The 144,179-nt window shown below is 44.9% G+C and overlaps 1 protein-coding gene and 2 long non-coding RNA genes across 3 annotated transcripts; 1 reads left to right on the forward strand and 2 right to left on the reverse strand.

The window, feature by feature from the left end:
• The first annotated feature begins 56,843 nt into the window (after positions 1 to 56,843).
• Positions 56,844 to 91,713, forward strand: utp6 (UTP6 small subunit processome component). The gene is made up of 19 exons (XM_072242469.1): positions 56,844 to 56,978; positions 62,820 to 62,904; positions 63,268 to 63,309; positions 63,412 to 63,504; positions 63,590 to 63,637; positions 64,075 to 64,138; positions 64,245 to 64,363; positions 65,426 to 65,503; positions 65,742 to 65,823; positions 67,668 to 67,752; positions 68,924 to 69,117; positions 72,040 to 72,119; positions 72,386 to 72,463; positions 84,893 to 85,072; positions 86,403 to 86,483; positions 86,582 to 86,691; positions 88,061 to 88,127; positions 88,525 to 88,597; positions 91,321 to 91,713. The coding sequence occupies exons 1-19, from the start codon at positions 56,887 to 56,889 to the stop codon at positions 91,476 to 91,478; spliced, it is 1,809 nt and encodes a 602-aa protein (XP_072098570.1). The 5' UTR covers positions 56,844 to 56,886; the 3' UTR covers positions 91,479 to 91,713.
• On the reverse strand, positions 78,013 to 97,468 carry LOC140187304 (uncharacterized). Its single transcript, XR_011883057.1, has 4 exons — positions 96,680 to 97,468; positions 94,265 to 94,546; positions 87,247 to 87,511; positions 78,013 to 79,224 (listed from the first exon to the last, which is right to left on the reverse strand). It is a non-coding gene; the product is annotated as an uncharacterized lncRNA (long non-coding RNA).
• A 99-nt stretch (positions 97,469 to 97,567) lies between these two features.
• Positions 97,568 to 116,783, reverse strand: LOC140187303 (uncharacterized). The gene is made up of 2 exons (XR_011883056.1): positions 116,661 to 116,783; positions 97,568 to 100,602 (listed from the first exon to the last, which is right to left on the reverse strand). It is a non-coding gene; the product is annotated as an uncharacterized lncRNA (long non-coding RNA).
• Between the last annotated feature and the right edge of the window lie 27,396 nt (positions 116,784 to 144,179).

A 144,179-nucleotide genomic window follows, 5' to 3' on the forward strand; every position in this document is an offset into this window, starting at 1 on the left:
CAAATGTAAAAAGTTCCTATCCACATACCTGTCCTAATGTAAACCATTCCTATCCACACACCTGTCCAAATGTAAACGTTTCCTATCCACACACCTGTCCAAATGTAAAGAATTCCTATGCACACACCTGTCCAAATTTAAACCGTTCCTATCCACACACCTGTCCTAATGTAATCCTTTCCTATCCATACACCAGTCCAAATGCAAAACTTTCCTATCCACACACCTGTCCTAATGTAAACCTTTCCTATCCACACACCTCTCCAAATGTAAACCGTTCCTATCCACATACCTGTCCAAATGTAACAATTCCTATCCACACACATGTCCAAATGTGAATCCTTCCTTTCCACACACCTGTCCAAATGTAAACAATTGCTATCCACACTACTGTCTAAATGAAAATCTTTCCTATACACACCTGTCCGAATGTAAACGATTCCTATGCACACACCTGTCCAAATTTAAACCGTTCCTATCCACACACCTGTCCTAATGTAATGCTTTCCTATCCACACACCTGTCCAAATGCAATACTTTCCTGTCCACACACCTATCCTAATGTAAATCTTTCCTATCGACACACCTGTCCAAATGTAACCCTTACCTATCCACACACCTGTCCAAATGTAATCCTTTCCTATCCAAACACCTGTCCAAATGTAAACAATTCCCATCCACACACCTGTCGAAATCTGAACCTTTCCTTTCCACACACCTGTCCAAATGTAAACCTTTCTTATCCACACACCAGTCCAGATGTAAACAATTCCTATCCACACACCTGTCCAAATGTAAACCGTTCCTATCCACATACCTGTCCAAATGTAAACAATTCCTATCCATACACCTGTCCAAATGTAAACAATTCCTATCCACACACCGGTCCAAATGTAAACCTTCCCTATCCACACACCTGTCCTAATGTAAAGCTTTCCTATCCACATACCTGTGCAAATGTAAAAAATTCCTAAACACACACCTGTCCAAACGTGAACCTTTCCTTTCCACACACCTGTCCAAATGTAAACCTTTCCTATCCACACCCCTGTCCAAATATAAACCTTTCCTATCCACACACCTGTCCAAATGTAAACAATTCCTATCCACATACCTGTCTTAATGTAAACCATTCCTATCCACACACCTGTCCAAATGTAAACCTTTCCAATCCACACACCTGTCCAACTGTAAACAATTCTTATCCACACACTGTTCCTAATGTAAACAATTCCTATCCACACACGTGTCCAAATGTAAACCGTTCCTATCCACACACCTGTCGAAATGTGAACCTTTCCTTTCCACACACCTGTTCAAATGTAAACCTTTCCCATCCACACACCTGTTCTAATGCAAGCCTTTCCTATCCACACACCTGTCCAAATGTAAACAATTCCTACCCACACACTTGTCCAAATGTAAACCTTTCCTATCCGCACACCTGTCCAAATGTGAACGTTTCCAATCCACACACCTGTCCAAATGTAAACAATTCTTATGCACACACTCTTCCTATTGAAAACAATTCCTATCCACACACCTGTCCAAATGTAAAGCGTTCCTATCCACACACCTGTCCAAATGTGAACCTGTCCTTTCCACACACCTGTCGAAATGTAAACCTTTCCCATCCACACACCTGTCCTAATGTAAACCTTGAATATCCACACACCTGTCCAAATGTAAAAAGTTCCTATCCACATACCTGTCCTAATGTAAACCATTCCTATCCACACACCTGTCCAAATGTAAACGTTTCCTATCCACACACCTGTCCAAATGTAAACAATTTCTATGCACACACCTGTCCAAATTTAAACCGTTCCTATCCACACACCTGTCCTAATGTAATCCTTTCCTATCCATACACCAGTCCAAATGCAAAACTTTCCTATCCACACACCTGTCCTAATGTAAACCTTTCCTATCCACACACCTGTCCAAATGTAAACCGTTCCTATCCATATACCTGTCCAAATGTAAACAATTCCTATCCACACACCTGTCCAAATGTAAACCGTTCCCATCCACACACCGGTCCGAATGTGAACCTTTCCTTTCCACACACCTGTCCAAATGTAAACCTTTCCTATCCACACACCTGTCCAAATGTAAACAATTCCTATCCGCATACGTGTCCAAATGTAACAATTCCTATCCACACACCTGTCCAAATGTAAACTGTTCCTATCCACACACCTGTCCGAATGTGAACCTTTCCTTTCCACACACCTCTCCTAATGTAATCAATTCCTATCCACACACCTGTACTAATGTAAATAATTCCTATCCACACACCTTTCCTAATGTAAACGGTTCCAATCCACACACCTGTCCAAAGGTAAACAATTGCTATCGACTCACCTGTCCAAATGTAAACCTTCAATATCAACACACCTGTCCAAATGTAAACAGTTCCTATGCACACACCTGTCCAAATGTAAACCGTTCCTATCCACACACCTGTCCAAATGTAATGCTTTCCTATCCAAACACCTATCCAAATGTAAACAATTCCCATCCACACACCTGTCCAAATCTGAACTTTTCCTTTCCACACACCTGTCCAAATGTAAACCTTTCTTATCCACACAGCAGTCCAGATGTAAACAATTCCTATTCACACACCTGTCCAAATGTAAACCGTTCCTATCCACATACCTGTCCAAATGTAAACAATTCCTATCCATACACCTGTCCAAATGTAAACAATTGCTATCCACACACCGGTCCAAATGTAAACCTTCCCTATCCACACACCTGTCCTAATGTAAAGCTTTCCTATCCACATACCTGTGCAAATTTAAAAAATTCCTAAACACACACCTGTCCAAAAGTGAACCTTTCCTTTCCATTCCACACACCTGTCCAAATGTAAACCTTTCCTATCCACACCCCTGTCCAAATATAAACCTTTCCTATCCACAAACCTGTCCAAATGTAAACAATTCCTATCCACATACCTGTCCTAATGTAAACCATTCCTATCCACACACCTGTCCAAATGTAAACCTTTCCAATCCACACACCTGTCCAAATGTAAACAATTCTTATCCACACACTGTTCCTAATGTAAACAATTCCTATCCACACACGTGTCCAAATGTAAACCGTTCCTATACACACACCTGTCCAAATGTGAACCTTTCCTTTCCACACACCTGTTCAAATGTAAACCTTTCCCATCCACACACCTGTTCTAATGCAAGCCTTTCCTATCCACACACCTGTCCAAATGTAAACAACTGCTATCCACACACTTGTCCAAATGTAAACCTTTCCTATCCGCACACCTGTCCACATGTGAAGGTTTCCAATCCACACACCTGTCCAAATGTAAACAATTCTTATGCACACACTCTTCCTAATGAAAACAATTCCTATCCACACACCTGTCCAAATGTAAAGCGTTCCTATCCACACACCTGTCCAAATGTGAACCTTTCCTTTCCACACACCTGTCCAAATGTAAACCTTTCCCATCCACACACCTGTCCTAATGTAAACCTTGAATATCCACACACCTGTCCAAATGTAAAAAGTTCCTATCCACATACCTGTCCTAATGTAAACCATTCCTATCCACACACCTGTCCAAATGTAAACGTTTCCTATCCACACACCTGTCCAAATGTAAAGAATTCCTATGCACACACCTGTCCAAATTTAAACCGTTCCTATCCACACACCTGTCCTAATGTAATCCTTTCCTATCCATACACCAGTCCAAATGCAAAACTTTCCTATCCACACACCTGTCCTAATGTAAACCTTTCCTATCCACACACCTCTCCAAATGTAAACCGTTCCTATCCACATACCTGTCCAAATGTAACAATTCCTATCCACACACCTGTCCAAATGTGAACCTTTCCTTTCAACACACCTGTCCAAATGTAAACCTTTCCAATCCACACACCTGTCCAAATGTAAACAATTCTTATCCACACACTGTTCCTAATGTAAACAATTCCTATCCACACACGTGTCCAAATGTAAACCGTTCCTATACACACACCTGTCCAAATGTGAACCTTTCCTTTCCACACACCTGTTCAAATGTAAACCTTTCCCATCCACACGCCTGTTCTAATGCAAGCCTTTCCTATCCACACACCTGTCCAAATGTAAACAACTGCTATCCACACACTTGTCCAAATGTAAACCTTTCCTATCCGCACACCTGTCCACATGTGAAGGTTTCCAATCCACACACCTGTCCAAATGTAAACAATTCTTATGCACACACTCTTCCTAATGAAAACAATTCCTATCCACACACCTGTCCAAATGTAAAGCGTTCCTATCCACACACCTGTCCAAATGTGAACCTTTCCTTTCCACACACCTGTCCAAATGTAAACCTTTCCCATCCACACACCTGTCCTAATGTAAACCTTGAATATCCACACACCTGTCCAAATGTAAAAAGTTCCTATCCACATACCTGTCCTAATGTAAACCATTCCTATCCACACACCTGTCCAAATGTAAACGTTTCCTATCCACACACCTGTCCAAATGTAAAGAATTCCTATGCACACACCTGTCCAAATTTAAACCGTTCCTATCCACACACCTGTCCTAATGTAATCCTTTCCTATCCATACACCAGTCCAAATGCAAAACTTTCCTATCCACACACCTGTCCTAATGTAAACCTTTCCTATCCACACACCTCTCCAAATGTAAACCGTTCCTATCCACATACCTGTCCAAATGTAACAATTCCTATCCACACACATGTCCAAATGTGAATCCTTCCTTTCCACACACCTGTCCAAATGTAAACAATTGCTATCCACACTACTGTCTAAATGAAAATCTTTCCTATACACACCTGTCCGAATGTAAACGATTCCTATGCACACACCTGTCCAAATTTAAACCGTTCCTATCCACACACCTGTCCTAATGTAATGCTTTCCTATCCACACACCTGTCCAAATGCAATACTTTCCTGTCCACACACCTATCCTAATGTAAATCTTTCCTATCGACACACCTGTCCAAATGTAACCCTTACCTATCCACACACCTGTCCAAATGTAATCCTTTCCTATCCAAACACCTGTCCAAATGTAAACAATTCCCATCCACACACCTGTCGAAATCTGAACCTTTCCTTTCCACACACCTGTCCAAATGTAAACCTTTCTTATCCACACACCAGTCCAGATGTAAACAATTCCTATCCACACACCTGTCCAAATGTAAACCGTTCCTATCCACATACCTGTCCAAATGTAAACAATTCCTATCCATACACCTGTCCAAATGTAAACAATTCCTATCCACACACCGGTCCAAATGTAAACCTTCCCTATCCACACACCTGTCCTAATGTAAAGCTTTCCTATCCACATACCTGTGCAAATGTAAAAAATTCCTAAACACACACCTGTCCAAACGTGAACCTTTCCTTTCCACACACCTGTCCAAATGTAAACCTTTCCTATCCACACCCCTGTCCAAATATAAACCTTTCCTATCCACACACCTGTCCAAATGTAAACAATTCCTATCCACATACCTGTCTTAATGTAAACCATTCCTATCCACACACCTGTCCAAATGTAAACCTTTCCAATCCACACACCTGTCCAACTGTAAACAATTCTTATCCACACACTGTTCCTAATGTAAACAATTCCTATCCACACACGTGTCCAAATGTAAACCGTTCCTATCCACACACCTGTCGAAATGTGAACCTTTCCTTTCCACACACCTGTTCAAATGTAAACCTTTCCCATCCACACACCTGTTCTAATGCAAGCCTTTCCTATCCACACACCTGTCCAAATGTAAACAATTCCTACCCACACACTTGTCCAAATGTAAACCTTTCCTATCCGCACACCTGTCCAAATGTGAACGTTTCCAATCCACACACCTGTCCAAATGTAAACAATTCTTATGCACACACTCTTCCTATTGAAAACAATTCCTATCCACACACCTGTCCAAATGTAAAGCGTTCCTATCCACACACCTGTCCAAATGTGAACCTGTCCTTTCCACACACCTGTCGAAATGTAAACCTTTCCCATCCACACACCTGTCCTAATGTAAACCTTGAATATCCACACACCTGTCCAAATGTAAAAAGTTCCTATCCACATACCTGTCCTAATGTAAACCATTCCTATCCACACACCTGTCCAAATGTAAACGTTTCCTATCCACACACCTGTCCAAATGTAAACAATTTCTATGCACACACCTGTCCAAATTTAAACCGTTCCTATCCACACACCTGTCCTAATGTAATCCTTTCCTATCCATACACCAGTCCAAATGCAAAACTTTCCTATCCACACACCTGTCCTAATGTAAACCTTTCCTATCCACACACCTGTCCAAATGTAAACCGTTCCTATCCATATACCTGTCCAAATGTAAACAATTCCTATCCACACACCTGTCCAAATGTAAACCGTTCCCATCCACACACCGGTCCGAATGTGAACCTTTCCTTTCCACACACCTGTCCAAATGTAAACCTTTCCTATCCACACACCTGTCCAAATGTAAACAATTCCTATCCGCATACGTGTCCAAATGTAACAATTCCTATCCACACACCTGTCCAAATGTAAACTGTTCCTATCCACACACCTGTCCGAATGTGAACCTTTCCTTTCCACACACCTCTCCTAATGTAATCAATTCCTATCCACACACCTGTACTAATGTAAATAATTCCTATCCACACACCTTTCCTAATGTAAACGGTTCCAATCCACACACCTGTCCAAAGGTAAACAATTGCTATCGACTCACCTGTCCAAATGTAAACCTTCAATATCAACACACCTGTCCAAATGTAAACAGTTCCTATGCACACACCTGTCCAAATGTAAACCGTTCCTATCCACACACCTGTCCAAATGTAATGCTTTCCTATCCAAACACCTATCCAAATGTAAACAATTCCCATCCACACACCTGTCCAAATCTGAACTTTTCCTTTCCACACACCTGTCCAAATGTAAACCTTTCTTATCCACACAGCAGTCCAGATGTAAACAATTCCTATTCACACACCTGTCCAAATGTAAACCGTTCCTATCCACATACCTGTCCAAATGTAAACAATTCCTATCCATACACCTGTCCAAATGTAAACAATTGCTATCCACACACCGGTCCAAATGTAAACCTTCCCTATCCACACACCTGTCCTAATGTAAAGCTTTCCTATCCACATACCTGTGCAAATTTAAAAAATTCCTAAACACACACCTGTCCAAAAGTGAACCTTTCCTTTCCATTCCACACACCTGTCCAAATGTAAACCTTTCCTATCCACACCCCTGTCCAAATATAAACCTTTCCTATCCACAAACCTGTCCAAATGTAAACAATTCCTATCCACATACCTGTCCTAATGTAAACCATTCCTATCCACACACCTGTCCAAATGTAAACCTTTCCAATCCACACACCTGTCCAAATGTAAACAATTCTTATCCACACACTGTTCCTAATGTAAACAATTCCTATCCACACACGTGTCCAAATGTAAACCGTTCCTATACACACACCTGTCCAAATGTGAACCTTTCCTTTCCACACACCTGTTCAAATGTAAACCTTTCCCATCCACACACCTGTTCTAATGCAAGCCTTTCCTATCCACACACCTGTCCAAATGTAAACAACTGCTATCCACACACTTGTCCAAATGTAAACCTTTCCTATCCGCACACCTGTCCACATGTGAAGGTTTCCAATCCACACACCTGTCCAAATGTAAACAATTCTTATGCACACACTCTTCCTAATGAAAACAATTCCTATCCACACACCTGTCCAAATGTAAAGCGTTCCTATCCACACACCTGTCCAAATGTGAACCTTTCCTTTCCACACACCTGTCCAAATGTAAACCTTTCCCATCCACACACCTGTCCTAATGTAAACCTTGAATATCCACACACCTGTCCAAATGTAAAAAGTTCCTATCCACATACCTGTCCTAATGTAAACCATTCCTATCCACACACCTGTCCAAATGTAAACGTTTCCTATCCACACACCTGTCCAAATGTAAAGAATTCCTATGCACACACCTGTCCAAATTTAAACCGTTCCTATCCACACACCTGTCCTAATGTAATCCTTTCCTATCCATACACCAGTCCAAATGCAAAACTTTCCTATCCACACACCTGTCCTAATGTAAACCTTTCCTATCCACACACCTCTCCAAATGTAAACCGTTCCTATCCACATACCTGTCCAAATGTAACAATTCCTATCCACACACCTGTCCAAATGTGAACCTTTCCTTTCAACACACCTGTCCAAATGTAAACCTTTCCCATCCACACACCTGTCCTAATGTAAACCTTCAATATCCACACACCTGTCCAAATGTAACAAGTTCCTATCCACATACCTATCCTAATGTAAACCATTCCTATACACACACCTGTCCAAATGTAAATCTTTCCTATCCACACACCTGTCCAAATGTAAACAATTCCTATGCACACACCTGTCCAAATTTAAACCTTTCCTTTCCACACACCTGTCCAAATGTAAGCCTTTCTTATCCACACACCAGTCCAAATGTAAACAATTCCTATCCACACACCTGTCCAAATGTAAACCGTTCCTATCCACATACCTGTCGAAATGTAAACAATTCCTATCCACACACCTGTCCAAATGTAAACCGTTCATATCCACACACCTGTCCGAATGTGAACCTTTCCTTTCCCCACACCTGTCCAAATGTAAACCTTTCCTATCCACACACCTGTCCAAATGTAAATAATTCCTATCCACATGCCTGTCCTAATGTAAACCATTCCTATCCACACAACTGTCCAAATGCAAAACTTTCCTATCCACACACCTGTCCTAATGTAAACCTTTCCTTTCCACACACCTGTCCAAATGTAAACAATTGCTATCCACACTACTGTCTAAATGAAAAGCTTTCCTATACACACCTGTCCGGATGTAAACGATTCCTATGCACACACCTGTCCAAATTTAAACCGTTCCTATCCACACACCTGTCCTAATGTAATCCTTTCCTATCCACACACCTGTCCAAATGCAATACTTTCCTGTCCACACACCTATCCTAATGTAAATCTTTCCTATCGACACACCTGTCCAAATGTAACCCTTACCTATCCACACACCTGTCCAAATGTAATCCTTTCCTATCCAAACACCTGTCCAAATGTAAACAATTCCCATCCACACACCTGTCCAAATCTGAACTTTTCCTTTCCACACACCTGTCCAAATGTAAACCTTTCTTATCCACACAGCAGTCCAGATGTAAACAATTCCTATTCACACACCTGTCCAAATGTAAACCGTTCCTATCCACATACCTGTCCAAATGTAAACAATTCCTATCCATACACCTGTCCAAATGTAAACAATTGCTATCCACACACCGGTCCAAATGTAAACCTTCCCTATCCACACACCTGTCCTAATGTAAAGCTTTCCTATCCACATACCTGTGCAAATTTAAAAAATTCCTAAACACACACCTGTCCAAAAGTGAACCTTTCCTTTCCATTCCACACACCTGTCCAAATGTAAACCTTTCCTATCCACACCCCTGTCCAAATATAAACCATTCCTATCCACACACCTGTCCAAATGTAAACCTTTCCAATCCACACACCTGTCCAAATGTAAACAATTCTTATCCACACACTGTTCCTAATGTAAACAATTCCTATCCACACACGTGTCCAAATGTAAACCGTTCCTATACACACACCTGTCCAAATGTGAACCTTTCCTTTCCACACACCTGTTCAAATGTAAACCTTTCCCATCCACACGCCTGTTCTAATGCAAGCCTTTCCTATCCACACACCTGTCCAAATGTAAACAACTGCTATCCACACACTTGTCCAAATGTAAACCTTTCCTATCCGCACACCTGTCCACATGTGAAGGTTTCCAATCCACACACCTGTCCAAATGTAAACAATTCTTATGCACACACTCTTCCTAATGAAAACAATTCCTATCCACACACCTGTCCAAATGTAAAGCGTTCCTATCCACACACCTGTCCAAATGTGAACCTTTCCTTTCCACACACCTGTCCAAATGTAAACCTTTCCCATCCACACACCTGTCCAAATGTAAAAAGTTCCTATCCACATACCTGTCCTAATGTAAACCATTCCTATCCACACACCTGTCCAAATGTAAACGTTTCCTATCCACACACCTGTCCAAATGTAAAGAATTCCTATGCACACACCTGTCCAAATTTAAACCGTTCCTATCCACACACCTGTCCTAATGTAATCCTTTCCTATCCATACACCAGTCCAAATGCAAAACTTTCCTATCCACACACCTGTCCTAATGTAAACCTTTCCTATCCACACACCTCTCCAAATGTAAACCGTTCCTATCCACATACCTGTCCAAATGTAACAATTCCTATCCACACACATGTCCAAATGTGAATCCTTCCTTTCCACACACCTGTCCAAATGTAAACAATTGCTATCCACACTACTGTCTAAATGAAAATCTTTCCTATACACACCTGTCCGAATGTAAACGATTCCTATGCACACACCTGTCCAAATTTAAACCGTTCCTATCCACACACCTGTCCTAATGTAATGCTTTCCTATCCACACACCTGTCCAAATGCAATACTTTCCTGTCCACACACCTATCCTAATGTAAATCTTTCCTATCGACACACCTGTCCAAATGTAACCCTTACCTATCCACACACCTGTCCAAATGTAATCCTTTCCTATCCAAACACCTGTCCAAATGTAAACAATTCCCATCCACACACCTGTCGAAATCTGAACCTTTCCTTTCCACACACCTGTCCAAATGTAAACCTTTCTTATCCACACACCAGTCCAGATGTAAACAATTCCTATCCACACACCTGTCCAAATGTAAACCGTTCCTATCCACATACCTGTCCAAATGTAAACAATTCCTATCCATACACCTGTCCAAATGTAAACAATTCCTATCCACACACCGGTCCAAATGTAAACCTTCCCTATCCACACACCTGTCCTAATGTAAAGCTTTCCTATCCACATACCTGTGCAAATGTAAAAAATTCCTAAACACACACCTGTCCAAACGTGAACCTTTCCTTTCCACACACCTGTCCAAATGTAAACCTTTCCTATCCACACCCCTGTCCAAATATAAACCTTTCCTATCCACACACCTGTCCAAATGTAAACAATTCCTATCCACATACCTGTCTTAATGTAAACCATTCCTATCCACACACCTGTCCAAATGTAAACCTTTCCAATCCACACACCTGTCCAACTGTAAACAATTCTTATCCACACACTGTTCCTAATGTAAACAATTCCTATCCACACACGTGTCCAAATGTAAACCGTTCCTATCCACACACCTGTCGAAATGTGAACCTTTCCTTTCCACACACCTGTTCAAATGTAAACCTTTCCCATCCACACACCTGTTCTAATGCAAGCCTTTCCTATCCACACACCTGTCCAAATGTAAACAATTCCTACCCACACACTTGTCCAAATGTAAACCTTTCCTATCCGCACACCTGTCCAAATGTGAACGTTTCCAATCCACACACCTGTCCAAATGTAAACAATTCTTATGCACACACTCTTCCTATTGAAAACAATTCCTATCCACACACCTGTCCAAATGTAAAGCGTTCCTATCCACACACCTGTCCAAATGTGAACCTGTCCTTTCCACACACCTGTCGAAATGTAAACCTTTCCCATCCACACACCTGTCCTAATGTAAACCTTGAATATCCACACACCTGTCCAAATGTAAAAAGTTCCTATCCACATACCTGTCCTAATGTAAACCATTCCTATCCACACACCTGTCCAAATGTAAACGTTTCCTATCCACACACCTGTCCAAATGTAAACAATTTCTATGCACACACCTGTCCAAATTTAAACCGTTCCTATCCACACACCTGTCCTAATGTAATCCTTTCCTATCCATACACCAGTCCAAATGCAAAACTTTCCTATCCACACACCTGTCCTAATGTAAACCTTTCCTATCCACACACCTGTCCAAATGTAAACCGTTCCTATCCATATACCTGTCCAAATGTAAACAATTCCTATCCACACACCTGTCCAAATGTAAACCGTTCCCATCCACACACCGGTCCGAATGTGAACCTTTCCTTTCCACACACCTGTCCAAATGTAAACCTTTCCTATCCACACACCTGTCCAAATGTAAACAATTCCTATCCGCATACGTGTCCAAATGTAACAATTCCTATCCACACACCTGTCCAAATGTAAACTGTTCCTATCCACACACCTGTCCGAATGTGAACCTTTCCTTTCCACACACCTCTCCTAATGTAATCAATTCCTATCCACACACCTGTACTAATGTAAATAATTCCTATCCACACACCTTTCCTAATGTAAACGGTTCCAATCCACACACCTGTCCAAAGGTAAACAATTGCTATCGACTCACCTGTCCAAATGTAAACCTTCAATATCAACACACCTGTCCAAATGTAAACAGTTCCTATGCACACACCTGTCCAAATGTAAACCGTTCCTATGCACACACCTGTCCAAATGTAAACAATTCCTATCCACACACCTGTCCAAATGTAACCCTTTCCTCTCCACACACCTGTCCAAATGTAAACAATTCCTATCCACAAACTTGTCCAAATGTAAACCATTCCTATCCGCACACCTGTCCAAATGTGAACGCTTCCAATCCACACACCTGTCCAAATGTAAACAATTCTTATGCACACACTCTTCCTAATGAAAACAATTCCTGTCCAAATGTAAAGCGTTCCTATCCACACACCTGTCCAAATGTGAACCTTTCCTTTCAACACACCTGTCCAAATGTAAACCTTTCCCATCCACACACCTGTCCTAATGTAAACCTTCAATATCCACACACCTGCCCAAATGTAAAAAGTTCCTATCCACATACCTATCCTAATGTAAACCATTCCTATACACACACCTGTCCAAATGTAAATCTTTCCTATCCACACACCTGTCCAAATGTAAACAATTCCTATGCACACACCTGTCCAAATTTAAACCTTTCCTTTCCACACACCTGTCCAAATGTAAGCCTTTCTTATCCACACACCAGTCCAAATGTAAACAATTCCTATCCACACACCTGTCCAAATGTAAACCGTTCCTATCCACATACCTGTCGAAATGTAAACAATTCCTATCCACACACCTGTCCAAATGTAAACCTTTCCTATCCACACACCTGTCCAAATGTAAATAATTCCTATCCACATGCCTGTCCTAATGTAAACCATTCCTATCCACACAACTGTCCAAATGCAAAACTTTCCTATCCACACACCTGTCCTAATGTAAACCTTTCCTTTCCACACACCTGTCCAAATGTAAACAATTGCTATCCACACTACTGTCTAAATGAAAAGCTTTCCTATACACACCTGTCCGAATGTAAACGATTCCTATGCACACACCTGTCCAAATTTAAACCGTTCCTATCCACACACGTCCTGATGTAATCCTTTCCTATCCACACACCTGTCCAAATGCAATACTTTCCTGTCCACACACCTATCCTAATGTAAATCTTTCCTATGGACACACCTGTCCAAATGTAACCCTTACCTATCCACACACCTGTCCAAATGTAATCCTTTCCTATCCAAACACCTGTCCAAATGTAAACAATTCCCATCCACACACCTGTCCAAATCTGAACTTTTCCTTTCCACACACCTGTCCAAATGTAAACCTTTCTTATCCACACAGCAGTCCAGATGTAAACAATTCCTATTCACACACCTGTCCAAATGTAAACCGTTCCTATCCACATACCTGTCCAAATGTAAACAATTCCTATCCATACACCTGTCCAAATGTAAACAATTGCTATCCACACACCGGTCCAAATGTAAACCTTCCCTATCCACACACCTGTCCTAATGTAAAGCTTTCCTATCCACATACCTGTGCAAATTTAAAAAATTCCTAAACACACACCTGTCCAAAAGTGAACCTTTCCTTTCCATTCCACACACCTGTCCAAATGTAAACCTTTCCTATCCACACCCCTGTCCAAATATAAACCTTTCTTATCCACAAACCTGTCCAAATGTAAACAATTCCTATCCACATACCTGTCCTAATGAAAACAATTCCTATCCACACACCTGTCCAAATGTAAAGCGTTCCTATCCACACACCTGTCCAAATGTGAACCTTTCCTTTCCACACACCTGTCCAAATGTAAACCTTTCCCATCCACACACCTGTCCTAATGTAAACCTTGAATATCCACACACCTGTCCAAATGTAAAAAGTTCTTATCCACATACCTGTCCTAATGTAAACCATTCCTATCCACACACCTGTCCAAATGTAAACGTTTCCTATCCACACACCTGTCCAAATGTAAAGAATTCCTATGCACACACCTGTCCAAATTTAAACCATTCCTATCCACACACCTGTCCTAATGTAATCCTTTCCTATCCATACACCAGTCCAAATGCAAAACTTTCCTATCCACACACCTGTCCTAATGTAAACCTTTCCTATCCACACACCTCTCCAAATGTAAACCGTTCCTATCCACATACCTGTCCAAATGTAACAATTCCTATCCACACACCTGTCCAAATGTAAACTGTTCCTATCCACACACCTGTCCGAATGTGAACCTTTCCTTTCCACACACCTCTCCTAATGTAATCAATTCCTATCCACACACCTGTACTAATGTAAACAATTCCTATCCACACACCTGTCCAAATGTAACCCTTTCCTCTCCACACACCTGTCCAAATGTAAACGATTCCTATGCACACACCTGTCCAAATTTAAACCGTTCCTATCCACACACCTGTCCTAATGTAATCCTTTCCTATGCACACACCTGTCCAAATGCAATACTTTCCTATCCACACACCTATCCTAATGTAAACCTTTCCTATCGACACATCTGTCCAAATGTAACCCTTACCTATCCACACACCTGTCCAAATGTAATCCTTTCCTATCCAAACACCGGTCCAAATGTAAACAATTCCCATCCACACACCTGTCCAAATCTGAACCTTTCCTTTCCACACACCTGTCCAAATGTAAACCTTTCTTATCCACACACCAGTCCAGATGTAAACAAATTCCTCTCCACACACCTGTCCAAATGTAAACCGTTCCTATCCACATACCTGTCCAAATGTAAACAATTCCTATCCATACACCTGTCCAAATGTAAACAATTCCTATCCACACAGCTGTCCAAATGTAAACTTTCCCTATCCACACACATGTCCTAATGTAAAGCTTTCCTATCCACATACCTGTGCAAATGTAAACAAATCCTAAACACACACCTGTCCAAACGTGAACCTTTCCTTTCCACACACCTGTCCAAATGCAAAACTTTCCTATCCACACACCTGTCCTAATATAATCCTTTTCTATCCACACACCTGTCCAAATGTAACAATTCCTATCCACACACCTGTCCAAATGTAAACCGTTCCTATCCATACACCTGTCCAAATGTGAACCTTTCCTATCCACACACCTGTCCAAGTGTTAACCTTTCCTTTCAACACAGCTGTCCAAATGTAAACTGTTCCTATCCACACAGCTGTCTAAATGTAAACAATTTATATCCACACACCTGTCCAAATGTAAACCGTTCCTATCCACACACCTGTCCAAATGTAAACCATTCCTATACACACACCTGTCAAATGTAAATAATTCCTATCCACACACCTGTCTAAATGTAAACAATTCTTATCCACACACCTGTCAAAATGCACAACGTTCCTATCAACACACCCGTCCTAATGTAAACCTTTCCTATCCACACACCTGTCCAAATGTAATCCTTTCCTATCTACACACCTGTCCAAATGTAACAATTCCTATCCACACACCTGTCCAAACGTGAACCTTTCCTTTCCACACAGGTATCCAAATGTAAACCTTTCCTATCCACACACCTGTCCAAATGTAAACAATTTCTATCCACACACCTGTCCAAATGTAAACCGTTCCTATCCACACACCTGTCCAAATGTAAACAGTTCGTATCCACACACCTGACAAATGTAAACATTTCCTATCCACAAACGTGTCTAAATGAAAACCTTTCCTATCCACAATCCTGTCCAAAATGAACAATTCCTATCCACACACATGTCCAAATGTGAATCCTTCCTTTCCACACACCTGTCCAAATGTAAACATTCCTATCCACACACCTGTCCAAATCTTAACAATTCCTATCCAACACTTGTCCAAATGTGAACAATTCCTATCTACACACCTTTCATAATGTAAACCTTTCCTATCCACACACCTGTCCAAATGTGAACCTTTCCTATCCACACAGCTGTCCAAATGTGAAACTTTCCTTTCCACACACCTGTCCTAATGTAAACCTTTGCCATCCACACACCTGTCCAAATGTAACAATTCCTATCCACACATCTGTCCAAATGTGAACCTTTCCTTTCCACAAACCTGTCCAAATGTAAACCTTCCCTATCCACACAGCTGTCCAAATGTAAACCGTTCCTATCCACACCCCTGTCCAAATGTAAACCTTTCCTCTCCACATAGCTGTCCAAATGTAAACAATTTCTATCCACACACCTGTCCAAATGTAAACTGTTCCTATCCACACACCTGTCCAAATGTAAACAGTTCCTATCCACACACCTGACAAATGTAAACAATTCCTATCCACAAACCTGTCTAAATGAAAACCTTTCCTATCCACAATCCTGTCCGAATGTAAACAATTCGTATTCACACACCTGTCCAAAAGAAAACCTTTCCTATCCACACACCTGTCCAAATGTAAACTGTTCCTATCCACACACCTGTCCGAATGTGAACCTTTCCTTTCCACACACCTCTCCTAATGTAATCAATTCCTATCCACACACCTGTACTAATGTAAACAATTCCTATCCACACACCTTTCCTAATGTAAACGGTTCCAATCCACACACCTGTCCAAATGTAAACAATTGCTATCGACTCACCTGTCCAAATGTAAACCTTCAATATCAACACACCTGTCCAAATGTAAACAGTTCCTATGCACACACCTGTCCAAATGTAAACCGTTCCTATGCACACACCTGTCCAAATGTAAACAATTTCTATCCACACACCTGTCCAAATGTAACCCTTTCCTCTCCACACACCTGTCCAAATGTAAACAATTCCTATCCACAAACTTGTCCAAATGTAAACCATTCCTATCCGCACACCTGTCCAAATGTGAACGCTTCCAATCCACACACCTGTCCAAATGTAAACAATTCTTATGCACACACTCTTCCTAATGAAAACAATTCCTGTCCAAATGTAAAGCGTTCCTATCCACACACCTGTCCAAATGTGAACCTTTCCTTTCAACACACCTGTCCAAATGTAAACCTTTCCCATCCACACACCTGTCCTAATGTAAACCTTCAATATCCACACACCTGTCCAAATGTAACAAGTTCCTATCCACATACCTATCCTAATGTAAACCATTCCTATACACACACCTGTCCAAATGTAAATCTTTCCTATCCACACACCTGTCCAAATGTAAACAATTCCTATGCACACACCTGTCCAAATTTAAACCTTTCCTTTCCACACACCTGTCCAAATGTAAGCCTTTCTTATCCACACACCAGTCCAAATGTAAACAATTCCTATCCACACACCTGTCCAAATGTAAACTTTCCCTATCCACACACATGTCCTAATGTAAAGCTTTCCTATCCACATACCTGTGCAAATGTAAACAAATCCTAAACACACACCTGTCCAAACGTGAACCTTTCCTTTCCACACACCTGTCCAAATGCAAAACTTTCCTATCCACACACCTGTCCTAATATAATCCTTTTCTATCCACACACCTGTCCAAATGTAACAATTCCTATCCACACACCTGTCCAAATGTAAACCGTTCCTATCCATACACCTGTCCAAATGTGAACCTTTCCTATCCACACACCTGTCCAAGTGTTAACCTTTCCTTTCAACACAGCTGTCCAAATGTAAACTGTTCCTATCCACACAGCTGTCTAAATGTAAACAATTTATATCCACACACCTGTCCAAATGTAAACCGTTCCTATCCACACACCTGTCCAAATGTAAACCATTCCTATACACACACCTGTCAAATGTAAATAATTCCTATCCACACACCTGTCTAAATGTAAACAATTCTTATCCACACACCTGTCAAAATGCACAACGTTCCTATCAACACACCCGTCCTAATGTAAACCTTTCCTATCCACACACCTGTCCAAATGTAACCCTTACCTATCCACACACCTGTCCAAATGTAATCCTTTCCTATCCAAACACCTATCCAAATGTAAACAATTCCCATCCACACACCTGTCCAAATCTGAACTTTTCCTTTCCACACACCTGTCCAAATGTAAACCTTTCTTATCCACACAGCAGTCCAGATGTAAACAATTCCTATTCACACACCTGTCCAAATGTAAACCGTTCCTATCCACATACCTGTCCAAATGTAAACAATTCCTATCCATACACCTGTCCAAATGTAAACAATTGCTATCCACACACCGGTCCAAATGTAAACCTTCCCTATCCACACACCTGTCCTAATGTAAAGCTTTCCTATCCACATACCTGTGCAAATTTAAAAAATTCCTAAACACACACCTGTCCAAAAGTGAACCTTTCCTTTCCATTCCACACACCTGTCCAAATGTAAACCTTTCCTATCCACACCCCTGTCCAAATATAAACCTTTCCTATCCACAAACCTGTCCAAATGTAAACAATTCCTATCCACATACCTGTCCTAATGTAAACCATTCCTATCCATACACCTGTCCAAATGTAAACCTTTCCAATCCACACACCTGTCCAAATGTAAACAATTCTTATCCACACACTGTTCCTAATGTAAACAATTCCTATCCACACACGTGTCCAAATGTAAACCGTTCCTATACACACACCTGTCCAAATGTGAACCTTTCCTTTCCACACACCTGTTCAAATGTAAACCTTTCCCATCCACACGCCTGTTCTAATGCAAGCCTTTCCTATCCACACACCTGTCCAAATGTAAACAACTGCTATCCACACACTTGTCCAAATGTAAACCTTTCCTATCCGCACACCTGTCCACATGTGAAGGTTTCCAATCCACACACCTGTCCAAATGTAAACAATTCTTATGCACACACTCTTCCTAATGAAAACAATTCCTATCCACACACCTGTCCAAATGTAAAGCGTTCCTATCCACACACCTGTCCAAATGTGAACCTTTCCTTTCCACACACCTGTCCAAATGTAAACCTTTCCCATCCACACACCTGTCCTAATGTAAACCTTGAATATCCACACACCTGTCCAAATGTAAAAAGTTCCTATCCACATACCTGTCCTAATGTAAACCATTCCTATCCACACACCTGTCCAAATGTAAACGTTTCCTATCCACACACCTGTCCAAATGTAAAGAATTCCTATGCACACACCTGTCCAAATTTAAACCGTTCCTATCCACACACCTGTCCTAATGTAATCCTTTCCTATCCATACACCAGTCCAAATGCAAAACTTTCCTATCCACACACCTGTCCTAATGTAAACCTTTCCTATCCACACACCTCTCCAAATGTAAACCGTTCCTATCCACATACCTGTCCAAATGTAACAATTCCTATCCACACACATGTCCAAATGTGAATCCTTCCTTTCCACACACCTGTCCAAATGTAAACAATTGCTATCCACACTACTGTCTAAATGAAAATCTTTCCTATACACACCTGTCCGAATGTAAACGATTCCTATGCACACACCTGTCCAAATTTAAACCGTTCCTATCCACACACCTGTCCTAATGTAATGCTTTCCTATCCACACACCTGTCCAAATGCAATACTTTCCTGTCCACACACCTATCCTAATGTAAATCTTTCCTATCGACACACCTGTCCAAATGTAACCCTTACCTATCCACACACCTGTCCAAATGTAATCCTTTCCTATCCAAACACCTGTCCAAATGTAAACAATTCCCATCCACACACCTGTCGAAATCTGAACCTTTCCTTTCCACACACCTGTCCAAATGTAAACCTTTCTTATCCACACACCAGTCCAGATGTAAACAATTCCTATCCACACACCTGTCCAAATGTAAACCGTTCCTATCCACATACCTGTCCAAATGTAAACAATTCCTATCCATACACCTGTCCAAATGTAAACAATTCCTATCCACACACCGGTCCAAATGTAAACCTTCCCTATCCACACACCTGTCCTAATGTAAAGCTTTCCTATCCACATACCTGTGCAAATGTAAAAAATTCCTAAACACACACCTGTCCAAACGTGAACCTTTCCTTTCCACACACCTGTCCAATTGTAAACCTTTCCTATCCACACCCCTGTCCAAATATAAACCTTTCCTATCCACACACCTGTCCAAATGTAAACAATTCCTATCCACATACCTGTCTTAATGTAAACCATTCCTATCCACACACCTGTCCAAATGTAAACATTTCCAATCCACACACCTGTCCAACTGTAAACAATTCTTATCCACACACTGTTCCTAATGTAAACAATTCCTATCCACACACGTGTCCAAATGTAAACCGTTCCTATCCACACACCTGTCGAAATGTGAACCTTTCCTTTCCACACACCTGTTCAAATGTAAACCTTTCCCATCCACACACCTGTTCTAATGCAAGCCTTTCCTATCCACACACCTGTCCAAATGTAAACAATTCCTACCCACACACTTGTCCAAATGTAAACCTTTCCTATCCGCACACCTGTCCAAATGTGAACGTTTCCAATCCACACACCTGTCCAAATGTAAACAATTCTTATGCACACACTCTTCCTATTGAAAACAATTCCTATCCACACACCTGTCCAAATGTAAAGCGTTCCTATCCACACACCTGTCCAAATGTGAACCTGTCCTTTCCACACACCTGTCGAAATGTAAACCTTTCCCATCCACACACCTGTCCTAATGTAAACCTTGAATATCCACACACCTGTCCAAATGTAAAAAGTTCCTATCCACATACCTGTCCTAATGTAAACCATTCCTATCCACACACCTGTCCAAATGTAAACGTTTCCTATCCACACACCTGTCCAAATGTAAACAATTTCTATGCACACACCTGTCCAAATTTAAACCGTTCCTATCCACACACCTGTCCTAATGTAATCCTTTCCTATCCATACACCAGTCCAAATGCAAAACTTTCCTATCCACACACCTGTCCTAATGTAAACCTTTCCTATCCACACACCTGTCCAAATGTAAACCGTTCCTATCCATATACCTGTCCAAATGTAAACAATTCCTATCCACACACCTGTCCAAATGTAAACCGTTCCCATCCACACACCGGTCCGAATGTGAACCTTTCCTTTCCACACACCTGTCCAAATGTAAACCTTTCCTATCCACACACCTGTCCAAATGTAAACAATTCCTATCCGCATACGTGTCCAAATGTAACAATTCCTATCCACACACCTGTCCAAATGTAAACTGTTCCTATCCACACACCTGTCCGAATGTGAACCTTTCCTTTCCACACACCTCTCCTAATGTAATCAATTCCTATCCACACACCTGTACTAATGTAAATAATTCCTATCCACACACCTTTCCTAATGTAAACGGTTCCAATCCACACACCTGTCCAAAGGTAAACAATTGCTATCGACTCACCTGTCCAAATGTAAACCTTCAATATCAACACACCTGTCCAAATGTAAACAGTTCCTATGCACACACCTGTCCAAATGTAAACCGTTCCTATGCACACACCTGTCCAAATGTAAACAATTCCTATCCACACACCTGTCCAAATGTAACCCTTTCCTCTCCACACACCTGTCCAAATGTAAACAATTCCTATCCACAAACTTGTCCAAATGTAAACCATTCCTATCCGCACACCTGTCCAAATGTGAACGCTTCCAATCCACACACCTGTCCAAATGTAAACAATTCTTATGCACACACTCTTCCTAATGAAAACAATTCCTGTCCAAATGTAAAGCGTTCCTATCCACACACCTGTCCAAATGTGAACCTTTCCTTTCAACACACCTGTCCAAATGTAAACCTTTCCCATCCACACACCTGTCCTAATGTAAACCTTCAATATCCACACACCTGTCCAAATGTAATCCTTTTCTATCCACACACCTGTCCAAATGTAACAATTCCTATCCACACACCTGTCCAAATGTAAATCTTTCCTATCCACACACCTGTCCAAATGTAAACAATTCCTATGCACACACCTGTCCAAATTTAAACCTTTCCTTTCCACACACCTGTCCAAATGTAAGCCTTTCTTATCCACACACCAGTCCAAATGTAAACAATTCCTATCCACACACCTGTCCAAATGTAAACTTTCCCTATCCACACACATGTCCTAATGTAAAGCTTTCCTATCCACATACTTGTGCAAATGTAAACAAATCCTAAACACACACCTGTCCAAACGTGAACCTTTCCTTTCCACACACCTGTCCAAATGCAAAACTTTCCTATCCACACACCTGTCCTAATATAATCCTTTTCTATCCACACACCTGTCCAAATGTAACAATTCCTATCCACACACCTGTCCAAATGTAAACCGTTCCTATCCATACACCTGTCCAAATGTGAACCTTTCCTATCCACACACCTGTCCAAGTGTTAACCTTTCCTTTCAACACAGCTGTCCAAATGTAAACTGTTCCTATCCACACAGCTGTCTAAATGTAAACAATTTATATCCACACACCTGTCCAAATGTAAACCGTTCCTATCCACACACCTGTCCAAATGTAAACCATTCCTATACACACACCTGTCAAATGTAAATAATTCCTATCCACACACCTGTCTAAATGTAAACAATTCTTATCCACACACCTGTCAAAATGCACAACGTTCCTATCAACACACCCGTCCTAATGTAAACCTTTCCTATCCACACACCTGTCCAAATGTAATCCTTTCCTATCTACACACCTGTCCAAATGTAACAATTCCTATCCACACACCTGTCCAAACGTGAACCTTTCCTTTCCACACAGGTATCCAAATGTAAACCTTTCCTATCCACACACCTGTCCAAATGTAAACAATTTCTATCCACACACCTGTCCAAATGTAAACCGTTCCTATCCACACACCTGTCCAAATGTAAACAGTTCGTATCCACACACCTGACAAATGTAAACATTTCCTATCCACAAACGTGTCTAAATGAAAACCTTTCCTATCCACAATCCTGTCCAAAATGAACAATTCCTATCCACACACATGTCCAAATGTGAATCCTTCCTTTCCACACACCTGTCCAAATGTAAACATTCCTATCCACACACCTGTCCAAATCTTAACAATTCCTATCCAACACTTGTCCAAATGTGAACAATTCCTATCTACACACCTTTCATAATGTAAACCTTTCCTATCCACACACCTGTCCAAATGTGAACCTTTCCTATCCACACAGCTGTCCAAATGTGAAACTTTCCTTTCCACACACCTGTCCTAATGTAAACCTTTGCTATCCACACACCTGTCCAAATGTAACAATTCCTATCCACACATCTGTCCAAATGTGAACCTTTCCTTTCCACAAACCTGTCCAAATGTAAACCTTCCCTATCCACACAGCTGTCCAAATGTAAACCGTTCCTATCCACACCCCTGTCCAAATGTAAACCTTTCCTCTCCACATAGCTGTCCAAATGTAAACAATTTCTATCCACACACCTGTCCAAATGTAAACTGTTCCTATCCACACACCTGTCCAAATGTAAACAGTTCCTATCCACACACCTGACAAATGTAAACAATTCCTATCCACAAACCTGTCTAAATGAAAACCTTTCCTATCCACAATCCTGTCCGAATGTAAACAATTCGTATTCACACACCTGTCCAAAAGAAAACCTTTCCTATCCACACACCTGTCCAAATGTAAACTGTTCCTATCCACACACCTGTCCGAATGTGAACCTTTCCTTTCCACACACCTCTCCTAATGTAATCAATTCCTATCCACACACCTGTACTAATGTAAACAATTCCTATCCACACACCTTTCCTAATGTAAACGGTTCCAATCCACACACCTGTCCAAATGTAAACAATTGCTATCGATTCACCTGTCCAAATGTAAACCTTCAATATCAACACACCTGTCCAAATGTAAACAGTTCCTATGCACACACCTGTCCAAATGTAAACCGTTCCTATGCACACACCTGTCCAAATGTAAACAATTCCTATCCACACACCTGTCCAAATGTAACCCTTTCCTCTCCACACACCTGTCCAAATGTAAACAATTCCTATCCACAAACTTGTCCAAATGTAAACCATTCCTATCCGCACACCTGTCCAAATGTGAACGCTTCCAATCCACACACCTGTCCAAATGTAAACAATTCTTACGCACACACTCTTCCTAATGAAAACAATTCCTGTCCAAATGTAAAGCGTTCCTATCCACACACCTGTCCAAATGTGAACCTTTCCTTTCAACACACCTGTCCAAATGTAAACCTTTCCCATCCACACACCTGTCCTAATGTAAACCTTCAATATCCACACACCTGTCCAAATGTAACAAGTTCCTATCCACATACCTATCCTAATGTAAACCATTCCTATACACACACCTGTCCAAATGTAAATCTTTCCTATCCACACACCTGTCCAAATGTAAACAATTCCTATGCACACACCTGTCCAAATTTAAACCTTTCCTTTCCACACACCTGTCCAAATGTAAGCCTTTCTTATCCACACACCAGTCCAAATGTAAACAATTCCTATCCACACACCTGTCCAAATGTAAACCGTTCCTATCCACATACCTGTCGAAATGTAAACAATTCCTATCCACACACCTGTCCAAATGTAAACCGTTCATATCCACACACCTGTCCGAATGTGAACCTTTCCTTTCCCCACACCTGTCCAAATGTAAACCTTTCCTATCCACACACCTGTCCAAATGTAAATAATTCCTATCCACATGCCTGTCCTAATGTAAACCATTCCTATCCACACAACTGTCCAAATGCAAAACTTTCCTATCCACACACCTGTCCTAATGTAAACCTTTCCTTTCCACACACCTGTCCAAATGTAAACAATTGCTATCCACACTACTGTCTAAATGAAAAGCTTTCCTATACACACCTGTCCGGATGTAAACGATTCCTATGCACACACCTGTCCAAATTTAAACCGTTCCTATCCACACACCTGTCCTAATGTAATCCTTTCCTATCCACACACCTGTCCAAATGCAATACTTTCCTGTCCACACACCTATCCTAATGTAAATCTTTCCTATCGACACACCTGTCCAAATGTAACCCTTACCTATCCACACACCTGTCCAAATGTAATCCTTTCCTATCCAAACACCTATCCAAATGTAAACAATTCCCATCCACACACCTGTCCAAATCTGAACTTTTCCTTTCCACACACCTGTCCAAATGTAAACCTTTCTTATCCACACAGCAGTCCAGATGTAAACAATTCCTATTCACACACCTGTCCAAATGTAAACCGTTCCTATCCACATACCTGTCCAAATGTAAACAATTCCTATCCATACACCTGTCCAAATGTAAACAATTGCTATCCACACACCGGTCCAAATGTAAACCTTCCCTATCCACACACCTGTCCTAATGTAAAGCTTTCCTATCCACATACCTGTGCAAATTTAAAAAATTCCTAAACACACACCTGTCCAAAAGTGAACCTTTCCTTTCCATTCCACACACCTGTCCAAATGTAAACCTTTCCTATCCACACCCCTGTCCAAATATAAACCTTTCCTATCCACAAACCTGTCCAAATGTAAACAATTCCTATCCACATACCTGTCCTAATGTAAACCATTCCTATCCACACACCTGTCCAAATGTAAACCTTTCCAATCCACACACCTGTCCAAATGTAAACAATTCTTATCCACACACTGTTCCTAATGTAAACAATTCCTATCCACACACGTGTCCAAATGTAAACCGTTCCTATACACACACCTGTCCAAATGTGAACCTTTCCTTTCCACACACCTGTTCAAATGTAAACCTTTCCCATCCACACACCTGTTCTAATGCAAGCCTTTCCTATCCACACACCTGTCCAAATGTAAACAACTGCTATCCACACACTTGTCCAAATGTAAACCTTTCCTATCCGCACACCTGTCCACATATGAAGGTTTCCAATCCACACACCTGTCCAAATGTAAACAATTCTTATGCACACACTCTTCCTAATGAAAACAATTCCTATCCACACACCTGTCCAAATGTAAAGCGTTCCTATCCACACACCTGTCCAAATGTGAACCTTTCCTTTCCACACACCTGTCCAAATGTAAACCTTTCCCATCCACACACCTGTCCTAATGTAAACCTTGAATATCCACACACCTGTCCAAATGTAAAAAGTTCCTATCCACATACCTGTCCTAATGTAAACCATTCCTATCCACACACCTGTCCAAATGTAAACGTTTCCTATCCACACACCTGTCCAAATGTAAAGAATTCCTATGCACACACCTGTCCAAATTTAAACCGTTCCTATCCACACACCTGTCCTAATGTAATCCTTTCCTATCCATACACCAGTCCAAATGCAAAACTTTCCTATCCACACACCTGTCCTAATGTAAACCTTTCCTATCCACACACCTCTCCAAATGTAAACCGTTCCTATCCACATACCTGTCCAAATGTAACAATTCCTATCCACACACCTGTCCAAATGTAAACTGTTCCTATCCACACACCTGTCCGAATGTGAACCTTTCCTTTCCACACACCTCTCCTAATGTAATCAATGCCTATCCACACACCTGTACTAATGTAAACAATTCCTATCCACACACCTGTCCAAATGTAACCCTTTCCTCTCCACACACCTGTCCAAATGTAAACGATTCCTATGCACACACCTGTCCAAATTTAAACCGTTCCTATCCACACACCTGTCCTAATGTAATCCTTTCCTATGCACACACCTGTCCAAATGCAATACTTTCCTATCCACACACCTATCCTAATGTAAACCTTTCCTATCGACACATCTGTCCAAATGTAACCCTTACCTATCCACACACCTGTCCAAATGTAATCCTTTGCTATCCAAACACCGGTCCAAATGTAAACAATTCCCATCCACACACCTGTCCAAATCTGAACCTTTCCTTTCCACACACCTGTCCAAATGTAAACCTTTCTTATCCACACACCAGTCCAGATGTAAACAATTCCTATCCACACACCTGTCCAAATGTAAACCGTTCCTATCCACATACCTGTCCAAATGTAAACAATTCCTATCCATACACCTGTCCAAATGTAAACAATTCCTATCCACACAGCTGTCCAAATGTAAACTTTCCCTATCCACACACATGTCCTAATGTAAAGCTTTCCTATCCACATACCTGTGCAAATGTAAACAATTCCTAAACACACACCTGTCCAAACGTGAACCTTTCCTTTCCACACACCTGTCCAAATGCAAAACTTTCCTATCCACACACCTGTCCTAATATAATCCTTTTCTATCCACACACCTGTCCAAATGTAACAATTCCTATCCACACACCTGTCCAAATGTAAACCGTTCCTATCCATACACCTGTCCAAATGTGAACCTTTCCTATCCACACACCTGTGCAAGTGTTAACCTTTCCTTTCAACACAGCTGTCCAAATGTAAACTGTTCCTATTCACACAGCTGTCTAAATGTAAACAATTTATATCCACACACCTGTCCAAATGTAAACCGTTCCTATCCACACACCTGTCCAAATGTGAACAATTCCTATCCACACACATTTCCTAATGTAAACGTTTCCTAACCACACACCTGTCCAAATGTAAACCATTTCTATACACACACCTGTCAAATGTAAATAATTCCTATCCACACACCTGTCTAAATGTAGACAATTCTTATCCACACACCTGTCAAAATGCACAACGTTCCTATCAACACACCCGTCCTAATGTAAACCTTTCCTATCCACACACCTGTCCAAATGTAATCCTTTCCTATCTACACACCTGTCCAAATGTAACAATTCCTATCCACACACCTGTCCAAACGTGAACCTTTCCTTTCCACACAGGAATCCAAATGTAAACCTTTCCTATCCACACACCTGTCCAAATGTAAACAATTTCTATCCACACACCTGTCCAAATGTAAACCGTTCCTATCCACACACCTGTCCAAATGTAAACAGTTCCTATCCACACACCTGACAAATGTAAACATTTCCTATCCACAAACCTGTCTAAATGAAAACCTTTCCTATCCACAATCCTGTCCGAATGTAAACAATTCCTATGCACACACCTGTCCAAATGTAATCAATTCTTATCCACACACCTGTCCAAATGTGAACAATTCCTATCCACACACATGTCCAAATGTGAATCCTTCCTTTCCACACACCTGTCCAAATGTAAACATTCCTATCCACACACCTGTCCAAATCTTAACAATTCCTATCCAACACTTGTCCAAATGTGAACAATTCCTATCTACACACCTTTCGTAATGTAAACCTTTCCTATCCACACACCTGTCCAAATGTGAACCTTTCCTATCCACACAGCTGTCCAAATGTGAAACTTTCCTTTCCACACACCTGTCCTAATGTAAACCTTTGCTATCCACACACCTGTCCAAATGTAACAATTCCTATCCACACATCTGTCCAAATGTGAACCTTTCCTTTCCACAAACCTGTCCAAATGTAAACCTTCCCTATCCACACAGCTGTCCAAATGTAAACCGTTCCTATCCACACCCCTGTCCAAATGTAAACCTTTCCTCTCCACATAGCTGTCCAAATGTAAACAATTTCTATCCACACACCTGTCCAAATGTAAACTGTTCCTATCCACACACCTGTCCAAATGTAAACAGTTCCTATCCACACACCTGACAAATGTAAACAATTCCTATCCACAAACCTGTCTAAATGAAAACCTTTCCTACCACAATCCTGTCCGAATGTAAACAATTCCTATGCACATACCTGTCCAAATGTAATCAATTCTTATCCACACACCTGTCCAAATGTGAACAATTCCTATCCACACACATGTCCAAATGTGAATCCTTCCTTTCCACACACCTGTCCAAATGTAAACATTCCTATCCACACACCTGTCCAAATGTCAACAATTCGTATTCACACACCTGTCCAAAAGAAAACCTTTCCTATCCACACACCTGTCCAAATGTAAACCATTCCTATCCACACACCTGTCCAAATGTAAACCTTTCCTATCCACACACCTGTGCAAATGTGAACCTTTCCTATCCACGCAGCTGTCCAAATGTGAACCTTTCCTTTCCACACACCTGTCCTAATGCAAACTGTTCCTATCCACACACCTGTCTAAATGTAAACCATTCCTATCCACACACCTGTCGAAATGTAAACAATTCTTATCCATACACCTGTCAAAGTGCAAAACTTTCCTATCAACACATCTGTCCTAATGTAAACGTTTCCTATCCACACAGCTGTCCAAATGTAATCCTTTCTTATCCACACACCTGTCCAAATGTAACAATTCCTATCCACACACCTGTCCAAACGTGAACCTTTCCTTTCCACACACCTTTCCAAATGTAATCCTTTCCTATCCACACAGCTGTCCAAATATAATCCTTTCCTATCCACACACCTGTCCTAATATAATCCTTTTCTATCCACACACCTGTCCAAATGTAACAATTCCTATCCACACACCTGTCCAAATGTAAACCATTCCTATCCATACACCTGTCCAAATGTGAACCTTTCCTATCCACACACCTGTCCAAGTGTTAACCTTTCCTTTCAACACAGCTGTCCAAATGTAAACTGTTCCTATCCACACAGCTGTCTAAATGTAAACAATTTATATCCACACACCTGTCCAAATGTAAACCGTTCCTATCCACACACCTGTCCAAATGTGAACAATTCCTATCCACACACATTTCCTAATGTAAACGTTTCCTAACCACACACCTGTCCAAATGTAAACCATTCCTATACACACACCTGTCAAATGTAAATAATTCCTATCCACACACCTGTCTAAATGTAAACAATTCTTATCCACACACCTGTCAAAATGCACAACGTTCCTATCAACACACCCGTCCTAATGTAAACCTTTCCTATCCACACACCTGTCCAAATGTAATCCTTTCCTATCTACACACCTGTCCAAATGTAACAATTCCTATCCACACACCTGTCCAAACGTGAACCTTTCCTTTCCACACAGGTATCCAAATGCAAACCTTTCCTATCCACACACCTGTCCAAATGTAAACAATTTCCATCCACACACCTGTCCAAATGTAAACCGTTCCTATCCACACACCTGTCCAAATGTAAACAGTTCCTATCCACACACCTGACAAATGTAAACATTTCCTATCCACAAACCTGTCTAAATGAAAACCTTTCCTATCCACAATCCTGTCCGAATGTAAACAATTCCTATGCACACACCTGTCCAAATGTAATCAATTCTTATCCACACACCTGTCCAAATGTGAACAATTCCTATCCACACACATGTCCAAATGTGAATCCTTCCTTTCCACACACCTGTCCAAATGTAAACATTCCTATCCACACACCTGTCCAAATCTTAACAATTCCTATCCAACACTTGTCCAAATGTGAACAATTCCTATCTACACACCTTTCGTAATGTAAACCTTTCCTATCCACACACCTGTCCAAATGTGAACCTTTCCTATCCACACAGCTGTCCAAATGTGAAACTTTCCTTTCCACACACCTGTCCTAATGTAAACCTTTGCTATCCACACACCTGTCCAAATGTAACAATTCCTATCCACACATCTGTCCAAATGTGAACCTTTCCTTTCCACAAACCTGTCCAAATGTAAACCTTCCCTATCCACACAGCTGTCCAAATGTAAACCGTTCCTATCCACACCCCTGTCCAAATGTAAACCTTTCCTCTCCACATAGCTGTCCAAATGTAAACAATTTCTATCCACACACCTGTCCAAATGTAAACTGTTCCTATCCACACACCTGTCCAAATGTAAACAGTTCCTATCCACACACCTGACAAATGTAAACAATTCCTATCCACAAACCTGTCTAAATGAAAACCTTTCCTATCCACAATCCTGTCCGAATGTAAACAATTCGTATTCACACACCTGTCCAAAAGAAAACCTTTCCTATCCACACACCTGTCCAAATGTAAACTGTTCCTATCCACACACCTGTCCGAATGTGAACCTTTCCTTTCCACACACCTCTCCTAATGTAATCAATTCCTATCCACACACCTGTACTAATGTAAACAATTCCTATCCACACACCTGTCCAAATGTGAACAATTCCTATCCACACACATGTCCAAATGTGAATCCTTCCTTTCCACACACCTGTCCAAATGTAAACATTCCTATCCACACACCTGTCCAAATGTCAACAATTCGTATTCACACACCTGTCCAAAAGAAAACCTTTCCTATCCACACACCTGTCCAAATGTAAACCATTCCTATCCACACACCTGTCCAAATGTAAACCTTTCCTATCCACACACCTGTGCAAATGTGAACCTTTCCTATCCACGCAGCTGTCCAAATGTGAACCTTTCCTTTCCACACACCTGTCCTAATGCAAACTGTTCCTATCCACACACCTGTCTAAGTGTAAACCATTCCTATCCACACACCTGTCGAAATGTAAACAATTCTTATCCATACACCTGTCAAAGTGCAAAACTTTCCTATCAACACATCTGTCCTAATGTAAACGTTTCCTATCCACACAGCTGTCCGAATGTAATCCTTTCTTATCCACACACCTGTCCAAATGTAACAATTCCTATCCACACACCTGTCCAAACGTGAACCTTTCCTTTCCACACACCTTTCCAAATGTAATCCTTTCCTATCCACACAGCTGTCCAAATATAATCCTTTCCTATCCACAATCCTGTCCGAATGTATACCATTCCTATCCACACACCTGTCCAAATGTAAACCTTTCCTATGCACACACCTGTCCAAATGTTAACAATTCATATCCACACAACTGTCCAAATGTGAACAATTCCTATCCACACACCTGTCCTAATGTAAACCTTTCCTATCCACACACCTGTCCCAATGTAAACAATTCCTATCCATGCACCTGTCCAAATGTGAACAATTCCTATCTACACGCCTGTCCTAATGTAAACCTTTCCTATCCACACACCTGTACAAATGTGAACCTTTCCTATCCACACAGCTGTCCAAATGTGAACCTTTCCTTTCCACACACCTGTCCTAATGCAAAACTTTCCTATCAACACATCTGCCCTAATGTAAACCTTTCCTATCCACACACCTGTCCAAATGTAATCCTTTCCTATCCACACACCTGTCGAAATGTAACAATTCCTATCCACACACCTGTCCAAACATGAACCTTTCCTTTCCACACACCTGTCCAAATGTAATCTTTTCCTATCCACACAGCTGTCTAAATGTAAACTGTTCCTATCCACAATCCTGTCCGAGTGTAAACAATTCCTATCCACACACCTGTCCAAATGTAAACCATTCCTATCCACACACCTGTCCAAATGTAAACCTTTCCTATCCACACACCTGTCCTAATGTAAACCTTTCCTATCCACACACCTGTCCAAATGTAAACAATTCCTATCCATGCACCTGTCCAAATGTGAACAATTCCAATTTACACGCCTGTCCTAATGCAAACCTTTCCTATCCACACACCTGTGCAAATGTGAACCGTTCCTATCCACACACCTGTCTAAATGTAAACCATTCCTATCCACACACCTGTCGAAATGTAAACAATTCTTATCCACACACATGTCCAAATGCAAAACTTTCCTATCAACACATCTGTCCTAATGTAAACCTTTCCTCTCCACACACCTGTCCAAATGTAATCCTTTCCTATCCACAAACCTGTCCAAATGTAACAATTCCTATCCACACACCTGTCCAAACGTGAACCTTTCCTTTCCAAACACCTGTCCAAATGTAATCCTTTCCTATCCACACAGCTGTCCAAATATAAACCGTTCCTATCCACAATCCTGTCCGAATGTAAACAATTCCTATCCACACACGTGTCCAAATGTAAACAATTCCTATCCACACACCTGTCCAAATGTAAACCTTTCCTATCCACAAAGCTGTCCAAATGTAAACCATTCCTATCCACACACCTGTCCTAATGTAAACCTTTCCTATCCACACACTTGTCCAAATGTAATCCTTTTCTATCCACACACCTGTCCAAATGTAACAATTCCTATCCACACACCTGTCCAAATGTGAACCTTTCCGATCCACACACCTGTACAAATGTAAACAGTTCCTATCCACACACCTGTCCAAATGTGAACCTTTCCTATCCACACACCTGTCCAAGTGTTAACCTTTCCTTTCAACACAGCTGTCCAAATGTAAACTGTTCCTATCCACACACCTGTCCAAATGTGAACAATTCCTATCCACACACCTGTCCAAATGTAAACCATTCCTATACACACACCTGTTAAATGTAAATAATTCCTATCCACACACCTGTCTAAAGGTAAACAATTCCTATCCACACACCTGTCCAAATGTGAACAATTCCTATCTACACACCTTTCGTAATGTAAACCTTTCCTATCCACACACCTGTCCAAATGTGAACCTTTCCTATCCACACAGCTGTCCAAATGTGAAACTTTCCTTTCCACACACCTGTCCTAATGTAAACCTTTGCTATCCACACACCTGTCCAAATGTAACAATTCCTATCCACACATCTGTCCAAATGTGAACCTTTCCTTTCCACAAACCTGTCCAAATGTAAACCTTCCCTATCCACACAGCTGTCCAAATGTAAACCGTTCCTATCCACACCCCTGTCCAAATGTAAACCTTTCCTCTCCACATAGCTGTCCAAATGTAAACAATTTCTATCCACACACCTGTCCAAATGTAAACTGTTCCTATCCACACACCTGTCCAAATGTAAACAGTTCCTATCCACACACCTGACAAATGTAAACAATTCCTATCCACAAACCTGTCTAAATGAAAACCTTTCCTATCCACAATCCTGTCCGAATGTAAACAATTCCTATGCACATACCTGTCCAAATGTAATCAATTCTTATCCACACACCTGTCCAAATGTGAACAATTCCTATCCACACACATGTCCAAATGTGAATCCTTCCTTTCCACACACCTGTCCAAATGTAAACATTCCTATCCACACACCTGTCCAAATGTCAACAATTCGTATTCACACACCTGTCCAAAAGAAAACCTTTCCTATCCACACACCTGTCCAAATGTAAACCATTCCTATCCACACACCTGTCCAAATGTAAACCTTTCCTATCCACACACCTGTGCAAATGTGAACCTTTCCTATCCACGCAGCTGTCCAAATGTGAACCTTTCCTTTCCACACACCTGTCCTAATGCAAACTGTTCCTATCCACACACCTGTCTAAATGTAAACCATTCCTATCCACACACCTGTCGAAATGTAAACAATTCTTATCCATACACCTGTCAAAATGCAAAACTTTCCTATCAACACATCTGTCCTAATGTAAACGTTTCCTATCCACACAGCTGTCCAAATGTAATCCTTTCTTATCCACACACCTGTCCAAATGTAACAATTCCTATCCACACACCTGTCCAAACGTGAACCTTTCCTTTCCACACACCTTTCCAAATGTAATCCTTTCCTATCCACACAGCTGTCCAAATATAATCCTTTCCTATCCACAATCCTGTCCGAATGTATACCATTCCTATCCACACACCTGTCCAAATGTAAACCTTTCCTATGCACACACCTGTCCAAATGTTAACAATTCATATCCACACACCTGTCCTAATGTAAACCTTTCCTATCCACACACCTGTCCCAATGTAAACAATTCCTATCCATGCACCTGTCCAAATGTGAACAATTCCTATCTACACGCCTGTCCTAATGTAAACCTTTCCTATCCACACACCTGTACAAATGTGAACCTTTCCTATCCACACAGCTGTCCAAATGTGAACCTTTCCTTTCCACACACCTGTCCTAATGCAAAACTTTCCTATCAACACATCTGCCCTAATGTAAACCTTTCCTATCCACACACCTGTCCAAATGTAATCCTTTCCTATCCACACACCTGTCGAAATGTAACAATTCCTATCCACACACCTGTCCAAACATGAACCTTTCCTTTCCACACACCTGTCCAAATGTAATCCTTTCCTATCCACACAGCTGTCCAAATGTAAACTGTTCCTATCCACAATCCTGTCCGAATGTAAACAATTCCTATCCACACACCTGTCCAAATGTAAACCATTCCTATCCACACACCTGTCCAAATGTAAACCTTTCCTATCCACACACCTGTCCTAATGTAAACCTTTCCTATCCACACACCTGTCCAAATGTAAACAATTCCTATCCATGCACCTGTCCAAATGTGAACAATTCCAATTTACACGCCTGTCCTAATGCAAACCTTTCCTATCCACACACCTGTGCAAATGTGAACCGTTCCTATCCACACACCTGTCTAAATGTAAACCATTCCTATCCACACACCTGTCGAAATGTAAACAATTCTTATCCACACACATGTCCAAATGCAAAACTTTCCTATCAACACATCTGTCCTAATGTAAACCTTTCCTCTCCACACACCTGTCCAAATGTAATCCTTTCCTATCCACACACCTGTCCAAATGTAACAATTCCTATCCACACACCTGTCCAAACGTGAACCTTTCCTTTCCAAACACCTGTCCAAATGTAATCCTTTCCTATCCACACAGCTGTCCAAATATAAACCGTTCCTATCCACAATCCTGTCCGAATGTAACCAATTCCTATCCACACACGTGTCCAAATGTAAACAATTCCTATCCACACACCTGTCCAAATGTAAACCTTTCCTATCCACACAGCTGTCCAAATGTAAACCATTCCTATCCACACACCTGTCCTAATGTAAACCTTTCCTATCCACACACCTGTCCAAATGTAATCCTTTTCTATCCACACACCTGTCCAAATGTAACAATTCCTATCCACACACCTGTCCAAATGTGAACCTTTCCTATCCACACACCTGTACAAATGTAAACAGTTCCTATCCACACACCTGTCCAAATGTGAACCTTTCCTATCCACACACCTGTCCAAGTGTTAACCTTTCCTTTCAACACAGCTGTCCAAATGTAAACTGTTCCTATCCACACACCTGTCCAAATGTGAACAATTCCTATCCACACACCTGTCCAAATGTAAACCATTCCTATACACACACCTGTCAAATGTAAATAATTCCTATCCACACACCTGTCTAAAGGTAAACAATTCTTATCCACACACCTGTCAAAATGTAATCCTTTCCTATCTACACATCTGTCCAAATGTAACAATTCCTATCCACACACCCGTCCAAATGTGAACCTTTCCTTTCCACACAGGTGTCCAAATGTAAACCTTTCCTATCCACACAGCTGTCCAAATGTAAACCGTTCCTATCCACACACCTGTCCAAATGTGAACAATTTCTATCCACACACCTGTCCAAATGTAAACCGTTCCTATCCACACACCTGTCCAAATGTAAACCGTTCCTATCCACACACCTGACAAATGTAAACAATTCCTATCCACAAACCTGTCTAAATGAAAACCTTTCCTATCCACAATCCTGTCCGAATGTAAACAATTCCTAGGCACACACCTGTCCAGATGTAATCAATTCTTATCCACACACCTGTCCAAATATGAACAATTCCTATCCACACACCTGTCCAAATGTGAATCCTTCCTTTCCACACACCTGTCCAAATGTAAACATTCCTATCCACACACCTGTCCAAATCTTAACAATTCCGATCCAACACTTGTCCAAATGTGAACAATTCCTATCTACACACCTATCGTGATGTAAACCTTTCCTATCCACACACCTGTCCAAATGTGAACCTTTCCTATCCACACTGCTGTCCAAATGTGAAACTTTCCTTTCCACACACCTGTCCTAATGTAATCTTTGCTATCCACACACCTGTCCAAATGTGAACCTTTCCTTTCCACACACCTGTCCAAATGTAAACCTTTCCTATCCACACAGCTGTCCAAATGTAAACCGTTCCTATCCACACACCTGTCCAAATGTAAACCTTTCCTCTCCACATACCTCTCCAAATGTAAACAATTTCTATCCACACACCTGTCCAAATGTAAACCATTCCTATCCACACACTTGTCCAAATGTAAACAATTCCTATCCACACACCTGTTCAAATGTGAACCTTTCCTTTCCACACACCTGTCCAAATGTAAACCTTTCCTATCCACACAGCTGTCCAAATGTAAACCGTTCCTATCCACACACCTGTCCAAATGTAAACCTTTCCTCTCCACATACCTCTCCAAATGTAAACAATTTCTATCCACACACCTGTCCAAATGTAAACCATTCCTATCCACACACTTGTCCAAATGTAAACAACTCCTATCCACACACCTGTCTAAATGAAAACGTTTCCGATCCACAATCCTGTCCGAATGTAAACAATTCCTATCCACACACCTGTCCAAATGTGAACAATTCCTATCCACACACCTGTCCAAATGTGAATCCCTCCTTTCCACACACCTGTCCAAATGTAAACCATTCCTATCCACACACCTGTCGAAATGTAAACAATTCCTATCCACACACCTGTCCAAATGTGAACAATTCCTATCCACACAACTGTCCAAATGTGAACAATTCCTATCCACACACCTGTCCTATTGTAAACCATTCCTATCCACACACCTGTCGAAATGTAAACAATTCTTATCCACACACCTGTCCAAATGCAAAACTTTCCTATCAACACATCTGCCCTAATGTAAACCTTTCCTATCCACACACCTGTCCAAATGTAAACAATTCCTATCCATGCACCTGTCCAAATGTGAACAATTCCTATCTACACGCCTGTCCTAATGTAAACCTTTCCTATCCACACACCTGTGCAAATGTGAACTTTTCCTATCCACACAGCTGCCCAAATGTGAACCTTTCCTTTCCACACACCTGTCCAAGTGTTAACCTTTCCTATCAACACATCTGTCCTAATGTAAACCTTACCTCTCCACACACCTGTCCAAATGTAATCCTTTCCTATCCACAAACCTGTCCAAATGTAACAATTCCTATCCACACACCTGTCCAAACGTGAACCTTTCCTTTCCAAACACCTGTCCAAATGTAATCCTTTCCTATCCACACAGCTGTCCAAATATAAACCGTTCCTATCCACAATCCTGTCCGAATGTAAACAATTCCTATCCACACACGTGTCCAAATGTAAACAATTCCTATCCACACACCTGTCCAAATGTAAACCTTTCCTATCCACAAAGCTGTCCAAATGTAAACCATTCCTATCCACACACCTGTCCTAATGTAAACCTTTCCTATCCACACACTTGTCCAAATGTAATCCTTTTCTATCCACACACCTGTCCAAATGTAACAATTCCTATCCACACACCTGTCCAAATGTGAACCTTTCCGATCCACACACCTGTACAAATGTAAACAGTTCCTATCCACACACCTGTCCAAATGTGAACCTTTCCTATCCACACACCTGTCCAAGTGTTAACCTTTCCTTTCAACACAGCTGTCCAAATGTAAACTGTTCCTATCCACACACCTGTCCAAATGTGAACAATTCCTATCCACACACCTGTCCAAATGTAAACCATTCCTATACACACACCTGTTAAATGTAAATAATTCCTATCCACACACCTGTCTAAAGGTAAACAATTCCTATCCACACACCTGTCCAAATGTGAACAATTCCTATCTACACACCTTTCGTAATGTAAACCTTTCCTATCCACACACCTGTCCAAATGTGAACCTTTCCTATCCACACAGCTGTCCAAATGTGAAACTTTCCTTTCCACACACCTGTCCTAATGTAAACCTTTGCTATCCACACACCTGTCCAAATGTAACAATTCCTATCCACACATCTGTCCAAATGTGAACCTTTCCTTTCCACAAACCTGTCCAAATGTAAACCTTCCCTATCCACACAGCTGTCCAAATGTAAACCGTTCCTATCCACACCCCTGTCCAAATGTAAACCTTTCCTCTCCACATAGCTGTCCAAATGTAAACAATTTCTATCCACACACCTGTCCAAATGTAAACTGTTCCTATCCACACACCTGTCCAAATGTAAACAGTTCCTATCCACACACCTGACAAATGTAAACAATTCCTATCCACAAACCTGTCTAAATGAAAACCTTTCCTATCCACAATCCTGTCCGAATGTAAACAATTCCTATGCACATACCTGTCCAAATGTAATCAATTCTTATCCACACACCTGTCCAAATGTGAACAATTCCTATCCACACACATGTCCAAATGTGAATCCTTCCTTTCCACACACCTGTCCAAATGTAAACATTCCTATCCACACACCTGTCCAAATGTCAACAATTCGTATTCACACACCTGTCCAAAAGAAAACCTTTCCTATCCACACACCTGTCCAAATGTAAACCATTCCTATCCACACACCTGTCCAAATGTAAACCTTTCCTATCCACACACCTGTGCAAATGTGAACCTTTCCTATCCACGCAGCTGTCCAAATGTGAACCTTTCCTTTCCACACACCTGTCCTAATGCAAACTGTTCCTATCCACACACCTGTCTAAATGTAAACCATTCCTATCCACACACCTGTCGAAATGTAAACAATTCTTATCCATACACCTGTCAAAATGCAAAACTTTCCTATCAACACATCTGTCCTAATGTAAACGTTTCCTATCCACACAGCTGTCCAAATGTAATCCTTTCTTATCCACACACCTGTCCAAATGTAACAATTCCTATCCACACACCTGTCCAAACGTGAACCTTTCCTTTCCACACACCTTTCCAAATGTAATCCTTTCCTATCCACACAGCTGTCCAAATATAATCCTTTCCTATCCACAATCCTGTCCGAATGTATACCATTCCTATCCACACACCTGTCCAAATGTAAACCTTTCCTATGCACACACCTGTCCAAATGTTAACAATTCATATCCACACACCTGTCCTAATGTAAACCTTTCCTATCCACACACCTGTCCCAATGTAAACAATTCCTATCCATGCACCTGTCCAAATGTGAACAATTCCTATCTACACGCCTGTCCTAATGTAAACCTTTCCTATCCACACACCTGTACAAATGTGAACCTTTCCTATCCACACAGCTGTCCAAATGTGAACCTTTCCTTTCCACACACCTGTCCTAATGCAAAACTTTCCTATCAACACATCTGCCCTAATGTAAACCTTTCCTATCCACACACCTGTCCAAATGTAATCCTTTCCTATCCACACACCTGTCGAAATGTAACAATTCCTATCCACACACCTGTCCAAACATGAACCTTTCCTTTCCACACACCTGTCCAAATGTAATCCTTTCCTATCCACACAGCTGTCCAAATGTAAACTGTTCCTATCCACAATCCTGTCCGAATGTAAACAATTCCTATCCACACACCTGTCCAAATGTAAACCATTCCTATCCACACACCTGTCCAAATGTAAACCTTTCCTATCCACACACCTGTCCTAATGTAAACCTTTCCTATCCACACACCTGTCCAAATGTAAACAATTCCTATCCATGCACCTGTCCAAATGTGAACAATTCCAATTTACACGCCTGTCCTAATGCAAACCTTTCCTATCCACACACCTGTGCAAATGTGAACCGTTCCTATCCACACACCTGTCTAAATGTAAACCATTCCTATCCACACACCTGTCGAAATGTAAACAATTCTTATCCACACACATGTCCAAATGCAAAACTTTCCTATCAACACATCTGTCCTAATGTAAACCTTTCCTCTCCACACACCTGTCCAAATGTAATCCTTTCCTATCCACACACCTGTCCAAATGTAACAATTCCTATCCACACACCTGTCCAAACGTGAACCTTTCCTTTCCAAACACCTGTCCAAATGTAATCCTTTCCTATCCACACAGCTGTCCAAATATAAACCGTTCCTATCCACAATCCTGTCCGAATGTAACCAATTCCTATCCACACACGTGTCCAAATGTAAACAATTCCTATCCACACACCTGTCCAAATGTAAACCTTTCCTATCCACACAGCTGTCCAAATGTAAACCATTCCTATCCACACACCTGTCCTAATGTAAACCTTTCCTATCCACACACCTGTCCAAATGTAATCCTTTTCTATCCACACACCTGTCCAAATGTAACAATTCCTATCCACACACCTGTCCAAATGTGAACCTTTCCTATCCACACACCTGTACAAATGTAAACAGTTCCTATCCACACACCTGTCCAAATGTGAACCTTTCCTATCCACACACCTGTCCAAGTGTTAACCTTTCCTTTCAACACAGCTGTCCAAATGTAAACTGTTCCTATCCACACACCTGTCCAAATGTGAACAATTCCTATCCACACACCTGTCCAAATGTAAACTATTCCTATACACACACCTGTCAAATGTAAATAATTCCTATCCACACACCTGTCTAAAGGTAAACAATTCTTATCCACACACCTGTCAAAATGTAATCCTTTCCTATCTACACATCTGTCCAAATGTAACAATTCCTATCCACACACCTGTCCAAATGTGAACCTTTCCTTTCCACACAGGTGTCCAAATGTAAACCTTTCCTATCCACACAGCTGTCCAAATGTAAACCGTTCCTATCCACACACCTGTCCAAATGTGAACAATTTCTATCCACACACCTGTCCAAATGTAAACCGTTCCTATCCACACACCTGTCCAAATGTAAACCGTTCCTATCCACACACCTGACAAATGTAAACAATTCCTATCCACAAACCTGTCTAAATGAAAACCTTTCCTATCCACAATCCTGTCCGAATGTAAACAATTCCTAGGCACACACCTGTCCAGATGTAATCAATTCTTATCCACACACCTGTCCAAATATGAACAATTCCTATCCACACACCTGTCCAAATGTGAATCCTTCCTTTCCACACACCTGTCCAAATGTAAACATTCCTATCCACACACCTGTCCAAATCTTAACAATTCCGATCCAACACTTGTCCAAATGTGAACAATTCCTATCTACACACCTATCGTGATGTAAACCTTTCCTATCCACACACCTGTCCAAATGTGAACCTTTCCTATCCACACTGCTGTCCAAATGTGAAACTTTCCTTTCCACACACCTGTCCTAATGTAATCTTTGCTATCCACACACCTGTCCAAATGTGAACCTTTCCTTTCCACACACCTGTCCAAATGTAAACCTTTCCTATCCACACAGCTGTCCAAATGTAAACCGTTCCTATCCACACACCTGTCCAAATGTAAACCTTTCCTCTCCACATACCTCTCCAAATGTAAACAATTTCTATCCACACACCTGTCCAAATGTAAACCATTCCTATCCACACACTTGTCCAAATGTAAACAATTCCTATCCACACACCTGTTCAAATGTGAACCTTTCCTTTCCACACACCTGTCCAAATGTAAACCTTTCCTATCCACACAGCTGTCCAAATGTAAACCGTTCCTATCCACACACCTGTCCAAATGTAAACCTTTCCTCTCCACATACCTCTCCAAATGTAAACAATTTCTATCCACACACCTGTCCAAATGTAAACCATTCCTATCCACACACTTGTCCAAATGTAAACAACTCCTATCCACACACCTGTCTAAATGAAAACGTTTCCGATCCACAATCCTGTCCGAATGTAAACAATTCCTATCCACACACCTGTCCAAATGTGAACAATTCCTATCCACACACCTGTCCAAATGTGAATCCCTCCTTTCCACACACCTGTCCAAATGTAAACCATTCCTATCCACACACCTGTCCAAATGTAAACCTTTCCTATCCACACACCTGTCCAAATGTTAACAATTCCTATCCACACAACTGTCCAAATGTGAACAATTCCTATCCACACACCTGTCCTATTGTAAACCTTTCCTATCCACACACCTGTCGAAATGTAAACAATTCTTATCCACACACCTGTCCAAATGCAAAACTTTCCTATCAACACATCTGCCCTAATGTAAACCTTTCCTATCCACACACCTGTCCAAATGTAAACAATTCCTATCCATGCACCTGTCCAAATGTGAACAATTCCTATCTACACGCCTGTCCTAATGTAAACCTTTCCTATCCACACACCTGTGCAAATCTGAACTTTTCCTATCCACACAGCTGTCCAAATGTGAACCTTTCCTTTCCACACACCTGTCCAAGTGTTAACCTTTCCTATCAACACATCTGTCCTAATGTAAACGTTTCCTATCCACACAGCTGTCCAAATGTAATCCTTTCTTATCCACACACCTGTCCAAATGTAACAATTCCTATCCACACACCTGTCCAAACGTGAACCTTTCCTTTCCACACACCTTTCCAAATGTAATCCTTTCCTATCCACACAGCTGTCCAAATATAATCCTTTCCTATCCACAATCCTGTCCGAATGTATACCATTCCTATCCACACACCTGTCCAAATGTAAACCTTTCCTATGCACACACCTGTCCAAATGTTAACAATTCATATCCACACAACTGTCCAAATGTGAACAATTCCTATCCACACACCTGTCCTAATGTAAACCTTTCCTATCCACACACCTGTCCCAATGTAAACAATTCCTATCCATGCACCTGTCCAAATGTGAACAATTCCTATCTACACGCCTGTCCTAATGTAAACCTTTCCTATCCACACACCTGTACAAATGTGAACCTTTCCTATCCACACAGCTGTCCAAATGTGAACCTTTCCTTTCCACACACCTGTCCTAATGCAAAACTTTCCTATCAACACATCTGCCCTAATGTAAACCTTTCCTATCCACACACCTGTCCAAATGTAATCCTTTCCTATCCACACACCTGTCGAAATGTAACAATTCCTATCCACACACCTGTCCAAACATGAACCTTTCCTTTCCACACACCTGTCCAAATGTAATCCTTTCCTATCCACACAGCTGTCCAAATGTAAACTGTTCCTATCCACAATCCTGTCCGAATGTAAACAATTCCTATCCACACACCTGTCCAAATGTAAACCATTCCTATCCACACACCTGTCCAAATGTAAACCTTTCCTATCCACACACCTGTCCTAATGTAAACCTTTCCTATCCACACACCTGTCCAAATGTAAACAATTCCTATCCATGCACCTGTCCAAATGTGAACAATTCCAATTTACACGCCTGTCCTAATGCAAACCTTTCCTATCCACACACCTGTGCAAATGTGAACCGTTCCTATACACACCTGTCTAAATGTAAACCATTCTTATCCACACACCTGTCGAAATGTAAACAATTCTTATCCACACACATGTCCAAATGCAAAACTTTCCTATCAACACATCTGTCCTAATGTAAACCTTTCCTCTCCACACACCTGTCCAAATGTAATCCTTTCCTATCCACACACCTGTCCAAATGTAACAATTCCTATCCACACACCTGTCCAAACGTGAACCTTTCCTTTCCAAACACCTGTCCAAATGTAATCCTTTCCTATCCACACAGCTGTCCAAATATAAACCGTTCCTATCCACAATCCTGTCCGAATGTAAACAATTCCTATCCACACACGTGTCCAAATGTAAACAATTCCTATCCACACACCTGTCCAAATGTAAACCTTTCCTATCCACACAGCTGTCCAAATGTAAACCATTCCTATCCACACACCTGTCCTAATGTAAACCTTTCCTATCCACACACCTGTCCAAATGTAATCCTTTTCTATCCACACACCTGTCCAAATGTAACAATTCCTATCCACACACCTGTCCAAATGTGAACCTTTCCTATCCACACACCTGTACAAATGTAAACAGTTCCTATCCACACACCTGTCCAAATGTGAACCTTTCCTATCCACACACCTGTCCAAGTGTTAACCTTTCCTTTCAACACAGCTGTCCAAATGTAAACTGTTCCTATCCACACACCTGTCCAAATGTGAACAATTCCTATCCACACACCTGTCCAAATGTAAACCATTCCTATACACACACCTGTCAAATGTAAATAATTCCTATCCACACACCTGTCTAAAGGTAAACAATTCTTATCCACACACCTGTCAAAATGTAATCCTTTCCTATCTACACATCTGTCCAAATGTAACAATTCCTATCCACACACCTGTCCAAATGTGAACCTTTCCTTTCCACACAGGTGTCCAAATGTAAACCTTTCCTATCCACACAGCTGTCCAAATGTAAACCGTTCCTATCCACACACCTGTCCAAATGTGAACAATTTCTATCCACACACCTGTCCAAATGTAAACCGTTCCTATCCACACACCTGTCCAAATGTAAACCGTTCCTATCCACACACCTGACAAATGTAAACAATTCCTATCCACAAACCTGTCTAAATGAAAACCTTTCCTATCCACAATCCTGTCCGAATGTAAACAATTCCTAGGCACACACCTGTCCAGATGTAATCAATTCTTATCCACACACCTGTCCAAATATGAACAATTCCTATCCACACACCTGTCCAAATGTGAATCCTTCCTTTCCACACACCTGTCCAAATGTAAACATTCCTATCCACACACCTGTCCAAATCTTAACAATTCCGATCCAACACTTGTCCAAATGTGAACAATTCCTATCTACACACCTATCGTGATGTAAACCTTTCCTATCCACACACCTGTCCAAATGTGAACCTTTCCTATCCACACTGCTGTCCAAATGTGAAACTTTCCTTTCCACACACCTGTCCTAATGTAATCTTTGCTATCCACACACCTGTCCAAATGTGAACCTTTCCTTTCCACACACCTGTCCAAATGTAAACCTTTCCTATCCACACAGCTGTCCAAATGTAAACCGTTCCTATCCACACACCTGTCCAAATGTAAACCTTTCCTCTCCACATACCTCTCCAAATGTAAACAATTTCTATCCACACACCTGTCCAAATGTAAACCATTCCTATCCACACACTTGTCCAAATGTAAACAATTCCTATCCACACACCTGTTCAAATGTGAACCTTTCCTTTCCACACACCTGTCCAAATGTAAACCTTTCCTATCCACACAGCTGTCCAAATGTAAACCGTTCCTATCCACACACCTGTCCAAATGTAAACCTTTCCTCTCCACATACCTCTCCAAATGTAAACAATTTCTATCCACACACCTGTCCAAATGTAAACCATTCCTATCCACACACTTGTCCAAATGTAAACAACTCCTATCCACACACCTGTCTAAATGAAAACGTTTCCGATCCACAATCCTGTCCGAATGTAAACAATTCCTATCCACACACCTGTCCAAATGTGAACAATTCCTATCCACACACCTGTCCAAATGTGAATCCCTCCTTTCCACACACCTGTCCAAATGTAAACCATTCCTATCCACACACCTGTCCAAATGTAAACCTTTCCTATCCACACACCTGTCCAAATGTTAACAATTCCTATCCACACAACTGTCCAAATGTGAACAATTCCTATCCACACACCTGTCCTAATGTAAACCTTTCCTATCCACACACCTGTCGAAATGTAAACAATTCTTATCCACACACCTGTCCAAATGCAAAACTTTCCTATCAACACATCTGCCCTAATGTAAACCTTTCCTATCCACACACCTGTCCAAATGTAAACAATTCCTATCCATGCACCTGTCCAAATGTGAACAATTCCTATCTACACGCCTGTCCTAATGTAAACCTTTCCTATCCACACACCTGTGCAAATGTGAACTTTTCCTATCCACACAGCTGTCCAAATGTGAACCTTTCCTTTCCACACACCTGTCCAAGTGTTAACCTTTCCTTTCAACACAGCTGTCCAAATGTAAACTGTTCCTATCCATACACCTGTCCAAATGTGAACAATTCCTATCCACACACCTGTCCAAATGTAAAACATTCCTATACACACACCTGTCAAATGTAAATAATTCCTATCCACACACCTGTCTAAAGGTAAACAATTCTTATCCACACACCTGTCAAAATGTAATCCTTTCCTATCTACACACCTGTCCAAATGTAACAATTCCTATCCACACACCTGTCCAAATGTGAACCTTTCCTTTCCACACAGGTGTCCAAATGTAAACCTTTCCTATCCACACAGCTGTCCAAATGTAAACCGTTCCTATCCACACACCTGTCCAAATGTAAACAATTTCTATCCACACACCTGTCCAAATGTAAACCGTTCCTATCCACACACCTGTCCAAATGTAAACTGTTCCTATCCACACACCTGACAAATGTAAACAATTCCTATCCACAAACCTGTCTAAATGAAAACCTTTCCTATCCACAATCCTGTCCGAATGTAAACAATTCCTAGGCACACACCTGTCCAAATGTAATCAATTCTTATCCACACACCTGTCCAAATGTGAAACTTTCTTTTCCACACACCTGTCCTAATGTAATCTTTGCTATCCACACACCTGTCCAAATGAAACAATTCCTATCCACACACCTGTTCAAATGTGAACCTTTCCTTTCCACACACCTGTCCAAATGTAAACCTTTCCTATCCACACAGCTGTCCAAATGTAAACCGTTCCTATCCACACACCTGTCCAAATGTAAACCTTTCCTCTCCACATACCTCTCCAAATGTAAACAATTTCTATCCACACACCTGTCCAAATGTAAACCATTCCTATCCACACACTTGTCCAAATGTAAACAATTCCTATCCACACACCTGTCTAAATGAAAACGTTTCCTATCCACAATCCTGTCCGAATGTAAACAATTCCTATCCACACACCTGTCCAAATGTAAACCTTTCCTATCCACACACCTGTCCAAATGTTAACAATTCCTATCCACACAACTGTCCAAATGTGAACAATTCCTATCCACACACCTGTCCAAATGTGAACAATTCGTATTCACACACCTGTCCAAAAGTAAACCTTTCCTATCCACACACATGTCCAAATGTAAACCATTCCTATCCACACACCTGTCCAAATGTAAACCTTTCCTATCCACACAGCTGTCCAAATGTAAACCGTTCCTATCCACACACCTGTCCAAATGTAAACCTTTCCTATCCACACACCTGTCCAAATGTAAACCATTCCTATCCACACACTTGTCCAAATGTAAACAATTCCTATCCACACACCTGTCTAAATGAAAACGTTTCCGATCCACAATCCTGTCCGAATGTAAACAATTCCTATCCACACACCTGTCCAAATGTGAACAATTCCTATCCACACACCTGTCCAAATGTGAATCCCTCCTTTCCACACACCTGTCCAAATGTAAACCATTCCTATCCACACACCTGTCCAAATGTAAACCTTTCCTATCCACACACCTGTCCAAATGTTAACAATTCCTATCCACACAACTGTCCAAATGTGAACAATTCCTATCCACACACCTGTCCTAATGTAAACCTTTCCTATCCACACACCTGTCGAAATGTAAACAATTCTTATCTACACACCTGTCCTAATGTAAACCTTTCCTATCCACACACCTTTGCAAATGTGAACCTTTCCTATCCACACAGCTGTCCAAATGTGAACCTTTCCTTTCCACACACCTGTCCTAATGCAAACCGTTCCTATCCACACACCTGTCTAAATGTAAACCATTCCTATCCACACACCTGTCGAAATGTAAACAATTCTTATCCACACACCTGTCCAAATGCAAAACTTTCCTATCAACACATCTGCCCTAATGTAAACCTTTCCTATCCACACACCTGTCCAAATGTAATCCTTTCCTATCCACACACCTGTCCAAATGTAACAATTCCTATCCACACACCTGTCCAAACATGAACCTTTCCTTTCCACACACCTGTCCAAATGTAATCCTTTCCTATCCACACAGCTGTCCAAATGTAAACTGTTCCTATCCACAATCCTGTCCGAATGTAAACAATTCCTATCCACACACCTGTCCAAATGTAAACAATTCCTATCCACACACCTGTCCAAATGTGAACAATTCGTATTCACACACGTGTCCAAAAGTAAACCTTTCCTATCCACACACCTGTCCAAATGTAAACCATTCCTATCCACACACCTGTCCAAATGTAAACCTTTCCTATCCACACACCTGTCCAAATGTTAACAATTCCTATCCACACAACTGTCCAAATGTGAACAATTCCTATCCACACACCTGTCCTAATGTAAAGCTTTCCTATCCACACACCTGTCCAAATGTAAACAATTCCTATCCATGCACCTGTCCAAATGTAATCCGTTTCTATCCACACACATGTCGAAATGTAACCTTTTCCTATCCACACGCCTGTCCAAATGTTAACAATTCCTATCCACACACTTGTCCAAATGTGAACAATTCCTATCCACACACCTGTCCAAGTGTGAACCTTTCCTTTCCATACACCTGTTCTAATGTAAACCTTTCCTATCCACACACCTGTCCAAATGCAAACAATTCCTATCCACACACCAGTCCTAATGTAATCCTTTTCTATCCACACACCTGTCCAAATGTAAACAATTCCTATCCACACACCAGTCCAAATGTGAACCTTTCCTTTCCGCACACCTGTCCAAATGTGAACAATTCCTATCCACACACCTGTCCAAATGTAAACAATTCCTATCCACACACCTGTCCAAATGTGAACCTTTCCTTTCTGCACACCTGTCCAAATGTGAACAATTCCTATCCACACACCTGTACAAATGTAAGCCTTTCCTATCCACACACCTGTCCAAATGTAAACCATTCCTATCCACACACCTGTTCAAATGTAAACCTTTCCTATCCACACACCTGTCCAAGTGTAAACAATTCCCATCCACACACCTGTCCAAATGTAAACTGTTCTTATCCACACACCTGTCCAAATGTAAATCTTTCTTATCCACACACCTGTCCAAATGTAAAGATTTCCTTTCCACACACCTGTCCAAATGTAAACAATTCCTCGAAATGTAAACCTTTGCTATCTACATATCTGTCCAAAGTTTAGCTATCCTATCCGTGTAGCTGCCCAGATGTAAACTTTTCCTATCTGTGTACCAAACGAAAGAAGACCATAGATACCGGGGCAGAATTAGGCTACTTGGCCCATTGAGTCTGTTCTGTCATTTCATCATGTCTAATCCAACTTTCCTCTCAGCCCCAATCTCCTGACTTCTCTCCCTATCTCTTCATGCCCTGACCAATTAAGAATATATCGATCCCTTCCTTAAATATACATAAAGACAGCCTCTACATCTGCCTGTTGCAAATAATTCCACAGATTCACCACTGTCTGGCAAAAAAAAGTTCCTCCTCATCTGCATTCTAAAAGAGTGCCCATCTTCTCTGAATCTGTGTTCTCTGGTCTTAGACTCTCCCACCATAGGAAACATCCTCTCCACGTCCACTCTAGCAAGGCCTTTCACTATTCAATAGATTTCAATGAGGTCACCCCTCATTCTTCTGAATTTCAATGAACACAGGCCCAGAGCCATCAGTCGGTCTTCATATGACACATTGTGTAAACCTGGAATCATTTTCATGAACCTCCTTTGAACCCCCTCCAGTTTCAGTACATCCTTTCTAAGATAAGGGGCCCAAGGCTGTTCACAGTACTCCAAGTGAGGCCTCACCAGTGCCTTATAAAGCCTCAAAATTACATCCTTGATTTTCTATTCTAGTCCTTTCGAAATTAATGCTAACATTGCTTTTGCCTTCCTCACCACTGACTCAACCTGCAAATTAACCTTTAGGGAAACCTTACAAGGACTCCCAAGTCCCTTTGTGCCTCAGATTTTTGTATTTTCTCTCCATTTAGAAAATAGTCAATCCTTTCATTTCTTCTACCAAAGTCCATGACCATACACTTCCTGCCACTATATTCCATCTGCCATTTTGTTGCCTATTCTCCTAATCTGTCTAAGTCCCTCTGTAGCTTCTCTATGTTCTCAAAACTACCTACTGCTCCACCTGTGTTGCTATCGTCTGCAAACTTTGCATCAAAACCATTAATTTTATCATCCAAATCATTGACATTTAACTTAAACAGAATCTGTTCCACACTTTGCCCCCTGCCAATCAACCATAGCATTATCCATGTTAGAATCTGTCCTGCAATATCATGGGCATGTAGTTTGTTAAGCAGGCTCATGTGTAGCACCTTGTCAAAGACCTTCTGAAAATCCAAGTGCACGACATAAATGATTCTCCATGTATATCCTGCTAGTTATTTATAGAAACATAGAAATCTACGGCACATTACAGGCCCTTCGGTCCACAACGTTGTGCTGACTATGTAACCTACTCTAGAAACTACCTAGAATTTCCCTGCCTCAGAGCCCTCTATTTTTCTCAGCTCCATGTACTTATCTAAGAGGCTCTTAAAAGACCCTATTGTATCTGCCTCTACCACCTTCGCTGGCAGTGCATTCCACACACCCACCACTCTGTTTGAAAAACTTATCTCTGACATCCCCCTTGTACCTACTTCCAAGCACCTTAAAGCTATGCCCTTTATGTTAGCCATTTCATCCTAGGAAAAAGCCTCTGATCAATGCCTCTCATCATCTTGTACACCTCTATCAGGTCACCTCTCATCTTCAGTCACTCCAAGGAGAAAAGACCAAGTTCGCTCAACGTATTCTCATAAGGCACACTCTCCAATCCAGGCAACATCCTTGTAAATCTCCTCTGCACTTTCTCTATACTATCCACATCCTTCCTGTAATGAGGTGACTAGAACTGAACACAGTACTCCAAGTGGGGTCTGACTAAAGTCTTGTATAGCTGTAACATTACTTCACGTCTCTTGAACTCAATCCCACGGTTGATGAAGGCCAACACACCATATGTCTTCTTAACAACACTGACAATCTGCGCAGCAACTTTGAGTGTCCTATGGACATGGACCCCAAGATCTCACTGATCCTCCACACTGTCAAGAATCTTACCATTAGTGTTATAGTCTGTCTTCAAATTTGGCCTGCTGAAATGAACCACTTCACACCTACCTGGGTTGAACTCCATCTGCCACTTCTCAGCCTAGTTTTGCATCCTATCGATGTCATGCTGTAACCTCTGACAACCCTCCAGACTATTCACAACACCCCCAACTTTTGTGTCATCAGCATATTTACTAACCCACTCTTCTACTTCCTCATCCAGATCATAATAAAAATCACAAAGAGGAGGGGTCTCATAACAGATCCCTGCAGAACACCACTGGTCACCGACTGCCACGCAGAATATGAACCATCGACAATCACACTTTGCCTTCTGTGGGCAAGCCAATTCTGAATCCACAAAGCAATGTTTCCTTGGATCCCATGCCTCATTACTTTCTGAATGAACCTCATATGGGGGACCTTATCAAATGCCTTACTGAAATCCATATACACTACATCCACTGCTCTACCTTCATCAATGTGTTTTGTTACATCCTCAAGGAATTCAAACAAGTTCGTAAAGCATGACCTGCCCTTGACAAAGCCACGCTGACTACCCCAAACCAGATTATGTCTCTCCAAATGCTCATAAATCCTGCCTCTCAGGATCTTCTCCAACAACTTGCCCACCTCTGAAATAAGACTCACCGGTTTATAATTTCCTGGGTTATCTCTACTCCCTTTCTTGAACAAGGGAACAACATTTACAACCTTCCAATCCTCTGGTACTTCTCCCGTCCTTACTGATGATGCAAAGATCACTGCCAGAGGCTCAGCAATCTCTCTCTCGCTTCCACAGTAGCCTAGGGTATATCTCATCTGGTCTCTGTGACTGATCTAACTTAATACTTTTCAAAAGCTCCAGCACATCCTCTTTCTTTATGTCTACACACCCAAGCGTTTCAGTCCACTGTAAATCATTCCCATAATTGTCAAAGTTTTTCTTCAAAGAATTTCAACAGATTTGTCAGACAGGATTTTCTCTTGGAAAACTATGCTGACTATGGCCTATTTTATCACGTGTCTTCAAGTACTCTGAGACCTCATCCTTAGTAATCAATTCTGACATCTTCCCAACCACTGAGGTCAGCCTCAATGGCCTACAGTTTCCTTTCTTCTGCCTCATTCCCTTCTTGAAGTGTGGAGTGACATTTGCAATTTTCCGGTCTTCCAGAACCATTCCATAATTTAGTAATCTTTGAAAGATCATTATTAATACCGCCACAATTTCTTCAGCCACCTCTTTCAGAATCTGGGGCGTACACCATCTAATGCTGGTGACTTACCTACCTTCAGACCTTTCAGTTTCACAAGAAATATGTCTCTAGTTATGGTAACTTTACACACTTCATGACCAATGACACCTGGAGCTTCCACCATTCTGCTTGTGTCTTCCACAGTGAATACCGATGCAAAATACTTACTCAGATCATCGCCATCTACTTGTCCCCCATTACATCTCTCCAGCATCATTTTCCAGAAGACTGATACCCACTTGTGCCTCTCTTTTACATTATGTATCTAAAGAAACTTTTAGTATCTTCTTTAATATTATTGGCTAGAATGTAAACCTTTCATATTCACATACCTGTCCGAATGTAAACTTTTCCTCTCTACATTCCGGTCCAAATGTAAACATTCCAACCCACATACCAGTCCAAATGGAAACCTTTTTGATGCATGTACTAGTCCAGATCTAAACCTTTCCTATCCATGTACCAGACCAAATAAGACTATAAGATATAGGAGCAGAATCAGGCCATTTGTCCTGAGGCTGCTCCTCCATTTCATCATGGTTGATCCAATTTTCCTCTCAGCCCCAATCTCCTGCCTTCTCCCCGTATGCCTTCATGCCCTGACTTATCAAGAATAGATCAATGTCTGCTTTAAATATACATAAAGATTTGGCCTCCGCAGCTACCTGTGGCAAAGAATTCCATAGATGCACCACTCTCTGGCCAAAGGAATTCCTCATCTCCATCTAAAAGGACGCCCCTCTATTCCAAGGCTGTGTCCTCTGGTCTTAGACTCTCCCACCATAGGAAACATCCTCTCCACATCCACTCTATCAAGGCCTTTCACCATTCACAAGAGAAAACCTGCAGATGCTGGAAGTCCGAGCAACACACACAAAATGCTGGAGGAACTCAGCAGGCCAGGCAGCATCCATGGAAAAAAGTACAGTCGATGTTTCAGGCCGAGACCCTTTGGTGGGACTAACTTTCACCAGTCGATAGGTTTCAATGGTCACCCCTCAATCTTCTGAATTCTCGTGAATACAGGCCCAGAGCCATCAAAGGCTCTTCATACGACAAGTCATTTAATCCTGGGATCATTTTCATGAACCTCCTTTGAACCCTCTCCAGTGTAGTGCCCTGGTAAAGGTTTTATTTCTAATGTTGTAGGGTATTTCATGCAATGGTCTTTCTGTAGAAGCAATGTTTGGGTTACTGCGGGAGACACAGTAATGTTCACACAGAGATTTACAGACCGAATGGAAGCGACAAAGTCCGGCTTATCCAAGCAGCAGACCCTGTTGTTCGGGTGGACGTTTAAACGCTGGGACAGATTGAAAATGTCAGGGTGTTGAGGCCCAAGGCAAGGGGTTCAGCTCAATGTTTGAAGTGGCAGAACACGATGTTCAGTCAGAGAGTTAAGTGCCGGGTGAGGTTGAAAAGGTCTGTGTGTCGGGACCAAGGTGAGGTGAGGGCCGGTTCAGATCATTGCTCCACAATGTTTACTGGGCTCTGTGCTGAACTCCCTTGTTTACGCGGCTCTGTGCTGAATTATGGGACTCCCTTGAGGACTTGAGTTCAGAAACGCTAATTGCTTAGACCATAAAACATAGGAGCAGAATTGGCAAGTCTTCTCTGCCATTTCATCATGGCTGATCCCAGATCCCTTTCAACCCCATACACCTGTCCTTTCACCAATCCTTTGATACCCCAACCGATCAGGAATCTATCAACTTATACCCACGGACGTGCCCTCCACTGCAGTCTATGGCAGAGCATTCCACAGATTCACCACTTTTTGGCTAAAAAAATTCCTCCTCACTTCTTTTCTAAAAGGTAACCCCTCAGTTTTGAAGCTGTGCCCTCTAGTTCTGGGTACCCCTACCAGTGGAAACATCCTTTCCACATTCATTTTATCTAGTCCTTTCAGCATTTGGCAGTTTTCAATGAGATACCCCGCCTTCTTCTAAATTCTGGTGAGTACAGGCCCAAAGCTGCCAAATGCTGCTCATGTTAACCCCTTCATTCCCAGAATCACTCTCACCAATCTTCCCTGGATTCTCTTCAAAGACAATACATCCTTTCTGAGATAAGGGGCCACAAACTGTTGACAAAACTCCAAGTGCAGACTGTCCAGTGTCTTACGGTTTGCAGCTACTGTTTGCATGAGTTTGTTTCTTTGTGCATTGGGTCTTATTTTATTTTTTGTGGGCATTATGTTTTTTATCTTCTGCACATTGGGTGTTAGTCTATTTTATATATATATATATATATATTATACACACACATACATACATATAAAATGTACTTTGAACTTTGAAATATGAGTCTTCATGGGGGATTTCCTACCAAAGGTTAATTTGCAGGTTGAGTCTGTGGTGAGGAAGGCAAAAGCAATGTTAGCATTAATTTCGAGAGTACTAGAATACAAAAGCAAGGGTGTAATGCCGAGGCTTTGTATGGTACGGGTGAGGCATCATTTGAGTATTGTGAACAGTCTTGGGTCCCTTATCTAAGAAAGGAGGTGGAGACATTGGAAGGGTTCAGAGGAGGTTCCGAAGAATGATTCCAGCATTGAACGGCTTCTCATATGAGGAATATTTGATGGCTCTGGGCCTTTATTTGCTGGAATTTTGAAGAATGAGGGGTGACCTCATTGAAACCTATTGAGTGGTGAAAAGCCTTAAGAGTGGATGTGGAGAGAATGTTTCCTATGGTGGGAGAGTCTAAGACCAGAGGACACAGCCTCACAATAGAGGGGCGTCCTGTTAGAACACAGATGAGGAGGAATTTCTTTACACAGAGTGGTGAATCTGTGAAATTCTTTGCCACAGGCGGCTTTGGAGGCCATCTTTATGTATACTTAAGGCAGTGGTTGATAGGTTCTTGATTATTCAGGGTATGAAAGGATACGGAGGAAGGCAGGAGATTGGGGCAGAGAGGGAAAATGGATCAGGCATGATGAAATGGCAGTGCATGATGGTTGGGCCGAATGGCCTGATTCTGCTCTTATGACACCGAGCCCGAGCCCGGCCCCGGCCCCGGCCCTGTCGCACTCGCGGGAACTCCGAGCCCGGCTCACCGGAAAAAAGTATTGGATATAGAATAACAACCAGGGCATCTGCAGGTGGAAAATGCAATTTGTGCAAAGAATGTGTGGAGAGCCTGCAGAGCGATATAAATCGATAATCTACATAAGTGAACTAAAATCCGGCACACAGGCTACAACGTTACTAAAAGCGCGGAAGAAACGAATATCACCCTCACAAAGTCCCACCGCTAAAGTGGTCCGGGGTCCTGGATCTGGATCACATGCGGCGGAGCGATTTCTTAGCGGACCGGATGTGGAAGCGGTTACCACGCTACCATGGCGGAGCGAGTTCAGCGGCAACTGGAGGAGCGGATCCCGGAGCTGGAACAGTTGGAGCGGGCCGGGCTGCTGGAGGAGGCGGAGAGGAGGTAACGAGGGACGTAGAGCTGAGAGGTGCAGAAAGAGGTGGTGGGGGTATCAGCAATTCCGTCTGGGCACAATGTTGTGAGGGGTGATAGTTCCAGTGAGATGGAGGGACAGTTAGTATTTATTGGGTGAGAGAGAAGGTGGGATTAAAGTCTGGGTGGGGGAGTGGACGAGTTGAGGGTAGGGTTCCGGACAGGTACTGGAATGGTGGGACTAACCTGTTCAACATGTTTGTTTGCACGGATGTGTTGGTTCAGACGGGCTCTTTCTCTGTGGGTAGCTCTGGTTCTTCGTCGTGTTACTGATCTCTCAATTCAAGTCAAGTTATCGTCATTTAACTATATACACGTATACCGTCAAATGCGACAGTGTTTCTCCGAACTAGGGTATAAAGCACATAATGCACGTTATCTTCGGAAAATAAGATAAAATCTACAGACGAATTATGAATTATGCATAAACAAGCAAACTGAAGTGTGTAAGTAGTGAAGGGACTCAGGGTGGGACGGATAGTTAAAAAAGTGAAGATAGCGGGCAGTCAGACAGTCAGGATGGGCAGGCAGGTGATGGGACTGAGTTGCAGCCAACAGGCTGAATATCAAAACATTAGGGATGCAGAATCATAAGGGATAGCAAATACAGTACTCAAGGTGTTGTATGTAAATGCGTGTGGTATAAGAAATAAGGTGGATGCTATTTTGCAGTGTTATGGATTGCCAGGCATGATGATGTTGTGGCTGTCAGTGAGTCATGACTGAAGGGTGGTTGTAGTTGGGAGCTGAATGTCCAAGGTTACACGTTATATCAGAGGGAAAGGAAGGTAGGCAGAGGAGGTGGTGTGTCTCTACTGGTAAAGAATGGCATCAAATCGGTAGATAGATGTGATATAGGATTGGAAGATTTTGAATCCTTGTGGGTTGAGTTAAGAAACTGCAAAGATAAAAGGACATTGAAGGCAATTATATACAGGCCTCCCAGCAGTGGCTGGGAGGTGGGCCACAGATTACAACAGGAAATAGAAAAAGCAAATCAAAAGGGCAATGTTATGGTAGTCATGGGAGATTTTAACATGCAGGTTGATTAGGAAAATCAGGTTGGTAATGGATCCAAAGAGAGTGAGTTTGTTGAATGCGTAAGGGATGGGTTTTTTTAGAGCATTTTGTTGTTGAGCCTACTAGGGGATCAGCTATACTGGATTGGGTGTGACATATTGAACCGGAGGCGATTAGGGAGCTTAAGGTAAAAGATAGTGATCACAATATGATTGGAGATAGTGATCACAATATGATTGTGTTCAACTTCAAATTTGTTATGGAGAAAAGTGGAATAAGGGAAATTACAGTGGTATGAGAGAGGAGTTGGCCAGAGTAAACTGGAAGGAGCTGCTGGCAGGAATGTCAGCAGAGTAGCAATGGCGTGCATTTCTGGGAAAAATGAGGAAGTTGCAGGACATGTGAATTCCAAAAATGAAGAAGTACTCAGATGGTAAAATAGTACAATCACGGCTGACAAGGGAAGACAAAGCTATTGAAAAAGCAAAAGAAAGAGCATACAGCAAAACAAAAATTAGTGGGAAGATAGAGGAATGGGAAAGTTAAAAAAAACCTGCAGAGAGCAACTAAAAAAATCATTAGAAGGAAAAAGATTAAATATGAAAGCAAGCTAGCAAATAATATCAAAGTGGATAGTAAAAGTTTTTTCTTTGTAATTTATTTTTTATTGAAGTTCATCATCAAACAAACATTTCCAGAAGATGTATTCCAGATACTGTACTTTATATCATATAATCATATTTGTCACAAATCTCCACATAATATTTATCTGAGTAAAAGAGAAATGAGATTGGATATAGGACCGCTAGAAAATGATGCAGGAGAAATAATAACGGGGGACAAGGAGATGGCTGATCAACTAAATGAGTATTTTGCATTAGTCTTCACTGTGGAAGACACTAGCAGTGTGTCAGATGTTGTAGTGTGTGAAGGAAGAGAAGTGGGTGCAGTTACTATTACAAGGGAGAAGGTGCTCAAAAAGCTGAAAGACCTAAAGGTACATAAGTCACTCGGACCAGGTGAACTGCACCCTAGGCTTCCGAAAGAGGTAGTGTTAGAGATTGTGGTGGCATTAGAAGTGATCTTTCAAAAATCATTAGACTCTGGCATGGTGCCAGAGGACTGGAAAATTGCAAATGTCATTCAACATTTTAAGAAAGGAGGAAGGCAGCAGAAAGGAAATTATAGACCAGTTTGCCTGACCACAGTGGTTGGAAGATGTTGGAGTCAATAGTTAAGGATGAGGTGATGGAGTAATTGGTGGCACAAGACAAGATAATACAAAGTCAGTATGGTTTCTTTCAAGGAAAATCCTGCCTGTCGAACCTGTTGGAATTCTTTGAGGAGATTACAAGCAGGATAGATAAAGGAGATGCAGTGGATGTTGTATATTTGGACTTTCAGAAGGCCTCTGACAAGGTACTACACATGAGGCTACATACCAAGTTAAGAGCCCATGGTATTACAGGAAAGTTACTAACATAGATTGGTAAGAGGCAGAGAGTAGGAATAAAACGACCCTTTTCTGGTTGGCTGCTAGTGACTAGTGGTGTTCCGCAGGGATTGGTGTTGGGACTGCTTTTTATGCTGTATATAAATGATTTAGATGATGGAATAGATGGCTTTGTTGCCAAGTTTGCAGATGATACGAAGATTGGTGGAGGGACAGGTAGTGTTGAAGAAACAGGTTGGATGCAGAAGGACTTAGACGGATTAGGAGATCGGGCAAGAAAGTGGCAAATGAAATACAGTGTTGGAAAATGCACAGTCATGCACTTTGGTAGAAGAAATAAATGTGCAGACTATTTTCTAAATGGGGGAAAATCCTAAAATCTGAGATGCAAAGGGACTTGGGAGTCCTTGTGCAGAACACCCTAAAGGTTAACTTGCAGGTCGAGTCAGTGGTGAGGAAGGCAAATACTACATTAGCATTCATTTCAAGACGTCTAGAATACAAGAGCAAGGATGTGATGCTGAGGTTTTACAAGGCACTGGTGGGTGAGGCCTCACCATGACTATTGTGAACAGTTTTGGGTTCCTCATCTAAGAAAAGATGTGCTGGCAATGGAGAGGGTCCAGGGGAGGTTCAAAAGGATGATTTCAGGAATGAAAGGGTTATCATACGAGGAATGCTTGATGGCTCTGGGTCTGTACTCGCTGGGATTCTAAAGGACGAAGGGGGATCTAATTGAAACCTTTCGAATGTTGAAAGACCTAAACAGAGTAGATGTGGATAAGATGTTTCCCGTGGTGGGAGAGTCTAGGACAAGAGAGCACATCCTCAGGATAGAGGGGTGCCCTTTTCAAAACAGAGATTTGGTGAAATTTCTTTAGCCAAGGGGTGGTGAATTTGTGGCCACATGCAGCTGTGGAGGCCGGGTCGTTGGGTGTACTTAAGGCAGAGATTGATAGTTCTTGATTGGACACGGCAGCAGATGTTACGGGGAGAAAGCCAGGAACTGGGGTTGAGGAGGAGAAAAAAAGGATCAGCCATGATTGAATGGTGGAGCACTCAATGGGCCAGAGGGCTTAATTCTTCTCTTATGTCTTATGGTCTAAAGTGCATAAATTAAATATTGTAAGGTACAGAGCAGATTAACTGGTGACACCTTGAATGCGATGCGGCAAGGAGTTCAGAGGCCTTGTGGCCTGAGGGAGGATACAGTTTTCCACCCTGACCATCACAAACAAGTGAAAATCTGCAGATGCTAGAAATCCGAGCAACACATACAAAATGGTGGAGGAACTCAGCATCTGGGAAAAGAGTCCTACTGAAGGGTTTTGGCCCGAAATGTTGACTGTACTCTTTTACTCGATGCCTGACCTGCTGAGTTCTTCCAGCATTTAGTGTGTGCTGCCCATCCTGACCATTCTTGTTTTTCGGCTTTGGTGTCTCCCGCCTGATGGTAGAAAGTCAGAGAGGATGCCGGTTGGAAGGGTGGGGTCCTTAACAATACTAAATGACGGCATCCATTAGTCTTGTGAGACCATGGATCTGCGCCTGGAAAGTCTTCACTCTCCAGGGCGCAGGCCTGGGCAAGGTTGTATGGAAGACCAGCAGTTGCCCATGCTGCAAGTCTCCTCTCTCCACACCACCGATGTTGCCCAAGGGAAGGGCATTAGGACCCATACAGCTTGGCACCAGTGTCATAGCAGAGCAACGTGTGATTAAGTGCCTTGCTCAAGGACACAACACGCTGCCTCGGCTGGGGCTGGGGCTTGAACTCATGACCTTCAGGTCGCTAGTCCAATGCCTTAACCACTTGGCCACATGCCCACAATACTCAGGGCCCTGCATATGCAGCGCTCCTAATAAATGTCCCCGACCGATCGAGGGAGACTGCATACGCAGCGCTCCTGATAAACGTCCCCGACCGATCGAGGGAGACTGCAGCCGCAGCGCTCCTGATAAATGTCCCTGACCGATCGAGGGAGACTGCAGCTTGTCAGGACCCTCTCAATGGTGCTCTCGTAAAATTCAGTAAAGTTGGTTGGTGGGGCGGGCAGTGGGGAGCATTGCTTATCTGAACTTCCTTAGGAAGCTAAGGCACTGCTGTGCCTTCTTGTCCAGGGACGGGGTATTAAGGGACCAGATGAGGTCATCCGTGATGTGAACTCCCAGGAACTTGGTGCACTTAACTCTCTCTACGGAGGAGCCATGTATTCGTAGTGGAGGATGGTTCCTCTGCATCTGTCTGAAGTCCACAGTAATTTCCTTTGTCTTCTCCACATTCAGGTTTAGGTTGTTCTTCTCACACCAATCCACCAGTCCAATTCTTCCCTGTACTTTGACTTATCATTATTGTTGATGAGGCCAGCCGCTATTGTGTCATCTGCAAACTTGATGATATGGTTCGAGCTGAATCCTGCAAGACAGTCATGCATCAACAGTGTGAACAGTAGTGGGCTGAGCAGACAGCCCTGGGGAGTGCCAGTGCTCAGTGTAATGGGACGAGAGACGTTGCTGCTCACACACTCTGACTGTGGCCTTATTGTTAACAAGTCCAGTATCCAGTTACAAAGGAAGGTATTCAGACCCAGCAAGGACACTTTTCCCCACCAGTTTCTGGGGTATGATGGTGTTAAATGCTGAACTGAAGTCTATAAACAGCAGTCTGGCATATGATACCCCATTTTCAAGGTGGGACAGGGCAGAGGCTATTGCATCTTCACTGGATGGGTCTGAGCACAAAGTGAACTGGAAAGGGTCCAATGTAGCAAGGTGCTTATCATGAACCTCCTGCTCACTGACCTTCACTGATTCAAGAGGAGAAACATCTGGAGTTTATCCCATTGCCCCACCTATGAAGTCTCATTGCAGTCTCAGTCCTGTGTGTCCTAGAGCTTCTCCAACCTCTGCTTCAGTCTCCTGTTGCAGGGTCATCGCCCACACTGTCTCTTTGCTTTGTCTCCACAGATGTGATTTTTTTAGGCAGCCTTTTCTTTTTGCTTTGGATTCCAGCATTTGCAGTCTCGTGTCTCCTGTTGTCCACAGATTCTCCCACTTTGCCAGTTCATGCTCCCTGTTCCTCCCTGATTCCCATTGTTCTGCCACTGACAGCTGTGCCTTCAGCTATCTGGCCTTGAGCTCAAAAGTTCCCTCCTTCAGTTCTTCCAGTGAGAAAGTTTCTCTTCAAACCTTTACTGTCAGATGCACTTCTGTGCTTGAGGCCCCTTCAGCTAATCTTATTTCCTTTTGTGACTGAAAAAAGCCGCTCACTGTTTCATTAAGTAGATTACTGGATCAGTATTTGAGCCACATTCGTTGTGACTGTTGTTGTTTACTTGTAGAGCGGTGTTCAGGAAGGTTACTGTGCTGGAACACAAGGTGCATCGGAGAGTGCTGAGGAAGGAGAACTTTATCAACTACATCCAGGTGAGTGCTTGACAGTGCAGGACTCAAGTGGGTGGCAGGTGTGAAGACGGTACTGGAGTGGGTCGGAGGTTGGTGTGAAGGTGTCGGTGGTACTGGAGTGGGTCGGAGGTTGGTGTGAAGGTGTCGGTGGTACTGGAGTGGGTCGGAGGTTGGTGTGAAGGTGTCGGTGGTACTGGAGTGGGTCGGAGGTTGGTGTGAAGGTGTCGGTGGTACTGGAGTGGGTCAGAGGTTGGTGTGAAGGTGTTGGCGGTACTGGAGTGGGTGGGTGATGTGAAGGTGTCGGTGGTCCTGGAGTGGTGTGGGTGGGAGGAGTGAATGTATCTGTATTGATTCTTCTAGTGATCCAACTCTTTTCATTTCCAGTATGAAATACACTTTCTTGAATTGCTGAAGAGACGGCGAGTGGTGAGTTGGAGGAAAATGTTACTGTAAATCTGCAAATTTTGTGTAAGTTTTGACAGTTATTTAACACGTTCCCTCCTGATCTCCACCCCCCGCCCCCCTCAGCGAACGGGCTACCACTTTAAGAAGGAGGAGATTGAATATGCCATCGTGAATAGGGTGCATGGATTGTTCCAGCGAGCTTTGACCAAGTGGAAGGTAGGACGAGGAGGTGGGCAAGTGACGCTGGAGTCATGTGTGCCTGTTACACGTTGACTGAACTAAATGGCTTCTTGTATTACAGGGGGATGTCCAATTATGGCTTTCTCACGTAGCCTTCTGCAAGAAATGGGTGAGCACAGTTTGTTCTCTTTGTCTACTCAGCTGCCACACATTGTCACAATTTCACTCTGACTTCCCTGTATTGTTGATTGTATCCTCACTGAAGTTAGTCCAGCTCCCTCAAGACTGTCCCTCAGTGACCCCTCTCCCCCAGCGCCCTGTCACTGACTGTGTCCCCACTGATGTTAATCCAGCACCCTCACACCGTCCCTCAGTGACCCCTCTCCTCCAGCGCCCTGGGTCACTGACTGTGTCCCCACTGATGTTAATCCAGCACCCTCAGACCGTCCCTCAGTGACCCCTCTCCCCCAGCGCCCTGTCACTGACTGTGTCCCCCCTGATGTTAATCCAGCACCCTCACACCGTCCCTCAGTGACCCCTCTCCCCCAGCGCCCTGGGTCACTGTCCCCACTGACTTTTGCTCTGTTCTTTTCGGTCGGTTTCCAGAATGCCAAGGTGAAATTAAGCAAGGTGTTTTCTGCGATGTTGGCCATTCATTCTGACAAGCCAGGTGAGATTCCTGCCTGTGGGGAAGTTTGCACCCTGGGCCATGTGAAAGCTGTTTCAATGCTCTGGGTATTTTGTTCATGTCTGCATGTTCTCTCATTGTCTTCTAGCACTGTGGATCATGGCAGCCAAGTGGGAAATGGAGGATCGATTGTCCTCAGAGAATGCAAGGCGTTTGTTTTTGCGCGCTCTCCGGTTTCACCCAGAATCTCAGAAATTGTATCAGGAGGTGGGTGCTGTCTGGCTCGTGTCCTGTGGGTGGGTGGGTTCTCTCTGTCCCACTGAGATGGAGCAGGTGTCCCTGTGTCAGCCTGCGGGTGCTGTCTGGCTGGTCTCGTATGTGGATTGGTGGGTTCTCCTTCTCTGTGGAACTCCTTCCCGCGGTGGTGAAAACAGAAGCTCCTCATGGTGCCGGCCACGGAGAAGTTTGAGCTTGGCTCTGCCGACATCACCGGCCACAGGCATCTGTTTCTTGGGAGTTCAGTGAGTGCTACCCCTCACCCTACTCTTAAACAACCAAGTGGGCACAGTGTTTCTCGTTTTCCAGTGACATGGGAAGAGGCTATTTAGCCCATTGATTCTGTGCTGGATCTCAGAGCATCTGGCTTCCCTCTGATCCTCACCCGCACAGCCAATTAACCTACTAGCCCGATTGTGTGAGGAAACTGGAATCCCATGCGATCATGAGTGGTGCCACGGTAGCACAGTGCTTAGTGCTGTGCTGTTACAGTTCGGAGTTCATTTCACGCGCCGTCTGTAAGGAGTTTGTGCCTTTTCCCCGTGGCTGCGTGGGTCTCCACCGGATGTTCTGTGGTCCCCCCACATTCCAGAGGCAGACTGGTTGGCAGGTTAATTGGTCATTGTCCAGGTTTTACTCAGGGGTTGCTGGGCAGTGCGGCTTGGTGGGTCGGGGAGACCTGCTCGCCGCTGTAACTCTGAATAAGTAAACGTCACAGAGATTTGCAGGCTCTGTGTGGATCACACCCAATGTGCGAATCGAACCCTAGTCTCACGAGCTGTGGGGCATGTCATACAAATTTGTGATCTGTGGGTGAGACCTTCTCTGATTGCCCTGAGAAGCTGGTGCTGAGCTGCTGGGACTCGCTGCAGTGCTCATGGTGAGGGTGCAGGGGTCAGCGATGAGGAATGCCGTGGTTGTATTCCTGAGGCAGGAATGTGTGTAACAAGGAAATGCTGTCCCTGTACCCACTGCCTGTGCAGAGGTCGTGGGTTTGCGAATGCTCTCACAGGGGTCACTGCAGGATGTCATCGTGCCTCTTGTCTCTGACAGTATTTCCGGATGGAACTGATGCATGCCGAGAAAATCCGGAAGGAGAAGGAGGTCCTGGAGACGGCAAAGCTGGAGCTGGTAATGGACGGAGATCAGAGGAAGGAGGGTGACGGTGGGTGGGGCTGGTACAGAGAGGGAAAGGGCCGTCAGTGTGGGGACTGGTGGTATGGGGTGACGAGGGGTTGGGGTATTGTGGGTGGGGGTGTTTGTAGCTCCGATGCGGTGGTGTGGGTGGGGCAGAGTGATGGAGGGAGGGGGGTGTTCGGGCTCTGGCTCTGATACTGCAGTGTGACCTGGTGTAACTCCAACTTTGCAGGATGAGACGACGGCTCCTGAGGAGATCATCGGGGGAGAACTGGCACGCATTGTGTACAGGAATGCCATTCAGAAAGTGGCTGGTAAGGGGGCGATCTCATTTTGTCCCACCTCCCATCAGACCTCACCTGGTACAGATGAGTGTGATAGCATGGGCTGAAGGTCTGTTACCCGACGGTACCTTCCCAGGTATCAACCCTTTCGTGGAACACACAGTGTTCCCTGTCTCCCAGCTGTAGGTATCAACCCTTTTGTGGAACAGTGTTCCCTGTCTCCCAGCTGTAGGTATCAACCCTTTCGTGGAACAGTGTTCCCTGTCTCCCAGCTGTAGGTATCAACCCTTTCATGGAACAGTGTTCCCTGTCTCCCAGCTGTAGTTATCAACCTTCTTGTGGAACAGTGTTCCCTGTCTCCCAGCTGTAGGTATCAACCCTTTCATGGAACAGTGTTCCCTGTCTCCCAGCTGTAGGTATCAACCCTTTCGTGGAATACACAGTGTTCCCTGTCTCCCAGCTGTAGGTATCAACTCTTTAGTGGAACAGTGTTCCCTGTCTCCCAGCTGTAGGTATCAATCCTTTCATGGAACAGTGTTCCCTGTCTCCCAGCTGTAGGTATCAACCCTTTCATGGAACAGTATTCCCTGTCTCACAGCTGTAGTTATCAACCTTCTTGTGGAACACAGCGTTCCCTGTCTCCCAGCTGTAGGTATCAACCCTTTCGTGGAATACACAGCGTTCCCTGTCTCCCGGCTGTAGGTATCAACCCTTTCGTGGAACACACAGCATTCCCTGTCTCCCAGCTGTAGCTATCAACCCTTTCGTGGAACACACAGCGTTCCGTCTCCCAGCTGTAGGTATCAACCCTTTCATGGAACAGTGTTCCCTGTCTCCCAGCTGTGGGTATCAACCCTTTCGTGGAACACACAGCGTTCCCTGTCTCCTGGCTGTAGGTATCAACCCTTTTGTGGAACACACAGCGTTCCCTGTCTCCTGGCTGTAGGTATCAACCCTTTCGTGGAACACACAGCGTTCCCTGTCTCCCGGCTGTAGGTATCAACCCTTTTGTGGAACACAGCGTTCCCTGTCTCCCAGCTGTAGGTATCAACCCTTTCATGGAACAGTGTTCCCTGTCTCTCAGCTGTAGGTATCAACCCTTTCGTGGAACACACAGCGTTCCCTGTCTCCCAGCTGTAGGTATCAACCCTTTCATGGAACAGTGTTCCCTGTCTCTCAGCTGTAGGTATCAACCCTTTCGTGGAACACACAGCGTTCCCTGTCTCCCGGCTGTAGGTATCAACCCTTTTGTGGAACACAGCATTCCTCGGGGTGCTGTTGGTGAGATGCAGTGGGGGGTGGGGGGAACAGACAGAGTGGGAAGATGCCACCTGAAATTCTTTCTCATCTCTGTCCTAAATGGATGTCCCTCTATTCTAGGGCTGTGCCCTCTAGTCCTAGACTCCCTCACCATAGGAAGCACGCTCTCAATACCCACTCTATCTAGGCTTTTCAGTATTCAATAGACTTTAATGAGATTTCTTGCCCTGTCCTTATTCTTGTAAACTCAGGCCCAGAAAAATGGCTCAGCCCCATTAGCTGTTGGGCAGAGAGTGCTGCCCTTGTCGGAGGAAGGTGAAAGGTGGTGTGGACCAATAGCACAGCTAGTAGCACTACTGCGTGGTCCAGGGATTCAGGTTCGAGCTCAGCCTCCGCTGTCTATAAGGAGTCGGTTTCTTTGGGTGCTGGCGTAGATGAATTAGTGAGTTTACCCCTAGTCTACTTTTTGAAAAAAGAACTGGAGGTGAACTAATGCAGGGAAAGAATATAGTTCAGGGCGACAGGGAAGGGAGGGAGTAGTGGGAGGGGAGCCTCGATGGGTTGAATGGCCTGGCCTCCTTTCTTGCAACCTGACGCCTGCTGTTTGTGCCCAGGGAGTGTGGAGTTCCACCTGTCCTTCTGGAATATTGCTGCTCTCTTCCACTTCGCCCATGACCTGCAGGAGGAGATTCTCACAGAGTGAGTGTGGGTGTGTGGGGCGGTGGGGTTATTCTGAGGGAGACAACTGAGTCACGCAATCAAACCCATGACAGAAAGAAGCCTTCCGCAAATCTCGCACTCCGGTGCTACTCACCTTGATCAGAGATACTTTAGCTCTTAGGTCTTGTGTTCGGACACAGCTCAAACCATTCCCCCCACCCATGCACTCTGTCTACACTTCTAATTAACACCTCAAAACGTGGACAAAAACATGAAAACACGTACCACCATGCTAAAGGACATTGTTATAAGATTATTGGAAAGGGGAAAGACCCCTGTGGATAACTCAATCACTACATGCCAGAACTCATTTTATGACTGACAGACTCACTTTCAAGGACTCTTTATGACTCGTTCTCAGTATTATTTATTTGCCCAGGTGGTCTTTTTGCACATTGGCTGTTTGCCTAATAATGTACAGTTTATTCTTTAAATTCTATTGTATTCCTTTGTTTCCCTATAAATGCCTGTAAGTAAATGAATCTCATGGTAGTGTATGATGTCACCGACAAATTGTGATAATAAATTTATTTTGAACCCTCATTCAATAAGGTGACTTTACACTTTTCTGTCTGGCTGCACTTCGCTTTCTCTGTAGATATAATACTTTATTCTGCATTCAGTTATTGTGTAAGACTTCTGTACTGAAGTGATGAAATAATGTGTATGGATGGCTTGCAAAAACAAGCTTTTCACTGAACCTCAACACACGTGACAGTAATAAAGCAAAAAGCCAATGTACCCGCAAGAGACCATAAGTCATAGGAGCAGAACTAGGCCATTCAGCCCCTTGAATACCCTCTGCCATTCTATCATGGCTGATTTATTATACCTCTCAACCCCATTCTCCTGCCTACTCTCCATAACCTTCAACACTGATTAATCAAGAACATATCACCTCCGCCTTAAATATACCCGATCAGTAAGCCTGCACAGCCGTCTGTGGCAATGAATTCCACAAATTCACCATTCTCTGGCTAAATAAATTCCTCCTAATCTCTTCTGAAGAGATTTCCATCTCCTCTGAGGCTGTGCCCTGTGACAGCGGGCTGACTTTTCTGGGCGTGAGAAGGTGCTGATGGTGAGGTGGGGTGGGGTGGAGAAGGACACCAGCAGGGTGGAGAGATGCAACCTAACTGTGTATCCACAGCCTGCAGACTCTGCACCCACAGCAGGCACTGACCTGGGACTTTGTGGCCCGGAGAGAGCTGGGGCTGGGAGCTGCACAAGCTACAGGAGCCCCAGCACAGCAGAAGCAGAACTCTGGCAGTGCTCAGGAGATGGCGCGCCGGGAACAACGCTGCTACGCCGTCTACGATCAGGCTGTGGTGTCTGTACCAACGGGTAGGTACTGTGGTTGGGGAGGGGGGAAGAAGGGCTGGATGCAGTGTGGGGCCACTTGAAGTAATGCGCTGGGGAAGACAGTCAGGGGAAATCGCTGAGGTGGGTGGTGGACCAGGTTTTGGGAGGGGAGCACGATAGGGTGTGGGAGAAGTCAGGGAAATGGACAGAGGTGGGTGGTGGGGTGGTTTTGGGAGGGGAGCACGATGGGGTGTGGGGGAAGTCAGGGAAATGGGTGGAGGTGGGTGGTGGACCAGGTTTTGGGAGGGGAGCACGATGGGGTGTGGGGAAAGTCAGGGAAATGGGCAGAGGTGGGTGGTGGGGTGGTTTTGGGAAGGGAGCACGATAGGGTGTGTGGGGAGTCAGGGAAATGGACAGAGGTGGATGGCGGGGTGGTTTTGGGAGGGGAGCACGATGGGGTGTGGGGGAAGTCAGGGAAATGGGTGGAGGTGGGTGGTGGACCAGGTTTTGGGAGGGGAGCACGATGGGGTGTGGGGGAAGTCAGGGAAATGGGTGGAGGTGGGTGGTGGACCAGGTTTTGGGAGGGGAGCACGATGGGGTGTGGGGGAAGTCAGGGAAATGGACAGAGGTGGGTGGTGGGGTGGTTTTGGGAGGGGAGCACGATGGGGTGTGGGGAAAGTCAGGGAAATGGGTGGAGGTGGGTGGTGGGGTGGTTTTGGGAGAGGAGCACGACAGGGTGAGGGGGAAGTCAGGGAAATGGGCAGAGGTGTGTGGTGGACCAGGTTTTGGGAGGGGAGCACGATAGGGTGAGGGGGAAGTCAGGGAAATGGGCAGAGGTGGGTGGTGGACCAGGTTTTGGGAGGGGAGCACGATGGGGTGTGGGGGAAGTCAAGGAAATGGGTGGAGGTGGGTGGTGGACCAGGTTTTGGGAGGGGAGCACGATGGGGTGTGGGGGAAGTCAGGGAAATGGGTGGAGGTGGGTGGTGGACCAGGCTTTGGGAGGGGAGCACGATGGGGTGTGGGGAAAGTCAGGGAAATGGGCTGAGGTGGGTGGTGGACCAGGTTTTGGGAGGGGAGCACGATGGGGTGTGGGGGAAGTCAGGGAAATGGACAGAGGTGGGTGGTGGGGTGGTTTTGGGAGGGGAGCACGATGGGGTGTGGGGAAAGTCAGGGAAATGGGTGGAGGTGGGTGGTGGACCGGGTTTTGGGAGGGGAGCATGATGGGGTGTGGGGAAAGTCAGGGAAATGGGCAGAGGTGGGTGCTGGGGTGGTTTTGGGAGGGGAGCACGATAGGGTGAGGGGGAAGTCAGGGAAATGGGCAGAGGTGGGTGGTGGACCAGGTTTTGGGAGGGGAGCACGATGGGGTGTGGGGGAAGTCAGGGAAATGGGCAGAGGTGGGTGGTGGGGTGGTTTTGGGAGGGGAGCACGATAGGGTGTGTGGGGAGTCAGGGAAATGGGCAGAGGTGGGTGGTGGACCAGGTTTTGGGAGGGGAGCACGATAGGGTGAGGGGGAAGTCAGGGAAATGGGCAGAGGTGGGTGGTGGACCAGGTTTTGGGAGGGGAGCACGATGGGGTGTGGAGGAAGTCAGGGAAATGGGTGGAGGTGGGTGGTGGACCAGGTTTTGGGAGGGGAGCACGATAGGGTGTGGGGGAAGTCAGTGAAATGGGTGGAGGTGGGTGGTGGGTTGGTTTTGGGAGGGGAGCACGATGGAGTGTGGGGGAAATCAGGGAAATGGGCAGAGGTGGGTGGTGGGGTGGTTTTGGGAGGGGAGCACGACAGGGTGAGGGGGAAGTCAGGGAAATGGGCAGAGGTGGGTGGTGGACCAGGTTTTGGGAGGGGAGCACGATAGGGTGTGGGGGCAGTCAGGGAAATGGGTGGAGGTGGGTGGTGTTCCAGGGTTTGGGAGGGGAGCACAATGGGGTGTGGGGGAAGTCAGGGAAATGGGCAGAGGTGGGTGGTGGGGTGGTTTAGGGAGGGGAGCACGATAGGGTGTGGGGGAAGTCAGGGAAATGGGTGGAGGTGGGTGGTGGGGTGGTTTTGGGAGGGGAGCACGATAGGGTGAGGGGGTAGTCAGGGAAATGGGCAGAGGTGTGTGGTGGACCAGGTTTTGGGAGGGGAGCACGATAGGGTGAGGGGGAAGTCAGGGAAATGGGCAGAGGTGGGTGGTGGACCAGGTTTTGGGAGGGGAGCATGATAGGGTGTGGGGGAGGTCAGGGAAATGGGTGGAGGTGGGTGATGGTCCAGGGTTTGGGAGGGGAGCACAATGGGGTGTGGTGGTGGTGGGGTGGTTTTGGGAGGGGAGCACGATAGGGTGAGGGGGAAGTCAGGGAAATGGGCAGAGGTGGGTGGTGGACCAGGTTTTGGGAGGGGAGTACAATGGGGTGTGGGGGAAGTCAGGGAAATGGGCAGAGGTGGGTGGTGGGGTGGTTTTGGGAGGGGAGCACGATAGGATGTGGGGGAAGTCAGGGAAATGGGTGGAGGTGGGTGATGGTCCAGGGTTTGGGAGGGGAGCACAATGGGGTGTGGGGGAAGTCAGGGAAATGGGCAGAGGTGGGTGGTGGGGTGGTTTTGGGAGGGGAGCACGATAGGGTGAGGGGGAAGTCAGGGAAATGGGCAGAGGTGGGTGGTGGACCAGGTTTTGGGAGGGGAGCACGATAGGGTGAGGAGGAAGTCAGGGAAATGGGCAGAGGTGGGTGGTGGACCAGGTTTTGGGAGGGGAGCACGATAGGGTGTGGGGGCAGTCAGGGAAATGGGTGGAGGTGGGTGGTGGACCAAGTTTAAGGGTAGGAAGAGTTGGGACAGGGCCGCACGTCAGCAAAACCTTTTGCTGGGGTTTGGTCAGGGGTTCGAGTTTGGTGTGTGGGTTCTGGGATTTGGGGTTCAAGAGGTTTGGGTCTGTGGTTGGGGTTTGGGGAGTTCGGGGTTCAGCTGTTGAGCTTCACTCTCCAGGTGTCCCTTTGCAGATGACATGTGGAAATGTTACATCACCTTCTGCCTAGAGCGATTCCGACGGAAAACCAACAAGCTGTCCCTGCGAGAGAAGGTGAGGAGCAGTCTTCCTTTCCCAGCAGCTGTCCTCTCACCCTGGATATCATTTTTCCCCTTCCAGATCCACCACCATTCCTATTCTGACTCCCACCCTGTTCACACCCCATGTTCTCTGTTGTGCCTCTGTCCTGTCCACCGCCTGTCTCTCCCCCCCAGTCCACCGCTCACCTCTTTCTCTCCTTCCCTGCCAAGCCTCTCGTGGCCACTGACCCAGGACACTTGTACTCTGATCTCTCTCAGTCACCTGTGTTTCTGTTACAGAGACTGCAGCAGCTGCTGTCCGTGTTTGACAGAGCAAAGGAGGCGTCTCTGCTACCCAGGGACCTTTATGAACAATGGGTGAGCTGGTGTTTCCATCCTGATATATCTAACGTTGTGGTCAGCTCCTGGGTGTGGGTGAAGTGTCTGCACACTCTTCAATCACTGACGACTGTGGTGGTCAGTAGTGTGGGTGCGCTGTGTGTGATTACCTGTATTTGCATTGGTGCTGTGCTGTGCTCTGTACTACTCCTGCAATGCTGGAGAGCATTAGCAGGGCCGAGCTCGGGATTGAGAGAACAGCCTGGTGCTATATTGGATTGGTGCTAAACGGGACTCTGTGGTAAGCCAAGCCCCGGACTGAGAGAACTCAGTTCAAAGTTCACAGAAAATTTATTATCAAAGTACAAATGTCACCATACACAACCTTGAGATTCATTTTCTTGTGGGCATACTGCAGAAGTCCATAATAGAATGTTAACCAGAATAGAATCAGTGAAAGACCACACCAGCCTGGGCATTCGACCAGTGTACAAAAGATAGCAAGCTGTGTAAACTTAGCAAGTACAGAAAGAAAGAAATAATAATAAATAAATAAACCATACATTTTAAGACTATGAGATGAAGAGTCCTTCAAAGTGAGACCATAGGTAAGAGGGAGCATTCCAATGATGAGACAAGTGAAGTTGAGTAAAGTTATCCCCTCTGGTTCATGAGCCTGTTGGTTGAGGAGTAGTAAGACCATAAGATATAAGAGCAAAATTAAGCCACTTGGTCCATTGAGTTTGCTGTGCTATTTCATCATGGCTGATCCATTTTCCTCTCAGCCCCATCCTCCTTTCTTCCCGTGTCCCGTCATGCCCCGACCAATCACAACATCTATCAACCTCTGCCTTAAATGTACATAAAGAGCTGCCTATGGCAAAGAGTTCCACAGATTCATCACTCTCTAGCTAAAGAAATTCCTCCTCATCTCCGTTCTAAAAGGATGGCCCTCTGTGTCCTTAGTCTTATATTCTCCCACCATAGGAAATATCCTCTCCACACCCACTTTTTATCAAGGCCTTTCACAGTTCGATTGGTTTCAATTAGGTCGCCCTTCATTCTTCTGAATTCCAGTAAATACAGGTCCAGGGCTGCCAAATGTTCTTATGACAGGCCATTCAATCCTGGAGTCATTTTGTGAACCTCCTTTGAACCCTCTTTAATTTCAGAGCATCTTTTCTAAGATAGGGGCCCAAAACTGCTCACAATACTCCAAGTGAGGCCTCACCAGTGTTTTCTAAACTCTCAACATTACATCCTTGTTTTTATATTCTAGTCCTCGTGAAATGAATGCAAACATTGCATTTACCTTCCTCCCACAGACTCAAACTGCAAATTAACCTTCAGGGAATTCTGCACAAAGATTCCCAAGTCCCTTTGCACCTCAGTTTTTTTGTATTTTCTCTCCATTTAAAAAATAGTCAACCTTATCATTTCTTCTACCAAAGTGCATGACCATACACTTCCCGACACTGTATTCCACCTGCCATTCCTTTGCTATTCTAATCTGTCTAAGTCCTTCTGTAGCCTCTCTACTACCTGCCCCTCCACTTATCTTCATATTGTTTGCAAACTTTGCAAGAAAGCCATCAATTTCATCATCCAAATCACTGACATATAATGTTAAAAGAATCTGTCCCAATACACACCACTGTGGAACACCAATAGTCATTGGCAGCCAGCCAGAAAAGATCCACAGATCTGCTTCTCCGGGTAGTACCATTGTTTCCGTTTGTTCCTGCCCCACAAACTTAATATCTGCATTCCTTGACTCAGTTTTATCCCCCCGGTTCAGTCCCTTCCTACCTACATCTGTGACACTTCACACACTCCTGATCTTTTCAATGATTTCAAGTTCCCTGGCCCTGATCATCGTATGTTCACTATGGATGACTGATTCCTGTGCACCTCCATCCCCCCATCAGGAAGGCCTCAAAACTCTCTGTGGCATCATCTCAACCTTTTGATTCCTAACTTTGAGGTCTTACCAACATCTGCCTCCACAACCTCTCCACTAACTGTTCTGGCACTCTGGTTCTCATCCCACTGCACTCTCATTTAAATGCAACCGTGCAACATTAACAAATCTTCCTGCTAGGATATTAGTCTCCCTCCAGTTCAGGTGCAAACGGTCCCTTCTGTACAGGGCCCCTGTACAATCTCCCTAGTTCTAGCCTCACTAGCATGCAGCATGGGTAGTGATCTTGAGATCACAACCCTGGAGGTCCTGCTCTTTAAGTTGGCACCTAACTCCATGAACCTCATCCTACCCATGTCACTGGTTCCTTCGTGGATCGCAACTTCCAGCTGTTCACCCTCCCACTTAAGTATGCTTGATCTCAGATATCCTGAACCCTGGCATCCGAGAGGCAACATACCATCTGGGAATCTCGTTTTCGCCCACAGAACCTCCTGTCCGTTCCCCTAACTAACAAATCCCTTATCACCACAGCGTGCCTCTGCTCACCCTTCCCTTCTGAGTCACAGAGGCGGACTCAATGCCAGAGACATGATCACTGTGACTTTCCTCTTTTAGGTCATCCATCCCCCTGACCCGACAGTATCCAAAGTGATGTACCTGTTGTTAAGGGGAATGGCCACAGGGTACTCTGCACTGGCTCCTTAACCCCTTCGCCCTTCCTGACTGTCACACAGTTTCCTGTGTCCTGTACCTTGGGTGTAACTATCTCTCTGTCTGCCCTATCTATCACCCCCTCAGCCTTCCAAATAATCTGGGGTTCATCCAGTTCCAGCTAAATCTCCTTAATGGGGTTTGTTAGAAGCTGCAGCTGGATGCACCTCTCGCAGTTGTAGTCATCAGGGACACTGGAGGTCTCCCTGCTTTCTCACATCCTGCAAGAAGAGCATTTCACTATCTTGCCCTGCATCTCTGCTGTTCCAGCTGAGTAGATATAAAGAAATATAGAAACATAGAAAACCTACAACATAATACAGGCTCCTCGGCTCACAATGCTGTGCTGAACAAGTACTTACTTTAGAAATTACCTAGTGTTATCCACAGCCCTCTATTTCTCCAAGCTCCATGTACCTATCCAAGAGTCTTTTAAAATAACCTATTGTATCCGCCTCCACCACAGTCGCCGGCAGCCCACTCCACGCACTCACCACTCTGCGTTTTAAACAAAAAAAACAACAACAAAAACTTGCCCCTGACATCCCCTCTGTACCTACTTCCAAGCACCTTAAAACTGTGCCCTCTTGTATTAGCTATTTCAGCCTTGGGAAAAGACTCTGACGATCAACATGATCAATGACTCTTATCATCTTATATACCTCTATCAGGTCAGCTCTCATCCTCCGTCGCTCCAAGAAGAAAAGGCCAAGTTCACTCAACCAATTCTCATAAGGCATGTTCCCCAATCCAGGCAACATTCTTGTAAATCTCCTCTGCACCCTTTCTGTAGTTTCCACACCCTTCCTGTAGTGAGGTGACCAGATCTGAGCATAGTACTCCAAGTGGGGTCTGACCAGGGTCCTATATAGCTGCAACATTACCTCTCAGCTCTTAAACTCAATCCCACGGTTGATGAAGGCCAATGCACCGTGCCTTCTTGACCACAGAGTCAACCTGCATAGCAGCTTTGAGTGTCCTATGGACTCGGACCCCAAGTCCACACTGTCAAGAGTCTTACCATTAATACTATATTCTGCCATCATATTTGACCTACCAAAATGAACCACTTCTGGGTTGAACTCCATCTGCCACTTTTCAGTTCAGTTTTGCATCCTATCAATGTTCCGTTGTACCTCTGACAGCCCTCCACATTATCTACAACACCCCCATCTTCTGTGTTGTCAGCAAAGTTACTAACACATCCCTCCACTTCCTCATCCAGGTCATTTATAAAAATCACAAAGAGACGGGGTCCCAGAACAGATCCCTGAGGCACACCACTGGTGACCGACCTCCATGCAGAATATGACTCTTTGACTTCTGTGGGCAATCCAATTCTGGATCCTGTGCCTCCTTACTTTCTCAATAAGCCTTATCAAATGCCTTGCTGAAATCCATATACACTGCATCTATTGCTCTACCTTCATCAATGTGTTTAGTCACATCCTCAAAAAAAAAAAAAAAAAAAAAAAAAAAAAAAATAAATTCAGTCAGGCCCCGTAAGGCCTTTGACAAAGCCATGCTAACTATTCCTAATCATATTATGCTTCTCCAAGTGTTCATAAATCCAGCCTCTCAGGATCTTTTCCATCAACTTACCAACCACTGAAGTAAGACTCACTGATCTATAACTTCTTGGGCTATCTCTACTCCCTTTCTTGAATAATGGAACAACATCTGCAACCCTCCAATCCTCTGGAACCTCTCCCCTTCCCATTGATGATGCAAAGATCATTGCCAGAGGCTCAGCAATCTCCTCCTTCGGCTCCCACAGCAACCTGAGGTACATCTCGTCCGGTCCCGGTGACTTGGCTAACTTGATGCTTTCCAAAAGCTCAAGCACATCCTCTTTCTTATTGTGTATATGCTCAATCTTTTCAATCTGCTGTAAGTCATCCCTACAATCGCCAAGGTCCTTTTTCGTAGTGAATACTGAAGCAAAGTATTCATTAAGTACCTCTGCTACCTTCTCCGGTTCCATACACACTTTTCTACTGTCACACTTGATTAGTCCTATTCTCTTGTGTCTTATCCTCTTGCTCTTCACATACTTGTAGAATACTTTGGGGTTTCCTTAATCCTGCTCACCAAGGCATTTTCATGGCCCCTTCTGGCTCTCGTAATTTCTTAAGCTCCTTTCTGCTAGCCTTATAATCTTCTAGATCTCTGTCATTACCTAGTTTTTTGAACCTTTCATAAGCTTTTCTTCTTGACGAGATTTAGAACAGCCTTTGTACACCATGGTTCCTGTACCCAACCATCCTTTCCCTGTCTCATTGGAACATACCTGTGCAGAACTCCACGCAAATATCCCCTGAACATTTGCCATATTTCTTCCGTGTGTTTCCCTGAGAACATCTGTTTCCAATTTATACTTCCAAGTTCCTGCCTGATAGCTTCATATTTCCCCTTACTCCAATTAAACGTTTTCCTAGCTTGTCTGTTCCTATCCCTCTCCAATGCTATGGTAAAGGAGATAGAATTGTGATCACCATCTCCAAATTCTGTCCCACTGACAGACCTGACACCTGACCAGGATCATTGCCCCAATACCAGATCAAGTACAGCCTCTCCTCTTGTAGGCTTATCTACATATTGTGTCAGGAAATCTTCCTGAACACACCTAACAAACTCCACTCTATCTAAATCCTTTGCTCTGGGGAGATGCTAATCAATATTGGGGAAATTAAAATCTCCCATCATGACAACTCTGTTATTATTGCACCCTTCCAGAATCTGTCTCCCTATCTGGTCCTCGATGTCCCCCTAACGATTGGGTGGTCTATAAAAAAAACACTTAGTGGAGTTATTGACCCCTTCCTGTTTCTAACTTCCACCCACAGAGACTCAGTAGACAATCCCTCCATGGCTTCCTCCTTTTCCGCAGCCGTGCCACTATCTCTGATCAGCAGTGCCACGCCCCCACCTCTTTTGCCCCCCTCCCCGTCCTTTCTGAAACATCTAAAGTCTGGCACTCGAAGTAACCATTCCTGCCCCTGAGCCATCCAAGTCTCTGTAATGGCCACAACATCATAGCTCCAAGTACTGATCCACGCTCTAAGCTCATCTGCTTTGTTCATGATACTCCTTGCATTTAAATAGACACATCTTAAACCATCAGTCTGAGCGCGTCCTTTCTCTATCACCTGCCTAACCTCCCTCACACACTGCCTACAAGTTTTCTCGATTTATGAGCCAACCACCCCTTCTTCCGTCTCTTCAGTTCGGATCCCATCCCCCAGCAATTCTAGTTTAAACTGCCCCCAATAGCCTTAGTGAATCTCCCTGCCAGGATATTGGTCCCCCTCGGATTCAAGTGCAACCCGTCCTTATTGTGCAAATCACATCTGCCCCAAAAGAGGTCCCAATGATCTGTAAATCTGAATCCCTGCCCCCTGCTCCAATCTCTCAGCTACGCACTTACCCTTCACCTCTTTCAAAGGTTCAATTTAATGTCAAAGAAATGTATACAATATACATCCTGAAATGCTTTTTCTTCGCAAACATCCATGAAAACAGACAAGTACCCCAAAGAATGAATGACAGTTGAACGTGGGAACTCCAAAGTCCCCCCCGCACATAAGCAGCAAGCAACGATCCCCCTCTACCCCTCAGCAAAAAAAAAGCCCACCCACTACCGAGCACAAGTGTGAGCTTGGTGATAGCAAAGACACAGACCTTGTAGTTTGGTTACCCCAAAGACTATTGCATTTCATCTAGCATTTGACAAACCACGGGTTCTCTCTCTCTCTCTGGCAAGGGAGAGGGAGGTGTCCCCCATTTTCACAGCAAGCGGGAGACATAACAACAACCCGCTGGTTTACGATGTTAAAAAGTCCGTTCCTTCGCTTTTACGAACTCTGCCTGAAGATCGCAAAGATCTCGGATCTTCGGGCCCATAGCAAAAAATTTTCCGGCCTCCCCGACGGCACACGAATCTCCTGTCAGGACGCACATGAGTCTCCTGTCAGGACACCGACCATCGATCCACCTGTCTCCAGAGCCCCAAGATCTTAGGCTTTCAAATTTGAGTCGGACTCTCAGACCGAACCCTTGGTGTGCCAAACGACAATGGCCGGTCCTGAAACCCCGAGAACGGGTCCCATTCCTGCAAAGAACCGAAGTCCGCGTGTAACTCCAGGTCAGGGTCTTCAAGCGAACCCTGAAAGGGAAAAATAAAGATATTAAGGATGGAAATAGAGCTGTTTCCAAAGATGCAAGCAAAGGAGACTCCGTTTAGCGCCATCTTAACTCCGCCTCCAGACTCCTATTCCTGTCCTCACTGTCGCGTGGCACAGGCAGTAATCCGAGATTACTACCCTTGTGGTCCTGCTTCTCAGCTTCTTTCCTAACTCCCTGTAGTCTGTGTTCAGGCCCTCCTCCCTTTTCCTACCTATGCCGTTGGTACTAATATGTACCATGAAGACAAGGTAAAAAACTTGAGCTTTTCTTTCCTTTGCTTTCTCTGAGTGAAGCCTTAAGATCACTACTGTATGTCCATTCAGATGATGACCCCAGCGCTTGCCCCTGCCTTCCTTAAATTTGTTCTCACTAATCAATCTCGCGTGCCAATTGCTTGCTGGTCAAAGCTCTATTACGCTGCAGTGGCTTGCTTTTGCCTTTTATCCTCAGGCAGTGGACCTGATTGAAGTCCCCTCCTCTCCTCTCAGAGAAATTTACTATTACCATTTAAACTTAAATGAAGACCCAGACTCCGGTATTACGTGATCACAGAGAGCCCACTAAGAGACTCTGATAAAGCGAGCACAGGCATAGTCTTTTATACTTTAGAGTACATGCTGTTGAACAGTTTTCAGGGGTCAACAGTTCCTGCTTAGACTTTATCAACATGCCTTACGCAAAATTAAACACAGGGTCTTCGTGTACACAGTCAACTCCCTATTAATTAGAAGAAACCAAGCTGTTAGTCCCTGTAGCCTTGAAGGCCGAAGGAACCTCCCCATTCATTGTAAGAAACCAAACCATTAGTCACGTTGTCTTGAGGGCTAAAGGTTCCTCCTTACACACAACATCCCGTGCATGATCAGTTCTTGATTACCAACAGGACTTACTACGTCTGTGTCTTATCAGTTCATTTCTAACAGGACTTGTTGCTAATGAGTATGAGTAGACAGACCCCATCTGCATCTCGCCCCGCTACTTGCATGATTTTGTTAACTTTTAATTCTCAGACTTAATTTCTTTCCACATCTCCAAACTTCTGGTGTCCAGATTGGCTGCTGGTCAAAGTTCCATTACACTGCCGCGACCCAGTCCTCGGGCAGTGGACCTGTTCCTGAATCGGGTGGTGTGAGTCCTGAGGCTCCTGTACCACCTTCCTGGTGTCAGCAGCAAGAAGAGAGCGTGACCTGGGTGGTGGGAGCCCCTGATGATGGACATGCTCAGTGGTGGGAGGGGCTGTACCATGATGGAGTGGGCTTTTTCCACTACTTTTTGAGGCTACCTTTAGAGTAGACACCATTGAAGGGGGCCAAGCCGAAGCTGTCGGGGAAAGGCTGGAATGTGACACTGATTCAGTGGATCACAGCCAGGATGGGTATGACAGTCCGAATGGGTGGGTTACCTGGTAGACAGGGGACATGTTATGTACAGTTGCGAGAAGAAGTTTGTGAACCCTTTGCAATTACCTGCTTTCTCTGCATTGATTACTCATTAAATGTGGTCTGATCTTCATTTCAGTCACAGTAATAGACAAACACAATCTGCCTAAACTAATAACACACAAGCAATTGTACTTTTCATGTCTTTATTGAATACATTGTTCAATCATTTACAGTCCAGGCTGGAAAAAGTACATGAACCCTTGTACTTAATAACTGGTAGAACCTCTTTTAGCAGCAGTAACCTCCAGCAAATATTTCCTGTAGCTGCTGATCAGACTTGCACAAAGGTGAGGAGGAATTTTAGATCAATCCTCCACACAAAAATCTTTCAGTTCAGCAATATTTCTGAGATACCTTGCATGAAGAGCCCTCTTCAGGTCATGTAACAGCATGTCAATTTGATTCAGGTCTGGACTCTGACTTGGCCATTCCAGAAAACAAATTTTCTTCTTTTTAAATCATTCTGTTGTCAATTTACTCCTGTGTTTTGGATCATTGTGTTGTTGCATCATCCAATTTCTATTAAGCTGCAGGTGACGGACCACTACCCTGACATTCTCCTGCAAAAAGTCTTGATACAAATTAATTCATTGTTCCCTCATCAACTGCAAGCTGTCCAGGCCCTGAGGCAGCAAAGCAGCACCAAACAATGATGCTCCTTCTACCACGCTTCACAGTTGGGTGAGGTTTTGCTGTTGGTGTGCAGTGCCCTTTTACCACCAAACATTTCTGCCAACACGTTCAACTTTTGTCTCATCTGTCCACAGAACACTGTCCCAGAAGCATTATGGAACATCCAGGTGGTGTTTTGCAAACTTGAGACAGGAGCAGTGGTATTTTTTTGGAGAGCAATGGTTTCTTCTGTGGTGTCCTTCCATGAACACCATTCTTGTTCAGTGTTTTTCTTATAGTGGACACATGAACAGAGACTTTAGCATTTTCTAAAGATTTCTGCTGACCTTTGCTGTTACCCTTGAGTTTTTTTTTCTCCTCCTCCTGAATTGCACGTTGAGCTTTTGATGTGATCTTTGCAGGATGCCCACCCCTAGGGAGAGTAGCGACGGTACTGAGTTTCCTCCATTTGTAGACAGTTTCTCTTACTGTGGACTGAAGAACATTCGGGTTTTTAGTATTGCTTTGGGAGCCTTTTCCAGCTTGCTGCATCTCTACAATTCTTCGGTCCTCTGACAGTTGTTTTGATCAAGGCATGGTGCAGATAAGCAGATCTTTTTTGAGAAGGGCAGGGTCTGTCAGTAACCTGACTTTATGTGTCATTCTCATAGGGCAGAGCACCCCTCCAATCCTATATCATTAATTGGAACACTTGACTCCAAGTAGCTTTTGTAGAAGGCATTACCCAAAGGTTCACATACTTTTTTGAACCGAGACTGTGATTGTTTAAAAGGTGTACTCCGTATTGATGAGAAGTACAATTGCTTATGTGTTATTAGTTTGGGTAAATAGTGTTTATCTATTTTTGTGACTTGGATGAAGATCAGACCACATTTTGAGTAATTTAAAGGGCCCACAAACGTTTTCTCGCAAATGTATGTTCTGTGACTAGGTGTTAGGAGTGGGGATATAAAATAGAACATCGAAAACCTACAGTACAATACAGGCCCTTTGGCCCACAAGGTTGTGCCGAACATGTCCGTACCTTAGAAATTACTAGGCTTACCTATAGCCCTCTATTTTACAAAGCTCCATGTACCTATCTAAATGTCTCTTAAAAGACCCTATTGTATCTGCCTCCACCACCGTTGCTGGCAGCTCATTCCATGCACTCACCACTCTCCGAGTTAAAAACTTACCCCGGATATCTCCTCTGTACCTACTCCCCAGCACCTTAAAACTGTGTCCTGTTGTGTCAACCATTTCAGCCCTGGGAAAAAGCCTCTGACTATCCACACAATCAATGCCTCTCATCATTTTATACACCTCTATCAGGTCACCTCTCATCCTCCGTTGCTCCAAGGAGAAAAGGCCAAGTTCACGCAACCTATTCTCATAAGGCATGCTCCCCAATCCAGGCAACATCCTTGTAAATCTCCTCTGCACCCTTTCTATGGCTTCCACATCCTTCCTGTAGTGAGGCGACCAGAGCACAGTACTCCAAGTGGGGTCTGACCAGGGTCCTATATAGCTGCAACATTACCTCTCAGCTCCTAAATTCAATTCCACGATTGAGGAAGGCCAATGCACTGTATGCCTTCTTAACCACAGTCAACTTGCGCAGCTGCTTTGAGCGTCCTATGGACTCGGACCCCAAGATCCCTCTAATCCTCCACACTGCCAAGAGTTTTACCATTAATCCTATATTCTGCCATCATATTTGACCTACCAAAATGAACCACTTCACACTTATCTGTGTTGAACTCCATCTGCCACTTCTTAGCCCAGTTTCGCATCCTATCAGTGTCCTGCTGTAACCTTTGACAGCCCTCCACACTATCCACAACACCTCCAACCTTTGTGTTATCAGCAAACTTACTAATCCACGCCTCCACCTCCTCATCCAGGTCATTTATAAAAATCACAGAGTAGGGGTCCCAGAAGAGATCCCTGAGACACACCACTGGTGACCAACCTCCATGCAGAATATGACCCGTCTACAACCAGTCTTTGCCTTCTATGGGCAAGCCAGTTCTGGATCCACAAAGCAATGTCTCCTTGGATCCTATGCCTCCTTACTTTCTCAATAAGCCTTGCATGGGACACCTCATCAAATAAGAATGTTGTGCCCACCTTTTAACCTACTCAAAGATCAATCTAGCCCTTCCCTCCTACACAGCCACATCATTTCCTATCATCATGTGCATATCGAAGGGTTTCTTAAATGTCCCTAATTTATTTGACTATCACCACCACTGGCAGGGCATTCTACACACCCACCAGTATGTGTTTTTCTTTAAAAAAAAAACACCTCTGTTTGACATTCTCCTAATACTTTCTTTCCATTACACTAAACGGATTAGCCATTTCAACACTAGGAAAAGGACTCTGGATATCCACTCAACTTCAGCCTCCTATCATCTTGTACACCTCTATCAACTTGCCCCTCATTCTCCATGCCAAAAAGAAATAGCCTAGCTTGCTCAATCTCTACTTATAATGCATGCTTTCTCATCTAGGAGGTAACATCCTGGTAAATCCCATCTGTAGCCTCTCTGTAATGGAGCCTGGGGATGGGTATGTTTGCTCCTCTGAGTGTTGTTAATTGCGTGGGGTTGGGGTATGGGTTCTCGAGCTGGGTGTTGGTGGGGTAGGGTTGGGGATTACCTTGTGTGAGCTTGGTGGTGCTAGTTGAGGTGGGATTGGGGATTTCCTCGGGTGTGAGGTCTGGGTTAGGTTGGATTGGGGGTTACTTCGGGTGTGAGTTTTGGGTGTTCTCGGGCGTGAGTTCTGGGTGGTGTTGGTTGAGGTGGATTTGGGGATTTCCTCAGGTGTGAGGTCCGGGTTGAGGTGGAATTGGTGGTTCCTTGGGTGTGAGGTCTGGGTCTGGCTGTTGTTGGTTGAGGTGGGATTGGGGATTTCCTCAGGTGTGAGGTCTGGGTGTTGTTGGTTGAGGTGGGATTGGGTATTTCCTCAGGTGTGAGGTCTGGGTGTTGTTGGTTGAGGTGGGATTGGGGATTTCCTCAGGTGTGAGGCCTGGGTGTTATTGGTTGAGTTGGGATTGGGGATTCCCTGGGGTGTGAGGTCTGGGTTGAGGTGGGATTGGTGGTTACCTCGGGTGTGAGGTCTGGGTGTTGTCGGTTGAGGTGGGATTGGGGATTTCCTCGGGTGTGAGGTCTGGGTGGTGTTTGTTGAGATTTCATTGGGGATTTCCTCAGATGTGAGATCTGGGTGGTGTTTGTTGAGATTTCATTGGGGATTACTTCGGGTGTGAGATCTGGGTGGTGTTGGTTGAGGTTTGATTAGGGATTACCTCAGGTGTGAGATCTGGGTGGTGTTTGTTGAGATTTTATTGGGGATTACCTCGGGTGTGAGATCTGGGTGGTGTTGGTTGAGGTTTGATTAGGGATTACCTCGGGTGTGAGATCTGGGTGGTGTTTGTTGAAATTTCATTGGGGATTACCTCGGGTGTGAGATCCGGGTGGTGTTTGTTGAAATTTCATTGGGGATTACCTCGGGTGTGAGATCTGGGTGGTGTTGGTTGAGATTTCATTGGGGATTACCTCAGGCATGACTTCCCTGCTCTCTCTGTAGCTTCGGTTGCTGGTGGACTCCGGAAACGGGGAGAAGGCTGTGCAAGTGATTGATTCTGCATGCAGAGGATTTGGGAACTCCCTGGAGATGTGGCAGAGCAGCCTGGAGGTTCTTCTGCAGCTACAGAGTCCTGGTGTTGGGCACCTCTTCCGGGAGGCTTTCCGGGAAGTGCCCCCCTCAGTGAGTTTCTGTAACTTCACCTTGGCATTGGTACTGAGACACAGATTACACAGATGTGTAGTAACTTCCCACTCTGCCACCTGGTCCGGCCCCTGATTCAGTTCCTTCATGTCTCTGCCCGTGTCCCTGACATTGACCTGCTGCTAGTGGATTTGTGGCTACGCTGGGACAAGGAATGCCCACTCCCTTTCTCACTTTCTGTGTAGTTCCTAGAACACTGAAGTAACAGCCACACTCCTGTGCTGCGGGGAGCTGTGGAACGTGCAGCTCCGAACCAGATATTCAGGACAAACAAATCATGGGACTGATGGAGAAGGTTGAGGTGCTTTGATCCAGTGATTAGCCTGAGCTTGTATCTGCCCTTGTGTATGGGTACTGCTGGAGTGAGGGGGTCATCCAGTGACACAGCATGTGTCTGGTGAGGGTGTATGACACTGGGGGTGTGCGCCACATGGAATAATACAGTGTCTGCTGGGCCAGTGGTCCGTTTCATTCCTGATGTGCAATGGATCTGCAGCTGCTGGAAATCTGCAGTATCACACACAAAATGCTGGAGGACCTCAGCAGGTCAGGAAGCAGCTATGGAGAGGAATAAGCAGTTGATGTTTCAGGCTGAGATTGTTCATCAGGACTGGAAATGAGATGGGCAGGAGTGGGGTAGGACATAAGAGTGCAGCCTGGCAAGAGATGGGTGTGACCAGATGAGGGGGGATGGTGTGATGAGAGAGGAAATTGTTGGGAGGTGAAGGGTTGAAGAAGAAGGAAACCCCTTTCATTTCCCCCTCTGTGTCCTGCTGGCTTTCTGGTTTCTCTGAACTTGGTTCCTTCACTGTCGGTTGTTGAATCTGCAGATGATGCTTATCATCCAGTCGTGAGCTCTGCCACAGACACTACATTGCACCAGTCCATGTACACACACAGCTTTCCACTTTGCCCAAAGTTATCAGTTCTGGTATTTCTACATTTTGTCTCCTCTGATTCCCGTTTGGCCCGAAGTAAATTAGAAATGGTCGCATTTCGTCTCCTCTTCAGCCCACTTGTTGCCCTTTCTCCCCATCTCTGGTTGGTTCTGCTGCTTGATCATTGAGGTGATCTGTGTTTCAGGACTTCACTCTGAGCTGGTGACACTGTAAGCACACCCATCCATGGTGAAGCGTTTTCCCAATTTCTGCCTTTCTGTTCCCTGTAGCTATACAATCCTGAGTCGCTGCCCAGTGCTCTGCTTACTTCCAAAAGCCTCGCACTGCTGTCTCTGGCCCACACACCTTCTTGGTGGCCAGCAGCTGAATGTGCCTTGGTTTGAGTTTTAGTCTCCTCCTTCCTTTTCCAGGACAGTTTACCACTCTGGCTTCTGTACCTGAGGTGGAGCGAGTCTACAAGCGGTGTCAACGAGACAGAAGCTCTCTATCAGGTAGGTACCTGTCTCACTGAACTCTGTTCCTGTCTCGTTGAACTCCGTGCTGCTCTATGCCACACTTGTTCTTAACTTAACGGTGATTGTTCTCACAGCAAGCCCTGCGGACATCTATCCCAGCCATCTCTGTAAGCGTGAAGGAGAATTACCTAGACTGGGCCTTCAGGATGGGCGGCCACAGTAAGGCACGGAAGGTGTTTGCCAGGTAGTATCCCAGTGCTCACAGCTCAGTTAATGATTGGATGGTTACTTGTTGGTGGGACGAAGGTGAGCAGGTTGCAGAGTCCATATCTTTGGGATGACACGATAGTGTAGCAATTAGTGTAAGCTGTTACAGCAGTAACAATCAGGGTTCAATCCCTACCGATATCTGTAAGGAGTTTGTATGTTCTCCTCGTGACCACGTGGGTTTCCTCTGGGTGCTCCAATTTCCCCCCACAGTCCAAAAAGTGCACATAAGGGTTAGTGAGTTGTGTTGGGGCTGGAAACATGGGGACACTTGGAGGCTGCCCCTAGTATATCTCTGCTGATTTCATTTGACGCAAATGACACATTCTTCTGTATGTTTCAAGTACAAGTGACCAATAAGCTAATCTCAGATGTAACTATAATCCTCCATTCTAGGCAACAACCTACTGAATCTCCTATTTAGATTAATAGTCTCACAGCCTCGTACCTCCATGCCAGCAAAGATGTCCATCTACGCTAATCTCAACTGCCTCTGTTTGTCATGTATCACATCCCTTTTCTATCAACCTACCTGTCCAAATGTCCCCATGTCTGCCACTTCCTGTGGTAGTTAATTCCATATACCCACGCATACGTATACCCTGTCTGCTCTCCATTCCATCCTGTAGTGTGGCAACGGGAACTTGGGTTGTTTTCCTGGAGGGAGTGATGCTGACAGAGGTAGATAAAATTATCAGGGGTAGTACTGGATTCTGATGTGTAAATCTTTTAGAGGTCAGGAACAACGCATAAACTTGTGGCTTCACAATCGTTTGATAACAATATGGATGGGGTCACTGCAACGTGAAGAAGAGAGAAACTAAAAATGGCGTCTTACATAGAACATCTACTTTTATACTGAAGAAAAGAAAAAATCCATAGATAACAATAAACCAATTAGAAAATACTTAGTCAAAACTGCAGTAAAAATTAACCAATGAGGAAACACTTCACTTAAAGAAGCTCGGCATTATACTTTGTACAGCCACTAGAGGCATATTAAACTTGTGCAGATGAAAGGCTATTTAAATACAAGCAGATAATTAATTGTAATTGTTAAACTGCAAAGAAAATTACAGTTAACCAGTCTATTCCAGAAAATAAACAATCATATCCAACAGTAGATAGCCAGATCTGTTTGCCACGGTAGGGGTGTCTGAAACTAAAGGGCGGGGGGAGGGTTTAAAGGGGATCTGAGGGATAGAGTGAATGGCCTCTGGTTTGGTTTCCTTGTACCTGATAACCAAAGACAGTAACCTTGATGAGAAAATCTACTGTCCAACCACACCTCCCCAGTCGCAGCAAGTGTTCAGACTGGGCTGTCATCTCTCTCTTTTCTGTTCCAGTCTCCACGAGAACAGGCCCTTCTCCCTGGAGTTCTTCAGGAAAATGATTGCGATGGAGAAGGACCAGGTGAGCTTGGGGATGGGAGAGGTGAGGAACACAGGGTAGAGTGTGGGCTGGGCTGGACTGGAGGAGGTGTGGTGGGATAAACAGATACATGGGACTGTTACCAGTTCTGCCTGTTTGTTAGGGTACGATTTGTAACCATGGTCCCAAATGTAGCCTGTGTGGGGAGTGTAACAATCCACACAGGCTACAGAACATGGGCATTTCTGGGCAGTCGAGACGATACTAATGAACACTCAGCCAGCTCGTCACGTGGAACATTGCTGCTGCTGCTACTTTGCGGGGTGTGAAATGTGCAGTGTTTCTGGATAGGGGAGATGATACCGGTAAACACTCAGCCAGCTCGTTGTGTGGAACATTGCTGATGATGGTAATTTGCGGGCTGTGATTTGTCCCACAGGATTGCAGCAGCATGCAGCGCCTGAGGGAATACTATGAGCGAGCTCTTCGAGAGTATGGATCCACAGACGCAGGTAACAATGGCAGTGAGACTGAGCCTGTTGACAACATCACTGAACTATCTCTGCCCTGCCATTGCTGTGGTAGCTAGAAGGAGCACAGGTCACAGGTCAGCTGCTGCTTCCAGGGCCTTCAAATGCTATCACTTCCTTCTCAACATAAACCAAGGCGGGGGGGGGGGGAAGGTGCAGTGGGCGAGGGAGTCAGGTAGTGGACTGGAACTGGAACATCCAGTATTAGTCTGCCCCTTACGAGGGTTTCTCACAGCCCAGTTCAAAACAGGCAGACTGAGTCAAACACAGAGTGAAGCTCCCTCCAACCATCCATCGCACTCCAGGGTCAAATAGAGAGTGAAGCTCTTTCCACACTGTCCCATCACAAACTCCCACGGTCAGACACAATGAAGCTCCCTCTACGCCACGCCATCCCATCATACATTCCCGGGCACAGACACAGGGTGACCTTCCCTCTACACTGTCCCATCACACACACACCTGGGGTCAGACACAGTGACCTTTCCTCTACATCTTTCCAACACACACACACCTGGGGTCAGACACAGTGAGCTTCCCTCTACACCCTTCCAACACACACACCTGGGATCAGACACAGGGAGCTTCCCTCTACATACATACACACACACACACACACACACACACACACACACACACACACCCCCCCCCTGGGGTCAGTCACAGTGACCTTCCCTCTACACCCTTCCAACACACACACACCTGGGCTCAGACACAGGGAGCTTCCCTCTACACCCTTCCAACACACACACCTGGGGTCAGACACAGGGAGCTTCCCTCTACACCCTTCCAACACACACACCTGGGGTCAGACACAGGGAGCTTCCCTCTACACCCTTCCAACACACACACACCTGGGGTCAGACACAGGGAGCTTCCCTCTACACCCTTCCAACACACACACACACCTGGGGTCAGGCACAGGGAGCTTCCCTCTACACCCTTCCAACACACACACACACACCTGGGGTCAGACACAGGGAGCTTCCCTCTACACCCTTCCAACACACACACACACACACACACCTGGGGTCAGACACAGGGAGCTTCCCTCTACACCCTTCCAACACACACACACCTGGGGTCAGACACAGGGAGCTTCCCTCTACACCCTTCCAACACACACACACACCTGGGGTCAGACACAGGGAGCTTCCCTCTACACCCTTCCAACACACACACACCTGGGGTCAGGCACAGGGAGCTTCCCTCTACACCCTTCCAACACACACACACACACCTGGGGTCAGACACAGGGAGCTTCCCTCTACACCCTTCCAACACACACACACACACACACACCTGGGGTCAGACACAGGGAGCTTCCCTCTACACCCTTCCAACACACACACACCTGAGGTCAGACACAGGGAGCTTCCCTCTACACCCTTCCAACACACACACACACCTGGGGTCAGACACAGGGAGCTTCCCTCTACACCCTTCCAACACACACACACCTGGGGTCAGACACAGGGAGCTTCCCTCTACACCCTTCCAACACACACACACACACCTGGGGTCAGACACAGGGAGCTTCCCTCTACACCCTTCCAACACACACACACACCTGGGGTCAGACACAGGGAGCTTCCCTCTACACCCTTCCAACACACACACACACCTGGGGTCAGACACAGGGAGCTTCCCTCTACACCCTTCCAACACACACACACCTGGGGTCAGACACAGGGAGCTTCCCTCTACACCCTTCCAACACACACACACACACACACCTGGGGTCAGACACAGGGAGCTTCCCTCTACACCCTTCCAACACACACACACACACACACACCTGGGGTCAGACACAGGGAGCTTCCCTCTACACCCTTCCAACACACACACACACACACACACCTGGGGTCAGACACAGGGAGCTTCCCTCTACACCCTTCCAACACACACACACCTGGGGTCAGACACAGGGAGCTTCCCTCTGCACCCTTCCAACACACACACACCTGGGGTCAGACACAGGGAGCTTCCCTCTACACCCTTCCAACACACACACACACACACACACACACACACCTGGGGTCAGACACAGGGAGCTTCCCTCTACACCCTTCCAACACACACACACACCTGGGGTCAGACACAGGGAGTTTCCCTCTACACCCTTCCAACACACACACACCTGGGGTCAGGCTCTCACCACTTCACCCCATCTCATATTGCCAGGGTCAGATTCAGAGTGAAGCTCCCTCCACACTGTCCCAGGAACAGACACCGCGAAGCTCTCTTCTTACTTGTGATGCAGAATATTTTTTTTGAGAACAGACGATCCCATCACACACTCCAAGGGTGAGAAACTAAGTCTCTGCTTCACTTAGTCCCATCACGTACTCCTGGGGTCAGACACAGAGTGAAGCTCCTTTCACACTTGTGATGCAGAATTTATTTTTTTAAAATACAGATTAGATAATCAAATTTGAAATCACTTCCCAGAGCCTGTTTCGTTTACCAGTAAGTTGTCACAGATTGAACAATCAGTACTGGTGTCCCAGCTGCCTCTCTCAGTGACTCTCTGTTGCTTAAGGGGTTCCTAAGAGCTGTGCATCATCTGTTGTGGTATTAACACCATGGGGGGGTGGGTAGGCTGTGAATGGGGGTGGGGGTAGGGAGAGGGAGATGGGAGGGAGTGCTGTAGTGCATCCTGGCCATGAGAGTTTACAGACATGTTTCCCGTGCTATTGTGACAGACCTGTGGCTGGATTACATCCGGGAGGAGCAGAGCCACCCCTATGGGAGAGCTGAGCTGACGGGACAGATTCACTGGAGAGCCATGAAGGTCCTGCAGGGAGTGGAGATGGAGAGGTTTGTGTCCCAATACACACTGCTGCAGACAGGCCACCTGTAGGTCATGGCTGCCCCTCCACTCCTCTTCTGCCTTCAGGGAGGGATGGGAAGCACTCCTTCACCCACCAGTGCCTGTGATTCCGGCATCAGGTCAGGATTCTCCGGAGTCTCCCAGTCCCAGTCTGGATTCCTACTGGGAGTGTGACCTGTGCGGTGAACTGATGGGGATCCAGACGTGCTGTGTGTCGGACTAGAGATGTTGAATGTGTACTCTGTGAATAAAGTTCTGGTTGTCATATCTTCCATACACCTCGTCTCCATTCAACCTGGTGGGGGGGGGGGGGGGAATTGTGGTTCCAAGAGAGTCGAGTCGGAGTGGAGGGGAGCTCCAGGTATTTGACCGAGAGACAGTGAAGAACTGGTATCTCTGATTCAAGATAATGTGGAGAGAACGTGCATACATTGTGGAGATGGGCATCACTTGGTACTTTAGCGCCGTGACTTTTACTTGCTGGGCCTGAATGTTGTCCACACCTCAATGGCCGTGGACATGGGCTGCTTTATCACCTGCATTAAGGAGGTGTGAGCAGAACTGAATGCGGGGCACTTCTGGTGACAAGGGTCACTGATGGAGCAGCTAAAGGTGGCTGGATTCAGGACCGCCCAGAGGAACCCCCTACACTGAGAAACCTCTGGTCACTGCCCAGAGGAACCCCAAAACAATGCCTCCCACACTGAGGATCCCTCTCACTGATTCCCCTCCCCCCACAGGACACTGCAGCTTCAGACTATTATTACAGAAAAGATACTAGCTTGGATCGAGATTGGCTGACGGGCATGAGGCAATGAGTAGGAATAAAAGGGGTCTTTTCAAGGTGATTGCCAGTGACTAGTGTTGTTCCACAGGGGCTGGTATTGGCATTGCGTCTTGCACATTATATATCAATGATTTGGATGATGGAAATGATGGCTTGTGGCCAGGTCTGTGAATGCCACGAGGATGGGTGCAGGGGCAGGTAGTGTTGAGGAACTGGGGGTCCTTCAGAAGGACTTGGTTGGAATATAGTGTTGAGATGTGTGTAGTCATAGTGTGATAGAACCGTACGACACAAAGATAGGCCCTACAGCCCATCTAGTCTGTGCCAAACCGTTAGTCTGCCTCGTCCCACTAAGCTGCACCAAGACCATTAGCCCTCTATATCCCTACATCCATGTACCTATCCAAGCTTCTCTTAAACATTGAAATCAGTCTTGCCCACACCACTTGTGCTGGTGGCTCATTCCACAGTCTAAACCGAGTGAAGAAGTTTCCCTTGATGTTCCCATTAAATTTCTCACTTTTCACCCTTAACCCATAATCTCTGGTTGTAGTCCCACCCAATATCAGTGAAAAAAGCCTGCTTGCATGTACCCCTATAATTATTGATACCTGTTATCAAATTTCCTCTCAATCTTCTACCTCCCAAGGAATAAAGTTTAACCTATTCAATTTTTCCTTATAACTCAGGTCCTCCAGACTGGGTAAGCATCCTTGTAAATTTTCTCTGTACTCTTCCAACTTATTTACAACTTTCCTGTAGGTAGGTGACCAAAACTGTACACAATTCTCCAAATTAGGGCTTGCGTCTTATACAACACAATATTCCATCTCCTGTACTCAGTACTTTGATTTAAAAGTTTTCTTTACGACCCTATCTACCTGTGACAACACTTTCAAGGAGTTTTGGATCTGTATTCCCAGATCCCCCCGCTCTACCACACTCCACTTTTCCACCCTATTTTTTCCATCTGGTCCAGGTCCCACTGTTAGCTCTGATAATCTTCCTTGTATCAACTACACCCTCAATCTTGGTGTCATCTGCAAATTTGCTGATCCAGTTAACCACATCATCACACAGATTGTTGATATAGATGAAAAACAACATCAGACCCAGCACCGATCCCTGTGTTACTCCATTAATCTCAGGCCTCCAGTCAAAGAGGCAACCATCTACAACCACGCTGACTTCTTCGGCAAAGCCAAAATTTAATACAATTTACTAGCTTATCTTGAATGCCGAGCGACTGAACTTCTTACCAATCTCCCATGTTGACCTTGTCAAAAGCCTTGCTAAAATCCATGCAGATAACATCCACTACCTTGCCTTCATCAACTTTCCTGGTAACTTCAAGCTCTACAAGATTGGTTAGACACAACTCGCTGTAGAAGGCATGTTGACTATTACTAATCAGTCCTGGTCTATCCAAAGACTTAGATATCCAGTCCCTGAGAATACCCTTCCAGTAACTTCCCCAGTACTGATGTCAGATTCGCCATCCTACAATTTCCTAACTTGTACTTGGAGCCTTTCTTCAACAGAACATTAACTATCCTCTAGCGCTTCGCCCATGGCCAAAGACATCTGCATGATGATAGAAGGAATAAAGGAAGACACTTATTTTCTAAATAGGAGGCAGATTCAGAAATCAGAGGTGCAAAGGGGCTTGGGAGTCTTATGCAGGATCTAACATCAGTGGTAAGGAAGGCAAATGCAATGTTTGCATTCATTTTGAAAGGACTAAAATACAAAAGCAAGCATGTAATGCCGAGGATTTAAAAGGCATTCATCAGACCGCACAGAGTATTGTGAGCAGTTTTGGGCTCCTTATCTAAGAAAGGGTGAGCTAGTATTGGAAATGTACAAAAGAGATTCACAAGAATGAGTCCAGGAATGAAAGGGTTAATGTATTGTTACAAGTATTAACCCTCAACAATAAATGATGAGTTAGGCTCAAAGAGAATGTACTTACTGACAAGTACATTCATTGGCTCAGTTCAAAAGCAAGTGAATTTACAAATCTGATTACCTGTGTGCACACCCACTGGGCCTCCATGAACAGTCACAGAACAGAAAGGAGTTTATGCTGGCCAGGCAGTCCTCATGGTCCTAATTGTCGTCTCCACCTTTCCCCATATCTCAAAAGATGTGTTGTCATTGGAGAGAGTCCAGAGGAGGTTCACGATGATGATTCTGGGAATGAAGGGGTTAACCTGAGGAGCGTTTCACAGTTTTGGGCCTGTACTCACTGGAATTTAGAAGAATGTAGAGTGGCAAGTCACCTGGGCCCGATGGACTGCACCCTAGGGTTCTGAAAGAGGTGGCGGTAGAGATTGTAGAGGCATTAGAAATGATCTTTCAAAAATCATTAGACTCTGACATAGTGCCAGAGGACGGGAAAATTCCAAATGTCACTCCACTCTTTAAGAAAGGAGGAAGGCAACAGAGAAGAAATTATAGACCGGTTAGCCTGACCTCGGTGGTTCAGAAGATGTCTGAGTCATTTGTTAAGGATGAGGTTATAGAGTACTTGGTGGCACAGGACAAGATAGGACAAAGTCAAACAACAGGAATTCTGCAGATGCTGGAAATTCAAGCAACACACACCAAAGTTGCTGGTGAACGCAGCAGGCCAGGCAGCATCTCTAGGAAGAGGTACAGTCGACATTTCAGGCCGAGACCCTTTGTCAGGACTGAAAGGGTCTCGGCCTGAAATGTCAACTGTACCTCTTCCTAGAGATGCTGCCTGGCCTGCTGCGTTCACCAGCAACTTTGATGTAGGACAAAGTCAACATGGTTTCCTTATGGGAAAATCTTGCCTGACCAACCTGTTGGAATTCTTTGAGGAGATTATAAGTAGGATAGATAAAGGGGATGCAATGGATGTTTTATATATTTGGACTTTCAGAAGGCCTTTTTCAAGCTGCCACATATGAGGCTGCTTACCAAGTTAAGAGCCCATGGTAGTATAGGAAAGTTACTGACATGGTTCGAGCATTGGCTGGTTGGTAGGAGGCAGTGAGTGGAAATAAAAGGATCCCTTTCTGGTTGGCTGCCAGTGACTAGTGGTGTTCCACAGGGGTCAGTGTTGGGACCACTTCTTTTTATGCTGTATATCAATGATTTAGATGATGGAATAGAAGATTCAAGATTCAAAGATTCAAAAAACTGTATTGTCATTCTAACCGGGCATCAGCTCTTCAGGGCAGAATGAGACAGCATTTCCCAGGAGCCGTGCAATCATAACATAACAAACACAACACTAAATCATAAACGTAACAATAAATAGTAAAACACAACAGCCACATGTCAGTTAAAATCAAGTTGTAAGTGTCCAGTGCAAGTTAAAAGTGTCCAAAGCAGAGTCAGGTAGAGCAGCTATTTAGCAGTCTGACTGCCTGTGGGAGGAAGCTGTTTAGTAGCCTTGTGGTTTTAGTTTTGATGCTCCTGTAACGTTTGCCTGATGGCAGAAGAACAAACAGTTCATGGTGAGGGTGTGAGGGGTCTTTAATGATGTACTGTGCCTTCTGGGGGCATCGACTCTGGAAGAGGTCTTGGACAGAAGGTAGAGAGACCCCAATAGCCTTCTCTGCTCCCCTAACCACCCTCTGCAAGGCTTTTTTGCCAACAGCACTGCAGCTGGTTTTACCAGGTTGTGATGCAAAAGGTCAGCACACTCTCAACCACGCCTCTGTAGAATGTAGTTAAGATGTTAGAAGGCTTTGTTGCCAGGTTTGCAAATGATACAAAGATTGGTGGAGAGACAGGTAGTGCTGAGGAAACAGGTAGGCTGCAGAAGGACTTAGACAGATTAGGAAAATTGGCAAGGGTGGCAAATGAAGTACAATGTTGGAAAGTGCATGGTCTTCACTGGAAGTAGAAATAAATGTGCAAACTATTTTCTAAATGGGGAGAAAATCCAAAAATCTGAGATGCAAAGAGACTTGGGAATCATTGTACAGAACACCCTAAAGGCTGCCTTGCAGGTCGAGTCAGTGATGAGGAAGGCAAATGCAATGTTAGCATTCCCTCCCTCCCTCCCTCCCTCCCCCCCGCCCCCCCCCCCCCGCAAAAGAAGTCCAGGTTACAAGAGCAGGGATGTGATGCTGAGCTTTATAAGACACTGGGGCGGCCTCACTGAACATTATGAACAGTTTTGGGCTCCTCATCCAAAAAAAGATGTACTGGCATTGGAGAGGGTTCAGAGGAGGTTCACAAGGATGATTCCAGGAATGAAAGGGTTATCATACGAGGAACGTTTGATAACTCTGGGTCTGTGCTTGCCGGAACTTAGAGGGATAAGGTGGGGGATCTCATTGAAATCTTTCAAATATTGAAAGGCCTAGACAGAGTAGATGTGGAAAGGATCTTTCCCATGGTGCCATTGCTATTACAAAGGAAAAAGTGTTAGGCAAACTGAGAGGTCTTAAGGTGGATAAGTCACCTGGGCCAGATGGACGACATCCCAGAGTCCTGAGAGAGGTGGCTGAAGAGATAACGGATGCATTTATCACGATCTTTCAAAAATCACTTGAATCTGACATGGTCCTGGAGGACTGGAAGATTGGAAACGACACTCCACTCTAAGAAGGGAGGAAGGGAAAAGAAAGGAAATTATAGGCCAGTTAGCCTAACCTCAGTGGACGGGAAAATGTTGGAGTCCATTATTAAGGATGAGGTTCTGAGGTACTTGGAGACTAGTGATAAAATAAGTCAGTCAACATGGTTTCTGTGAAGGGAAATTTTGCCTCACAAATCTGTTAAAAGTTCAAAGAATTAACAAGCAGGGTGGACAAAGAAGAGGCAGTGGATGTCATTTAATTGGATTTTCTGAAAGCATTTTAGTGAGGTACCACACATGAAGCTGCTTAACAAGATAAAATCCTATGGCATTACAGGAAAGATACTGACATGGATAGTAGAATGCTTGACAAGGAATGAAAGGAGTCTTTTCTGGTTGGCTGATGGTGACTAGTGTTTCTCAGGGGTCAGTATTGGGACCACTACTTCTACATTTTTTAAAAAAGTGATTTAGATAATAGAATTGACGATTTTGTGGCAGAGTTTGCAGGTGATACGAAGATCGCTGGAGGAGTATGTAGTGTTGAAGAAGAAATGTGATTGCAACAGGACTTAAACAAATTGGAAGAATGGGCAAAAAAGTGACAGATGGAATAATGCTGGGAAATGTATGTGTAACCCTCAGGCTTGCGTTCGTCTAGGGGAATCAGTCTTCGGCCCCGCCAAACTGGGTAATCATGTTTGTGTGGATGCTGTGTAACGTACCCCCAGTTACAAACCCACTACACAAAATACCAGACAGTACACCATATGCAATTAAATGATAGAACTTTATGAATCTGAATATAGGGTTAGTAATGAAAATAAACAAAAAAAAGGGCCCAAGTCAAGTAGAAGTTACACTGGAGCTCACTCAGTAGTCATTCTTCCACCATCGATCTCCTCTGAACGTCGCCGACCTTCGGACCCTCAGATCCCAGCCCACTCAGTCCGGTGGTCTACCAGCTCTCTCCCCACGCATCTTCCCTCTTCACCTCTTCTCGACAAAAGACCACGAAAAACAACATCCTTCCAGATACACAAGACAATCAACAATCTCCGATTGGCTAACAGGCATAACTATCTCCAGCCATAACCCAAACATTGCTGCTACAGAGAAACCATTACCTCAGCAGTTAACGTTACAGAGAAGCTATTACATTAGCCTTAGCAGTGAAACATTATAAAGAAGCCATTATATATGATAATACATTTTGGTAAAAGGAACAATAGGGCGCACTATTATCTAAATGGGTTGAAGGTTCAAACCGGAGGTGCAAAGGGACACAACAGTTCTTGTGCAAGACTCCCAGAAGGTTAATTTACAGGTTGAATCTGTGGTAAAGAAGGCAAATGCAATTATGGTATTTATTTCAAGGGGAATGGAATAAAAGCAAGGAGATAATGCTGAGACTTTTAAGACACTAGTCAGTCCACATGGAGTATTGTCAACAGTTTTGGGCCCCATATCTCAAAAAGGATATGTTGTTATTGGAGAGAGTCAGGAGGAGGTTCGTGAGGATGATTCTGGAAATGAAGGGGTTAACATGAGGAGTGTTTGGCAGCTTTGGGCCTGTACTCACTGGAATTTAGAAGAATGCAGGAGGGCAGGGGAGAAACTCATCGAACCTACTGAATGTTGAAAGGTCTAGATAGGGTGGATATGGAAAGGATGTTTAGGATATGATGGGGGTATCCAGAACTAGAGGGCACAGCTTCAAAATTGAAGGGCAACCCTTTAGAACAGAGCTGAGGAATTTTTTTAGCCAGCGAATAGTAAATCTGTGGAATGGTCTGACACAGACTGTGGTGCAGGCCAAGTCCGTATGTATAGTTAAGACGAAAGTTGACAGTTTCCAGATCGGTCAGGGCATCAAAGAATATGGCAAGAACGCAGGTGGATGGGGTTGAGTGGGATCTGGAATCAGCCATGATAGACTGGCAGAGCAGACCTGATGGGCTGAATGGCCTAATTCAGCTCCTGTCTTATGGAATGGTGGCATCGCTTCTGCAATGGTTGGTTTCTGGAGTATTTTCACTGCCTGTGCTCCCAGCATCCTCCATTCCTATTCTTTTTCTTGTCAAATCAATCTATGATGTTTCAATTTTGTTGCCTGAGCTCATCTGATTGACCTGTAACAGTTTCTCATTGGATGTGGCCCAGGGCTACAAGCAATGTGGCTTTGTGGCTTTTCTGAAGCCTTGTGCCGAAAGTAATGTCTTTTGTACTTGTGCAGCTCAGGCTCAGGCGAACAGATCACCGGCAAACCTGCCATTTTACATAATAAATGGCTTCTTATCTGAGAATAGTCTCAGGTTTAGGAGATTATTCGGAGAAACTCCTTATGTCCATGTTCAACTGCTCTGAGTAAGTTATCCCAGAACAAGAATCAATTCACCAAACAGTTCACAAAATGGCAGCTGCAAGGACTGTCTGTCTGTCTAGGTACCATATCCGATGTGGATGTTGGTGACCATGGTTTTCCATATAGATCTATCCCTCTTTCTTTGGATGACTTCCATTTCTCGATGTGTAGCCACCTGGCTAGGCTTTTGATGTCCATGATATTTTTAACATTCTCCTGTAGAACCATAATTCAGCTGCTTCTAGTCTCTTTTCCATTGCTGGGGAAATGGTCCAGCATTCACCTCCATAAGTCAGGATACAATAAATGTAGCACTGCAGTATTCTGTTTTTAGTGTACGTGCTCATCTTTCTGTCTGTTAATATGGTCTTCATTTTTTGGAAAGCTGCTTTCACATTGTTATTCTGTATTTGATATCTGTGTCACACCTGCCATCACTTGTTATTAGACTGCCAAGATATCTGAATTTGTGAGACTGCAAAGACAGCCCACTGCCCGCTTCCCATTCTTATTTACTGCTTTGTAGATTGTAATTATTTCTGGCCAACAATGTGAGCATATGATGGCTCTTCACCTGTACTTGTTGGAGTTTAGATGAATGAGAGGGGATCTCATTGAAACTTATCAAATATTGAAAGGCTTAGAGTGGTTATGGAGAGGATGTTTCCTACAGTGGGGGAGTCTAGGACCAAAAGGCACAGCTACAGAGTAGAAGGAGCTCCCATTAGAACAAAGATGAGCAGGAAATTTTTCAGCCAGAGAGTGGTGAATCTGGGGAGCCAAGGGCATCAGAGGTTACAGGGAGAAGGTACCAGGATGGGGTTGAAAGGGAAAATTAAATCAGCCATGATATAATGGCACAGCAGGCTGGAAGGGCCAAATGGCCTATTTCTGCTCACATTTCTTATGGTTTATGATGTTAGTGTCTCGAGCAGAGCTGAGATGTTGGTTTCTTGGGGGGTTGTTTCTGTTCCTCTGACCAAAGGGTTGAATGATTATTTGGGCCTGGCAGGGAGGTTGTACCATTTTTGAGTTGTCTTCAATCCCCTCCAGCTGCCCCTCAAGATAATGTATGCGTTGATCCTGTTGTCTGTTTTCACCCTCAAGGGCACGGAGCCTCTGCTGCAGCCTTGCATTCTCTTGTTCGAGTTCCACTCGTTCTTCTTGAAGCTGTCTTATTACACCTAGAAACCTCTGCCTTTCTTGCTGTGCCTCTCTCTTGATCAACACCATGATGACTATTACCACAAACAGCACTGAACTGAAGACGAAAAGCAGAGCCCATCTGAAATTCCTTTCCTCCTCCAGCTCCTGGGAAAGATTTATAATTCTCGGTAGGTTGAATATACTGATGTCTTTGCCCGTGTCTCTTACAAAGAAAGACTCCAGTACCGCACGCACTTTATGGAACAATTCCATCCAGACTGTTCACCAGGCTGGTCTGCAATCAGAAGCACATTAGTCATAGTCATTCAGCACAGAAGTAGGCCATTTGGCCCAACTCAACAATGCTATCAAAAATGCTGAACCACCATTTCCCTGTATTTGGCCCAAATCCCTCTATTCCTTAACTGCCTACATACCTAACCGGTACAAATACCTTTTAAGCACTGATGAGCTTTGTCGTATACATCAAAACACGCAGTGAAATCTGTTGTTCGTGTCAATGACCAACACAGTCTGAGGATTTTACTGGGGACAGCCTGCAAGTATCACCATGTTTCTGGCACCAACATAGCGTACCCACAGCTTCCTAATCCCACTCATAGCGTACGCACAATGCACTAACTCTACTCATAGCGTACCCACAACTTCCTAACCCTACTCATAGCGTACCCACGACTTCCTAACCCCACTCATAGCGTACCCACAACTTCCTAACCCTACTCATAGCGTACCCACGACTTCCTAACCCCACTCATAGCGTACCCACAGCTTCCTAACCCCACTCATAGCGTACCCACAGCTTCCTAACCCTACTCATAGCGTACCCACAGCTTCCTAACCCCACTCATAGCGTACCCACAGCTTCCTAACCCCACTCATAGCGTACCCACAGCTTCCTAACCCCACTCATAGCGTACCCACAGCTTCCTAACCCCACTCATAGCGTACCCACAGCTTCCTAACCCCACTCATAGCGTACCCACAGCTTCCTAACCCCACTCATAGCGTACCCACAACTTCCTAACCCCACTCATAGCGTACCCACAACTTCCTAACCCCACTCATAGCGTACCCACAATGCACTAACCCCACTCATAGCGTACCCACAGCTTCCTAACCCCACTCATAGCGTACCCACAGCTTCCTAACCCCACTCATAGCGTACCCACAGCTTCCTAACCCCACTCATAGCGTACCCACAGCTTCCTAACCCCACTCATAGCGTACCCACAGCTTCCTAACCCCACTCATAGCGTACCCACAGCTTCCTAACCCCACTCATAGCGTACCCACAGCTTCCTAACCCCACTCATAGCGTACCCACAGCTTCCTAACCCCACTCATAGCGTACCCACAGCTTCCTAACCCCACTCATAGCGTACCCACAGCTTCCTAACCCCACTCATAGCGTACCCACAGCTTCCTAACCCCACTCATAGCGTACCCACAGCTTCCTAACCCCACTCATAGCGTACCCACAGCTTCCTAACCCCACTCATAGCGTACCCACAGCTTCCTAACCCCACTCATAGCGTACCCACAGCTTCCTAACCCCACTCATAGCGTACCCACAGCTTCCTAACCCCACTCATAGCGTACCCACAACTTCCTAACCCCACTCATAGCGTACCCACAGCTTCCTAACCCCACTCATAGCGTACCCACAGCTTCCTAACCCCACTCATAGCGTACCCACAGCTTCCTAACCCCACTCATAGCGTACCCACAACTTCCTAACCCCACTCATAGCGTACCCACAGCTTCCTAACCCCACTCATAGCGTACCCACAGCTTCCTAACCCCACTCATAGCGTACCCACAGCTTCCTAACCCCACTCATAGCGTACCCACAATGCACTAACTCTACTCATAGCGTACCCACAGCTTCCTAACCCCACTCATAGCGTACCCACAGCTTCCTAACCCCACTCATAGCGTACCCACAGCTTCCTAACCCCACTCATAGCGTACCCACAATGCACTAACTCTACTCATAGCGTACCCACAGCTTCCTAACCCCACTCATAGCGTACCCACAGCTTCCTAACCCCACTCATATGTCTAGGAATGTGGGAGAACCTGGAGCACCCGGAAGAAACCCACATGGTCACAGGGTGAATATACAAACTCCTTATAGACGGTGGTAGGAATTGAACCGTGATCGGTGATCACTGGCATGTAAAACAACTATGCTAGCTGCCATGCCACTGTGCTGGTCTTACGCTACTGGATGGTCCCGAGGTACACTGCGATTGTACCCACCTTTCCCATCTCTGGCTGCTTTTTCCATATACACACCACCTTCTGTGTGGGAAACACTTGCCTCTCAGGTCCCCTTTAAATAAACTTATGCCCGTTAGTTTGAGAGTCCTCTGCCTTTCCTGAGGGAAAACACTGAATACCCCATTTGTAATATAAACTTCTACAAGGTTACTGAATTAACCACTCTGCACTTTAATTACATACGTCACTCCATACAGATACCTTCTGCACTGTGACTGTTGCTTCCATACGCTGTCTGCAGGGTGCGAACCCGATTTGGACGCAGTGCTCCACGTGTCCTCTAACCAATGTTCTGCAATATGACGTCCCAACCGTACTCAAATCCTTAGCCTCTGAAGGCAGGCAGGCTAAACACTCTACCCACCTGTGTTCCTGTCTTCAGGGATGGATAAACTTGTAGCCCAAGCCTTCTCCCCCACCCCACAACGCCCAATGCACCAACACTTCTGAGGTCCCTGCTGTTGGCTGTCTGCCTGGCCAATATCACACCACACAAATGCACCACCTCTCATTAGTTCTGATTCAATCGATTACTGCTTCAGTTGCTCCATCACAGTGCACAGAACAGTACAGGCCCTTCAGCCAATCTGTCTCTACTACCACTCCTGTCAGGGAATTCCACACGTCCACCACTCTCTGTAAAAACCCACCTCTGACATCCCTCCTTTCAATCACCTTAAAATTATGTCTTGTTTTAGCCATTTCCACCCTGATAAAAAAAACCACTGGCTGCTCACTCAATCTACACTGTTTTCACACCTGTACACCTCTACATAGTCTCTTTTCCTCCTTTGCCCCCAAAGTGAAAAGCCCGAGCTTGCTCCACCTTTCTTCATAAGGCATGCTGTCCAATCCCGGCAACTCCCTGGTAAAGCTGCAGCCTTTCTGAAGCTTCCACATCCGCCCCATAGTGGGACGGCCAGAACTGAACACAAACTCCAGGTCTGGTCTAACCAGCATTTTATATAGCTACAAGATTATCTCTCTGCTCTTGAACCCAAACCCCTGACTAACAAAGGCCAAAATACCATATGCTGCCTCAACCACCCTATCAACTCTGAGGGATCTATGGATGTGGGCACCAAGTTCACCCGTTCACCCACACTGCTATAATCTTGCCTTCAAGTTTGACGTTCCACAGTGAAATCACTTCACACTTCCCACACTGCAGTAGTGTCGTGGTTACTGTGACACTATTACTGCTCGGGGCACTGCATTTCAATTCTGATGTCATCCGTAAGGAGTTTGTACGTCTTCCGCATGGATTTAGGGGTTTTCCCTGAGAGCTCTGCTTTCCCTCCACAGTCCAAAGATGTACCAGGTGGTAGGTTAATTGGTCATTTTAAATTTTCCTGGGTTAAACTGGGTTTGCTGGATGGCACTGCTGCAAAGTGCTGGAGGGCCTGTTTCATGCTGTAGCTCAATAAATAAAACTCCATCTGCCTCTTCTCCGTCTAGCTCTGCATCCTATTAGTGTCCTGTTACAACCATAAACAACTTTCTACACTACCCAGGATACCACTGCGGCAGTGTTGGCGTGTGGCCAAGCGGTTAAGGTGTTGGACTAGTGATCTGAAGGTCATGAATTCGAGCCTCAGCTGAGGCACTTAAAACCACACATTGCTCCTGCACCTACACGTTTATAGCCCAGCGGCGGCGATTGGTCCAGTACGGACAAGACAAGACAAGTCATCTGCAAACTCATTAACACAACCTCAAAAATCACAAAGAGCATAGGTCCCAGAACCTATCAAGTTCAAGTTTAATTGCCTTTCAACGGTACATGAATACGACCAAACAAATTATGTGGTTATTCTGGGACCAAGGTGCAAAACACAGTACCAACAGTCACAGGCACATACAGCATCTACAGAATCATAATCAGAATCAGGTTTAATATCACCAGCAGATGTTGTGAGGGAGAGGGAGTTTGCAACAGTGACTTTTCTATTGCTCATGGTGGGTTAAAATGTAAAAGACATGTTGAGGTGAGTTTAACAGGTGACATTCGTTCATTAGCATAGCTAAAGTTATTTAAACTAGCTGGCTGGCTGCTAAGGAGCTACTCTATTGATGTCCTACGTGATGAGGCCAAACTCCCTGTAGACTTGCTTAAAGTTGTAATAGAATAAACATGATAATATAATATAAGTACATATTTTAATGTCACATTCTTTGCATATACCCAACTTGGTTTACAGATTAGACAAAATCACTAAACAAAGTATTACATACACCCTTGGAGGTCGATTGGGGGTGGGGGGGATATGGGGTTGCAGGGGGCAGGGGTGCTACCTCCCTGAAGTGAGTTTTTGCAGGGTGGGATGTCTGAAATCCCCAGGGTCTGACAAGGTATTCCCTTGGACCCTACAGGAAGAAAGTGCAGATATTACTGGGGCCCAAGCAGAGATATTCAAATCATTGAGGTGTGCCAGTGTTGTTCTGCTGTTTAAAGAAGGCTCTAAAAATAAACCAGGAATTTATAGGCCAGTGAGTCTGACATCAGTTAACATAGAAACATAGAAAATAGGTGCAGGAGTAGGCCATTCGGCCCTTCGAGCCTGCACCGCCATTTATTATGATCATGGCTGATCATCCAACTCAGAACCCTGCACCAGCCTTCCCTCCATACCCCCTGATCCCTGTAGCCACAAGGGCCATATCTAACTCCCTCTTAAGTATAGCCAATGAACTGGTCTCAACTGTTTCCTGTGGCTGAGAATTCCACAGATTCACCACTCTCTGTGTGAAGAAGTTTTTCCTAATCTCGGTCCTAAAAGGCTTCCCCTTTATCCTCAAACTGTGACCCCTCGTTCTGGACTTCCCCAACATCGGGAACAATCTTCCTGCATCTAGCCTGTCCAATCCCTTTAGGATTTTATACGTTTCAATCAGATCCCCCTCAATCTTCTAAATTCCAACAAGTACAAGCCCAGTTCATCCAGTCTTTCTTCATATGAAAGTCCTGCCATCCCAGGAATCAATCTGGTGAACCTTCTTTGTACTCCCTCTATGGCAAGGATGTCTTTCTTCAGATTAGGGGACCAAAACTGCACACAATACTCCAGGTGCGGTCTCACCAAGGCCTTGTACAACTGCAGTAGTACCTCCCTGCTCCTGTACTTGAATCCTCTCGCTATCAATGCCAGCATACCATTCGCCTTTTTCACCGCCTGCTGTACCTGCATGCCCACTTTCAATGACTGGTGTATAATGACACCCAGGTCTCGTTGCACCTCCCCGTTTCCTAATCGGCCACCATTCAGATAATAATCTGTTTTCCTATTTTTGCCACCAAAGTGGATAACTTCACATTTATCCACATTAAATTGCATCTGCCATGAATTTGCCCACTCACCCAACCTATCCAAGTCACCCTGCATCCTCTTAGCATCCTCCTCACAGCTAACACTGCCGCCCAGCTTCGTGTCATCTGCAAACTTGGAGATGCTGCATTTAATTCCCTCATCCAAGTCATTAATATATATTGTAAACAACTGGGGTCCCAGCACTGAGTCTTGCGGTACCCCACTAGTCACTGCCTGCCATTCTGAAAAGGTCCCGTTTATTCCCACTCTTTGCTTCCTGTCTGCTAACCAATTCTCTATCCACATCAATACCTTACGCCCAATACCGTGTGCTTTAAGTTTGCACACTAATCTCCTGTGTGGGACCTTGTCAAAAGCCTTTTGAAAATCCAAATATACCACATCCACTGGTTCTCCCCTATCCACTCTACTAGTTACATCCTCAAAAAATTCTATGAGATTTGTCAGACATGATTTTCCTTTCACAAATCCATGCTGACTTTGTCCGATGATTTCACCGCTTTCCAAATGTGCTGTTATCACATCTTTGATAACTGACTCCAGCAGTTTCCCCACCACCGACGTTAGGCTAACCGGTCTATAATTCCCTGGTTTCTCTCTCCCTCCTTTTTTAAGAAGTGGGGTTACATTAGCCACCCTCCAATCCTCAGGAACTAGTCCAGAATCTAATGAGTTTTGAAAAATTATCACTAATGCATCCACTATTTCTTGGGCTACTTCATTAAGCACTCTGGGATGCAGACCATCTGGCCCTGGGGATTTATCTGCCTTTAATCCCTTCAATTTACCCAACACCACTTCCCTACTAACATGTATTTTGCTCAGTTCCTCCATCTCACTGGACCCTCTGTCCTCTACTATTTCTGGAAGATTATTTATGTCCTCCTTAGTGAAGACAGAACCAAAGTAATTATTCAATTAGTCTGCCGTATCCTTGCTCCCCATAATCAATTCACCTGTTTCTGTCTGTAGGGGACCTACATTTGTCTTTACCAGTCTTTTCCTTTTTACATATCTATAAAAGCTTTTAGTCAGTTTTTATGTTCCCTGCCAGTTTTCTCTCATAATCTTTTTTCCCCTTCCTAATTAAGCCCTTTGCCCTCCTCTGCTGAACTCTGAATTTCTCCCAGTCCTCAGGTGAGCCACTTTTTCTGGCTAATTTGTATGCTTCTTCTTTGGAATTGATACTATCCCTAATTTCTCTTGTCAGCCACGGGTGCACTACCTTCCTTGATTTATTCTTTTGCCAAACTGGGATGAACAATTGTTGTAGTTCATCCATGCAATCCTTAAATGCTTGCCATTGCATATCCACCGTCAATCCTTTAAGTGTCATTTGCCAGTCTATCTTAGCTAATTCACGTCTCATACCTTCAAAGTTACCCCTCTTTAAGTTCAGAACCTTTGTTTCTGAATTAACTATGTCACTCTCCATCTTAATGAAGAATTCCACCATATTATGGTCACTCTTACCCAAGGGGCCTCTCACGACAAGATTGCTAATTAACCCTTATTCATTGCTGAAAACCCAGTCTGGAATAGCCTGCTCTCTAGTTGTGGGAAGGTTATTGGCAGGTTTTCTAAGGGACTGGATATATAAGTACTTTGGTTAGGGAGCTGGAGCTGGATGAATTTCGGATCATTCGGGAGGCAGAGGCAGAGGCAGAAATAGAGAGGAGTTACAGGGAGATAGTCACCCCTAAGGGTCAGGAGACAGGTAGCTGGGTGACTGTCAGGAGAGGGAAGGGGAATAGACAGAATGAGCAGAGCACCACTGTGGCCGTTCCCACCAATAAGTATATCATTTTGGATACTGTTGATGGGGACGACCTACCAGTTACAGTGGTTGCGTCTCTGGCACCAAGACTGGACCCTCAGCTCAGAAGGGAAGGAGAGAAAAGAGGAGAGCAGTAGTGATAGGGGATTCGATAGTTAGGGGGACAGATAAGAGATTCTGTGGAAGAGATCGAGAATCCTGGATGGTCTGTTGCCTCCCTTGTGCCAAGGTCCACGATATCTCGGATTGAGTTCTCAGTATTCTCAAGAGTGAGGGTGAGCAGCCGGATGTCGTGGTCCATGTAGGGACCAATGACGTGGCTAGGAAGAGTGAGGAGGTACTGAAAGGAGAGTTTAGGGAGTTAGGCACCAAGTTAAAGGACAGGACCTCCAGGATGGCAATCTCAGGATTGCTACCACTGACACGTGCAGGCGGGTTTAGGAATAGTAATATAGCGCAGATCAACACGTAGCTGAAGACATGGTGCAGGAGGGAGGACTTCAGATTTATAGATAATTGGGCAGTTTTCCAGGGAAGGTGGGACCTGTTCCAGCGGGACGGTTTACATCTGAACTGAAGGGGGACAAATATTCTTGCAGGTAGGTTTGCTAGAGAGGCTGCAGTGGATTTAAACTAGATACAAGGGGGGAGGAGAACCAGAGTGTAGGAACAGATGTAGGGGAGAAGGAAGAAAAAGGAGATAGTAAAGTTGTTTGCACCGTTAGTGATAAACAGAGAGTAAGAGGCAGAAAATTTCTTAAATGCATTTATTTTAATGCTAGGAGCATTGTAAGAAAGGTGGATGAGCTTAGAGCATGGATTGATACCTGGAAGTATGATGTTGTAGCTATTAGTGAAACATGGTTGCAGGAGGGGTGTGAATGGCAACTAAATATTCTTGGATTTTGTGCTTCAGGTGTGATAGAATCGGAGGGTCAAGAGGAGGGGGTGTTGCATTGCTTGTCGGAGAAAATATTACAGCAGTGCTCTGGCAGGATAGACTAGAGGGCTCGTCTAGGGAGGCTATTTGGGTGGAATTGAGGAATGGGAAAGGTGTAGTAACACTTATAGGGGTGTATTATATACCACTAAATGGGGAGCAAGAATTGGAGGAGCAAATTTGTAAGGAGATAGCAGACATTTGTAATAAGCACAAGGTTATCATTGTGGGAGATTTTAATTTTCCACACATAGACTGGGAAGCCCATTCTGTAAAAGGGCCGGATGATTTGGAGTTTGTAAAATGTGTGCAGGACAGTTTTTTGCAGCAATACATAGGGGTACAAACCAGAGAAGGGGCAGTGTTGGATCTCCTGTTAGGGAATGAGATAGGTAAGGTGACAGAGGTTTGTGTTGGGGAACACTTCGGGTCCAGTGATCACAATGCCATTAGTTTCAATATAATTATGGAGAGGATAGGTTCAGACCCAGGGTTGAGATTTTTCATTGGAGAAAGGCTAACTTTAAGGAGATGCGAAAGGATTTGGAAGGAATGGATTGGGACAATTTGTTTTATAGGAAGGATGTAATAGAGAAATGGGGGTCATTTAAAGGTGAAATTTTGAGGGTACAGAATCTTTATGTTCCTGTTAGGTTGAAAGGAAAGGTTAAAAGTTTGAGAGAGCCATGGTTTTTAAGGGATATTGGAAACTTGGTTCGGAAAAAGAGAGGTATCTACAATAAATATAGGCAGCATGGAGTAAATGAGGTGCTCGAGGAATATAAAGTATGTAAAAAGAATCTTAAAGAAATTAGCAAAGCTAAAAGAAGATATGAGGTTGTTTTGGCCAGTAAGGTGAAAATAAATCCAAAGGGTTTCTGCAGTTATATTAATAGCAAAAGGATAGTGAGGGATAAGGGTGGTCCCTTAGAGAATCAGAGTGGACAGCTATGTGTAGAGCCAAAAGAAATGGGGGAGATTTTGAACAATTTCTTTTCTTCGGTATTCACTAAGGAGAAGGATATTGAATTGTGTAAGGTAAGGGAAACAGGTAGGGAAATTATGGAAACTATAATGATTAAAGAAGAGCAAGCTCTGGCGCTTTTAAGGAATATAAAAGTGGATAAGTCTCCGGGTCCTGACAGGATATTCCCTACCACCTTGAGGGAAGTTAGTGCAGAAATAGCAGGGGCTCTGACAGAAATATTTCAAATGTCATTGGAAACGGGGATGGTGCTGGAGGATTAGCGTACTGCTCATGTTGTTCCATTGTTTAAAAAGGGTTCTAAGAGTAAACCTAGGAATTATCGGCCTGTGAGTTTGACGTCAGTGGTGGGTAAATTGATGGAAAGTATTCTTTGAGATGGTATATATAATTATCTGGATACACAGGGTCTGATTAGGAACAGTCAACATGGATTTGTGCGTGGAAAGTCATGTTTGACAAATCTTATTGAATTTTTTGAAGAGGTTACTAGGAAAGTTGACGAGGGTAAAGCGGTGGATGTTGTCTATATGGACTTCAGTAAGGCCTTTGACAAGGTTCCACATGGAAGGTTAGTTAGGAAGGTTCAATCGTTAGGTATTAATATTGAAATAGTAAACTGGATTCAGCAGTGGCTGGATGGGAGACGCCAGAGGGTAGTGGTGGATAGCTGTTTGTCAGATTGGAGGCCAGTGACTAGTGGTGTGTCTCAGGGATCTGTACTGGGTCCAATGTTGTTTGTCATATACATTAATGATCTGGATGATGGGGTGGTAAATTGGATTAGTAAATATGCAGATGATACTAAGATAGGTGGTGTTGTGGATAATGAAGTAGGTTTTCAAAGCTTTCAGGGAGATTTAGGCCAGTTAGAAGAGTGGGCTGAAAGATGGCAGATGGAGTTTAATGCTGAAAAATGTGAGGAGCTACATTTTGGTAGGACTAATCAAAATAGGACATACATGGTAAATGGTAGGACATTGAAGAATGCAGTAGAACAGAGGGATCTAGGAATAATGGTGAATAGTTCCCTGAAGGTGGAATCTCATGTGGATAGGGTGGTGAAGAATGCTTTTGGTATGCTGGCCTTTATAAATCAGAGCATTGAGTATAGAAGTTGGGATGTAATATTTAAATTGTAGAAGGCATTGGTGAGGCCAAATTTGGAGTATTGTGTACAGTTCTGGTCACTGAATTATAGGAAAGATGTCAACAAAATAGAGAGAGTACAGAGAAGGTTTACCAGAATGTTACCTGGGTTTCATCACCTAACTTACAGAGAAAGGTTGAACAAGTTGGGTCTTTAATCTTTGGAGCGTAGAAGGTTGAGGGGGGACTTGATAGAGGTATTTAAGATTATGAGGGCGATAGATAGAGTTGACGTGGATAGGCTTTTTCCTTTGAGAGTAGGGGAGATTCAAACAAGAAGACATAAGTTGAGAGTTAAAGGGCAAAAGTTTAGGGGTAACATGAGGGGCAACTTCTTTACTCAGAGAGTGGTAGGTGTGTGAAACGAGCTTCCAGCAGAAGTGGTTGAGGCAGGTTCGATGTTGTCATTTAAAGTTAAATTGGATAGATATATGGACTGGATAGATATATGGACAGGAAAGGAATGGAGGGTTATGGGCTGAGTGCAGGTTGGTGGGAGTAGGTGAGAGTAAGCGGTCGGCATGGACTAGAAGGGCTGAGGTGGTCTGTTTCTGTGCTGTAATGGTTATATGGTTATATGGACTGATTAAGGATCGTCATCATGGCTTTGTGCATGGTAGGTCATGTCTAACCAATCTTACAGAGTTTTTCAAGGAAGTTACCAGGAACGTAGATGAAGGCAAGGCAGTGACTGTCGTCTACATGGACTTTTAATGAGGCATTTAACAAGGTCCCATGGGGAGGCTAGTCAGAAAGGTTCAGTCACTTGGCATTCAGGATGAGGTAGTAAATTGGCTTTGTGGGAGAAGCCAGGGAGTGGTAGTAGATTGCTGTCTCTCTGAAGGCCTGTGACTAGTCCTGTGCTGCTGGGAGCATTGTTGTTTGTCATCTATATCAATGATCTGGATGAAAATGTGGTCAACTAGATCAGCAAATTTCCAGATGACACCAAGATTGGGGGTGTAGCAGACAGTGAGGAAGGCTATCATGGCTTGCAGAGGGATCAGCTGGGAAAATGGGCTGAAAAATGGGTGACAGAACTTAATGCAGACAAGTGTGAGGTGTTGCACTTCGGTAGGACAAACCAGGGTAGGTCTTGCAGAGAACAGTAGGGCACTGAAGAGTGTGATAGAACAAAGGGATCTGTGAAAGGTCCATAATTCATTGAAAGTGATGTCACAGGTAGATAGAACCAACACATATTCCACTCTCCCCTCCTACCCCTCCTCACAGTCCCCTACCCTGCTCTCATGACTATACCCCTCCCCCACACAAAACCACCACGGTGGGCTTCACGGCTGAACAGGTGAGAAGACAGCTGAAACGTCTCAACCCAAGCAAGGCTGCAGGACCGGATGGTGTCAGTACCAGGGTGCTCAAAGCCTGTGCCCCTCAGCTGTGTGGAGTACTTCGCCATGTCTTCAACCTGAGCCTGAGGCTCCAGAGGGTTCCTGTACTGTGGAAGATGTCCTGCCTTGTCCCTGTGCTGAAGACGCCGCGCCCCAGCATCCTCAATGACTACAGACCGGTGGCATTGACCTCCCACATCATGAAGACCCTGGAGAGAGTTGTTCTGGAGCTGCTCGGCCTATGGTCAGACCACACTTAGATCCCCTCCAGTTCGCCTACCAGCCCCGACTAGGAGTTGAGGATGCCATCGTCTACCTGCTGAACCATGTCTACGCCCACCTGGACAAGCCAGCGAGCACTGTGAGGGTCATGTTTTTTGACTTCTCCAGTGCGTTCAACACCATCCGCCCTGCTCTGCTGGGGGAGAAGCTGACAGCGATGCAGGTGGATGCTTCCCTGGTGTCATGGATTCTTGATTACCTGACTGGCAGACCACAGTACGTGTGCTTGCAACACTGTGTGTCCGACAGAGCGATCAGCAGCACTGGGGCTCCACAGGGGACTGTCTTGTCTTCCTTTCTCTTCACCATTTACACCTCAGACTTCAACTACTGCACAGAGTCTTGTCATCTTCAGAAGTTTTCTGATGACTCTGCCATAGTTGGATGCATCAGCAAGGGAGATGAGGTTGAGTACAGGGCTACGGTAGGAAACTTTGTCACATGGTGTGAGCAGAATTATCTGCAGCTTAATGTGAAAAAGACTAAGGAGCTGGTGGTAGACCTGAGGAGAGCTAAGGTACCGGTGACCCCCGTTTCCATCCAGGGGGTAAGTGTGGACATGGTGGAGGATTACAAATACCTGGGGATACGAATTGACAATAAACTGGACTGGTCAAAGAACACTGAGGCTGTCTACAAGAAGGGTCAGAGCCGTCTCTATTTCCTGAGGAGACTGAGGTCCTTTAACATCTGCTGGACGATGCTGAGGATGTTCTATGAGTCTGTGCTGGCCAGTGCTATCATGTTTGCTGTTGTATGCTGGGGCAGCAGGCTGAGGGTAGTAGACACCAACAGAATCAACAAACTCATTCGTAAGGCCAGTGATGTTGTGGGGATGGAACTGGACTCTCTGACGGTGGTGTCTGAAAAGAGGATGCTGTCCAAGTTGCATGCCATCTTGGTCAATGTCTCCCATCCACTACATAATGTACTGGGTGGGCACAGGAGTACATTCAGCCGGAGACTCATTCCACGGAGATGCAGCACAGAGCATCATACGAAGTCATTTCTGCCTGTGGCCATCAAATTTTACAACTCCTCCCTTGGAGAGTCAGACACCCTGAGTCGATAGGCTCCTCCTGGACTTATTTCATACTTTACTGGCATAATTTACATATTACTATTTAACTATTTATGGTTCTATTACTATTTATTATTTATGGTGCAACTGTAACGAAAACCAATTTCCCCTGGGATCAATAAAGTATGACTATGACTATAGGGTCATAATGAAAGCGTTTGGCACTTTGGCCTTCATAAATCTAAGTTTTGAGTACGGGAGATGGGATGGTATAGATAAGGTTAATACAAGCAGGGTTTTCCTGCAAAGGTTGGGTAGGATTTCAATCAGAAGTCAAGGGTTAAGGGTGAAAAGTTAAAATTTTAAGGGGAACATGGCGGGAAACCTGATTCAGAGGGTCATGGAATGAGCTGCCAGCACAAGTGGTCCATGAGAGCTCAATTTCAATGTGAAAGAGAAGTTTGGATAGGTACATGGATGGAAGGTGTTTGGAGGGTTATGGTCCTTGTGCAGATTGATGGGAGGAGGCAGTTTAAATGGTTTCAGCATGGACTAGATGGGCTGAAGGGCCTGTTTCTGTGCTGTATGACTCTCTAACTATAAAAAAGACATAAACACCTTTGGTTAACCCCATATAACCCACTGCAGTCGAATGTGACACTATCTTACTGGGAGGTAAGAACATATCCTTTAGGATTCGAGATTGCTCATTGTCATTCTTCAGTAATAAGCATAAAGGAGAATGAAATGACATCAGCAAGCTTATCAAACACAGACATCCTCATGCAACTCACTTGTATACAATGAGCAACAAGGTTGCCAGCACTGACATCTGAGTCAAACACCCGTCTGCCTCCTGCCACCTTTGGATCCAATTTGCCAAAACACCCATGTGCCCTGACTTTCTGGACCAGCCCACCGGGCAGGATGTTGTCAGAAGCTTTGCAGAAGTCCATGGTTATTACAGCTACCACGTTTCCTTCATTAATTTTCTCAGTTACCTCATCAACAGACTCAGCTGTCTGTCAGGCAGGATTTCCCTCGCCATAAACCAGGCTGCCTATCCAGGTGATCCGCAATACTCTCCCTACCTGAGGCAGTGGAGGAGGTAGGTAGAAACACAGAAAACCTACAGCACAATACAGGCCCTTCGGCCCACAATGCTGTGCCAAACATGTACTTACTTAGAAATTACCTAAGGTTACCCATTGCCATCAATCTTTCTAAGCTCCATGTACCTATCCCAGAGTCTCTTTAAAGATCTTACTGTATCCACCTCCACTGCCATCGCCGGCAGCCCATTCCACACACTCACCACTCTCTGCATAAAAAAACTTACCCCTGACATCTCCTCTGTACCTACTTCCAAGCACCTTAAAACTGTACCTTCTCATGCTAGCCATTTCAGCCCTGGGAAAAAGCATCTGACTATTCACATGAACAATGCCTCTCATCATCTTATACATCTCTATCAGGTCACCTCTCATCCTCCACCACTCACATTGCAGCATTTAGATGAGTGGGTGGTCATCAGGGACAGTGTGGGCCTCTGCAATACAACATCCTGAATGGGACATTGCCCTCGAGCTGTGTCTGAACCAACGCACACTGTTATCTCCTTGCTACTGTAGTCTACCTCTTCATATATCTGGCAGTAGACACTTTTAGACCATAAGACACTTTCAAGGCATGCCCTAGGATCCCTGCTCTTTTAAAGTCCTGTTTGGATTCTCCCCAACAAGAACAAAGCATGCCTTCTATGTTGTGAAATTTCATCCCCATTCTCATGCAGACCCTGACCTCTTGTTGGGGATGGCACAGTAGTGTAGGGCTTCACAGCACCAGGAACTCAGAATGAATTCCCGCTGCTGCTGTAAGCAGTTTGTACACTCTCCCCGTGACCGTGTGTGTTTCCTCCCACAGTCCAAAGATATACAGGCTAGTAGGCAAATTGGTCACATGGTGTGATTTACCAGGTCACATGGGTGAATTGGTCACATGGTGTGATTTACCAGGGTCGCCTCATTGGGTTGGAAGGGCCTATTACTGTGTTGTATCTCTAAATAAATAAATTATCTCACCTTTAGAAGCCTCCTACTCTCCTGAGGTCCTCTTGTCTGCAAACATCTTCTTCCAATCAACGTTTATAAGCCGCTAACTCACAAGACCAAACTTCACCCTACCCCAGTTTGGAACTTGAAGCTGTAGACAGGTTCTATCCATTTTCAGAACTATTTTTAAAAATAGAGCGATGGTCACCGGTCCTAAACGCTCCCCTCACAGAGACATCATTCACTTACCTTGCAGTAAAAGCCAAGAGAAGGTAGAGTGCTGCCCAAGGAAACTTTCCTGACCTATTTCACAAGCTCCATCCCATCTAAGCCCTTACCAGAATGGCAATCCCAGTCTATTGGGAAAGTTAGAATACCAACTATGACAGCCCTTTTACTCCTACACTCCTGCACAATCTCCCTTTGTATTTGTTCCTCCAATTCCCAAAGTCCATTAGGGGACTCGGCAATGTGGTCGTCCTCATCTCCACCCGTAAATTCCCTTTGGATGACCAAACAGGGCCTTCAGTCCACAATGTTGTGCTGACCTTTTAACCTACTCTAAGATCAATCTAACCCTTCCCTCCCATGTAGACTTCTATTATTTCTATCCTCCATGTGCTCAAAATTATCCTAAATATCCCTAATGTTTTTGCCTCAACCACCATCCTTCGCAGGGCATTCGACTCTCCCACCACACTCTGTAAAAAACATTTATCTCTGACATCCAGTTCGGCTTGGGCTCGATGGGCCGAAAGGCCTGTTTCTGTGCTGTACTTTTCTATGACTCTATCCCTCCTGTACTTTCCTCCAATCGCCTTAAGATTCTGCATCCCTATACAGTATTGGCCATTTCCGCCCCGGGACAGTCTCTGGCCGTCCACTCTATCTACGCTTCTTATCATTTTGTACACCTCGATCCAGTCACCTCTCATCCTCCTTCGCTCTAAGGAAAAAGCCCTAACTCGCTCAACTTATCCTCATCAGGCATAAGACATGAAAATCCTTCAGTAATTCCACTTAGGACTACTGATGTGGCGCTCACATTAAACATCGGAAGATCGATTAAATCTTTTCCTATTTCCTTACAACCGCAGTTTCTCGGGTCTTTCTGCCCGTGTTGTAGGTACAATATCGCCTCTGCTAGTCGCCTCCAAACTCCTCACCTCCAGCCATGCTTTTCCAACACCTCCAGTCAGTTAAAGCACCGTCTCCCTGGGACTTGCCGAGGAACCAGGAAACAAACTTACGTGTTCCCTTTCATGGGCGTGGGTGTTTTTCTGGCGAGTTCGTGCCCGACACCGCCCCCTAGGCTTGAGTCGACGTAGTAGTATTCAGTTTCGGTAAGATCATATTAATGCTGTCAATATAGTGTCAAATTACCCCGACCCCAACAAAATTGCAAAGAAAACAGTTTTATTGGCACTTCTTGTACTTTCAGACATACTGAACAACATATCAAAAGTTGAACGGAAACGGAGCCCGGGAAAGTAAAACAAATCTAACGTTAAAAAATGGCCGCCGTGAAAAGAATGGGACCCCTGTGGCGATCCGCTGTCCAGCTCACACCGGCAGAGGGCCGGCCCCGGAAAGGGCGCCAGGCCATCTTCACCAGCAGGGGGAAAATCCCGCGCGCGGAAAGGATCTGGGAATATGCAGTCCCGCCCAGGGAGGCCGGGAACGGTAAGGCTTTAAAGCAGGCCGCGAAGTTTGAATAAATCTCTTTATCGCAACTCCAACTCACCGACTACGTGTGGTTATTTTAGCGCTGTGTGTAGCACACCGCTACACCCATACCTTTTTGTGTTACTAAGTGCAATCGTGAGATCAGAAGTGCTGATCAAGTCAACTAGTCCCCAAAGAGAACTCTGATAGACCAATCAGATGGTTTACTGCTGCTCAGCGATAGAACACAAAAAAATCATATGTACAATTAAGAAACATTAAAATATAGTAGAAATACTGGAGTCATGATGATCATGATGAAGTCTGCTGGAGAGAGACATTTATACACATGCTGTCCTCCATAATTCAAAGAGATTGAAGGATAAGGTTGCAGAGTGACAAAACGTGGCAGGAGCACTTGGAACTAAAAACTAATCCCTACCGGGAGAAAACAGCACCTGTTCTTTCCACACCGTTCTCCAGCAGTTTAAGGACTAAGTCCAGCCGGAACGTAACTCACAAGTGCTCTTGAAAGTCAGGTATTAACCCTACCTACCAACAACCAAGCATTGCCATCCTGGTCCCATTCATGATAGCTTATGAAGAAGCATGTGACTTCCCTCCCAGAGATGATAGGTGTTTGTGCACTCGACTCTTGAAGGCTTGGACCCCATCATCGCAGATGCTTCCAACCACAGCATCGGGAAGGCTGTTCCAAATTCTCTCAGCACACTGAAGATTGCTTCTATCCAGTGTGTAGGATTTCGCACCAGGCATAGAAACGGCATGAGCAGGCATAGATAAACTTGATCGTGTGGTGCTCCGTCTCTCATTAGATGAAGGCGGCATGGTGCGAAGGTCTGCAGGGCTGTGGCTGGTGTGCATTTTGTATAGACAGTACCTGTCTCATTTTGCTATGTTTCACTGTCTCCAGCAATAGTAGTGCCATAATTGTGGAATAAAATGTGAATGGGAATACCCGCAGGGTGTGTTTTATCGCCAGAACTACGAACTATTATTTCATGACCTCATATGACGTCCTGTCACGACGTATTCATTCTATTTTAATGGTTATTGTCATTGTTAATCCAAATGTCTTATTGTTTCAATCAATTTAGGTTTCCCTACCAATGTTCTCTCTGACTTTGACTCCATCTGGCAGGGACCTCCGAAACCAGCACACTGTGGGTCAACTACCGGCACATGGTAGGGATTGCTGGGGCACTTGCTGCGGCCGATCGAATGTGGTCATGGGAGATGCATCTCAGCTTGCTTGCCGATATTCGCGGCTGCAACCCATCCGAATTATCTGAAGTCGGCTCGTCTCTGTCTCCAGACGATGCATGCATAGGAGGATGACAACCCTGAGGTTTATCAGAAGTCCCAGTCTGTGTTCCATGTGATCAGACGCAGCAGCCAATATTGTCTGGCCTTGGCTCTGATCTTGTGATAGACAGACGCTAATGCGCACACTAAAATGCCAAGGCGGCCTAACGCGACGAAATGGGATGTCAGAGCGCCAGACAGCAGTTTGGACTATGCCTTCCAATGTGTCATCCTCTTACAACCTTGCCATGCAAGAACTGACCGCAAATTCTTACACAACAGGTGAACAACATAAAGAGTTGTCCACCTCCCGAGTGACGAGAGATGAGGCTGACCTTGAAAAAATCGCAGCAAAACTGGACTGTTTCTCGCCATTTTCGGATAATATGTCATTGCGCAACATCATCACAGGGGTTTATGCGAATGAGGATGTCAATGTACATGACCTGTTCGCAATAGGAATGACATACTGTCGTTAGGAAGATGGACGGACACTGTTTTCTCGTATTCGCACAAAAGCAGTTCCAAGGCCAAGATACTAGCATCCAGTAGGGCAGTCAAAGTTGCTGAAGGCCGTACCATAGATCAGCGTTGTTGTTACAGAGGTTCCTCGTTGTGTCACGGACAGCTGATCTCCGGCTAGACAGTGATGAACTATGAACTCTGTCCATATCCGATGTCTTTGTTTAAAGCAAAGAACATCTTGCGCCAGCCGGATAAGCCACAACTGGCAGAAGCGATAAAGAGCTATGTCACCTCCAAATCGGACAATGCTGTCACACAGGTGGTCCCAGAGATAGATCACTGTGTTCTAGATGGGGGAATCACTTCTGCACCGCTTAAAATGCACGGAGGGGTGACCTACAGTTCAATTGCAGATGACTCCCCTCATTCACTGTCAAACACTATGCCAGAGCCACTGGAGTGTTTGATGGTTCTGGGGTTGGACTGTACTCATCAGCGTCTCAGTAGAAATTTGAATGCGAACAAGGTGGACATTACAGGGGCGACAAAATTTGTTGGAAAAAGGAGTACTTCTTGTCGAATGAGGCAAACAAGCAGGTAATACTCGAAAACCAATTTCCCCCGGGATCAATAAAGTAGGACTATGACAAATCATCCAGCTGATCATGGAACGTTTGCAACAGAGAGGCTGCGAAGTGATTCAAGCTGAAGGGGATGCCGACGTTGAGATCGCAAAAGCAGCCGTCACAATGTCTGCTTTCAAATCTTTTCAAATCTTTTTATTGTATATATATAGGAAAAATAACATGAGTACATCGAAGTAACAACACTTACAATGCCTCAAAAAAACCCCATCATCTTAAAGATTGAAAACAAAATTTTGTGATAACAAAAAAAAAACTACTGAGCAGAAAAGTGAGAAAAAAAGAGAACCCATTGGATGTACAACCCCGGAGCCATGCGTCATACAAAAAGATTCCAAAAATAAACATCAAACCGCCAACAAGAAAAGAAAATATACTAAAAGAATTTACAATTAGATCGTGGAAAAATTATATCAATTAACTCAAATGATAATAACGAGCAAATGAGCCCCATCTTTTCTTAAAATCAAATAAAGGTTCAAAGGTTCGACTTCTAATTTTCTCCAAACTAAGACATAGCATCACTTGAGAGAACCATTGTGACAAAGTGGGAGCTGATGTATCCTTCCACTTCAACAAATGGCCCTCCTAGCTATCAATGTAACAAATGCAATAACACGTTGCTCAGACACAGAAATACCATAACTATTTTGAGGAACTATTCCAAAAAGCACAGTTAATTTATTAGGTTGTAAATTAATTTTAAGTGCTTTAGAAATTGATCAGAAAACCGACTTCCAGAACTGTTCCAATATAGAACAAGACCAAAACATGCTTTCAAATCTACCACCCTCGTTGGGGAAGACACGGATCTCCTCGTACTCTTGCTCTAACATGTAGTGGTAACAAACTGCACTGAGCTCTTATTTCTGCTCGGACAAGGCGAAATCAAATGCCTATAATATCAAGGTCCTTAAGCAGATACTCGGAGAAGCAGCTTGTAATGATCGATTGTTCCTCCATGCCTTTACCGGATGCGACTCAACGTCCAGAGTATTTGGGATCGGAAAGAAGTCGGGGTTCCAAAGGATCATCAAGAAAGAAAAGGGAATCAGAGACTGTTCGAAAGTGTTCTGTTTACCAAAGCAAAGTCAGGATGTTGTGGAAACCGATGGCTGTAGGGCAATGGTGGCGTTGTTCAATGGAAATCAGAGCGACTCCCTGGCATCTATCAGATACAATATGCTGTGCAAGAAAGCTGCTAGAACTAAGACTTTCGTCATGCCTGAAACTGTTGGGGAGGGTGCAATACGCTAAAGTGTACCTGCAGAAAGCATGGGCTGCAATGCACCAGTGCATATGGGCATTGCCAAGATGGCAACTGTAACAATATGACAAATGAGCCAGTGATAGAAGAGGATGATGAACAAGACTGCGTCTGAGAAGCCATAAAGTTGCATATTATGTGTCATGACGTCAGTACTTAATACCAGGTTGTCCTTTGATTACGTCATTGATGACATCATGACGTCAGTACAAATGCAACTTTCATTCCAGGAACTACTGTTATTTGAAAAACATTGGTGAAAAGAGCATTCATTAAAACATCAAGTTAAAAAAACTTGCAATTTGATGGTTATCAGTCAGACTTTTGACAGAAACATAGAAAACATACAGCACAATACAGGCTCTTCGGCCCACAAAATTGTGCAGAACATGTCCCTACCTTAAAATTACTAGGGTTACCCACAGCCCTCTATTTTTCTAATCTTCATGTACCTATCCAAAAGTCTCTTAAAAGACCCTATCGTATTCACCTCCACCACCGTTGCCGGCAGCCCATTCCACGCACTCACCACTCCCTGCTTAAACAACTTACCCCTGACATCTCCTCTGTACCTACTCCCCAGCACCTTAAACCTGTGTCCTCTTGTGGCAGCCATTTCAGCCCTGGGAAAAAGCCTCTGACTATCCACACGATCAATGCCTCTCATCATCTTGTACACCTCTATCAGGTCACCTCTCATCCTCCATCGCTCCAAGGAGAAAAGGCCGAGTTCACTCAACCTATTCTCATAAGGCATGACGTTTTCCTGCTGCCAGCTATCTTATTTTCTGATGTCATTTTTGGAGACTTTACCGTGTGACAAAATTGTCCAACTTTTGATATGTTGTTCTCCACATCGAATAGTACAATAAACTATCATAAAACTTTTTTTTTTGCAATTTTTTTGGGATTAGGTGTTATATTGACCCGCCTATACTGTATTATCGAAAGTGTTTTGTAGCTTCTCTTTACATAACTTTTGAACCGTAAAGTTTAGACTTAAGTGGTTCTCAAACTTATTTTTAAAGAAATATCAGGCTAAGGATTGCTAGACTGGGTAGCAGCTTCTTCCCTCAACCTGCAAGACGAATGAAAACCGACCACAGGGCGCACTCGGTGGCAGCAGCTTCTACGCGGTGAACCAAAGGTGTAATTGTCTTTTTAAACAAGAACCTGGCAGGACTCTGCTGGACATTAAGAACTTAAAGTACTGCGGGTCTATCTCAACAGCAAGTTGCTCATTGGTGGTGCAATTGAAGGAGCTGGACTGAGTGCGGATCGTGCGGCCATCAGAGGAGTCTATGCGCGAAGGCTGTGTGCAGTCTATCAGCGAGTGATCGTCTTAGTCGCAGATACCCAGTTGGACTCTATTAACGTGGAATGCTGCAGGTCTGTGGGGGGAGGTGAGGGGTTGATCTCCCGGGGGAAGCCCCAGCGATCGGGATTGAGTCAGGTGCTGTGGCGAGGAGTCGACATAATTTGTAGAATGTCTGCGAGATGGCTTTTTAAAGCAGCTTGCCGTTGAGCCCACTAGGGGAAAGGCAGTTCTGAATTGATTATTGTGTAATGAACTGGATTTGATTAGTGATCTTAATGTTAAGAACACTCAGGAGGCAGTGGTCATAATATGATAGAATTTACCCTACAATTTGAGAGGGAGAATTGCAGAAGCTACGGGTGAAGAGTTGGCTGGAATTGACTGGAAAGGGACACCAGCAGGGATGACGGCAGAGCGGTGATGGCTGGAGTTTCTGGTAGCAGTCCAGAAGGCTCGGGATAGATATATCACAAAGAATAAATATTCTACAGGTAGGATGACACACCCTACCTGTAGTCAAAGTCAACATAAAAGCAAAATAGCATATATGGAACAAAAATTAGTGGGAAGTTAGAGGTATGTGAAGCTTTTAAAAAGAACCAAAAAAAGATGTAAGGAGTGAAAAGATAAAATATGAAGGTATGCTGGAAGTAATATTAAAGAGGTTAGCAAATTTGTTTTCAAATACATAAAGTGTAAAAGAGGCGAGCATAGATATCAGACTGCTGGAAAGGTAATAATGGGGACAAGGAAACGGTGGACAAACTGAATCATTATTTTGCATCAGTCGTCACTGTGGAAGACACTGGCTGTATGGTGGGTGTTTGAGGATGTCAGGGCAGAAGCGAAAGCAGTTGCTATCACTAGGGAGCTTGGGAAGCTGAAAAGTCTGAAGGTAGATAAATCATCTGGACCAGATGGACTACACACCAGAGTTCTCAAGGAGGTGGCTGAAGAGATTGTGGAGGCATTAGTAATGATCTTTCCAGGCTCCCCAGCCCAGAGGACATGGCAGAACACATCATCCGCCTCTGTCGTGACCCACACCGGGGAACCCAAGATGCCGTAGTGGTGGGAGGATAAGCACCATAAGAGACACAGCTGGAGCAAGAGGAAAACCAACAGGCCCCGATGATTAGCACCACAGAGTCCACCCAGAAGCTCCCCAGATACAATGGTACCAGCCACCTGGAGCCTTACCTGGCGCAAGTCAAACTTGCCCCATGGCACAATGAGTGCAGCCCCATCGAGACGGCGGTACATTTTGACCTAGCCCTGTGGGCCTTCCTCAACCTAACGCTGGCTGAGCAGTGTGACTACAGGGCCCTCGTAGCGGTGTTTCGAGCAGCGTGACTACAGGGCCCTCATAGCGGCACCGGCGGAAGCAATGAGGGAAGAACTGGGCAGCGGCACCATGTAGGAGAAAACAGATCTCTGCCACTGTGCTCAGCGTGGCTGCCCCCAGTTCTCTTCCATGGCCCAGGAAGAGCTTGCCCTCCATGCTCTTGTAAAGGTGCTGATGCCAGATCGCCTAACATCACCGTTATCGCTGGCCGAGGAGCAGACCGAGGCGGAGAGGGCAGAAACAATTTTAGCTTAAAGGTGTGTCAAAAGGGCAATGTTATGATAGTCATGGAAGATTTTAACATGCAGGTCGATTGGGAAAATAAGGTTGGTAATGGATCTCAAGAGAGTGAGTTTGTTGAATGCCTAAGAGATGGCTTTTTAGGGCAGTTTGTCGTTGAGCCTACTAAAGGATCAGCTATACCAGATTGGGAGTTTTGTAATAAATGATCAGGGAGCTTAAGGTAAAAGAACCTTTAGGAAACAGTGATCACAATATGATTAAGTTCAGCTTGAAACTTGATAGGGAGAAAGTAAAGTCTGGCTTAGCAGTATTTCAGTGGAGTAAATTACAGTGGTATGAGAGAGGAGTTGACCAAAGTAAATTGTAAGGAGATGCTGGCAGGGATGATAACAGAGCAACAATGGTGTATGTTTCTGGGGAAAATAAGGTGCAGGACATGTGTATTTCAAAAACAAAAAAAAATACTCAAAGGGACAGACAAGGGAAGTCAAAGTTAATGTAAAAGCAAAAGAGAGGGCATACAACAAAGCAAAAAATTAGCAGGAAGTTTGAGGATTGGGAAGCTTTTAAAAACCTACAGAGAGCAACTAAAAGAATCATTAGCAGGGAAAAGGTGAAATATGAAAGCAAGCTAGCAAACAATATCAAAGTGGATAGTAAAATCTTTATCAAGTAGGTAGAAAATAAAAGAGAGATGAGAGTGGATATAGGACAGCTAGAAAATGAGGCTGGAGAAATAATAACAGGGGACAAGGAGATGGCAGGTGAACTAAATGAGTATTTTGCATCAGTCTTCTCTATGGAAGACACTAGCAGTGTGTCAGATGTTGAAGGGTGTGAAGGAAGAGAAGTGAGTGCAGTTACTATTAAAAGAGAGAAAGATCTCAAAAAGCTGAAAGATCTAAGGGTACATAAATACCCTTATGAACTGCACCCTAGGGTTCTGAAAGAGGTCGCAGTAGAGATTATGGAGGCATTAGTAATGATCTTTCAAAAAAAAAAATCATTGGACTCTGGCATACTGCCAGAGGACTGGAAAATTGCAAATGTCACTCTACTCTTTAAGAAAGGAGGAAGGCAGCAGAAAGGAAATTATAGACCAGTTAGCCTGACCTCAGTGGTTGGGAAGATGTTGAAGTCAATTGTTAAGGATGAGGTTATGGAGAACTTGGTGACACAGGACAAGATAGGACAAAGTCAGCATGGTTTCCTTCAGAGAAAATCCTGCTTGACAAACCTGTTGTAAATCTTTGAGGAGATTACAAGTAGGATAGAGAAAGGGGATGCAGTGGATTTTGTATATTTGAATTTTCAGAAGGCCTTTGACAAGGTGCCACACATGAGGCTCCCGACCAAGTTAAGAGCCCATGGTATTACAGGAGAGTTACTCAGATGATTAGAGCATTGGCTGATCGGTAGGAGGCAGTGAGTGGGAATAAGAGGATCCTTGTCTGGTTGGCTGCCAGTGACTAGTGGTGTTCCGCAGGGGTCGGTGTTGGGCCCACTTCTTTTAATGCTGTATATCAATGATTTAGATGATGAAGTAGATGTCTTTGTTGCCAGGTTTTCAGATGATATGAAGATTGGTGGAGGGACAGGTAGTGTTGAGGAAACAGGTAGGCTGCAGAAGGACTTAGACAGATTAGGAGAATGAGCAAGAGAATAGAAAATAAAATACAATGTTGGAAACTTGCAGGTAGAGTTGGTGGTGAGGAAGGCAACTGCAATGTTAACATTCACTTCCAGAGGTCTAGAATACAAGAGCAGGGATGTGATGCTGAGGCTTTATGAGGCACTGGTGAGGCTTTACCTTGGGTATTGTGTGAACAGTTTTGGGCTCCTCATCTAAGAAAGATGTGCTGACATTGGAAAGGGTTCACAGGAGGTTCACAAGGATGATTACGGGAATGAAAGGCTTATCATACGAGGAACGTCTGATGGCTCTGGGTCTGTACTCGCTGGAATTTAGAAAGATGGGGGGGGGGTGGGATCTCATTGAAACCTTTCAAATGTTGAAAGGCCTAGACATAAAAGATGTGGAGAGAGTGTTTCCCATGGTGGGGGAATCTAGGACAAGAGGGCACAGCCTTAGGATAGAGGGGTGTCCATTTAAAACAGAGATGAGGAGTAATTTCCTTAGCCAGAGGGTTGTGAATGTGTGGAATTTATTACCACAGGTAGTTGTGGAGACCGGGTCGTTGGGTGTATTTAAAGCCGAACTTGATAGGTTCTTGATTGGATATTGATTTCTCGAACTTGCGGTAATGTTCCCCCCCCCCCCACCGCACCTTCCCATCCCCTTTTCCCTCTCTCACCTTCTCTCCTTGCTTGCCCATCACCTCCCTCTGGTGCTCCTCCCCCTTTTCTCTCTTCCATAGCCTTCTGTCCTCTCCTATCACACTCCCCCTTCTCCAGCCCTGTATCTCTTTCACTAATCAACTTCCCAGCTCTTTACCTCAGTCTCCCCCTCCCGGTTTCACCTGTCACTTTGTGTTGCTCCCTACCCTCTCTCTACCTTTTAAATCTACTCCTCGTCTTTGTTTCTCCAGTCCTGCTGAAGGGTCTTGCCTAAAACATTAACTGTACTCTTTTCCATAGATGCTGCCTGGCCTGCTGAGTTCCTCCAGTATTTTGTGTGTGTATTGCCTTTTTGCTTTTTCTATCTCCAGCTGTAACTTGTAGACCCTTACCCTTGCAGCTTCTTAACTCTATTCACAAGGATTCTGCATCATCTGATCCTATGTCATCTCTTTCTAAAGAGGTGATGTAAATTTTTATCAGCAAAGCCGTTCCCCTCCTCTGCCTACCTCCCTGTCCTTTCGATAAATTCTGTATCCTTGGATGCTTAAGGAAGTAGCCCAAGAAATAGTGGATGCATTAGTGATAATTTTTCAAAACTCGTTAGATTCTGGACTAGTTCCTGAGGATTGGAGGGTGGCTAATATAACCCCACTTTTTAAAAAAGGAGGGAGAGAGAAACCGGGGAATTATAGACCGGTTAGCCTAACGTCGGTGGTGGGGAAACTGCTGGAGTCAGTTATCAAAGATGTGATAACAGCACATTTGGAAAGCGGTGAAATCATCGGACAAAGTCAGCATGGATTTGTGAAAGGAAAATCATGTCTGACGAATCTCATAGAATTTTTTGAGGATGTAACTAGTAGAGTGGATAGGGGAGAACCAGTGGATGTGTATATTTGGATTTTCAGAAGGCTTTTGACAAGGTCCCACACAGGAGATTAGTGTGCAGACTTAAAGCATACGGTATTGGGGGTAAGGTATTGGTGTGGGTGGAGAGTTGGTTAGCAGACAGGAAGCAAAGAGTGGGAATAAACGGGACCTTTTCAGAATGGCAGGCGGTGACTAGTGGGGTACCACAAGGCTCAGTGCTGGGACCCCAGTTGTTTACAATATATATTAATGACTTGGATGAGGGAATTAAATGCAGCATCTCCAAGTTTCCGGATGACACGAAGCTGGGTGGCAGTGTTAGCCGTGAGGAGGATGCTAAGGGGATGCAGGGTGACTTGGATAGGTTGGGTGAGTGGGCAAATTCATGGCAGATGCAATTTAATGCGGATAAATGTGAAGTTATCCACTTTAGTGGCAAAAATAGGAAAACAGATTATTATCTGAATGGTGGCCGATTAGGAGAAGGGGAGGTGCAACGAGACCTGGGTGTCATTATACACCAGTCATTGAAAGTGGGCCTGCAGGTACAGCAGGCGGTGAAAAAGGCGAATGGTATGCTGGCATTTATAACGAGAGGATTCGAGTACAGGAGCAGGGAGGTACTACTGCAGTTGTACAAGGCCTTGATGAGACCACACCTGGAGTATTGTGTGCAGTTTTGGTCCCCTAATCTGAGGAAAGACATCCTTGCCATAGAGGGAGTACAAAGAAGGTTCACCAGATTGATTCCTGGGATGGCAGGACTTTCATATGAAGAAAGACTGGATGAACTGGGCTTGTACTCGTTGGAATTTAGAAGATTGAGGGGGATCTGATTGAAACGTATAAAATCCTAAAGGGATTGGACAGGCTGGATGCAGGAAGATTGTTCCTGATGTTGGGGAAGTCCAGAACGAGGGGCCACAGTTTGAGGATAGAGGGGAAGCCTTTTAGGACCGAGATTAGGAAAAACTTCTTCACACAGAGAGTGGTGAATCTGTGGAATTCTCTGCCACAGGAAACAGTTGAGGCCAGTTCATTGGCTATATTTAAGAGGGAGTTAGATATGGCCCTTGTGGCTACGGAGGTCAGGGGGTATGGAGGGAAGGCTGGGGCAGGGTTCTGAGTTGGATGATCAGCCATGATCATAATAAATGGCGGTGCAGGCTCGAAGGGCCAAATGGCCTACTCCTGCACCTATTTTCTATGTTTCTATGTTTCTATTAAGCTCTAAACCACAATCATCTTTCAGCCTTGACTCAGTGATACACACAAAATGCTACCTGGCCTGCTGAGTTCCTTCAGCATTTTGTGTGTGTTGCTCGGATTTCCAGCATCTGCAGATTTTCTGTTATTTGTGATTGGTTGACTCAGTGATGCCTATATCAATATGTAACTCTGCTACAAGATCATCGACTTTATTCCATATACTGCGTGCATTCAAATTTAACACCTTCAGTCCTGTATTCACCCTTCTCAATTTTGATCCCGAACACTGCAGCCTACCCCACTGACTGCAATTTTGCCCTGCATCTGCCCATCCTTCTTGACAGTCTCACTATATACTACCTCTGCTTGTAAGCCAACATCCCCATCCTCAACCCTACCCCCCAGCCAAATAAGTTTAAACCCTCCCTAACACCTCCACCAGGATATTGGTTCCCCTTGCGTTCAGGTATTGCCTCACCCTTTAGGTCATACCTTCCCCTGAAGAGATCCTGATGATCCTGAAATCTGAAACCCTTCCCCCGTCTACCAGTTTCTCAGCCACACATTATCCTGTTCTTGCTCTTACTGGTACGTGGAGCAGGCACCAATCCAGAGAGTGTTACCGTGGAGGTCCTGCTTTTCAGCTTTCCCTCTAACTCCCTAAATTCTCTCTTTTGGACCTCCTCTCTTTCCTTCCTAAGCACTGGTGCCAATATGTACCTGGACACCCTCCCCCTTTACAATATTGTCGATGTAATTCGAGATGTCTTTGACCCTGGCACCTGGGATGCAACATACTATCAGTGTCTCTCTATCGTGTCCATAGACTCCTATCTACTTTCTAACTACGGAATCTCCTATCACCACTGCACCCCTGCCCTGCTCCCTTCACTCTGAGCCATTGTGCCAGAGACCCAGTCAAAGAGGCTCCCCCTCCTCCCAACAGTATCCAAAACGGTATACTTGTGTTTGAGGGGAGTGGCCATAGGGGTTCTCTGTACCGGCAGCCTATTTACCTCCCGTTTCTTGACAGTCACTCATTCACCAACCTCCTGCAACCTAGGAGTGACTGTCACATTCATGTAGCTCCTACCTATCATCTCCTCAGTTTCCCGTTTGAGTCGAAGCTCATCGAGCTGCAGCTCCAGTCCTGAGCATGCTGTCTGAGGAGATGCAGCTCGGTGCACCCGGTGCAGATGTGGTTATCCAGGAGGCTGGAGGTTTCCCAGCCCCTGCAGTCATTCTTACTGCCCTAACTGTACACTTACAGATGAAAAAGTTTATGAGATGCTTATGTCACCCGTGCCTGTTATCGCCCAAGCCTGTTGAGCTGAAGCCAAAATTCTCCCCACTGCAACAACGGTGCTCCACTTGCCCTTGCCTGATTTTTATTTCAGCTTGCTAATGAATCTCGAAACTCCAACTGGCCACTCCTCAAGCTCCAAAAAAAAAAAGATCTCTCCTCGACCTGGGTGACAACACCTTTACTTTTCACCTCTGGACTCTGGTCACTGTTCAAGCAACTTTAAATTCCTCGATGTTAATATTGTGGAGGGACCTATCCTGGGCCCAGAACATATGTAATTACAAAGAAAGTACGGCAGTGCCTCTTCTCCCCTTGGAGTTTGTGGACATCCAAAACTTTGACAAACGTAGTGGAGAGTATATTGACTGGCAGCATCATGGCCTGGTATGAAAACACCAATGCCTTTGAACAGAAAGTAGTGTGTATGGACCTTGCATTACACATCACAGTTAAAGATCTCCCCATCACTGAGCATATTTACATCAAATGCTGTTGCAGGAAAGCAGCATTATCATCAGAGTCCCCCACTATGCAGACATGTTCTCTTTTTGCTGCTACCATCAAGAAAAAGGTAAAAGAGGTGCTGGTCAGAGGTGTGTAAAAAGCTATTTTTTAATCAGGATGGTGATTGAGGTTTCAAAGGAAGAGTTTCGCAGCAGCTTCTCTGTGTTGAGGACCGACCAATCAGCACAAAGGGTTCATTAGAAAGAGCCAATAAAAATAATTCAACCATACGACAAGCCACTCAATTGTGGAATCATTTTCGTAGACCTCTTTGAAATCACTCCAGTGTAAGCACACATACTTGTTGATATAAGGGGCCCAAAACTGCTCACAATACTAGAAGTGAGGCTTCAACAATGCTTTACTTAGCCTCAACAGAAACATAGAAAACCTATAGCACAATACAGGCCCTTTGGCCAACAATGCTGTGCCGAACGTCTATGTACTTTAGCCCTCTATTGTTCTGAGCTCCATGTACCTGTCCAGGAGTCTTTTAAAAGTCCCAATCGTATCCACCTCCACCACCATCACCAGCAGCCCATTCCACATACAAAGTTATATCCTCGCTTTTATATTCTAGTCCTCTTGAAATGAATGCTAACATTGTATTTGCCTTCCTCACCACAGTCTCAACCTGTAAATTAACCTTTCGGGAATTCTGCTCAAGGACTCCCAAGTCCCTTTGCACCTCAACTTTTTGTATTTTCTCTCCATTTAGAAAATAGTGAACCCTTTCATTTCTTCTCCCAAATTGCATGACCATACCTTTCCCAACACTGTTTTCCATCTGCCATTTCTTTGACCGTGCTCTTAATCAGTCTAAGTCATTTTGTAGCCTCTCTACTTCCTCAAAACTACCTGCCCTTCCACCTATCTTCATAGCATCTGCAAACTTTGCAACAAAGCCACCATTTCCATCATCCAAATCAGTGATATACAGCATATAAATAATTGGTCCCAACACAGACCCCTGTGGATCAGTAGCCAGCCAGAAAGGCTCCCTTTATTCCCACTCTTTGCCTCCTGCCAGTCAGCCACTGCTTTATCCATGCTAGAATCTTTTCAGCAATACCATGGGCTCATAGCTTGTTAAGCAGCCTCATGAGTGACACTTTGTCAAAGACCTTCTGAAAATCCAAGTACGCAACATCAATCAAGTCTTCTCTGTCTGTCCTGCTTGTTATTTCTTCAAAGAATTCCAACAGATTTTTCTGGTAAGATTTTCCCTTGAGCAAACCATGCTGACTGCAGCCTATTATTTCAGGTGCCTCCAACTACCTGGAGACCTCATCTTTAATAATAGGCTCCATCTTTCCAACCACTGAGCTCAGACTAACTGGCCTGTAGTTTCTGTCCCTTCTTAAAGAGTGGAGTGACATTTGCAATTTTTCAGTCTTCTGGAACCATTCCAGAATCTAGGAAAGATCGTTACTAATGCTTCCACGATCTCTTCAGTGACCTCTTTCAGAACTCCGGGCTCTGCACCATCTGGTCCAGATGACTTATCTACCTTCAGACCTTTCCGTTTCTCAAGAACCTGCTTTCAAGTTATGGTCACACACTTCATGCCCCCCGACACCTGGAACTTCCACCATATTGCTAGTGTTTTCCACAGTGACGACTGATGCAAAATACTTATTCAGTTCATCCGCTATTTCGTTGTCCCCCATTACTACCTCTCCAGCATCATTTTCCAGCAGTCCGATATCCATTCTTGCCTCTCTTTTACCCTTTCTGTATCTGAAGCAACTTTTTGTATCCTCTTTAATATGACTGGTTAGCTTACTTTCATATTCCATCTCTACCTTCTTAATGACTTCTTTCGTTGCCTTCTGTTGGCTTTTAAAAAGCTTCCCAGTCCTCTAACTTCCCACTAATTTTTGCTGCATTATGTGCCCTCTCTTTGGCTTTTATGTTGGCTTTGACTTCTCCTGTTAACCATGAGGTTAACTTCAGGAAGGGCAAGATGAAGGAACACATACCAATCTTCATAGAGGGATCAGAAGTGGAGAGAGTGAGCAGCTTCAAGTTCCTGTGTGTCAAGATCTCTGAGGATCTAACCTTTTCTTAACATATCGAATTAGTTATAAAGAAGGCAAGGCAGCAGCTATACTTTATTAGGAGTTTGAAGACATTTGGCATATCAACAAATACACTCAAAAACTTCTATAGTTGTACCGTGGAGAGTATTCTGACAGGCTGCATCACTGTCTGGTTTGGAGCGGGGGGCTACTGCACAGGACCGAAAAGAGCTGCAGAAGTTTGTAAATCTAGTCAGCTCCATCTTGGGTACTAGCCTACAAAGTATCCAGGACATCTTCAAGGAGCGGTGTCTCAGAAAGGCAGCGTCCATTATTAAGGACCTCCAGCAACCAGCGCATGCCCTTTTCTCACTGTTACCATCAGGTAGGAGGTACAGAAGCCTGAAGGCACACACTCAGTGATTCAGGAACAGCTTCTTCCCCTCTGCCATCTGATTCCTAAATGGATGTTGTATCTTTGGACACTACCTCACTTTTCTTTAATATACAGTATTTCTGTTTTTGCATGTTTTTAAAAATCTATTCAATATACGTAATTGATTTACTTGTTTATTTATTATTATTTTTATTTTTTTCCCTCTCTGCTAGATTATGTATTTCATTGAACTGCTGCTACAAAGTTAGCAAATTTCACGTCACATGCCGATGATAATAAACTTGATTCTGATCCTGATTTTTCATTTAGAATACTTCTTTCTCTTTCAGATGTCTATAGCCTGTACCTCCCAAGTTGCTTTCAGAAATTCCAACCATTAATGCTCTGCCATTATCCCTGCCAATGTTTTCTTCCAGTCAATTCTGGCCAACTCTTCTCATGCCTCTGTAATTCCCTTTACTCCACTGTTATACTGATACATCCGACTTTAGCTTCTCCTTCTCAAATTTCAGGGTGAATTCGATTCTATTATGATCACTTTCCCCTGAAGGTTCTTTTACCTCAAGCTATCTAATCAATTCTGATTCATTGCACAACACCCAATCCAGAATAGCTGATCATTTAGTGGGCTCAAGCACGAGCTGTCCTAAAAACTATCTTGTAGGCACTCTAGAAATTCCCTCTCTTGGAATCCAGCTACAACCTGATTTTCCCAATCTACCTGCATATTGAAGTCCCCCAAGACTATTGTAACATTGCCCTTTTGGCATGAATTTTCTATCCCCAGTTGTAATTTGTAGACCACATCCTTACTACTGCTTGGGTGTGCGTATACAACTCCCATCAGGGTCATTTTACTTTTGTAGTTCCATATTGATTCAACACCTTCCAACCCTATAACATCTCTTTCTAATTTCATTAGTTACCAACAGAGCAATGCCACCCCCTCTGCCTTCCTGCTTGTCATTTCAATACAATGTGTATCCTTGGACATTAAGCTCCCAGCTGTAATCTTCTTTCAGTGATGGCTACTACATCATACCCACCAATCTGCAACTGTGCTGTGTTCATCTGCCTTAATTCAAATACCGTGCATATTCAATACACTGCCTCCAGTCCAGTATTCACCCTTCTTGATTTTGTCTGCCTTTTACATTGCCACTTATTCTGTTGACTACAATTTTGCCCTATCAACAGGCTCTCCTCACTACACATTGCCTCTGTTTGTAAACCAGCTACTCACCCTCAGCTCTAATATCTGCTTTTCCTATGATACTTCTTGCTTTGAAATATACACTGCTCAGGACACTAGTCACACAATGCTCAACCTATTGTTTCCTGACTTTGTCTGAGGTTTTACCAACATCTGCCTCCACAACCTCTCCACTAACTGTTCTGGCACTCGGGTTCCCATCCCCCTGCAACTCAAGATTAAGCCCCGCTGTGCAGCATTAACAAACCTTCCTGCAAAGATATCAGTCCCCGTCCAGTCCAGGTACAAACTGTCCTTTCTGTACAAGTCCCACCTGCCCTGGAAGAGAGCCCAATGAACCAAAAATGCCCTCTCTCCTACACCAACTCCTTAGCCACATTTTAGACTGTATAATCTTCCTAGTTCTGGCTTTACCAGCACATGGCACATCCTTCAGTCCTGAAATCATAACCCTGGAGGTCCTGCCCTTTAACTATCACCTAACTCCCTGCAACCCCTATGCAAAACCTTGTCACTCGTCCTACCCATGTCATTGGTACCTACATGGACCACAACTTCTGGCTGTTCACCCTCCCACTTAAGAATGCTGAGGGCTCGATCTGAGATATCCCAGATGCTGGCACCTGGGAGGCAACATACCATCTAGGAACCTCATTCCCACCCACCGAACGTCCTGTCCATTCCCCTAACGAATCCCCTATCACCACAGCGTGCCTCTTCTCCTTCCCACCCCTTTCCTTCTAAGTCACAGAGACAGACTAGTGCCAGAGAGCTGACTGTTGTGAGTTTCCTCTGTACAACCCTCATTCACTCCCCCCAACCCCCGACAGTATCCAAAGTGATATACCTGTTGTTGAGGGGGATGGCCACAGGGTACTCTGCACTGGCTCCTTAAGCCCTTTCCCCTTCCTGACTGTCACCCAGTCTCCTGTGTCCTGCACCTTGGATATAACTACCTCTCGATATGCCCAATCTATTTTGGAAAGCAGTGAAATCATCGGACAAAGTCAGCATGGATTTGTGAAAGGAAAATCATTTCTGACGAATCTCATAGAATTTTTTGAGGATATAACTAGTAGAGTGGATAAGGGAGAACCAGTGGATGTGGTATATTTGGATTTTCAAAAGGCTTTTGACAAGGTCCCACACAGGAGATTAGTGTGCAAACTTAAAGCACACAGTATTGAGGGTAAGGTATTGATGTGGATAGAGAATTGGTTAGCAGACAGGAAGCAAAGAGTTGGAATAAACGGGACCTTTTCAGAATGGCAGGCAGTGACTAGTGGGGTACCGCAAGGCTCAGTGCTGGGACCCCAGTTGTTTACAATATATATTAATGACTTGGATGAGGGAATTAAATGTAGCATCTCCAAGTTTGCGGATGACACGAAGCTGGGCGGCAACGTTAGCTGTGAGGAGGATGCTAAGAGGATGCAGGGTGACTTGGATAGGTTGGGTGAGTGGGCAAGTTCATGGCAGATGCAATTTAATTTGGATAAATGTGAAGTTATCCACTTTGGTGGCAAAAATAGGAAAACAGATTATTATCTGAATGGTGGCCGATTAGGAGAAGGGGAGGTGCAACGAGACCTGGGTGTCATTATACACCAGTCATTGAAAGTGGGCCTGCAGGTACAGCAGGCGGTGAAAAAGGCGAATGGTATGCTGGCATTTATAGCGACAGGATTTGAGTACAGGAGCAGGGAGGTACTACTGCAGTTGTACAAGGCCTTGGTGAGACCACACCTGGAGTATTGTGTGCAGTTTTGGTCCCCTAATCTGAGGAAAGACATCCCTGCCATAGAGGGAGTACAAAGAAGGTTCACCAGATTGTTCCTGGGATGGCAGGACTTTCATATGAAGAAAGAATGGATGAACTGGGCTTGTACTCGTTGGAATTTAGAAGATTGAGGGGGGATCTGATTGAAACGTATAAAATCCTAAAGCGATTGGACAGGCTAGATGCAGGAAGATTGTTCCTGATGTTGGGGAAGTCCAGAACAAGGGGTCACAGTTTGAGGATAAAGGGGAAGCCTTTTAGGACCGAGATTAGGAAAAACTTCTTCACACAGAGAGTGGTGAATCTGTGGAATTCTCTGCCACAGGAAACAGTTGAGGCCAGTTCATTGGTTATATTTAAGAGGGAGTTAGATATGGCCCTTGTGGCTACGGGGGTCAGGGGGTATGGAGGGAAGGCTGGTGCAGGGTTCTGAGTTGGATGACCAGCCATGATCATAATAAATGGCGGTGCAGGCTCGAAGGGCCGAATAGCCTATTCCTGCACCTATTTTCTATGTTTCTATGTTTCTATCACCCCCTCAGCCTCATGAATGATCCAGAGTTCACCCAGTTCCAGCTCCAACTCCTTAACGCGGATTATTAGAAGCTGTAGCTGGATGCACTTCTCACAGTTGTAGTTGTCAGGGACAATGCAGGTCTCCCTGCTTTCCCACATCCCACAAGAGGAGCATTTCACTATCCAGCCTATAATCCCCACTGTCCCAGCTGAGCTGCTATAAAGAAGAGAATGAAAAAAAAAAACTTTACTTTCCTTTTCTATCTCTGGGTGAAGCCTCGAAGGGCTAAAGCCTTAAGCTCACCGCACTGACTCTGTCCACTCAGATGACAGCCACTGCGATGATGGCTGCTGCACTTGCCCCAGCCTCCCTTCTCATTAATCAACTCCAGGCACCAACTATTCACTGGTCTAAGCTCTATGACACTGCCATGACCCGCTCCTGCCTTTTTATCCTTGGACAGTGGACTTCATTGAAGTCCCCCCCCTCCAAATTTCCGATGTCCGGAGTGGCCACTGGCCAAAGCTCTTACAGAATCATTACTGTGTTTGTCCTTTTTTCCTTTTTGTATTTGCACTTCATTGTCTTTTTGCACATTGTTTTTGTTGTCCATCTTTGTATGAAGTTTTTCACTCATTCTATTGTGTTTCTTTGTATTTGCTGTGAATGCCCACAAAAAAAATGAATTCCGGGCACTATATGGTGAAATATAAGTAGTGTGAAACTGAACTTACTTTGATTTTTGGATTTGTTGAGACTGCTGTCCCTGCACTGTTCCACTGTAACATCTTCTCTGTGCTGAGGCAGACCAGTCTCCACATCGCCCACAGCCTGGTTGCTGGGTCAGTGGGAGCAGGTTACCTTCGCCATCCATGCAGGGCATCCAGAGGAACCTCATTGCTGTCTTGTCTCCTGGTTGCACTCGAATACACTTAGTGACCACTTTATTAGGTTCCCCTGTACACCTGCTTGTTAATACAAACATCTAATCGATCATGTGGCAGCAACTCAATGCATGGTCAAGAGGTTCAGTTGTTGTTCAGACCAAGCATCAGAATGGGGAAGGAACATTTCCTTAGTGACTCTGACAGTGCAATGATTGTTGGTGCCAGACAGGATGATTTGAATGTCTCAGAAACTGCTGATCTTTTGTGATTTTCATGCATAACGGTTTTTGGAGTTTACAGAGAATGGTGCAAAAAACGCCACAAAAACATCAAGTGAGCAGCAGTTCTGTGGGTGAAAGCACCTTGTAAACAACAGACAAACAAGAGAACATCTGCTGATGCTGGACATCCAGAACAACACGCACAAAATGCTGGAGGAACTCAGCAGGCCAGGCAGCACCAATGGAAAAGAGCAGAATCAATGTTTCAGGCCCAGACTCTTTGACAGGACTTGCTGGGGCTTCCTGCCAAACAGTCTTGGCCCAAAATGTCGACTCTACTTTTTTCCATAGGTGCTACCTGGCCTGCAGAGTTCCTCAAGCATTTTGTGTGTTAATGAGAGATGTCAGGAGAATGAACAGACTTATTCAAGTTGACAGGAAGGCCCAAATAACCAGGCATTACAACAGTGGTAGGCAGAAGAGCATCTCTGAATGCACAAAACGTCGAAACTTAAAGTGGCTGGGCTACAGCAGCAGAAGACTCAGTGGCCGCTTTACAAGGTACTGGCCACTGAATATTGGAAAATTAGGCTGATCGACTAGGCTGAGAATAACTGGGGTTGGGACAAGTGACTTAAAGATGATGAAAGCTGGAGGTACAGGAGACTTGGAAGACGGCCATTAACAGTAAAGTCAGGCTAACTTTACACAGGTTATGGAACTGTGGGAGGAGGAGCAGGAACAGCCATGAGTTTCCAGGAGTGAAACAGCGGAGACTGTGTGTACAGACTCTGTGTACGGGAGTGAAACAGCGCAGACTGTGTGTACAGGAGTGAAACGGCACAGACTGCGTGTACAGGCTCTGTGTACGGGAGTGAAACAGTGCAGACTCTGTGTAAGGGAGTGAAACAGCGGAGACTATGTACAGACACAGTGTACGGGAGTGAAACAGTGCAGATTGTGTGTACAGACTCTGTGTAAGGGAGTGAAACGGCGGACACTGTGTGTACAGACTCTGTGTATGGGAGTGAAACAGCGCAGACTGTGTGTACGGGAGTTAAACAGCGCAGACTATGTGTACAGGCTCTGTGTACGGGAGTGAAACAGCGGAGACTGTGTACACACTCTGTGTACGGGACTGAAACAGCGGAGACTGTGTGTACAGACTCTGTGTACAAACTATGCATATGGGAGTGAAACAGCGGAGACTGTGTACAGACTGTGTGTACGGGAGTGAAACAGCGGAGACTGTGTAGAGACTCTGTGTACAGACCCTATCTACGGGAGTGAAATGGGGGAGACAGTGTGTACAGACTCTGTGTATGGTATTGAAACAGTGCAGACTCTGGGTACAGACCCTGTGCTCAGGAGTGAAACAGCAGAGACTGTGTAGACACTGTGTGTGCAGACTGCAGGAATGAAACAGCGGAGACCATGTACAGACTGTGTGTACGGTAATGAAACAGCAGAGACTGCGTACAGACTCTGTGTACGGGAGTGAAGCAGCGCCGACTCTGTGCACAGAGCCTGTGTACAGGAGTAAAACAGCACAGACTGTGTACAGATTCTGATAACGAGAGTGAAACAGCAGAGATTGTGTACAGACCCTGTGTAAGGGAGTGAAAGAGCGGAGACTGTGTGTACAGACTCTGTGTACGGGAGTGAAACAGCAGAGACTGTGTGTACAGACTCTGTGTACGGGAGTGAAAAAGCGCAGACTCTGTACAGAGCCTGTGTACAGGATTGAAAAAGCGCAGACTCTGTGTACAGAGCCTGTGTACAGGAGTGAAACAGCGCAGACTGTGTAGAGACTGTGTGTACAGACTTTGTGTATGGGAGCGAAACAGTGGAGACTGTGTAGAGACTGTGTGTACAGACTTTGTGTATGGGAGCGAAACAGCGGAGACTGTGTACAGACCCTGCGTACAGGAGTGAAAGAGCGGAGACTGTGTACAGACACTTTGTACGTGAGTGAAACAGCGCAGTCTCTGTGTACAGACCCTGTGTATGGGAGTGAAACAGCACAGACTGTGCAGAGACTGTGTGAACAGACTCTGTGTACGGGAGCGAAACAGCGGAGACTGTGTACAGACTGTGTGTACAGGAGTTAAACGGCGGAGACTGTGGACAGACTCTGTGTGCGGGAATGACACAGCGGAGACTGTGTGTACGGTAGTGAAACAGCAGAGCCTTTGCGTACAGACTCTGAGTATGGGTGTGAAACAGCGGAACTTGTGTACAGACTCCGTTTACGGGAGTGAAACAGTGGAGACTGTGTGTACAGACTCTGTGTACGGGAGTGAAACAGTGGAGACTGTGTACAGACTGTATGTACAGTAGTGAAACAGCGGTGACTGTGTGCACAGACTCTGCGTACGGGAGTGAAACAGCGCAGACTGTGTAAAGACTGGGTGTACGGGAGTGAAACAGTGCAGACTGTGTTTACAGACTCTGTGTGCGGGTGTGAAAGAGCGCAGACTCCGTGTACAGAGCCTGTGTACAGGAGTGAAACAGCGCAGACTGTCTGTACAGACTCTGTGTACGGGAGTGAAACAGCAGAGACTGTGTACAGACCCTGTGTACGGAAGTGAAAGAGCGTAGACTATGTGGACAGACTCTGTGTACGGGCGTGAAACAGCGGAGACTGTGTACAGACCCTGTGTACGGGAGTGAAACACGCAGACACTGTGTACAGTCCCTGTGTACGGGAGACTGTGTGTACAGACTCTGTGTACAGACTCTGTGAACGGGAGTGAAACAGCGGAGACTGTGTGTACAGACGCTGTGTACGGGAGTGAAACAGTAGAGAATGTGTACAGACATTGTGTACGAGAGTGAAACGGCGGAGACTGAGGACAGACTCTGTGTACGGGAGTGAAACAGCGGAGACTGTATACAGACTGTGTGTACGGGAGCGAAACAGCGCAGACACTGTGTACAGTCCCTGTGTACGGGAGTGGAACAGCGCAGACTCTGTATACAGAACCCGGTACGGGAGTGAAACAGCGGAGACTGTGTATACAGTCTCTGTGTAATGGAGTGAAACAGCAGAGACTGTGTGCACGGGAGTGAAACAGCGTAGGCACTGTGTACAGACCCTGTGTACGGGAGTGAAACAGCGCAGACTCTGTGTGTAGAACCCGTGTACGAGAGTGAAACAGCGGAGACTGTGTGTACAGACTCTGTGTACGGGAGTGAAGCAGCGCCGACTCTGTGCACAGAGCCTGTGTACAGGAGTAAAACAGCACAGACTGTGTACAGATTCTGATAACGAGAGTGAAACAGCAGAGATTGTGTACAGACCCTGTGTAAGGGAGTGAAAGAGCGGAGACTGTGTGTACAGACTCTGTGTACGGGAGTGAAACAGAGCAGACTCTGTGTACAGACCCTGTGTAGGGGAGTGAAACAGCAGAGATTGTGTAGAGACTGTGTGTGCAGACTCTGTGTGCGAGAATGTAACAGTGGAGACTGTGTACAGACTGTGTGTACGGTAGTGAAACAGCGGAGACTGTGTGTACACACTCTGTGTACGGGAGTGAAGCAGCGCAGACTCTGTGCACAGACTCTGTGTACGGGAGTGAAACATCGGAGACTGTTTGTACAGACTCTGTGTACGGGAGTGAAGCAGCGCAGACTTTGTGCACAGAGCCTGTGTACAGGAGTGAAACAGCGCAGACTGTGTGTACAGACTGTGTGTACAGACTCTGTGAACAGGAGTGAAACAGCAGAGACTGTGTACAGATTCTGATTACGAGAGTGAAACAGCGGAGACTGTGTACAGACCCTGTGTACGGGAGTGAAAGAGTGGAGACTATGTGTACAGACTCTGTGTCCGGGAGTGAAACAGTACAGACTGTGTACAGACCCTGTGTATGGGAGTGAAACAACGAAGACTGTGTGTACAGACTCTGTGTGCGGGAGTGAAACAGCGGAGACTGTGTACAGACTGTGTGTACGGGAGTGAAACGGCGGAGACTGTGTACATCCACTGTGTACGTGAGTGAAACGGCGGAGACTGAGGACAGACTATGTGCGCGTGAATGAAACAGCGGAGACTGTGTATAGACTGTGTGTACGGGAGTGGAACAGCAGAGACAGTGTACAGATTCTGTGTACGGGAGTGAAACGGCGGAGACTGTGTGTACGGGAGTGAAACAGCGCAGACACTGTGTACAGTCCCTGTGTACGGGAGTGGAACAGCGCAGACTCTGTATACAGAACCCGTGTACGGGAGTGAAACAGCGGAGACTGTGTATACAGTCTCTGTGTACTGGAGTGAAACAGAGGGGACTGTGTGTACGGGAGTGGAACAGCAGAGACAGTGTACAGACTCTGTGTACGGGAGTGGAACAGCGCAGACTCTGTATACAGAACCCGTGTACGGGAGTGAAACAGCGGAGACTGTGTATACAGTCTCTGTGTACTGGAGTGAAACAGAGGAGACTGTGTGTACGGGAGTGAAACAGCGTAGACACTGTGTTCAGACCCTGTGTACGGGAGTGAAACAGCGCAGAGTCTTTGTATGGAACCCGTGTACGGGAGTGAAGCAGCGCAGACTCTGTGCACAGAGCCTGTGTAAAGGAGTGAAACAGCGGAGATTGTGTAGAGACTGTGTGTGCAGACTCTGTGTGCGGGAATGAAACAGCGGAGTCTGGGTAGAGACTCTGTGTACAGACCCTATCTACGGGAGTGAAATGGGGGAGACAGTGTGTACAGACTCTGTGTACGGTATTGAAACAGTGCAGACTCTGGGTACAGACCCTGTGCACGGGAGTGAAACAGCAGAGACTGTGTAGACACTGTGTGTGCAGACTCTGTGTGCGGGAATGAAACAGCACAGACTACGTACAGACTCTGTGTACGGGTGCGAAACAGTGGAGATTGTGTACAGACTCTGTTTATGGGAGTGAAACAGCGGAGACTGTGTGTACACACTCTGTGTACGGGAGTGAAACAACGGAGACTGTATGTACAGGCTCTGTGTACGGGAGTGAAAAAGCGCAGACTCTGTATACAGAGCCTGTGTACAGGAGTGAAACAGCGCAACTGTGTGTACAGATTCTGTGTACGGGTGCGAAACAGCGGAGATTGTGTACAGACTCTATTTATGGGAGTGAAACAGCGGAGACTGTGTGTACACACTCTGTGTACAGGAGTGAAACAGCGCAGAATGTGTGTACAGACTCTGTGTACGGGAGTGAAATAGCAGAGACTGTGTACAGACCTTGCGTACGGAAGTGGAAGAGCGGAGACTGTGTGTACAGACTCTGTGGATGGGAGTGAAAAAGCGCAGACTCTGTGTACAGGAGTGAAACAGCGCAGACTGTGTACAGACTGTGTGTTCGGGAGTGAAACAGCGCAAACTGTGCGTACAGGCTCTGTGTACGAGAGTGTAACAACGGAGACTGTGGGTACAGACTCTGTGTGCGGGAGAGAAACAGCGGAGACTGTGTACAGACTGTGTGTACGGGACAGGAACAGTGCAGACTCTGTATACAGAACCCGTGTACGGGAGTGAAACAGCGGAGACTGTGTATACAGTCTCTGTGTACTGGAGTGAAACAGCGGAGACTGTGTATACAGTCTCTGTGTACTGGAGTGAAACAGAGGGGACTGTGTGTACGGGAGTGGAACAGCAGAGACAGTGTACAGACTCTGTGTACGGGAGTGAAACAACGGAGACTGTATGTACAGGCTCTGTGTACGGGAGTGAAAAAGCGCAGACTCTGTATACAGAACCCGTGTACGGGAGTGAAACAGCGGAGACTGTGTGTACACACTCTGTGTACGGGAGTGAAACAACGGAGACTGTATGTACAGGCTCTGCGTACGGGAGTGAAACAGGGGAGACTGTGTGTACAGACTCTGTGTACGGTAGTAAAATAGCAGAGACTGTGTACAGACCCTGCGTACGGGAGTGAAAGAGCGGAGACTGTGTACAGACTCTGTGTACGTGAGTGAAACAGCGCAGTCTCTGTGTACAGATCCTGTGTATGGGAGTGAAACAGCAGAGACTGTGTAGCGACTGTGTGTGCAGACTCTGTGTACGGGAGTGAAACATCGCAGACTGTGTAGAGACTGTGTGAACAGACTCTGTGTACGGGAGTGAAACAGTGGAGACTGTGTGCAGACTGTATGTACAGGAGTGAAACAGCGGAGACTGTGTGCACAGACTCTGTGTACGGGAGTGAAACAGCGCAGACTGTGTACAGACTGTGTGTTCGGGAGTGAAACAGCGCAGACTGTGTGTACAGACTCTGTGTGCGGGTGTGAAACAGCGGAGACTGTGTGTACAGACTCTGTGTATGGGAGCGAAACAACGAAGACTGTGTGTACAGTCTCTGTGTGCGGCAGTGAAACAGCGGAGACTGTGTACAGACTATGTGTACGGGAGTGAAACGGCGGAGACTGTGTACAACCACTGTGTACGTGAGTGAAACGACGGAGACTGTGTGTACGGGAGTGATACAGCGCAGACACTGTGTACAGTCCCTGTGTACGGGAGTGGAACAGCGCAGACTCTGTATACAGAACCCGTGTACTGGAGTGAAACAGCGGAGACTGTGTGTACGGGAGTGAAACAGCGGAGATTGTGTAGAGACTGTGTGTGCAGACTCTGTGTGCGGGAATGAAACAGTGGAGACTGTGTACAGACTGTGTGTACGGTAGTGAAACAGCAGAGACTGCGTACAGACTTTGTCTACGGGTGTGAAAGAGCGGAGACTGTGTACACAGACTCTGTGTACACACTCTGTGAACGGGAGTGAAACAGCAGAGACTGTGTACAGATTCTGATCACTAGAGTGAAACAGCGGAGACTGTGTACAGACCCTGTGTACGGGAGTGAAAGAGCGGAGACTGTGTGCACAGACTCTGCGTACGGGAGTGAAACAGTAGAGACTGTGTACAGCCACTGTGTACGTGCGTGAAACGGCGGAGACTGAGGACAGACTCTGTGAGCGGGAATGAAACAGCGGAGACTGTGTATAGACTGTGTGTACGGGAGTGGAACAGCAGAGACAGTGTACAGACTCTGTTTACGGTAGTGAAACAGCGGAGACTGTGTACAGACCCTGTGCAAGGGAGTGAAACAGCAGAGACTGTGTAGGCACTGTGTGTGCAGAATCTGTGTGCGGGATTGAAACAGCGGTGACCGTGTACAGACTGAGTGTACGGTAGTGAAACA

The sequence above is a fragment of the Mobula birostris genome, chromosome 24 (genome assembly GCF_030028105.1).
Source record: "Mobula birostris isolate sMobBir1 chromosome 24, sMobBir1.hap1, whole genome shotgun sequence".
Taxonomy (NCBI): Eukaryota; Metazoa; Chordata; class Chondrichthyes; order Myliobatiformes; family Myliobatidae; genus Mobula; species Mobula birostris.

Coding starts and splice junctions, on each gene's coding strand:
- utp6 (XM_072242469.1), top strand. CDS start 56,887: ATGGCGGAGCGAGTTCAGCGGCAACTGGAGGAGCGGATCCCGGAGCTG. Junction 69,118..72,039: donor TGTGGTGTCTGTACCAACGG/GTAGGTACTGTG, acceptor GTCCCTTTGCAG/ATGACATGTGGAAATGTTAC. Junction 88,598..91,320: donor GTATGGATCCACAGACGCAG/GTAACAATGGCA, acceptor CTATTGTGACAG/ACCTGTGGCTGGATTACATC.